Here is a 144179-nt window from a genome sequence, read left to right on the forward strand (position 1 = left end):
AAAGATGCAACATTAAATGGAGATAGGATTAATAGAGGGTCCTAAAATTTCAGTGGTATGTTTTCTTAGTCTGTTTCTGTTTTTCAACCTTTTTCTTTCGGCTGTGGCTGTCAGATTCCTAAGACTGGAGAACGATCGATGAAATCGCGAATGAAATTTCGTCGTTGTGACAGTAAAAATCGTGTTCCCGGGTGTGCCTGTGAGAAAGGCAGAGAAGTCATACGTTAAAGAATACAAAGCACACCACTTTCAATCAATGATGATGGTCATATCATTCTGTAAAAATTTGCTGCCCATGCATAAAGACAACTCAATTTGTTTCCCTTAAACCTTTGCGCTTTACGTGCTTTGTGTGTCGATTGGCAAAGACAACCCTCTAGTGTTGTAAACACTTTGTAAAGTTTCTGGTACAGAAAGACTTAAGAGCACTTCGTATAAACTTGTCTATAAGGACCGCGTCACCATGAAGACATTTTTGTCTCGAGAGGGTGACCATTCTAAACCGGGGCTATATACGACACATGATTTTAAGCTACCTTTTGCATGTACTAAGTATTGTTAAGTTTATAAACTGTAGTGTAAACTAATTAGCATGACAGATAATTTTCTTTTCTTTGTGTCAACAATCAATTTGTTTCAAGGTAATGAAGAGTATCTTTTTTTAACAGTTTAACAGAGGATGATGCTAGATCGGAAGAACAAAGTCTTATGGTTATTCCTCTTTAGGTTTTGTTCCAAAACTTGCACAGAAATGACGTAATAACACCTTTAGCTGAAGGAAATGGGAGGGGGGTACAACGACACCAGGTCAATGCCTTGCTCTTGACGTATTTAGGCCTTCATTCTCGCGGTTCATCAGTGGCGGATACAGAGGGGGCGTACCGGGCGCCCCCCCCCCCATCTCTTTATTTTTTGTTAAAACAAAAGAAATAAAAAGAAAGAATGGGGCCGCTGGCGCCCCCCTTCAATTTTGTAAAGGCGCCTCCCCTTTATGGAATTCCTGGATCCGCCCCTGATCATGATGATGCGGAGGACCTGGTGATCAATGGGACATCACTGTCTTGTCTGTGTCATCACAGATATTACTCTTCATCGCCATCCCATCCATGTACAATCTTCATACCCTTTAGCTTAAGTAGGAATGACAAACAAACGCTTGCTTTGCAACTTCTTAGAACATGCCGTGTGTGTTCTTGATTAAAGACACGCAGCATATCAGGGGATCAAGTCTGTCTATTATGTCCACCTAATATTTCCTCCGTCAAACCTCGGGGGACATGCAGGCAAATTCCAAACTACCTTTCTCTTTGATGCTAATAATAAGGTACTCCCCACCCCCACACCGATATTTCGGGCAATGATTTGATGTTTTATGCAACGAAATTTGCTATCTCTGATTTTTGTCTCCCAGAAATAGCCGATTGGAGAGGACATGTAATCTTATACTAACCATCGCTACTCTCGGATCTGCCTTTTCCCCCCTATGTTAGATGTTGTTCTCAGGCAAGCTTTCCATTCTTCATTCCTCCACAAAGCCTTTGATATTAGTATCTATTTTTGGCATGGAATTTGTTTGATATAGTCATCTAAAAGAATAACAGAAATCTGTCCATAATTTTAATTCATGGATACATCCATGATAACATGTTCATTCTGGTATACCGAAACACCGGGGGATATGTTTTGAAGTGCTATACAATAGGACATTTTATATAGCCTGACACTGGTTTCAGAAGAAAAACTCTGAAGAATAGCAGGAGTTTTTTTTTTAATTGGGTTTTTGTCTGTTTGTTAGTCATGGTAGTACGGTTGATCTATGTGTGTATGTTGTGCCGTTATAATGTGAAGACGTGTATGCACAAACTGTTTGAAAGCATTTCTATTTAATTCGATTGAATTAGGCCTATCATTCATTTCCTTCCAACAAAAGAGTGAACAAATGATGACAAAGCTTACATTACACAAATCATAGCGTTTAATCAATTTGTAAGAAATACATAATGCAGTGTACATCGTTAAAGTATATAATAGTGAAAAGGATGCATTAGGTAGAATAACCAAACATCATTGCATACTTTGCAAGGTTGACAGAAAAAATGTAGTTTGGCAAAGAGTGGTCCATTGGAAGCAGGGCTTGTAAAACGTGGATCACTCAATATGTGATATACAGCAATATATAACTAAATCGTCAAAATATTCATGTACTGCTGAAATATAGCTGTAAATGTAGAGCAGGAAACAACAACAAAATCATCATTGTAAACAGTAACTATTTTAAAGTACAAGCATGACAAAAGAATGTACGGTTGCATGTGATCCTATGGCCCCATGTGATGCGAGACCATTCAGAATATGGACCCCCATTGGACACGTTGTGAGCGATAGCAGTTGCTCTGACAGTGGCGTATTTTAGAGTAATAATGGTTTTATCGATCACCCCCGGAGCGGGATGCAGATAAGATGATGAGCCAGGATGGTGTGTCAATTATCTTGGAGCGTTGCTCTATTTTCGGGCGGTCGGGTTTGGGCCGAAGCGACAACTGCCGAAACTCGATCACCAACTGTGCCCCCCCCCCCCTTCACCTACATACCCCCATCTCTGGCAAAGGAAAACTAGACATGTAAAAAATTTGATTACCACCACGTGTGTTCTCCCTTTTCTACTGAATAATCGCGAACTAACTCAATAACGTATAGTATAGGGATATTGGAATTCTTTAATCCACCGATCGCGACAGCAAATTACACGGTTATTTCGACACCGCCCCAAGAAATAGAGCAGCACATACAAAAATATTGACCGACAGATGATTCAGATGTTTGCTTAAGCCTTTACGATAAAAATCGGAGCCACTAACGTTGCTTTCTTTTCACGAACAGAGACGTAAAGGGGTCGGAAAAACAGACAAATATAGTAATGAGTTTTGAAAAACACGGAAGGGCAAGGTGCATATATAAATAGTAAACGAGGAAAGGTCACTAGGAAGAAATATAAGGACGTGTGTGAAGTATGTCAACATCATGCGATGAAATCTAGTGAGAAGGAGATGCAGGAAGGTGTGCAACTTGATTATAGAGAATTGCAACTATACTTTAAGAGCAAATCTGGAGTAGGGCGTATTGTGTTACATTAATCTTTTGCGAGTTTGAGCTATATCATTTATGATTTTTGTATTATACTTTTATGACGTGGTCTCATCATGCTTATCAAAATTATACGATGTCTTTTTCTTTCTTCTCAAGCTGCATGACAGATATGTATGTATATTATTGCAAAATGTAGGCCTTAGCTTATGATAGCGTTGTTTGAGACTCGTGTCAAAAGCTTAGAATTATGTTGAACGAGTACTATATAAAAATGTACGCTTGCCTTGTTCATTAATTTTGTCCACATAGTAAAATGCCAAAGGAGACTGTCATAAAGATCGCTCTTACTACTACTAGTTTTAAGATACTCTCGCACTTAAAAGACGAAACGTGTCTTGATTGTCTCAGTTTCGATTCGAGGAGGGTGTAGTTACAGGCTTTGGTCAACAATCAAAATCACATACGGCGACAAATTGGTACCCTTGTCATTGCTCGTAATTATTCTGTCCACAGTAGAAGCCCTCGTCAGGTGAACGTATGTACTGTATTCTATAGCACGTACGTGCATGACGTATTAGATATAGATGAAGAGATAAGATAGATTTGAATATGGCGTATACATTGTGAGTGCGTGCGTGCGCACGCGTGTGTGTGTTATACACTCACTATGCATGTGTATGTTATTTTGTACAGTGTTGTGTATAATGCAGTTTGTCTTTGCATAATTATTGTTTTGTTTTTGTTTCTGTGAAAGTGAATTTTGTGAAATAAAATCGAATAAAGAATCCAAAAAAAAAATTACCCCCCCCAAAAAAAAAAAAAACCCCAAAAACATTATCATAAAGTGTAAACGTATATTATTCGATATCATTGATATAAATCCCTATACCGTCAGGAATGGATCTGAAATCAGAAAAATATGCTTCATAATCATTTCAGATTAGTTTCCCAACTTCTGTAATAATCATGATGAGTTTCGGCTTACATTGTCTGCTCTTTAGGAACATCTTTATAGTACACAACAACAACAACAACAAAGAAACTAAAAAACGTATTTAATTGTATAGTGCCATAACATGACTGTATACGTATGGCAGTACTTACAGATGAATGCCAGCATTGATAATTCAGACTGAGAGCTAAAATGCTGGGGGCTGTAAGCCGCTCCTTGGCCTACGTCAGTGAGAGCAGTGCCCTATGCTCCACAACGCACAACAAGCTGCACACCTTTCTCATCCGAAACGCGATACACGATACCCGATAGCGATGAATCGATTGCTCCAATCCACCCAGTCTCGATATTGACGCCTGCAGAAAATTGGTCATTGACATGCAGCCATCAGTCTTGCCTGCAGTTTAGTGATCCCATTGACGAAGGCATGGGTCCAGTCAGTGGTCAAGCTAATTACGGGCACCTCATCGGCTTTCACGCTGCTTCCTCCCTCTGCTAACTGGCCACTGGGGATTATTAGCCGTTTGCGAAATTTTGAGACTGTGTAGAACAACCTGATGTGAACTTTATTTTTGGAATGGATAGAGAATGCACACAAAAAGGCCCATCAGGCCACTAATATTAGGCATTATGTGTTTGTGTCTTGTTGGGGAGTGAGGAAACAGATCAAGAGTAGTCATTGGTAGAAATTGTGATATCATTCTACGAAGTCAATACTTGCAGCGTATGTATTTGCTGCTGTGACGATTATTATTCCGAAATTTCTACCGTATTTCAATTTTTTTTTTTCTGTTTAGGGATTACTCTCGTGACTACAACATTCAGTACATGTGCTTGATATCCATTCGTTGTTTTCACAAAGCGGAAACATTTGGATCATGAAATATTATGCAAATTGTACAATAGAGCCTACCATGCAGTTTACCCCCCCCCCCCCCGAAAAAAACAACAACAAACAAACAAAATCATACGCGGGAGAAATGATTTAGCTCTATTTTGACGATTCATTCATCTGCTCAAAGCCACTACGTATCAATCGTTCTACGTTATAACACACACAGGTAGGCCTACATAACGTAGGACTAATTCATCTTTCGACTCCTTCGTCATTGCTCCTGTATACCTGTCCATGTAATGCTCATCACAGATTTTCTGTATGCTATATGGAAGAGTTCCCAGTGTGCAATGTATAGACCTACCACGTCTCACGCCTACGGCGTGAGTCTCTCTCCCCAGCAACCCATCTCACGTTCACCCGCTTAGCAACCATTTTCTCACACCGCCCATGCCGCAAGTATAAAACATTGGATGAGAGGCCCACTTACGCTGAACTGAGTGAGGTAAACTTTTTCTTTGTTCTTACATGGCTGTTTATTACAGCTATTTTCCTTTCTAAATAAATAATCCAAAGAGGTCTCTAAAACGTCTATACCATCACGTCATGTCAGTCAGGCATGCATTCTAGGCTCATTCACCTTAAACCAAAATTTGGACAAAAAAAAAGCTCAAAGTGATGTCTTGCAGGACCATCTTTTAAAACGAATCTGAGAATTGTGCGAGTAAAATCGCATTATAAGTGTGGGTCAAACTGCACAATTTCTAGTCCCGAAATTAAAAAGCTGCATGGGGGAGGGGGGGGGGGGGGGAGACATCCGCTCCACCCTGCCCCCTTCGGTTGCTTCGCTATAATCGCAGTTTCTCATTCTCGGCCAGTGGAGAAACTTGAGTTGAGTTGAGAAAATAATCTGTGCATGTATAGCTTTTGTATACACCTTGCTGTGGGCAGGCATCATTATACTCTTTTCCATCACCTAGGGATATTCCCTCCTACCTAGGGATATTCCCTCCTACCTACGTATCCACCTATTCATCACTTCCGTACCATTGTAGTGCCATCAAGGAATTGCATTTGGTAACTAAACGCTGCAACAGACTGCCCAAGGGAATGGGTGATGGCACAAAAGGAGCTTTAGCCTCAAGTCCGCCAATTACTCTTTTTGTGATACACGCGCGTCTTCTAAGAGAATTCGCTCTCTGTGAATTCTATCCCTGGCTGAGCTACAGAGGGATTGAAAAGACTTTATTTGGATTTTTTTTTTGTTTGTTGTTGTTGTTGTATTTCTTCTGTTGATCATTTTGAGAGTGACGGGAACTGGGAGAAGAATGAAACGCCACCTGTCGGTGTGAATGATTGACACAAATGGAATGCTTGCAGAGAAAAATTTGTGATAAGTCCGGCACGTTTACTTTATTCCTTTGCGCTACAGTATATACTCTGCAAGTAGGCCTACATATATTATCCTCCAAGAAATAGATGCACAGTGGTGCCAAATTCATACGCACATAGAGATAGGAGTATTACAGAAAGATAGGCAAATGAGTAAAACGACAGAATACATTTGACATTGTAATGACGAACAAAGATAATAGCTAGATTATATAGATAAATGTGCAGATAAAATAATGATTGTGCAGGTAAGTAATTATGTAATAATAATTTGATCTCTATTTGTATTCATAAATATTATATACTACATAGAAATATATAGATTATATATATATATATATATATATATATATATATATATATATATAAGATATGACGAAGGAGAAGATGGTTTGAAAAATTGGTCTCCGCTGGGAAACGAACCCGGGTCTTTGTCATAACAATTTTCAGCTAAAACATGTAATATCTGGAGAAAAAATATAGAGTTGGTAGAGATGACTAAAGAGAGATATTTTGTTTATCTATATATTTATCTTTTTTTATTATATATATTTATTTAATGGAAATTAAAACAAAGTTGAAGTTGAAGTTGAAGTTGAGACAATGAGTATATTTGTGTGAACATTATATATTGTTCTTGAGAAATGGAGATGGCTATCAAATCTGACAACTCGTGCAGTTACAATCTGACGCTATCGTACTGTATCTACGTGAGAGTACTTGTACTGAATCATCTATAAAAAAGTGTTGCAGTTCGTTATTCCGAATGTTCGTAATTCCGAAGATTCGTCAGTACACACTTTTTTTCTTCTTTTTTGGATTAACGTACCTTCGGCATAACGAACCTGTTTTTCATTTTCGGACTATACAAACCTCAGGAATAACGCCACGAAATGTAATGTTCGAATTAACAAACCCTCTTGGATTTTCGGATTGGCGAACATCTGTAGGCATACATGCAGAAGTTGTGTGTATCGAAACAACGCACCTTCGGAATGACGAACCTTATTTAATTTTAGACATCAGCCTCAAAACAAAACAAAGAAAAAAAACTACACAAACATTTTCCTTCCCTTGCGAAAGAGCTGATGAAACTAAATTGGTCGCCTGCGAGTCAATACGGCTTGAACGCACTCATGCACACTAAAACAAGCAGCATCTATTTTATACAGACAGGTGTAATTTATGCGCGACAGACTTGGACTTGTTACTCGAGTCCACGCAGTTGCTTCACATGGCACGTCTTCAGGGCACATGCAGGCGTTAGTCGAGTAACATGCCATTTCCTGAAGGTTAAAGGAAGGATTTCCTCAAATATTGTGCATGGGTTCAATGAGTGTAAAAAACAAAACAAAACATTGCAAAACAGTGTATAGGTTTCAGGGATCTCTCAGAGCAATCGATTAAAAAAATAGTTAAGAGTTTTATTCATTCCATGTGCTGTCGTGTTTAGATGGGAACGCAATAAGGCAATTTTTTGCTGTACAAGAAGAAAGGACGATAAGAAGAAATTCAACAAAAATCATACTAGTATTTATTCTTACAAAAAGTACATGTAATTATTATGTAATCACGATATGGAAAACGCATTAGAAATTACGCCTTTTTGGTAAATACTGCGTCATGTGCTCTTTCACTGTCCCAGAATGTTTATGTGTGTGTGTGTGTGTGTGTGTGTGTGTGTGTCTGAGTGTGTGTGAAAAATTCCTTCCATAGTTTCTTGATTGGGAATTCTGGACCAAGTTAGTCTAATAAGAAAGAGTACACAATATAAGCACAACAGTGAAAACTTGACTAAAATTGAATAAAACAATCAGGGAAGTTTTGAAATTGTAAAACTTCGCTTAATTTTACCAAAAAAAACTTCTTCAGCAGTCAATATGAATACACGAATGAGTGAGTTTGTTATCGCATCGTAACTTGGCATTAAGTTTGTCCACAAAATGTTGAAATTTTCAGTATTTTTTCTATTTTCGGTTGTTGTTCAATCGAAAACCTACCCCAGCCTCTTTATCTGACTGATCATCATTTTTTAAGTTAATCGAACAGGAAACATTATTTCTTGCACTCTTATAGCAGAAATATTGAATTTTTGTTAGTTTTAATGGTGAAATGGTTAAGGTAACGACATAATATCGTCAGCAGTTTTCTCATTCGCATTTCAATATCAATTGTTAAAGAATTTTATTCTCCTTTAATGTTGTTGTATTCAATGATGTGGGCTGTATGGTTTGCATCTAGAGAGGGCGGCACATGGATATAACCAAAGGAGTCATTCTGTGTCTTTGCTACTGCACAACGTTTGATGAAGAGTTAAAGGGAAATCCAGTCCAAATATAACTTGGTCTGATAAGAAAGAGTAAAATATTACGAGTTCAACGGTATGATTTCGATCGAAATCGGATGAAAAATAAGGAAGTTATGACATGTTGAAGTTTCGCTATTTTGGGGAAAATATTTCTTGAATAGTCAACATGAATATGCAAATGGCAACGTGAGCATGTCATTCCCTCACAACTTACCATATGGTTTTTCAATCAAACGCAATTATGCCCGAGGCTCAAATCTTCGTATATCTAACTGACCACTATTCTGAAGTTATTCAACCGGGAATAACATCATGCTTCAGATTTCAATGACAGAAACATTGAATTTTCGTAATTTTTTTGTACATGATCAATGGAAAATTATGAGGTATGACATGGATAATTCACTTATTTGCATATTCATATCCACTGTACAGGAATTGTTTTGCAGAAATTAGCAAACCTTCAAAATGTAATAACTTCCTTATTTTTCATTCGATTTCAGTCAAATTTTTACCGTTGAACTCGTAAGATTTTACTCTTTTTTATCAGACTAACTTATATTTGGACTGTATTTCCTCTCTAAAATTAATTACAAAGTTGATTTCGATCATATGGCAGCCTGTGTGTTTAAAAGGGAAATTTAAAATTGATTTTGATAAATCAGGGCCTCAAATAATTTGTATGCAATTAGTTGTGCAAAACACACACACACACACACACACACACACACACACACACACACAGTTAACATAGGTCAGTTTTTCAATGATGCATGAAGCGCAAGAATTTAAATGACTGTTTTGGCCAGAGAGTTTTCATGACATAGGGCCAATAATAGCATACTGCCCGCTATAAATAGATTCCATAAAGAAAGAGCGGTGTTCTTTTATCGCTGCATATTTACAAATATATATTGCATATAATAATTGCTTATTGGTTCCTTTTTTCACTGAATTGCAATTTCTTTGACAAATGTGTGTGGAGAACTGACATGCTTTGGTTTTGTTGTTTTGCTGCTGATGATGCAATATCGGTCATGGCAGTCAATTTGCTGTTGTCTTGTTTTACTTGTAGTTTCTGATTTTGTTCTTAAGGCATCAAATCATTAATGCTCACTTTATAGATGTATGTTCATGTTTACACCTATGTTAACGAGTATCATGTTCTGTCACAGTGTTTGTGTTTGTGTCAACATCAAAATGTTTACATTTGTTTTACTGTAAACTACTAATTCCAAACTTAATTCAGTATGTTCTTTGTTCGAACATCTATCTTCCCTCTCCAGTCGTAAAATAGTAAAAGTAGTTAAAATTTTTTTTTGACACCTGGTCTCTGCAAAGGTAGCATGACATTTGCCACTGTACCATGTTTTAAAGTTCAGCCAGTGATAAAAGCAATAGGCCTATTAATGTTCATGATTACTCCACTTGTTGGCAAAACTTGTTTCATAATTATGAAGGGGCCTACCTCGTAAACGCACTGGCACCTTTGCATACGAAACACTGTTCTGCATGGTCCTATAAGCTTTGGAATGATCTGCCAGTCGATGTTAAATCTGCCCCCAGTTGATCCTTTATTCAAGCAGAGACTTAACAAACGCCTGATCCTTGCATCCTTTGTTGATTGATGACATTGATTGACTTTTGCTTAATGAAAGTCAATAGTCAATGTGTATATAAGTATGTTGTAGGCCTACTCAGAAATGCTGCGACAGTTTATATATTTCAACTTTAGCCAATTGTGTAGCATTTCAGTAATGCCATAACTTGCACTCAAAGCCACTGTCATCCGAATGTCCTATATCCTAATTCATAACTCTCTCCGTTTTACTTTCACTTATCTGCAATATTATCAAATCTGTGTTTTGGGGGACCTTGTTATAACATGCATAGGCCTTCATGCTTTTTTTTTTCTTTTGTTTTTTCTTGTCCCACACAACATTCTATGTATACATTAAAACCTCCTTCAATTTTGTGATTGATATAATTTGTATGCACATGTTCAAATAACATATATGTGTAATTGCTGATTATGTTAATGTTTAAATGAAAAATTGAACTAAATTGAAATAAATTTTATTCAATTTTATTGCAATGTCGATCCGACGTCTGCCGTATGATCCTCACTCAGCGTCTGAATTAAGGCTATGTGCCGTACACTACTCATGGAGGATCACACACGTTTACATGGCGATTGTGAATTGTGCCGCGAAGGTACAAATATTTTAAGTGTCTGAGGGCAAAAACCCCTTTTTTTTCTGGCATGGGTGCTTTTGCTTCCATTACTTATTGGGCAGTTAAAAGACTAACAAACCACCAGTTATCTAATCTTCGGCATAACAGGCTCACTGCACTTCAACGCAACGACAAGCATCAAAATAATAGAAGAGGTAAGCCTGAGTCCCATGCGTGTAATTCTGCGTTTGAATGATATTGTAACAAATTTGCCTCTTTGTTATTACTGAGTATTTTCATCCACTCAATCGGGATACTCGCCAAAGTATATGGCTGGCAGGCACCTCAGCTCATCGTTCACTCATTCATGGTCACCTCATACCCTCGCTCATCAGAGCAACCACCAACAATGAGCACCCACTACATGCACTTGTTATGTAGGCCAAGACATCACAAAATGAGTCAACAGTCAGGGTACATACCGTTCCGATGTGTTTAATCGAGGAGGATCAACTCCAATACAGCTGCAGTGTATGTCGATTCAAGTACAGAGCATAGCAAGAGAGAAGTACAGTAGACAAAGTATTGCAGCCAAAACAGCACCATGGCAGGATCAGGGAGGTGAGACAACTCACCTCCCTGCACCTCCCTGGCAGGATTCAGTCTTCACCCCACTGCAATCCCCGGACAAACTCATCAACAACTGCCAAGACAAGTGCACATCACTAAACTTTATACTGACCTGACACTGGGTCAGGCATTTGTACACACACTCATGACCCGTGTACTTTAACACATGACCTATGCCTACAGTACAGTACACACTCCAGTGCACACTCCAGTGCACAACCCTGGACTGATCCATTACAGTGAGAGCGGTGCTCTAGGCAATTTTGTGACACAACCCTCTACCAAGATTGAAACGTCCCAGTTTCAAATTATCTGAAAACGCCACAAAATTCACAGAACGTTATTTTTTTTCAAAGAAGACAAAACGAAAACTATTTACAAACTCTGAGGTACGATTGACCAACACACGTATGGCAATTAAGGCATCAAGTGTAACATACAAAAATATACCTTCTCACGTAGCATATACAGTAGCGTATCGAAAATATTTCTGTCACACACTAATGTTTGGCAAAAAGTTGTTTAGCACTGAAAGAGGTATCAAACTTCAGAATACGTATGGCACTTTCATACTTTGCATCTTGAAACACTTTGTATCACTTGGCACAAAAATATAGGAATGTGAATACAATCATAAAACTTTCTTCATAAAAGTCATGTTCACACCTGAGGAACTTGCAGCAATTAACTCCAGATGTTATCATACATGTGATACAAAACAAAATCATGTCTCGCTCATGGTAACAACGCACAATTGTCAAATCGTTCTGGTATAGAAAGACAACAGAGAAAGTGAGCAGAAATAGTTGAAGAGAAGGGGGAAATGCGAGGCAGAACCTGTACGGATAGTCGAAAAGGAAAAAGCAAAAGTGACAGGCGATAGAGAAGGAAAGTAGAGAAGGGTAAGTTAAGACATAACATGACAATTTAAGTCTTCCAGTAATCACTAGAAAACAAAATGTTTTAACTGTATGCACAAATTGTTCCGAAGTCCAACAACAACAAACTTAAGACAAAAATTACAAAGTAATCAAATACTCGTTCAAAAGAAATGCTGACCAGATTCTCCAACAGTGTTATCAACAAACAGACTTAAACATAATAAACATACACCTGGCATGTAAAAAGCTAAGTTTAAATCTGGTTCCCTTTGTTCCTCTAAAAACATACATATAACATATAAACTAATTTTTTATGCACCTGTTCATATACATGTCAGCCATACTCCTCCTTTGGCAAACCTGCTTTGGAATAAGCTTTATACACAACAGACAAAAAGTGTACCTTTATGTGTACACTATACATGAACACATAGTTAGAAGAGAGTGAAAGTCTGTATAAAAACACATACTTTAGTGTAAAGACAAAAAAAGTGTAAAGGCAATTATCATTTGCACTTGCAAATGTAAACACGAATTCATATGATCGGCAAAACTTTTTTTTGTTACTGCAAAGAGAACTCATACAAACCGAACTTTTTGTAAAGTATTCCTTTACCAAGTGTCAAAAAAACCAAGGCATAACAACAGCATTCTTAACAAAACAGAAATGTTTTTGAATACTGGTGTACCATATTTACAATACTTACAACATATCAACCTTATCAATGCATATAACCTGTAACAGAAAAGATACAGAGACAGAGAGAGGAAGAGATAGGGAGAGAGGGAGCAAGCAAGAGAGAGAGAAGAGGAGAATAGGTAAGGTTAGAAACAGGTTCAGAAAAGAAATAAACGGTCATAAAACATAGATACATGCATACATACGAACAAAACCATGCATTAACCATTACTTTTTCGACAAAGCGTGATTACACTCCACACTGTTATCCCAGTCCTTAGGAACCTTTACAGTGTAAGTTATTGTGGAATCGAACTGTCGGATGATGCGTCCGTCGTAATAGTAGCGGATAATCTTCTTCTCAACCGCACTTGCAAGAAGGGTGGTAGGCGCAATCGGGGTGGGGGTGTATCTTCCTCGTCTGTGTCGCTGTCGCTAGCCGACTGGTTATTCAAGCTTTGTAGTAGGAAAGCCAAAGGCTTTCGGCTGGGGCGAGATGTGGGCGTAGTCGTCTGCGACATTTTCTTCATCGTCTAGTGATGAAGTTGTCAGGTCAATAGGCATCCTCATCTGTCTCCCGAGCATCATCCATCTGAAGTCTTCATCTGCTAGTTGGGCGTCTCGTATGTCTGACAGTGTCAAGGCAGGTTGTGAAGTAATACCTCTGACGTTTCCATCTATGTCATCTTTTGGAGAGGTGACTTGGGACGTAGTCAGGACTTCAGTATCTACCTCTTCTACCTTTCTTCCACACTGTTTACACTGCATGCGTGATGGCCCATCTGCATTTGCATGTTTGCGACCTGGTCATGCTGGCTCAGATCATGTTCTTGATCTCCTCTGTCATGACCATGTAGCAGATGTGCCTTGCCCTCTTGCCCGGTGGAAATCTGTTTGGCTTGATGGGAAGAATGAGGCTTTGGATTAATCATCACTCTTGGCCTTCTTGCTGAAAGTAGAAGAGACATAATTATCTGCAGACAACTGTGACTTAACTTGGTCCCTTGATCAGAATGTAGCTTGTGAGATATACCCCAAAGGTACCAATTCCTTCTTTGGGGGAGACTTGCTCCGCTCACCCAACGCACACCTTCCGATACTTGTACGCACCTCATCAGCTGTAATTCCTGGCTAGTAAAACCTAGCCTATATACTCAGCTAACATCTTTTTCAGCCCATATTGTTATCCATCCCTTGGACCAGCATGCACCTCGGCTACACGTAGGCATTGTTCTGGAGTTTCAATGGCAATACAACATGCCTCCACAGAGATTTCCTTTACTCTGCCTCCCAATGTCTACTCATGCAATACGCCCTTATGCACTTCCAGCTGTTCCCGCCGGGACCAATATGTCTCGGCTGACATCAACATGTGCGAAATGCCTGACCACTCTGGTCACATCTGATTGTCTTCCTTGGCTTCTACAAACCACCCCTCCATGTCATCTTCTACCTGAACATCTCTTTAGCACTTGTATCCGGCCACCACAGAGAAATTTTGAGCTGCTATACCCCTGACCATCTGCCTCCTCACCTTTACTCGGTGATATAAGACTGTCAGTATCTCTAGTATGCTTTTACTCTTGGCCGCTCTGTCTCTGGTGTTAACTGGATAGCCCATCAAAATTGCCATGTTCTTCCCAGGTCAAAACTGCATTCTAATGTTATACTCAGCTATGTTGCATTTATTTCAGGATTCTTGTCGTTTTCTTGTAAGGTCTTTCCTCAAATCTTCCATAATAAGAAGTGATTACTCGGCAGTCTTACCAACTCACTGTATGAGTCATGCTGCACACGAAGGGTGTCATATACTACATGCTGGCTCTCAGTGCCCTTCCTTGAAGACTTGCTGTCAGAAATGTTGCTGCTTGGAGGTCATTCCAGCCGTTAACTTTGATACAAGCCTCAAAGTGCTGCTTGTATTCGTTCCACGATGATTCACCATTGTATCTATCTGGTACTAGTAATGGTCTCTGATGCACTCCTGGGTATGGTGTGTGGGTAGAGGTACGCCGACATCACTGACATGGTATCCATGTGCTTGCCCATAATCCACTGGAGATGATTGGTTGCTCTGTCTCTGCACTGGGGTGTGTTCTGCTGTATTGTTAGCTGGCATGTTCCTGTTTCCTGGAATCAGGGGCCCTGCATTCACTGTGTTTGCCACTATCGGTGTCGACATGCCAAATGTCATGCTCGGCCTTGGGTGTGTTGCAAAATTTGGTCCCTGATTTATTGGTGTCTGGGTTGGTGGTTCCATCGACATGTAGCCTGTCTCATTCATCTGCTTACGCTGAGGCAACTTGAATCTAATCTCAGAGTCAACTTCACGAAATTTCTGTGGAAATTCCTTTGCCTGAGTTAGAGTTTCTTTTGTGCCGAGATTTGCCTGAGAGTTACTAGCATCCTCCTGTCGTTCCATTCTTGGATCTTCTACTTGAGCCATTTCCCACTCGAGTAGTTCCTTGTCCATCCTAGAACAGCTAAGTGCCTCCCTCAGTTTCGCAATCTCTCTCTCTACCTCCAGTACCCTTTCTTCAGGACTTTCCATTTTCGTTGTTTCCAGAGTCAGTCTTTATTTCGACCCAAAACCAGCAGAACGTCAGAATTTTGAAATAATTCGTCAGAAACTATTACATGCGGAAACAGCCATAAACCATGATGAAATGCATCATTGTCTGAGCTTATCACAGTTCTTTGAATTCGTTATGGTCTTATTTCCAGACTCGACACGAACAACAGTTTCTCATGTGTTCATCCTCATGGAGCCATTTTTTTTTTCATCTATCTGTGTATCAGTAAACTGATCTGATGTCCCTGCAGATATAACCCAATACAGGCTACCATTTCCTTTAAATTACTCAGTACCACCTGAAGTACTACAACATATTCAGTGCATGCTCACGACTCATATAGGCCTACGAGCATGGTGCACTCACGAGCGAACTTGCGAGAAAGTCCAACTCACGAGCAGGTTATACTCACGAGCACACTATTAACTCATGACTCATGAGCAACACTATTACTAACTCATGAGCAACACTAACTCACTGACACGCGAGCATATGCTATGCTTTACGTGTACTTGTCAGGTACATGCTTACGGGTCACACTTGCTTGTGAATTTTGTATAGCATTCAGTGTCTGAGCTATTTCTGGGTGCATCAGTTCTGAGCACCTGCTTTTCACTATACCGTAGTGCAACTCATTGTTATACAGCCTGTATCACATCATGACATGCATTGATTGAAGGCTTTCAATTACGTTTCATAAACTTCACTTCTGAGCAACTAGTTCTAGTGCTTCATATCTGAGTTGAAAATTATGTTTCAACATCACCTCTGAGCAACTATTGCTTCATATCTGAGTTGAAATATACCCGCTCTTATTGCGAGGATAGACTCATGAGTGAGAGCGACTCAAATGCCGGCCAGATCCCACCGCTGCCACCATTTGTAACAAATTTGCCTCTTTGTTATTACTGAGTATTTTCATCCACTCAATCGGGATACTCGCCAAAGTATATGGCTGGCAGGCACCTCAGCTCATCGTTCACTCATTCATGGTCACCTCATACCCTCGCTCATCAGAGCAACCACCAACAATGAGCACCCACTACATGCACTTGTTATGTAGGCCAAGACATCACAAAATGAGTCAACAGTCAGGGTACATACCGTTCCGATGTGTTTAATCGAGGAGGATCAACTCCAATACAGCTGCAGTGTATGTCGATTCAAGTACAGAGCATAGCAAGAGAGAAGTACAGTAGACAAAGTATTGCAGCCAAAACAGCACCATGGCAGGATCAGGGAGGTGAGACAACTCACCTCCCTGCACCTCCCTGGCAGGATTCAGTCTTCACCCCACTGCAATCCCCGGACAAACTCATCAACAACTGCCAAGACAAGTGCACATCACTAAACTTTATACTGACCTGACACTGGGTCAGGCATTTGTACACACACTCATGACCCGTGTACTTTAACACATGACCTATGCCTACAGTACAGTACACACTCCAGTGCACACTCCAGTGCACAACCCTGGACTGATCCATTACAGTGAGAGCGGTGCTCTAGGCAATTTTGTGACAATATTCTTCCTTTTGCTTTTTTGGCTGAGAACACTTTGATCTTGATCTTGATCTTGATGGTGTACGTTGATCAGCCCTGGTAGAGCAACACTCAACTTTGGTTCATAGGTCATGGTAGAGGGACATTACTCAAAATGTTTGAATAATGTATCTTTAAATGAACGTGGATCAGCTGTATTGGTTATTGCTTGTGGTAAGGAATTCCAGTATCTGGTGGTTCTTGGGAAGAATGAGTGTAGATGGAGATCAGTTCTGGAAGTAGGGAGCTTGATTTGGAGAGGCTTCCAACTCCTGGTCCTTCTAAGTGGTTCAGGGTTGAATTCACCATGTCTTTCGAAGGGCAAATCAACCAGGCCATAGATTATTTTATGCAAGGATATGATACTGTTCATGTGACGCCTATGTTCCAGGGTAGGTAGTTTGATATTCTGGAGCATGGTTGTTACAGAGCTTCCATAATTGTAATCGTTGGTTATGAAACGGGCAGCTTTCCTTTGTATAGCCTCTACTTTTTGGATAAGCCTCAAAGTGTGCGGGTCCCAAACAGGGCTACAGTACTCCAGGTGAGGGCGGACTAAACTCTTATATGCTTGTACTTTGACATTAAGAGGGGCTCTATGGAGGTTACGCCGTAGAAATCCAAGCATACTGCTTGCTTTGTTGGTGATGTTGTCAATATGTGTATTCCATTTTAGATCCGATGACAGGGTTATTCCCAAGTACTTGTGTTGTGACACCTCTGCAAGGCGATGGCCGTAGAGTGTATATGAAGTTGGGATAATGGTACGCCTTTTTGTGAAGTGGATCATCTGGCATTTTGGCAATTTAAATGACATTAGCCACGTTTTCGCCCACTTTTCTAGGCGCTGGAGGTCATTTTGGAGAACAACACTATCTGACGGTGAGCGGATTTCATGGTATAGAATACAGTCATCGGCATAAAGACATACTTTGGACTCAATTCCAGATGGAAGATCATTGATGTATATTAGGAATAATAGGGGTCCAAGGACTGTCCCCTGTGGGACACCTGAAGTTACCTGAGCAGGACTGGACTTTGCCCCTTCGATAACTACTGATTGCTCTCGTTTTGTGAGAAATGCGGATATCCACTTGTGCAGACTCCCTGTGATTCCATAGTGGGTGATCTTCTTCAATAATCTACGGTGTGGCACAGTGTCAAAAGCTCTAGCGAAATCCAGTAAGATAGCATCCACTTGCTTGACACTTGGGTTATCACAGGCATCCGAGATGCTTTGGATGGTGGTAATCAGTTGGGTTTCACAGGATCTTTTGGATCTAAATCCGTGTTGATAATCAGATAAAACATTGTGGTCCTCAAGATGATTTATAACATGACTATATACTATATGTTCCAGAATTTTACAGCAGACTGATGTCAGTGATATCGGTCTGTAATTTGTTGGATCTGAGCGCTTCCCATGTTTAAATACTGGGGTGATGTTGGCCCTCAGCCATCCGCTGGGAAGTGTACCTCTTTGGATGCTAGTATTATACAATTTTGTGAGTATGGGTGTTAATTCTGGAGCACACTGTTTCAGCACGAAGGGTAGGATTCCGTCAGGACCAGGGGCCTTGTGTGGTGATAATCCCTCTAGTAGCTTCAAGACTCCATCAGGATTGATCAGGAGAGTTGTGATGGGTGGTAGATTCACACCTCTTAGTCCAGGGATGGGTCCACGGCCTTCTTTTGTGAATACTGATTGGTATTCTTTATTCAGTAGTTCAGCTTTGCCAGCAGGGTGTGTGACCAGATTCTCTCCTTTTTGCAAGGCAGGGATTCCACAACGATTGCCACGTTTCGTTTTGATATACGACCAGAATTTCTTAGGGTTGGAACGCAGTGACTCATAGATGGTGTTCGACATATACTGTGCTTCTGCCTTGCGAAGAGCCTTACGGACATCTGATCTCAATGTTCTGTAACGTTTCCAATTGACGAGAAGATCTGTTCTTTTAGCTGTATGGAAAGCTCTTTCCTTTCTGCGGATGAGGCGTTTAAGTTGAGAGTTCATCCAGGGGAGATTATATCTTGAAGAAGATAGTTTGGAAGGTATGTATTTGTCAGTGATATTCTGGATAAATTTTTCGAGGCTTTGCCAGCTTTCCTCAATGGAGTTAACTTCACAGTTTTGGATGAAGAGATCTTGAAAGTTTTTGATATCCTGCTTCATACTGGTAACATCTGCCTTGTGGTAAAGGTAGACCTTGTGTCTGGTATGGCGTTGTGGAGAATGATCCACATCCGCTTCTGCAAGGAGGATGGAGTGGTCACATAAACCAGGGGCTGTGAGAAGTGGCACAAAGATGTCTGGGTTGGAGACTAAAAATAGCTGAAGAATGTTTGATACATGATGCACTTCTGTCTGATGAACATGGTTGACTTCTTTAGCCATTTGGTGCAGTGAAAAGTCATTGATGATGTCCAACAGGGAGGTGGATATGTCTCTGGGATACGTGCAGGCATTTGCAGATTTCCGACACATACTGTCCCAGTCTATATCAGGGATGTTAAAGTCACCCCCAACCAAATAGTAGGGTTTTTAGAGAAATCAATCTTTTCGAGTGAGGCACGCAGCTGTTGCAATGGTTCAGTACCAGAGCTTGGGGGTCGATAGAAGACTCCAATATAAATTGGCTTCCTATTAAATATCTGTATTTTTATCCAGAGGATTTCAGCATCTACATTCAGCTCTTCAATTTCGATGGCGATTAGGTCGTTTCTGACCGCAATCAAGACTCCACCACCTTTCCCCGCTCTCCTGTCTTTTCTGTAAGCAGTGTAGTCAGCGGGAAGAAACTCACTTGTGTTGATACTAGGTGTCAACCAGGTTTCAGTCATGATGATAATGTGTGGTTTGTGAGTAATCAGGCTTTCATGTAAAATACATGACTTATTAACTACACTCTGACAATTTAAAATCATAACTTTTAATTTCTTAGAGGAGTTGGTGTTCCCTTTTCCAGCATGCCCAGGTCTTCCATGACATTGGTTGAACAGGGGACTACTTGGTTGATTAAACACTGGCGATGAAGTATGGAGTGGGTTACCAATGAAGGACGAGTCAGAGGAGCTGGTCGACTCATTACTGCTAATGCTTGGCTGTGATGTGTGCTCACTCTCATCAGATAAAGAAGAAAATCTGTTACTGTCTTCAAAGGATTTTGATAAGAGAAACAGGCTGGAAGCAAAATTTGGGAGGCCACAGTTATCACAACACCAGGAATATGATTGATGATTGGAGAGGATGCGAAACATGTCCTCATTCATACCTATACACGTCCTATGCATCCATGTTTCACAGTGGTCACATACGATGCAGTCTTGGTTCCATCTAGCTGCTCTGGAGCACACGCCGCAAGGATACTTGGGTTGATACTTGAATTAAAGTTGCATGATTAGAGCAAATGCAGTGTGTGCAGAAGAGCGGTTTGCGGTAACGCCATGAGTTTGTAGTCCTTGAAAAGACCGTTGTTTGGCGAAAGAAGACCCTCGAAAGAGTAATTTTAGAGTGACACAGGGAGAGTTGAAGGAAGGCCATCTGATTTCCCGGCAATTGTGCACTTGAGACCCTAACGTAAGTCCCTACGGTCTAGATCACAGAGGGGCCTAGTCTAGCTATGCCCCTAAGTTTAGACTAGAAAACTAGTCTAGATCTAAGTGTCACTCAGTCAAAACAAGACTAGGAGAGTGGTGAGCTAGATTTTAGTAGAAGTGGAAGTTAAAGTTGCATTGCAGGCAATGGTGCTGCACGACTGGAGTTGGGAGGGTAGGAGACAGGATCGGGACTGTGGAAAAGAAGAATAAAGTGAGAATTGGGTAGAGGAGAAAAATGAATCAGAAATGAAGGAGGAGAGTTGAAAGGAAATAAGAAAAGTGATGAAGTTTTAAAATTCCGAATGAGATGATTACAACTTTACAAGCAGTAATTTATCATAAAACAAAGCAAGAGAAAACAAAGCTGGTTAGGAATTAACCGGATTAGACCAATAAATCTGCCTCTTGTTTGGTGGCCTCTCAAAACCTGTTGAGGACAGGCTGATTTTACTACACATTGTGTATACACGTAATGCATTTTCCAGTAACGCCTGCCTAATTATACTCAGAACTAATCTTCAACAGGTTAACTGTATGGTCAATAATATGGTCGGCCAACTGTATTACCAACTGCACCAGTTTATGAGGCCACAGTCACAGAACAAAAGGCAGATTTATCAGTCTAGTAAGGGATGGAGAATCGAGTGCAGAATAAAAAAATATGTAAAAGTTAAAAGGGGATAAATGGATCCTATGATCCTATGAAGGACTCCTGTAATATAGAGCTGATCGAAACATACTAGTACTGCATTTTTGTTTTAATATTTCACATCTTTTATATGAATTCAAACCACATGGGACTAAGGAAAGTGTTGATTTCAGCTTTGCTTGTAAAATGTAGTTTGATAACACACATGGTCCAGGTTGTTTACAGCAGGAAAAAAAAAAATTACTGTTTAAATGGTTTTCATGTTCTCAGAGCAACATTCATAACAGTGTTTTGTGCAGTGCAGCTGCGTACTGATCACGTCAGGCTGTTAATTGTTTGCATGCTGACTGACAACGTCAAATACATCCATGTTTATCATAGCTAAAATTAACATTTCAGAATGCCAAACAAGTCCTTCAGAATTCATAACTGAACTTCATGCTACTCCAAATATGTCACGTTTATGTCATAAAAGGATGCTATGTCATTCTGTTTATGCTATTCTCCATTTTAAAGGGATTGTACAGTACTGGTTGAGGTAAGGATTCAGGTTGAAAAACATGCACTGTACAAAACATTTGGTGAGATAGTGAGAAACCTCTTATGTCAGTTATGAAATATGAAAGAGCGTGTAATTTCAAAAAGGATTCAATGTTTATTTGATAAAAATTGGCCTTGAAATGGCTGAGATATCCCAAAAAAAGGTGATCCTAATAAAATTGACAGGCCACAACTTTTATTAGGATCTCCTTGTTTTACCTTGTTTTTAGATATCTCAGTCATTTCAAAACTGATTTTCATCAAATAAACTTTTCATTCCCCTTAGAATTGTATGCTCTTTAACATTTCATAGAGTGGTTTTCTAAATATCTCGCAAAATGTTACAAGCTGAATTCTCACCTCAACCAGTACCTACTGAACAGTCCCTTTAAAATGACAGCTGGTAACCACCATCACCAAATCTTCAGAATCCCATTATTGCATAAGGCATTTTTTTTTTCTTTTTTGCATTTATTCAATAATTTTCATTTCAGCCCAGGTCCTGTTGGTCAAGTACAATGCCAAGTGACAGACCAGCCATGGAAATACAGCAAGGAGAAAGATTATGCAATGTTTCCAAGTTATTAGAGGCTTTGAAGAGGGCTGGTGTGCAGCCCATGGACCGCTATCAAAAACTGAATTTCCTTCATCAAAGCACTTTGGCAATCGCAAACACACTAGATGTTGAAGTCAGCCTACGTACTTCCAGCTTTACTAGTCCAAAGTGCAATGTTACTCAGCTGTACAAACAGAGGCTGTCTCTGCAGAAGGACCTCCAAATCAGCCAGCCATCCTCACTACTACAAGTATCTCCATCTAGGCCTCCGCAAGCTGCATTTACTTTCAAAGACACAGGGTCAAGAAGTGTTTCCTCCATTCTCCTGGAGGCTGTGTCAACTCTGGAAGAGCTGTGCTCCAAAGAATGGGGTGGAGGAATCTTCCAGGAAGGTGGAAGCAGCATCGACATGCAATCCCGGCCCCATTTTCTGCAGCAGTTGAACTACCTGAGGGCCAGATGCATAGAGCTGGGAGAGAGTGAAAAGGCTGCGGTTGGAACTCGCCAGTGTCTCTACCGTGGAGGGCAAACTCAGAGGGAAGATGACAAAAGGCATCATGATGGTGAGATATTTGATCCATCAAGCTGCAGCTTGGATGAATGCATTTGGAGAATTGAAGAAAGATTGCAAGGATATGAAGGTAATTTATTCTTCTACCCTCCAGTTACACAAGTCAAAAGTGTTTATCTGAAGTACATATTATCATTGCAATCCTGCAGAGCAATGACTCTGAAGATGTTTTACAATCATAGTCTGCTTGAATACTGAATACCTGGTCCAATGTCATTTGAATGATGTAAACATGGAGTTCTACTTGCTGCAGACTAGAAGCCACCTTACATATATTGTTGTAGACATTATATGTTTGTGGCAATCCTATGGACAGTATTTTGGGGGGAAGTTACAACATTTCATGACAAGAATGATAGCATAAGCCTTAAGCTAATATGGTAACTCTCCTTAATATGAAAATGTAATCAACCAAAGCGTGAAACAATTTTCACAAATATATTTCAGTCATTCTCTGAAAATAAGTTTCAGTAAATTTTGCTGGGTATAAAGTGTTGTGACCATAATGAGATTTCACCAAATGCAAAACACATACAGTACATGTATCGTTTGTACCATGGTGCTGTTTGTCATGAGATGGATCTACTACAGTCACCAGATTCCTATGGCTTGCTTGCAAATACATCAAATCAAATACCACTATGAAAGAGTGATTAATGAACATACAGGTATTTATGTGCAAAAAGCAATGAAAAAAACAACAACCAACAAATACTTGAGAAATGTGTACATACACCGTACACTGATTAATGGCTTTGGTAAAAAGCATTGGGATATGAAATCTACAAATATGTAAATAAGATATGGTTTTTAGGTCAGAAGAGCAAAGAGATCTCAAGGATGATAACATCAAGTCAATGGTTCAGAATGTCAGCCCGTTTTCTACTTGACCCTTGTGTGTTCCATGATCATGGAAGTCCGGAAATATCAGTATGAACACTGCCATGCAGACCACGTGTCAATGTTGACCTGCTACATGTACTTTACAGGATGCATTCAAAAGTGAATTTACTTTTCTCCATTGGAACCTCATTATACATTGTACTGTAGCAAGCTGCTTGGGACCATCAAAATGCCCTTATATCAGATATCTCATTATATCAACATTTAATAATAAAAAAGAACTAAGAAGCACTGGGACCTGCAAAATTACATAATTATATGGGGTATCTCCCTATGTCATACCTTGTTATAACCGCACTACCAAAAATGCAGTTTATTTCATGTTGTTTCAATTTTCATGAAAATCACTTGAAGTTGATCATTCAGTGATATTATATTGCAAGTTACTGTAACAACAAACAAATAATTACTGCCTCCTGTAACACAAATGGGCTGTATATTGTCTTTGAGGTGAAACATCATTTACTTTTCTTCTGAAGAGGGATAATAGTTATTTTAAGGAAACCAAAATGTTAGATAAATGTGGATTCCACAAAAATTCACTTTTCTAGCATAATGAAAGAGCACTTGACTATTTACCGCTTTCAGAAAGCAAGGGGAATAATTGCTACCCTTGACATATGTCAGTATCAAGTTGATGGAATGTGTAATTTTCATGAAAAATGAATTTTTGTGGAATTCCCTTTATATTTTTATGCCTCCGCCACGAAGTGGTGCCGGAGGCATTATGTTTTCGGGTTGTCCGTCCGTCCTTCCGTCTGTCCGTAATGAATTTTGTGGACAGGGTAACTATCAAAACCTTTTGAGGTATCCTAATGAAACTTGTCATATGTATTAGGGGGTGAAGTTGTGCCTATCAACTTTTGGGTGCACATGCTCAAGGTCAAAGTTCAAAAGGTCAAGGTCAAATACATAAAATTTCACTATTTCCACCATATCTGTGCAATGCCTGAAGAAATTTTCTTGAAACTTAGTGTATACATGTATTACCCAATTAAGATTCTCTGGTGAAAGTTTGGGTCATGAGGTCAAAGGTCAAAAGGTCAAGTAAAATATTAAAACTTCACCTTTTTTCTCTGTACCTTAGAAATTGTTCAAGGTAACTTCATGGAACATAGTATATATACGTGTACAGTGTACATGTACTGACTGGCAGTGATTATCTAGAGAATTTAGGGTTCATGGGTCAAAGGTCAGGGGTCAAAGGTCAAGGGCAACACTTCAAAATTTTACAATTTCTGTCATGTTTATGCAATGCCAGCAGGATTATTATTTTTTTTAACACTTGGTGTATGGATGTATAACCTAATAGAGATTCTCTGGAATTTTTTTTTCTTTTGTTTTTGCCTCAAAGGTCAAAAGGTCAAAGATCAAGTGAAAGTGCTGAACTAAGTTTTTCCTCCATATCTCGGAAGTGGCTCAAGTTATCTTGAAACGTACCGTACTACATATTCATGCATGTTCTGCCTGACAGTGATTATCTTATGAATTTTAGGGTCAAAGGCCAGATGAAATGGTAACAATTTACTATTCAATACAGAAATTGCACTTTTTTCCATACCTTGAAAATTACTCAATGCATAAAGTTATGAATGGGTCAACGTCAAGTTAAAGTCCTTAAATCCCAAATACATGCTCTCCTATTCATCCAATTAAACCTACAAATTGTAGGTCAAGGAAGGTGAACATTCAACACATTTGTGACAAACTTGTCATTTTAATATTTTGCCAATTTTGTGACTTCACACATTGTCCACATGTACTATCTAGTTGTAGACCTACACGTATTAGGAGAATCATGCATTATGGCGGAGGCATACCAGTCGCCATAGTGACATTTCTAGTCCTTATACTGTATTGTTGTCCACATATGACGCCATAACCTCTAGTAGTCTCCTCATCCAGCAGTTCTAAAACAAAAACTTTAAAAGTTCTTACCTTTTGCATCAATCATCTGATTTTCCTCAAACTTTCACTGATGTGTTCTTCTAATGTTGCTGCTTTCACTCAATCCGCATTTCTCTTTGGGTTTTGATTTCCTTTAATATTGCAGCCATGTGGTTGTCGATTATGAATTCAGCCACTCCCAAAATTCACAAGCAACACTAACTTTGTACACAGTATTCTTTGTGTTTGACGTTGTAGATGTCTGTTTCCTCTTCCCAGAATGCATAGGCAGACTTTTTGCCGATCTTCAGAACTGGAAGAGTGAGAAGTGGATGAAGGCACTGGAGGACAATCATTGCTTACTGACAGGATCGAGGTAAGAAAATGCTTCATCATCCCTAAATGTACTGTATGCTGTCAGGAAGAAAGCATACATCTTTGCTGCAATTGGTCCAGCTCACGATACATCAGAGACTTCGACTCTCCTGCTGTCAGTGGGAAATTCTGCTTTGAGCCATTTTGCAAAGCCTCCCATTCTCCCTCTTGAGTTTGAATGTACTCTTCTATCTGTATGTCTCCTGCGTAAGATGTGTTTTCTCCCATTTGGGACTGGGACCAAATTAACAGCAAGTTTTCACATTTTGATAATCTTTTTGAAAATGCATGAATAAATTTTCTACAAACTTGGCATGTACAGTACTCACGGCATAATCAGGATAGGCTGGAAGTAGCAAAAATGGCCCTTTAAAGTGGGTTGCCCAATTTTGCGATGAGCACACACCATATACACTCATGGCATCGATAATTAATACATAACATGTACATTTGTACCATGCTAGTGCTCTTTCATGAATGTACATTGTATTCACCAGCCCACTGTTCATACCCCTCCCCACAATCTTGCATCACCATAGACTATTGCAATGGGGTTTTTCTGTCACATATAGGTATGTTTGAACGCAAAAGACATGCAATAAAAAGTAAACACCTTATTCCAAAAAAAAAGGCCTTCTTTTGTTCTTGCATGCCTTACCAATGTATTTCTTTCTCTGTGATCATTCATAGCTTACTGGTAGGTAGGCACATCCGTATTTATAATCCATATCCACAAGCAATGATTACCTAGAATCGAAGTTGGAACATCAGGAAAACATTTGTTCAATCACCAAACCTGATATGTACTAGCAAAAGCTCAGCCCTTTTGGCTCATGAAAAGTTGCAGTCAAATTCATGTCAAAGAGAACTATTAAAACATAATTCATTTTTCTGAAATCACATGTTGGATTCATAATGCAAGTATGCAAGGCAAGGGGGCCTTAGCTGCTTTGCCTGGATGTATAGGAGAAAAATGTTCGCAAATGCACATTGTACGTCTTCTGAATTCTGTCATGTATAGTAATCACATACATTGATATCAATGCGCATGTAGCTAATGTAAGTTAGTGATTTTTACTGGATGGAGGTTGTGGAACTGACTAGTCTGAAACTTGCTTTGTACATGTACATGTAGGTGCCATATGCATACAATGTATTGATGTGTAAACAACAACTTTCACTGTAAAACACGATATATTCGCAGCATGAAAATTTCACAAATTGGAGCTGACGGCCTTTCTCGCGGCATGAAATTTTCGCGAATTGCCACTGGCATCCAATGCATATTGTGTAGGCAAAAACTTTTGCGTGCATTTTAATTTCGCGAATTTTGGCGCTCGCGAAATTTGAGAAATAAAAATGCATGCGAACATTCCTCGTTTTACAGTATACAGAATCATTGTAAAGTTGTATTGGTTTTTGATAGCTTTTTGTGTATGAAAAAAGTAAAGATCGCTTTAAAAAAATGTCCCATTTATTGGAGATCTGTGCCCGATTATCCAGAGAAACTAGCATGCTCAGGAAATGTTTCTGGGAGGCATTCATCATTTAACTTGTGTTCCTGATTATCAGGTGACCGATTATGTGGTCAATACTGTATTGTTGCCAGTGTGATGCAATACAAATGGACACCATGCCTCCCTAGAGGCCCAGAGAACCCCTCCCCTCCACCAAGGGTGGTATTCTGAAATCCTTCCTAGGAGAAATTTCTTCCTAAAGCCCCTTTTACACTTTCACAGATTGCATCACAGATGACCACGGATCGTTGGTCCGGGATCATCCGTACTGTTTCCGGCATGACCATGTTGACTCCGTGAAGTCATCTGGCATTACCCTTGATCATCCAGCATGTCCGCTGAAAAAATTGAGCTTTCTTAATTTTTCATCCCGGACATCACAGATGAAAATTGATACATACTCTTACTTGCTGGCACCGTCTACTCCGTGTTGCATCCGTATTCATTCCTTGTAGGCACCGGCTTATCCGTGTTGTCTCCGTGAAGACATCGGGACGTCCGTATTAGCATCGGCTCCATCCGGGATAAGAAATTCGTGTATTTTGCCAATACAAGTTCAGAAAGTCAATGAAATTTGCTCACATCTTCCCCCATCAATACAGCCAATCGACTCCTCTTACTGTTAATAGGTCTATATCTCACGAGAAGCTTCCGTGACCCACACACATCTTCCTGCTGTTTTTTTTTTTGTCTTTTGATTTGTCTTATATAGTTTGTTTTGCTTTGTTTATGTTATGGTGTTCCCGCAAAACAGATGTAGGCTGCTGTAGATTTTCTGGTGTGCTTGTTATTGGCTCTAGAAGTATGTTTCCTGAGAATGATAAAGTATCAAAAGCAAAAGTAAATGTCATTTGTCAACATTTTAGGGATATCTGTGCAAAGACCGCAAAGGGACCCAGTTGCATCCGTGCTCTTCCTTGATATCCGTGTTAGCTCCGTACCGTTTCCACTGTGGTCCGCGTTCATTCCTTGTCTGTCTGTGTAGGCACCGTATTTGTCCTTGTAGCTTCCATGTACTTGTCCGTGTAGACACCCAGTTAGGATCGTATTCACACCGGTATTGAGAGGAAATTGATATTTTGCATGCCGGAACACCACGGATGACGATCCGTGGTCATCCGTGAAGCACTCCGTGAAAGTGTAAAAGGGGCTTAAGTCAGGATTTTTTCCTACATGGTATTCTGAAAATCTTCCTATGTTTCTTGTTATTAAAGTCTGTTCCTAAGGTTTTTTCCTAAACTTAGGAAGAAACTTAGGAAGAGGGCAGGAGTATGCTAATTTCTGACTTATGAAGTAGTTGGTATTCTAGAATGCACTTACACTTGTAGGAAAGAATTTTAGGGAAATATTTAGGCAAGCCCTACCCCTGTCCTAAGTACGTTGTTAAAAATAGCAAGCTGCAAACATCGTGATAGGCGCGCTTGTCATTCACTGCGCGCAACATGTACTTTGATGTGCAAAATGGGTGTGAGAAAGGGGACATGCCGCGAACACATGTATTTGACCCCACATCATAGTAATATACGATTGTCATTGGTTGTTCCTTATCACATTTCGCATTGGCTTAAGAGAGGGCGTGGGCGGGGATAAGGATGGCCTAATTTGCATTAGAAGTTCCTACGAAGAAATTTCAGAATACCAATTCTGTCTTTCCTAGGCAATTTCTAAGTTTCTGACTTACGAAGAAACTGAGGAAGAAACCTAGGAAGATTTTCAGAATACCACTCCAAGTTTGCAGTGTTATTAATAGGTAATAGTCTGCAAGAATGTATGGAAGGCGAACTTGAGATACATGTACTCAGGTGAGCACTAGTTCCCTTGGTCTTTTTTGCAAGTACACGTAGATTGTAATTTCTCTTCCTGACTTCTTAGTTGTCCTGGGAGTTGTAGAATGATTTATCACTGTCAATGGTATACCCATTTACGCTGCTTGTTCATACATACAGTATGTTATTACACAACTGATGTCACTAAGACACAATCCTGTATCATACACATACTTGTACAGTGTTGTGTTTGTGTCTTCACATGTGTGTGTGTGTTTCTGCATGCATTTCCAAGGAAGTTCTTTGTTAGTTGTTTATGTATGCTGGATAACTTCTAAATTTGATCTTGAGCTCTGCTGCTGAGGAGAGGAAAATGTGTCAGCGTATTAAATATGAGGACACAAAAAACTTCATGAAGAGTAGTTGGCCAACATGACTGAAAGCGCATCACACTGATACACCATTAAGGAAGCTAGTCTGGAAATTTTTCTGGCTTCTTGTGGCATTCCTTCGAATCTCGTCATTCGTCTAGCTTTAATGTTTTTGTTTTTGTTTTGTTTTGTTTTGTTTTGTTTTGTTTTGTTTTTTAATGAGCAGCATAGCCACAGTCGTTTATCACAGATTCAGAAAGGATGACAGTGGAAAGAAAGCTCCCACGAAATCTTGGAAGCAAAAGAAAACTTTCACAGATGCTACATTGTACATTGGAAACTGGGCTGAGTAGATGCATGTATTGATGTGTAGGCAGGACAGAGGGATGGATATCAGATTATTCATTTCATACATGGATGAAGAATGAGAGTTGAATGTATAATGTGCATATTGGAGAAAGCTGCCATGCATGCACCATTAAAGCAGGTAGAAACTTGCAGGGATGCTGTGTTATAAAATCTGGACAGTATCTTTGGCAAAGACCGAGAGAAGTGCGTAGAAGAAAAAAAAAATAGAGGATTACATATTTGAAGTTTTCAGACAAGCTAAGACAGCCAGTACTTCATGTACTCCCTGTTCTTTTCTTTTTCTTTTCTTTTTTTTTTAATGAATGCAAGACATGCAGGGCAATCCTTTTTTTTTTTTGGCAAAAACAGAAATAAACAAACCAACCACAAAAAAAAAGTAAAAGAAAAAGAGTGAGAAATCTTATTTCCTTTTTTGTCACTATCTTTTTCCCCCATTATTTGTTGACAGTACAGTAGTACAGTACTGGTCCCCACTGTATCAATACGGAGTCAGGTTCTCCATAGCTTGTGGGTAGTGGTGTGGTACGTAGTACAGAGAATTTGGGCTTGCAAGACAAAGACTGTAGCCTGGTCGTCATGTTGTTGATGGCTTACTTATGAATCAATACAGTGACGGTAAAATTTCAGACACTTTTCAAACCATTTAGTCAGTATAACATCGTTCAAAGTTAAGAGAAAGGTATGAAATAGTTTCATTGACTGGAATTTAGTCCAAATGTCGAAGAAAAGATCACGGTCGACTTCGTAGCTACGCAGCGACACAGCTCGCTCCACCCATCGAGCGAGCACCACGACTGCCAGCCCTACGGCCCGCGGGGCCCGCGGGCCGGTATCCCGTTCTGCTGGTATCGGTAGTAGCGTGAGCCACTCTCAGCAGCGTGCCGCGGTGTGGACACCTATCGAACGAAGACGATTCGACATAGATATATTTGTTTCATTTTTCTTACTGAAATTATTCCTTTGCCCATAAAATGTCACCAAGGATAGAAAACACATGCACCTATATGAAATACTATATTTTATTGTTGGTTATGAGCATCTTATGGAAATTTCTCAACAAATTTCACCTTACCAAACAGGATGTCGTCACAAGTTGGGCTGGTATCGGTGGGAGGGGGTCTGGTGGCCAGGGAGCGAGCGAGCGCCACGCTCAGCCTAGCCTCTCAGCTAGCAGCTAGCTAGCAGCGCGCGTCCCACGATATGGAAACCGAACAAGTACGAACGAAGACGAATCGACATACTGTAGACATTTGTTTCATTTTTCATACTGAAATGATTCCTCTGCTCATGAAAATGTCACTAAGGATAGAAAACACGTATAACTATGTAAAATACTATATTTTCTTGCTGGTTATAAGCATTTAATGGAAATTTCTCAACAAATGTCACCTTACCATACAGGCTGTCGTCACAAGAAAAAGCTCCGTCACCGAGATTCTCAGAGCAGGGAAGATACCGTGAAATATTGCTTCGCAGCATCAGAAAATAAATAGGAATTGCCTTAAAAATGCGATAAAACATTTTTTCATACATCATTCCACTAACCTATGCCATTTTAATGACTAAAATGTGTTTCATTCTGCAAAAATCTGGCACAAATAAAGTTGGGTCGAGTTGTCCAATCGCAAACCTGACCCTGGACAACTCGACCCGGTCGAGCTGTCCAGGGGTAGGGACGACTTGTCCAGGGACGACTTATCCCGCGGTCGAGTTGTCCAGGAACCATATATAATATAGTATATATATCTATATATATATATATATTTGAAGGGTTTGTTTGCAAAAACCGATAAGTCCATTTTTGAAGATTTTGAAGTACGGTCTCTGTCATAAAGTACAAAATAATACCTTTTAAATGATATATTGGTTAATTCATAAAAAGGTATATTTTTAAAGTTATGGTCAAAATAATTTTTTTTTTAATTATATTAATTAATTATTGTAATTTATACATAAAATCAGTTTTGGGCTCTAAATCACTTATTAATGCTCTAATTAAGCTAATTTCTTTTAAAACATGTTTCTAGTATCATTCTCCTGAGACATAGGATAAAAAAATCTGTATCGAAATTAATTTCTTATGTATTTGATTGTTTTTGAATTTCTTATGTATTTCTTTGTTTTTCGACCTTTTGTTTTTGTTTGTTTTTTGGCCAAAATTTGTCGCAGACATTTTTCGAAGCTTTATTAGGCTAAAACAAATTAATTTCGTCCATTCTAAGTCAAGATATGAATTTTTATGTGAATTAATTGAAAAAACACAATTTGCATTGGATTTGTACACAAAATCACGTTTTGGAGCAATTTTGGGGTTGACAAATTTTTTTCGAACGGGCGTCGCGTCAAAACGGTATGCGCGGGGACAACAATTTTGGTCTCAAAAGTTGCCCGATACTTGAAAGAAAAAAGTCATGAAACATCGCGGCGGGAGCTTATTGCGCTGCAAAGATATTGCGCGAAACGTCAAGGGGGGGGGGGGAGCGGCGGATTCCGTCCCGCCCCCCCCCCCCCCCCCCCCCCCCAGCCTGATTAGGGTTAAAATTGGAAATAAGCGTATTCAGTGGTTGATGGAAATTATACACTGTATATTACAGTTCTGGTAGAAACAACATGTCTATGCATCTTTATGCGTATTTGAAACCCAAAGAACTCACTGGTCTTATTACTACATTGAGCATTCATCTGCAGGTGTGAGTTGATCTAATTCAAAACTAGACGATTGAGCTTGGATTTAATACCAATGATACACTCTTTTTCGGGATTTCAGAGATCAAGGCGAAATTTCAAAAGTACACCCTTCATTGCAAATATTACATGTCTTTGGAACTGTTTCCTCGTGGTTCTGAGCGGTCATTCCAAACTTAGCACAATAAGATCACACAACATGTACATACCACATTCACATTGCATTTTATTAGTTTGTTAATCAACTGTAAGACAAGAAGTCTCCAATGGTCATTGTCTTCCGGGCTCTTCCAATGACACTATTTCTGACGAAGTCTTTGATGTCTGTCCATGTTCTATGTTTTAGTACCTCTTCCTTGTTTATGCAATCCTGACATTCCCGTTTTCCGGGAATGACCCCAACAGCGAGATTTACTGAAAGATGCCTAGCTATTGCCGCTCGTTCGGCTGGAGTCCACTTCCTTTTCTGATGATGAGGGATTCTCCTTTTACGACTCTTCGCTGTGCATTATAAAAATAAAATAACCAAAAGGTTATTTTTAGTATATCTTGTATTCCCATTTGTCATTTTCCCGTAATGTTAATTTACTTGTAACAAATGCATGTAAACAAGTCCTAATAGATGTAGGAGCTACCTCAAATAGTTCCATTAAATATCTCAAATATCATCTTTATGGATAATTACGGCAGGGTAACTTTAAACAACTAAAGACATCGAACACCAAAACTCTCCATGGCTGTTCAAGCGATACATTGCGAATTTTGCTTACACCTTACAAAAAGGCACTTCTGGATCAGCTTCTAATTAATCTGAAAAGAACTGGTACAATTTTTTAGCACAACAGTGAAAATTTGGTCAAAACCCGATAAAGACATGAGGCAAGTTACAAAATCATTAAGTTTTGCCAAAATTTTGCCATAGGTTCTCGAATAGTTGAAACTGTATACAGTATTTTTGCAAACGAATGAGCTAATAATGTATTAGTTGTAATGTATAGGTTGTTATTAGGATGAGCATCATTTTTTAGAGTATAGTAGGCATACAGATTCGAATATAGTATAGTTGTGCATACACGTACGAATCATATTTTACTAATCAAAATATAACTCCCTGGCGGACCGAAAAATGTTATATTCCATTCCGTACCAGTCAATATCTGTATAATAATACACAATGTACCTTGTACTTGAGGCTCTCCATCACCCGCTTCTATGCCAACATGTTCTGCATGTGAGTCACTGGGTTCATTATTCACATTTTCAACCCATAGACAAAGTTCAGTGGTGTCGTCTGGCTCCGGTACTTGGTCATCGATTTCTGAAGCGCACTCTGTCAAAAATGATGGAACAAAAGCCTGGAATATTATCAAGTGATTTGACACAAAGCCATTACGTGAAGTATCATCGAACACAATGGGATATGCTACAGTGAGTCCCGACAAGCGAAATAGCAAATTAATTTTCAAGTATTTTGCAAACAATGCTTAAAGAATCAATCTAAACAGATTATCCACGGTTGTCTGGAAAGATTATGATTGGATCATGGAACTTAGTTAATGTCTTTAGTTTAAAAGTTTAGTTCCTGTTTGTTTCTGCAAAAGAAAAACAATAATGAAGAATTCAGCTGCTAATGAGACCTATAAACAGAATGACTTAAAGAAGTACTTTAATTAACTTTCGGGTGCAAAAAAAAAAAAATCTGAAGAAGTAATAAATCTGAATGACTTCCTTTAGAAGGATTTAATATTCTTGATATTTCACAAACCTTCATCATCCTGTAGCTCTATTTCTTCTAATGACTTTCCACGAATTGCATCTGGTGGCATCCCCAAGCTTCCATCCATTGCCAAGAGCAGCTTAGACAGTTTAGCAACTTGGATAGTTGGGTCTGGCAGCCGACAAGACTCCCTGAGAACGCGAACATCGTGGCCGAGGTAGTTTGCTAAAATGTCCAGTTCATCGCCACTTAAGCTCATTATCTGCGACATTGTTGCTACGTGCTTTCTGAGTCTTCTTGACCGCAGTTGGCGTGGTTGCTCAGCTCCGCCTTGCTCTGACAGCTCTCGCAGTGCATCGCGGCCACTGATGTGTGACCTGCAACCAGGTACGGCAAATACGTACGGATTTCCTGTGCAATCCATCACTTCTCGGCACTTCACCAGAGCATCAATTGACAACTTCATCTTGTCGGTCATCATGAAAGGTATAGACCTTGCTCCCCCCACGCCAGTTACATCAATTCGCCACACACTTCTCATTAAGTTTTGTTCCCAGGACTGAAGAGACAGCAAGTCTTCGAATATGAGTGGCGACCCCTTTTCGGCCCTGGCATAATCCTGCAGTTTGATTTTCGCAACTTCCCCTCGTCTACGCCGGTTGAAAAGAATCAAGAGGGTGAGGACGACTTTACCTAGTTCTTTCCAAACTTCCTCTCGTTCAGATCCATTGCATGAATCGAGTTGAGCTCTTAGTTCATCACTCCTGCAATTCACGTATCTGGCCATCTCGATAACGTCGCTAGTGAGAGGAATCAGTTTTGGCTTGCACCTGTCTGGATTGTTGAAGGATCGTAGGGCTTGCGAGGAAATTTCTGGCCATTTGTTTTCGTACAGAGTAACGAAGGATCTTGCTCTTTCTTCCATCTGCTTGTCACCCTCCATGAGACCAGAGTTGACAGTCAGCAATGCCGCTTTCTTCAGTGAGTAACCGAGCTTCAACGCTAAACTCGACTTGTCGTACAAGTTCCTGTCAGGATGAAATCCAGAAAGACGTTGGACTGCTCTAACAACGCTCATGAACTCCACAGGGTCTATCATCGAAGACAGCGTCGCAGAGTGTTTACCAGTTGTCTCTCGATATGTTAGAAGCAGTCTAGCCATCAATCTCAGTTCGTTTCTAATTCGGTAGTGTTTTTCTTTATTATGCCCAAGTTTCAAGGTCCATACCCTGCCAAGTTCATTAAGCAGGTTATCATTTCTGATGCACAACGAGATCCCATCACATGGTAGACCATGTATCACCTCGTCATACGTTCTCTCTATATGCGGCGTTGGTTTAAGCATTTGGCCGTCCGCTACTGTTGGGTTGCTTTTTCCCATTTTACAGGCATGTTTCCACATTTCTGACTTAGAATACCAACCAAGGCAAGAGACACATGGCTGGAACAATTCGTGATCGACATCATGATCCCGGCGATAAACGGGGACAATCACACCTTTGCCTTCCTTAAGCACCCTGCAATTATGGAGGTGGTTCCCAGTGTTTCTAATCTTGGCAAGCAGTTGTCGTTGTTCATTCTGATCTGTTGTGGATAAGTATTTTGCAATCAGTGGTTCATCTTTATGTAGCAACAGATGGGGTCCGATATGTTTCTTTGCTTCATTGCAAACCATACAATACGCTACCTTGTCATTCTTCCTTCCTCCTTTATTGTCAGTTTTCATGACTGTTATTTTCCCGTGATTTCCTCGTTCTGCTTGCGACATCTCTTCGTCTGTGCTTTTGTCGCATGACGCCTGGACATTAGTATTACTTACATTTTCCAGTGTTTGCTCTTCAGTCGTTTTTTGTTTTCTCAACCCTTCATCCATTTCCTCAGCTGCATTTTGAGAAAAAGGGGATGACTCGCTTACACTGTTTGCAGAATTTTGTTTCTCTTTGCTCTTTACCACCTCGTCATACGTTCTATCTTCATACGTCGTTGGTTTCAGCCTTCCGCCGTCTACTCCTTCGGCATTCCTTTCTCCTATTTGACACGCATGTTTCCACAAATCTTTAGAATACCAACCCAGGCAAGAATTGCACGGCTGGAACAATTTGTGATCGGCATCACGATTCGGGCAATAAACGGGGACAATCACACCTTTGCCTTCCTTAAGCACCCTGCAATTATGTAGGTGGTTCCCAGTGTTTCTAATCTGGATAAGCAGCTGTAGTCGTTCACTCTGATCTGTTGTAGCTAAGTATTTTGCAATCAGTGGTTCATCTTTATGTAGCAACAGATGGGGTCCCGATACGTTTCTTTGCTTCATTGCAAACCATACAATACGCTACCCTGTCACACTTCCTTCCTCCTTTATTGTCAGTTTTCATGACTGTTATTTTCCCGTGATTTCCTCGTTCTGCTTGCGACATCTCTTCGTTTGTGCTTTTGTCGCATGACGCCCTGGACATTAGTATTACTTACACTTTCTAGTGTTTGCTCTTCAGTCGTTTTCTCTGTTTTCTCAACCCTTCATCCATTTCCTCAGCTGCATTTTGAGAAACAGGGGATGACTCGCTTACACTGTTTGCAGAATTTTGTTTCTCTTTGCCTTTTACCACCCTCCTCATTACATTCTATCTTCATATGTCGTTGGTTTCAGCCTTCCGCCGTCCACTCCTTCGGCGTTCCTTTCTCCTATTTTACATGCATGTTTCCACAAATCAGATTTAGAATACCAACCCAGGCAATAATTGCACGGCTGGAACAATTTGTGATCGACATCACGATCCGGGCGATAAACGGGGACAATCACACCTTTGCCTTCCTTAAGCACCCTGCAAATTATGTAGGTGGTCTTCCCCAGTGTTTCTAATCTGGCCAAAGCAACTGTAGTCGTTCACTTCTTATCTGTCGTAGCTAAGTATTTTGCAATTAGTGGTTCATATTTATGTTGCGGGAGATGCGGCTGTGAGATTTTTCTTTGCTTCATTGCAAACCACACAATACGCTACCTTGTCAAACTTTCTTCCACCTTTATTGTCAGTTCTCATGACTGTTATTTTCCCAATGATTTCCTCGTTCTGCTTGCGACATCTTTTCGTCTGGTGCTTTTGTTGCATGATGCCTTGCTTACTCTCTTCAGGTACATATCTCTTTGGCCTTCTATCGATGTGATCACCTCGTTATAGGTTTTCTCTTCACATGGCATTGGATTCCGCATTCGACCGTCCGCTCCTTCGGCGGCTCCTTTCTATTTTACACGCATGTTTCCACGAGTCTGATTTTTTAGCATACCAACCCAGGCAAGAGTTGCATGGGCTGGAACCATCTGTGATCGACATCATGATTCGGGCGATTAACGGGGACAAATTACACCTTTTGCCTTCCTTAAGCACCCTGCAATTATGTAGGTGGTTCCCAAGTGTTTCTAATCAGGCAAAGCAGGCTGCAGTCTTTCACTCTGATCTGTTGTAGCTAAGTATTTTGCAATCAGTGGTTCATCTTTATGTTGCAGAGCAGATGGGGTCTGAGTTCTTTCTTTGCTTCATTGCAAAACCATACAATACGCTACCTTGTCATACTTTCTTCCATCTTTATTGTCAGTTCTCATGACTGTTATTTTCCTGTGATTTCCTTGTGCTTCTTGTGATGTTTCGTCGTCAGTGCTTTTGTCGCATGATACCTGGACATGAACGTTTCTTCCACTTTCCTGTGGTTTCTCTTCGGTCGTTTTCTTTTCACTCACTTGTTCTTCTGTTTTCTCAGCTGTATTTCCGGAAAAATGTGACGACTTGTTTACTCTGCTCAGGTACATGTCGCTTTCGCTTCGGTAGCGTCATTTTGCATGCTTCTTTCCTGTTCTGTTCTGCATCTATAGGATTATTTCCTTTCTTTTGCTGATTGTTTACTTCACTTGGTCCATTGTTTCCATCTACGTCTTCGGCGTTCATTTCAGTAACAGTTTTGTGCCTCCAGCACGTGTTCTTGATCACTTCATTCTGACCATCTACAGCAATTTTGGACTGCATCAAGTTCATGATCAGATTCATACCAGGAGTAATCTGAAGTATCTTCGCTGTGGTTGGGTTCATCTTCATCGGACTCGTCACTGTAGGAACTTCTATCAGCGATGGGCGGTAACACTGTAAGAGAAACGAAAGGATGTCTTGCATACGATGTATGAGCGGACATATTGGGATATTTTTATGACCATCATTCGATCAAGATGGTGGGTCCAAAAAGCATATAATGCAAAAGGTCCAAATAGTAGCATTTAGATGCCTAATGTGAGTTCAGAAAATAAACAGCTCCAGAAATAGAAAGTTTGGACGGCAGAGTTTATGACCGTTAAGTTTCAAATTAATTTACTATATCATAGTGATAATTTGGTAATTTGGTCATTTGATGAAAGTATGTCCTGCAGGAAGGCTTGTTGCATGCAAACAACATATCTTTATTTCATGTACATTAGTGCTGGCAATGCTTTTACTGCAGCAGGACAAATCAAAACACTATATGCCTTGGCTGGGCTGGATAAGTACATGTAATCAAGGGTCTTCATGGCTATATTTAATATTGACACTGCAGGGAACAAATAACCAAGGGCAGAGGGGCAGAATTACACTTTAAGACTAACCAAGCCTGTAGACTGTTTTTATAGATATTTTTGAAATTCATTCTTATTCTACAAGCCAGGTGACTTCCCAATATCTCAAAAAATAACAAATTTTTAATGTTCTTGGTTGGTATGATGTTTTGATGGAGATTGGTGATTGGCGAGATGGCAGATTGGACTCCTATCTTGAAAATTTTCAACAATACTAGCAGTTTTGCTAGGATAACTTAAGACCTAAATTGTATTAGAATCCATGTAAAGTCATTGATATAGCTACAGAATATTACAAAAACGATGTAAGGCAGGTGCAATTATACGTGGGGAGAGGGGAGGAGGTATTTGAGAGCTGAGATGCCCCCCCCCCGACAATTTTAATTGCATGTATAATATAATGTCCCTGTATATAAATTATTGTTTTCCTTAGTATTTAATTCTGAGCTTCAAAACATGATGTATTTATATACTAGGTGTTTCAAAAAACATTTCCCACTTTTGATCATTAATAGCTCAAAAACTATTTATCCGATTAAAACTGTCATTGATATAAAATAATAGCTTGAATAGTGTACAATTTGGTTGAAGGTAATTTGAATGTGAAAGCATAAATTATTTTCATTAAATCTAAGATTGATTTTGAAGTAAGGTTTCAGATTTAGGTCAATTTTTAACCCTCTGTACAAAAATTGAACCTTGTACAGGAACCAATGATGTGTATGTGAGAGTGTGCTGACAATGGCCCTTGACAATGGACATGCCTGAACCACCTGTTGACTAGGCGTCAGTCTCGCGCTCCCTGGCACATGAATGTTTAATCAATAATTCATGTGGATTGCCCTGGGCACTGCTAGTCTGGATTCATGCACGGTAAAAGGTAAACTGCATGCACATGGAAAAAGGAAGCACACGTTTACACGTGCTTGCAAACACCACATTCCATTCCAGCTGGCAATCATTTTCAATTTTTTCTTCACATATCACTAAATTTGGGATATAAATAAGCATAAATGATCTAAAGTTCCTCATTTTGATACAACTGTCTACTAATTAAATAGTCTTACAAAGTTTTCGCTTTTTGATAAAAAGAAATCATTTTTGGTTAAGACTTCAGCAGCATTTATCATGGGGGCGATATGTTTCACAGTAGATTTATTTAAGGGTCCATTTACACAAGTGTATACTCTAATTGATTTTCTTTGCTTCCTGTCACCATGTTTACGATAGAACAGAAGGTATTCATTGTAATTTCGTTTTTCAGAAGTAGGGAGAGCACTGTCGAGATCTAATGACAGTATCGGCAGGCGTTTGACTTTACACAGATACTGCCAGAGGCTGAATAAAGACTAGTTGTGATAGTGGAATTTCTCATGAATAAATAATGAAGCATTCAAAACCTAACCATTGTTTAGGACCATTGTCAGGGTGTTAACCACACACTCCCATACACACCCATTGACCCCTGTGCAAAGTGAAATTTTGTACAGAGGGTTGAAAATAGAGCAAAATCTGGAACCTAACTGTGAAATTAATCATGGATTTCATGAAACTGATTTTTGTTTTCATATTCAAACTACCTTCAACCAAATTGTACACTATTCAGCTATTACTCATACCAATAACAGTGTTATCTGATATATAGTTTATGAATTATTAAGAATCAAAAGTGGGAAATGTTTTTTGAAACACCTAGTACTACGTATAGAAAAAATACTTGTGGGAATATACCTTCTCCAACCCCCCCCCCCCCGCTTCTCTCTTTTCTTTTCTCAGCTAGCTCAGTCTCTTGAAGCCCTTTTGAAATTCTGGCTATAGTTCCTAATAACAGCAGAATTTACCTTTAACCCTAAAAAGACTGGGGTATTTTGGTAGCTGGAAAGACTGGGGGGGGGGGAGGGGCCTAAAGGGCCCCCCTTGAGATCTCGACCGTGAATCGCGCGATCACCGCGAAAATTTGCACAATGGTAGTGTGCGATGTAATCTACAAGATCACATAATTAGATTTTTCAAAATAGTCTTCTTTTATTTGATATCAATCAATTATGCTAATATATGCAAAAATCAGACTTTTTGCTATAAATCAGTAAATAAAGTTCCAAAAGTGCAAATTTTTGGTCAAAATACTCTTTATGGCATTCTTAGCAAATGCACTTGAAAAAAATTCAGTATCAAAATTAATTTCTTATGTATTTTATTATTTTATGAATTTCTAATGTATTTCCTTGTTTTTTGACCTTTTGTTTTTGTTTTTGTTTTTTAACAAAATTCTATGTCAGACGTTTTTGAAGAACAATACTGCTAAAACAAATTGATTTCAGCCATTGAGAGTAAAAATAAGCATATTTATATGAAACATGTGAAAAATATCAATTTGCATTCACTTTGTACACAAAATCACATTTTGGAGCCATTTTCAGTCCTATGTGCACGTACAAAAAGTTACATTACATCAGGACCATACCCCGGGCGTCACAAATTTGGTGCCAAAATGTGCAGGAAACTCAAAAGAAAAAAGTCATAGAGCGTCGCGGTGAAAGCAATAGGCGATGCCGAGAGTAATCGCACAAAATGTCGAGGGGGGGGGGCCTTTTACTGCCCCCCCCCCCCCCAGTCTTTTTAGGGTTAAAGGGATCGTACAGTTTTGGTTGAGACCTAATTTCAGGTTTCCAACATTTTTTGGCGAGATAATGAGAAACCTCTTATGAAATATGAAAGAGCATGTACATAATTCCATGAGGAATTCAATGTTTATTTCTTGAAAATTGGTTTTGAAATGGCTATCCAAAAAAGAGCAATTCTAATAAAGGTTGGGACCCACACGTTATTACGGTCGCTTTGTTTTACTTTGTTTTTAGATGTTTCAGTCGTTCCAAACCCGATTTTCATCAAATAAACTTTGAGCTCCTCTTAAAATGGTATGCTCTGTACTATATCATAAGTGTTTTCTTGGTATCTCACAAAAAATTAAAAGCCCAATTCTCATATCCACCAATACTGTACCATCCCTTTAAAACATCTAGTCAGGATGAAGTAAAAACATATTTCACTATGCATATTTTGAAAAAAAAAAAAGTTCCTTATTTGATGAGAGTGGGATTATACCACCTTGCACATATCCTCCATACCATGCATGAAATCCTTCCTGAAATGTAAAATGATTTCACGAAATTCTGCCGTAAGAACACATATTCAGCATGCTTAGGGACATTCATTAAGGAGTATTTTCAATAAGTTCCTTAACCCTGCTCCCACTCCCAGCTTGGTTGCTTTGCTCAATTTAATATCCACCACTTATGCCCTAAAATCCTGACTACAAGGCTTAATAATTGTGCTAAATTCTACTGTAATTTTTAACCTTGCTCAGAAAAATTTGCTAGACACATTTTCAAACAGTCGCTAACGATTAACGATTCTTTTGCCCATATTCCCCCAAAGTATATTGCAGGCCTTCAAGTAAACTAAAAGACCTACAAATTCTTTTGGAGAAATTGACATATGTTCTTGATGTTTTTTCTGCAAGTACATTGTAAATATTCTCCACACAATTACTGTTTCCTTCCCTATCTCCCTCTAGGTCCTTACACTCTGAGATGATTGTCCTTTGAATATAATTTTAGTTCTCTGATATTGAAAAAGTATTTTGCATTCACAATCAATCACTCACTATCACTGCTAGCACCACGTATGTCAAGTTCATCGTTGTTAGTGTCCTCTGCTGTACTAGTTTCTTCAGCTTTGTTTGTCGTCTTTGTCCCTCTGATGACTTCCACCTCTGGACTGGCACCCATTTCTCCAATGGCAGCACTGTCTTCCTCCATTGCTGCGTTTCCCACAGCACTCTCGACTACCTCCGCTTCACCAACTTCCATGTCTCTAGTGACTTCTGCATCACTTATATTGTTAGGTTCATTAACCTCTGTCAAGCACTCTGACTTCACATCAGCATCTGCAATACGACAAATTTGATAAATTACATGTAGTTTGATTTAAAAACAAACACACAAACAAACAAACATAAAGGGAAGATCAATTCTTCTTACGCATCCATGCAATTTCAGTAGCTGAAGACCCTGCTTTGCTACTTGTGAATTGAGAGTTACTGCACGCCATCCTTGTGAGTACACCAGGTTGTACACCAATACAAGACAGAGTGGACCTCTTGTTATAAATCTGGCTTTTATTCTTTTGCAACACATTTTTTTTTTCGTGTGTGGAAATATCATAGGACTGTTTGGAGGCCTACAATTTAGATGCAGTTGAGAGATACATTCAACTACGAGTATACACATACTTGACAAGATATGGATGGGACTCCTTCTTTGTGAATACATGTACTGTGATTATGATAATACACTGGACACAAGCACTCACTCAGTGATTTCAGAAGATAGAAATCACTATCTCCATAAAGAACTTGAAACTCCTCCGGGTCTCCAGCCTCATTCTCATCTCCTGCTCCTTGGTAAGTTTTGCGCTCTTTCCACTTTGCTGAGAAGTTCAACTCCTAGAAAGGAAAAAAAATCCAAAATCTGAGTTTTTTGTAATTTTTATTTTTTATTGTAAAAACCTGTACAACTTCAACTGATTCAGCTTTACATGTGCAATTTCATATGACATTTTCTTTTTTAGTGTTTTTTTAAAAATAAAATATACAACTCTAACCTGGATCACCTAACCATGACAGAGTATTCCACATTCCAAAAAGAGATATAAAATTATATGTGTATATAGATATGGGTGTGTGTGTGTGTAATATAAATATTATAATGGCCTATTACAGTAGGTCAAAGATTATTAGTGTACATGTGTTTGTCTATGTTACACCCAGTACAAATGTAGACTACTCATTATTTTATTGCATATTAATGAACAGGGATGAAATTTCATTAAAAAAAAAACACCCTTGAGCACAATACTTGCCTCATCTTCACTTTTGTGTGTTCTTTTCCTCATTGCTCTAGGGCAGTCCATGTCCATTGTCCACAGTTTGGTTGGACGATTAGGGGCCTAATATTCCTGAGAACAGATAAGACGGAAAGCAATGATATGCAGTACAACAAACAGTGCAATAATTACACAAAGGTATCATACTATCTACACAACCAAGGAATCCATTTTTGTATACTTTACCGAACACAACAGGGGAAATCATGATTTATTCATTTGACGAAGACAATGCAACTATAGTTGTATTAACCCTAACTAGGCCGGGGGGGGGGGGGGGGGCACTTACGTGAAAAGCTATCGCCGCGACGTTTCATGACTTTTTTCTTTCGAGTCTCCCGCATCTTTTGACACCAAATTTGCGATGCCCGGGCTCGTGGTTCTGAAGATGCGCATAAATATGTACGTGCATGTCAGACCAAAAATTGCTCAAAAACGTGAATTTGTGTACAATTTCAATGTACACTGTGCTTACAGGCAAATTTCATAAAAGCATGATTATTTGGGGGTTTTATTGATTAAAATCAATTGATAACATATTTTCTTGTTCGCAACAATGTCGCGGACAAGTTTCATCGAAAAAACAATGAAAAACATAAAGTTGAAAAAACAAAGAAATACATAAGATATTCAAAAAACAATAAAATACTTAAGAAATTTTTGCTGATGTCATAATTTTTTCTCTTATATTTGCTCAGGACACTATAAAGAATAATTACACAAAAAATGTGCCCATTTTGAGCTTTATTTAGTGATTTATACCAAATTGTCAGATTTCACGCATCATTATGCATAAATTAGCATAATTTAGCATAAACGATAATCTTTTAAAAATTTAACTTCGTGGTACTTTAGATTACATCATAGGCAATGTGTGTGCCAATTTTCGTCGCGATCGCGCAGTCGACGGCCGAGATCTGGAGGGGGGGGGGGGGGAAGTGGGTTAATATTTGAGTGCAATTCAATGGATTAGTAAAGTTTTGACTAACTTTTCAATCTTAACCTTTGACTTGATTGGTCACTTTTTTAGCGCTTCCTATTGGCTACGTTCTTGAACCCATTTTATAATACGCTTTCTCTGCAATGTCCCATACGATAACACGCCGTGCTGTTTGACTTTTCGTTGCATACTTTTAGCACGGCCGTGCATGTTAATAAGAAAATCATGAGAGCACCCATGACTCATCTCAGCGCTTTCAATTGGCTACATTCTTGAACCCATTTTATCAAATACTATAAAGCACTTACTGTGCGGACACGCACGCACGGACACACAACCTGAGAATATTCGGGCGGACAAATCAGAGGGGATCCGGGATACGCGATCGATGGGTATCACGCGATCAGTGTGGTAGACGTGTGATTTACGCTGGCGCACGATCGGAGGCATATGATAATGAACGGCCAGTATCTGGTCTAATGACGTACGCGCAAGTTGGAATATTTCGTTACGAAATCATTCATTTCGTCGATGAAATGATTATTTTGTAACTAAATGACAACATTTTGTAACTGATAAACATTTCGTCCACGAAATGATAATTTCGTTTACGAAACGGTCATTTTATCAACGAAATGACCAATTTCGTAACGAAATATTCCAGCGATACTTGGCGCTCCATGGTTTTTGTCCATGGTTTAAACCATGGTTTCATTTGTACCACCTTCGTGAATTCGGGCCAATTATGCACAGTATGGAAGGTGTTCAACACACCGACCGTGTCTATAGAAACCGACCGCGCTCTATAATGGCATTGCGCGTACAGAAAGAAAATGTATACGCATAACCGGGGGCCAAAAGCTAAAAACAGAGGTCGAGTTGCACTCTCTCTACAAACTAAGTAGACCATGCTTATTTTCAAGTTTTTTTTGTATTAACAAACAACATTCCACTGGTCTACCTCAAAAAAATTTGTTGTGAAAGCCTCCAAATCCAAGATGGCGTCCAAGATGGCCGCCGTATTTACTGAATTTGTTATTTAAATGATAGAATTCGATAGAAACATCAGATTTCAACAAATGTGATGTCATATGAAAGACAATAAAATTTTCTACAAGTTGATACCATTGTGTGGGTTATTATGATAACTGGATTGAGATTTTAAGGAAAAAACACAAATTTTTTGATATTTTTCTGAAAAAAGGAAAATCATGAAAATGCTTGATTCAGCATAAATCAAAGAAAGACTGAAGGATTATCTTGAAACGTTTCAAGAATTTTGTTTGACACATAATTAATATTTGGAGAAAATTAGGGGTCAGTACCGTTTTCGGTTCAGGAGTTAAAATGTCTCAAACTTGAAAACTCACTATGTAAAAATGGCCACTTTAGTTGTGAACAAGACCTTGTTGGTCATAAAAAAAGTCTGCGCGCGCCAAGACTACTACACGCACCACTGGCACTGGCGGTTGTAGCAGTGCCAGTGGTGCATGTAACAGTCTTGGCAAATGCAGACTTTTTCTTTGACAAACAAGGGTTTGTGCCTGCAAACTAACTTTTCATACCAAGTGGTAGCCCAGGTGACACTGATCGCTATTATTTCAAAGTAGATTGTTCTGAAGCAGATGAGATGAAGGGAAAAAAGATGTCAAATAGAGGTAGTAGCTTGAAACTTGGCACCAATCTTGTTATAGAATTTAGATTAACTGCTCAAAAAAAAAATCAAGGTGACAACCATCAAAGTTGACATAGTGTATTGCGCCAAATTAAATGTATTAGTTTCGTTTTTGATACAATTTTGTCTGTTGTGCTATCTTAAACCGTCTTAGGTTTTTATGGACACACTTTTGAAACCAGTGATATACTACCGAAAAAGAAAAAAACAAATCGAGTGGAAGTTTTTACTTTTGATGTGAGGAGTGTATAGAACAGAAAACGGTGAATTTAGAGTGAAATTGGAGTGACTTTTGAGTGAAAATGTTCATTGTTCACTCATTTTAGAGTGACCTTAGGCCGGGCTCCACACTAACTTTTATTTTTGGTGGCCCAAAGGCAAATATCCGACCTTTTTTGGTGGCCCGATCAGGCCACCAAATTCTTCATTTCTGACATTTTGGTGGCCCGACGTGCGTTTTTAGTGGCCCCGAGCCACCGGACCACCGTTAGTGTCGAGCCCTGCCTTAGGGATCACTCGTGACTCTTCGAGTGATCCCCGAGGTCACTCTAAAATGAATTAAAATGAACATTTTCACTCTCGAGTGATCCTGATATCTAATATGGGAAAGCATTTACCAATGGCATAAGTTCAGATAAATTGTGACACTATAACCAACATGAAATCAGCCTAAAAACAATGGAAGAAAAATCTGATAACAGAAAATACAGTTTCAGCATGCTTATTTGTAAATGTGAATATACAGCACGAATAATTAATTTGGACAATTTTATGAAGATTAAAAAATATATCAAATTATAAGTTATAAGTTGAGATTTAACTTAGACGCAACACACTGAAGGTATTGTTTACCATTGGGAGAGATATCACATTCGATTTATATGTGCAGGTTAGTTGTATTACAAAACATTCTACCATGTAAAAAAAAAATTATGATAAAGCCTAAAATATACGGAGATATCACCATTTCTTTTCAGGAAACCATAACCATGATAACTGTTGACAATTTAGTGTATAAAAAACATTCTTATCAGATCTATTTAGTATTATCTAACAATATTTAGCATTAATTATACTGATTTAAGTTTGTACATTAGTTGTTTTATCCCTAACTCACAGTTTAGAACTAGTTTGAGGAATTAAGCTGGGTTTTTGTTTTACGTGCACTAATGGTAAATAATGCCTTGAACGACAACCTCGATTAATTACCGCCATCTTGAATTTTGTGTGGATACTATTTCTATCGCTAAATATTACACATTGGCAAAATTTGTGCCAAATTCCAAGCTGCTATCTCTTTTTAGAAAATACTTTCTGTTCAATCTTATCTGCCACAGAACAATCTACTATGATGAAATGCTACAGTAATAGCGACCAGCGTCACCTACCACTTGGCAAGAAAAGTTAGTTTGCATGCAGGTACTTGCAAGTCACTAGACATTACAGTATTACATCTGACAATTTAAACACATTGTATGCAATATTTATAATGAATAAATATTATTTCTTCAAGTTTTAGATGTTAACTTGTCAACAGTGTATGATATTGCCTGTAATTCCAGAAATATGAATTATGTCTCAATCGCAGGTTTCAAAATGATTCTTTAGTTCTTCTTTGATAAATACTAAATCATGCATTTTTACATTTCTTCCTTAAAAAAAAATATAAAAATATGGATATCCCCAAAAGAGAAGCAAACAAGCCCCCCCCCCCCCAATTTATCACAATACACAGCTAAAGTGGTATCAACTTTTAGAAAGTTTTACTCTCCTTCATATGACATTAAATTTGTTGCAATCCAATGTCTCTATCAGATGTTATGTTTGAAATGTTAAATATATTTTTATTCAATAAAAATGATGGCCCTATTGGACCGCATCTGTACTTTGGAGGTTTTTGCAACAAATCTACCGAGGTGTATACTTACGGAACATTGCTTAGTATGCTTAATATTATGTATGGTCTTGTTTATAGAGAGAGTGGAACTCGAAAAGTAAGCACGATCTTGGATTTGAATAATACCTTTTGAATGATATATTGGTCACTACATAAAAGGTGCATTTTTGAAGTTATGGTCAAAAGAAGCAAAACATTTCTTATTATTCTTTTTATTTTTCTTTACCTTTAATCGCAAATATCTCCATTTGGCAAATATGGACTTATCGGTTTTTGCGAACAAACTCTTCAAATATTGATTATATGGGAAAGATGTTAATTTCTGCATGGTTTTCATAAACATTTTTAATTTCATTTTTAAAAACTTTTTAGAGAAATATTCAGGTGCATTCTGAAAAATGTCTCCATAAAAACCTAAGATGGTTTGAAATAGCATCAAAATGTTTAGAATAAAAACCATATAAATAGACAACAAAACAGACAAAATTGTATTAAAATCGAAATGATACATTTACTTAGGCGCAATACATTATATATATCAGCATTGATGCCTGCAATCTTGAATTTTTTGAGTGATTGATCCAAATTTTGTTTTAAACTTTCTATAGCAAGGTTGTTTCAAGCTTCTACCTCTATTTGAACGATATTTTTTGCTTCATCTCTTTTGCTTCAGAACAATCTACTTTGAAATAACAGCAATCAGCGTCACCTGAGCTACCACTTCGTATGAAAAGTTAGTTTGCAGGCAGAAACCCTTGTTTGTCAAAGACAAGGCAATCGCCAAATTGTGTCTCGCCCATTCGCGTACAAGGAATTAATATTTTTATAACTCCCAGAAGTTAATTGACCTGCTTATGACCTTTGACCTTGTGGTGACCTTCAACACCGTAAGGGACATTCACCATCCAAGTTTGGTCACAAACGGACAAAGGGATCAAAAGTAATGAGCCATAATCGAAACGCGCCATAAAAACTTAACATTGGGCCCTAAAAATTTTGCTGCCCCCCTTTCTGTGACCTTTGACCTTGTGATGACCTTTAACTCCCCAAGGGACATCTTCCATCCAAGTTTGGTCACAAACGGACAAAGGGATCAAAAGTTATGAGCCATTAACGAAATGCGCCCTAAAAACTTAACATTGGGCCCTAAAAGTTCGTTGACCCCTGTCTGTAACCTTTGACCTTGTGGTTACCTTCAACTTCCCAAGAGACATTTACTATCACTCAAGTTTGATTGCCATTGTAGCAACATGTGCTGAGTTATGTGTGATAAGAGAGTCTTGCAAGTAAACTTTAACGTATGACCTCAAATGACCTTTGACCTTATGTGACCTCTTACGGCACCACAACATGAAGGTACCCCCAGTGCATCCATCACCCAAGTTTAATTGCCATTGTAGCAACACGTGTCGAGTTACGTGTGATAAGAGTCTTGCAAGTAGACTTTAACGTATGACCTCAAATGACCTTTGACCTTATCCTGTGACCTCCAACGGCACCATAACATGAAGGTACCCCAAGTGCATCTATGACCCAAGTTAGGCTGTATTCCAAGCAACTTATGTGAAGTTATTTGTCAAAAGAGAGTCTTGCAGGTAAACTTTAACATAGAAAAGAGAGTCTTGCACATACTGTTTAAATATATGACCTCAAATGACCTTTGACATCATCACATGACCTCCGACAACACCATAACATGAAGATACCCCTAGTGCTTCTATCACCCAAGTGTGGCTGCCATTGCTGTAACAGTTGCCAAGTTATGCATCATAAGAGAGTCTTGCAGAAAAACTTTAACATTTGTGACGGACGACGGACGGACGCCATTTGGATCCCTCAGTCTCGCCTTCACCTCCGGTGGGCGAGACAAAAAAGTCTGCCTTTGCCAAGACTACTACACGCACCACTGGCACTGTATGCTACAAGCGCCAGTCAGTGCCACCGAACTAAAACATAGTGGAATGCGTGTTCACCCAGGAAATACGCAGCCACCAAAACTTGCTACCACCGCCATTTTGTTCGGTCAATTTTTCCTTATATGGAGTGCGGGCTGTGTCTCCGAAGCGCAAGACCATTGTCATGTACAAACGTGCATTGTTACGTCATAATCAGTAGCCACTGGACGGCGTACTCTTGCTTGTAGTAGGGCAGATATGTAACAAAAATTGGTCGAAATGCTCACATCCGGCGGAAAGTATGAAAATTTGCATAAAGGGGTATTTTGGGGCGCTGCTTTCAAATATTGCCGGATCCAAGAGATCTGATCACGGGGTTGGCCGCCATTTTGAATTCCAATATGGCCGACATCACAAAACAAATTCAAAGATCCCTATCTTCAGTTCTGAATGACCTGTGGCACTAAAATTTGGTACACAAGAGCGTTTTGACACATTGAATTTGATGACAGGTTGATTTGGAGTGTCTGGCAAACATCGAATGACCGCCATTTTGAATTCCAATATGGCCGCCTCGACGAAATATTCAAAATCCCTATCTCGATTTCTCAGTGGTGAGTGACCCTGAAATTAGGGGTAAACAAGTATTTTAACATACTGAGTTAAAATTTTAGCTGATGTGATGTGTCTGACAAACGCAATGCCTGCTATTTTGAATTCCAATGTGACTACGAAGACAAACATCATGACTAACATTCACGGGCATGTCAAGAAGTGCAGCAAAAAGGAAGCATAATGCACCTTTCACTGACGTCACAATGTAAATACAGCAGTGCGCACTCTATCAGTTACAAACGCGCGCTCAATCAGGTAGCCTAATTTACAAACCCGAGATAGAGATTTTCAACACTCCAACATGGCAAATATGTATAAAAATTCAAATTGGCTGCCGTGCAGCTTGTCAGACAAATAAAATAAGTCTGTTATTGAAGTCATCATATCACCATGCTTTAATACATCAAATTCCAATGGCTAATGTCATTCAGAACTGAAGATAGGGATCTTTGACGGCGGCCATATTGGAATTCAAAATGGCAGCCGACCCCATTGTCAGACCTCTTAGATCCGGCAATTTTTGAAATCAGCGCCTCAAAATACCCCTATATGCAAAATTTCATACTTTCCGCCGGATGTGAGCATCTTTTTCACATATCTGCCCCACTATTGCGCGCGTACCAGTGGCCCAGTCTGACCGCGCCTAAGCGTGCACTCCATATAAGGAAAAATTGACCGAACAAGATGGCGACGCAACACGGTAATTTGGCTACACGGTCTTGTGTATGTTGGGAATAGGGACACGCATTCCACTATGTTTTAGTTCGGTGGTCAGTGCCAGTGGTGCGTGTAGTAGTCTTGGCGCCCGCAGGCGTTTTTTTTACGACCAACAAGGTCTAGTCACAACTAAAATTAATAGTGGCCATTTTTACATAGTGAGTTTTCATGTTTGAGACATTATAACTCCTGAACCGCAAACGGTACTGACCCCTAATTTTCTCAAAATATATGTCAAACAAAATTCTTGAAACGTTTCAAGATAATCCTTCAGTCTTTCTTTGATTTACTCTGAATCTAGCATTTTCATGATTTTCCTTTTTTCAGAAAAATATCAAAAAATTAGTGTTTTTTCCTTAAAATCTCAATCCAGTTATCACAATAACCCACAAAAATGGCATCAACTTGTAGAAAATTGTATTCTCTTTCATACAACATCAAATTTATTGAAATCTGATGTTTCAATCAAATTCTATCTTTCAAATAACAAATTCAGTAAATATGGCGGCCATCTTTGACGCCATCTTGGATTTGGAGGCTTTCGCAACAATTTTTTTTTTTGAGGTAGACCAGTGGAGTGTTGTTTGTTACAATAAAAACTTGAAAATAAGCATGGTCTACTTAGTTTGTAGAGAGAGTGGAACTCACTCGTTAAGTAAGCGACTTTTTGGGGTTTGGCCCTCCGGTTAGCATGGGGACTACTAGCCCAGATACTGGAGAACGATTTTAATCGTCCGCATTCCCCACTACTAGTAACACACGCATACACATGCATGCACCCACACACAATGCGCCCAAATGCTGATGGTTGCGACACTCCACCAATTGGTACTACCGAAAAAAAGGAGGGGTGAATTGTGTAATACAGTGTATATACAGACACCATCAACGTGTCACGTCCGTACGTACGCGGGTACACTGCATACGAATACAGTCCAGGAAGTGGACTAAGCTAGGGCGGGGACTACGCGCAACGGTGTTCGATTCTTCTCTGGGCTACGGCTACACTACCGAGTAGAATGAGGCGAAAACAACTAAAAATTCCCTCTAAATTACCGAAATTTAGCAAAATCGAATAAGATCTATCGTGTAACTACATATAACTAGGCCTACCTTTGCTGACTCGTTGTTAGATGAGGCAAATCTCTCGTTTGAAGAAGCTACACCTGTATATCTTGGCAATCAAGGACATAATAAACCAAAGATATAAAACACCCGTTTCTTGACCCCTGGGTGACTAAGAATCAGTCACCACCACAGCGGCCGGGAGGGTTCGCTAATCCGGAAATAAAATATAGGGTTCGTTATTCGGAAGGTTCGTTGATCCGACAATGAAATAGGGTCCGTAACGAACCTTCGGAATAACGAGCTTTGTTTCATTTTCGGATTAACGAACCTTCGGAATAACGAACCTTCGGAATAAAGAACCTTCGAAATAACGAATCTTCGGAATAACGAACCTTCGGAATACTCACCTTCTCAATAACGAACTGTAACCATCATAATGGGTGCTATCATCGTTCAAACTTGTAGTTATCAGTTTCCTATGAATGCATTTTATAAAAACTCGTAAGTAGCCTCTGTGACTCTGAACTGATGCTCGTAAATTTGGCTAATATCTGGCAAATTGATTTTCATTTGGTTATCGATTACCATTATCAAAAATAAATGCAATCATTTTGTGCCACATAACACATTACAAAACGATCGTTTCAAATCTCTTCTACAAATGTGTTTAATTGAGAATCGGAGCTGTGGGTTGGACTTTTTTCTCTCTCTCTCACACATAGTAGACATATGGTAATGCTGATATTGATAAACTTCAATAAATAGCAAAACGTATATACAGAAGATGACATATACAGTGTAGATACATACCAGCATACTGTACACTGCAAAGTAACATAAAAAAGTACATGCCACAGGAAGAGTTCACTAGAATGCCGAAATAACAATTAAATCGCTATTATTCAGGAATGATAAGCTGTAGCCCAGAATAAATTTCGTGTGTTACTTACAAATAACAACTTTGCTTAAACAATCTCTTAAATGAATATATGGAAGAAGCTGATCTAATTGAATGATCTAGCCTGTTCCATTCAAGTATATACAGAGGATACGATTGGGCTGCACTTGTGACAATCAGAGCGAAATCTTGGCACACGTAGATTTCCACTGTCTATTAGCCTTGTATGATGTTCATGTACATCACTAGACTTAACTAAGTGCACCTGAAGGTACGAAGGTGCTAAGTTATGGACGCATTTATATATCATAACGCGACTGACGTCGTGTCATCCATTTAAGACTTTTGAATAAATCAGCTAGTATTCTTACAAACAAACAAACAACCAAACAAAAAAATCAGTGTTTTAATATTCAATTGTTTCTCTTCATCAATTCAATAAAGGGTGCTAGGCCATATACTGTGGGCATTGGAGGGAGGGATCGAGTATAGGAATGTATTGCCAGTCGCAATGCTTATTTAGACAGAGGATAATGATGAAGATGCTGAAAACTTTGAAAGAGATTTCGTGAAGTTGTTGTAGATGGATTGATGACATGAAAAAAAAGAGTATTGATAGTGGTGGAAGATTTATTGCTTGTGGTGATATGTATACGATGGTAATACGAGTGATAATCGTGGTGATGATGATAAGATGATATCCAGTTATAATGATGTTTATGGTCGTGCGTGGTAATCTAATATAAGCAATGATGGTAGTGATGATTGGTTGATATATCAAGTGGTACCGTTGTACACATTGAGACTTGAATTGGTATCAACTGGGAACTTCAACTCGTATTAACTTATAGTAGACCAGTAGCCTTCATTTGGTATCAACTGGTACAAAATGACACTTGAACTGGTATCAACTAGTACCATGCAGTAAAACTTCAACCGACAGAACTGTTACCAAGTGGTACAGTGATACTTGAACTGGTATTACAACTGCCCATCAGTAGACTTTTACTGGTTTCAACTGGTATAAACTCGTACCAGTATGTTTAAACTGGTATCAACTGGTACCAGTACGTCTTCAACTGGTTTCAATTAGGATTGCTCATTTTGTTACTGGAAAGTTGGAGTTGCCTTGCTGGTTTCAACTGGAACCAGTTGAAACCAGTTAAGACCAGTTAAGACCAGTTAAAACCAGTAACAACCAGTTAAAAATGCTTACTGGTTTCTACTGGTTTTTTGACCTGGGAAAGGAAACCAAAACCCAAAGAACTATATTACCAGTACACATCAGTGAAAGTTTGAGGAAAAATCGGACAATCAAAAGTTATTCGTTTTTATATTGTGGTGTTGTATCACTTAATAAAGAGACTACTAGAGACCATGACGTCTTTAGTGGACAACAATGTAAAGAAAATATGAAGAGAATTCCACAAAAAAAAATCAATAAAATTACACATTCCCTCAACTTAATTGATACTGACATAATCTATGTTGAGGGTAGTAATCATTCCCCCTACTTTCTGAAAGTGTTTAATCAAATGCTCTTCCATTACTCAGGAAAAGTGAAAACATGTTTGTTTTCTTTATATTTTCTTTATGTTGTTGCCCACACATGATGTCATGCAGCCAGTGGTTCCAACATCAAAACGTTGAAAATTTATAACTTTTGCATCGATTGCCCGCTTTTCCTTAAACTTTCAGTGATGTGTTCTACTAATGTTGCTGCTCTCACTCAATCCACATTTCTTTTTGGGTTTTGGTTTCCTTCAATGATGGTCGTGGTGGTAGAAATGACGATGGTACGTGATGAGAAGGACTATAGGTTGGCAATGATAAAGTGAAAATCAAAAAATTATTGATAGAGCAATTCAAACCGTGATACTAGAACAATTTTGTACATGTATGGACTGGGAAAATGAATAGAATTTGTTGGAAATAGCACATCTTTTGATTTTTGGCCGATCCAAAATGCCCTTTTAAAGCTGATTAAATTAAACTATTTATAGAGAGATTATCGATCAAAATCGATGATTACTATAGCTCCCCCCCCCCACACTTTCTCTTCCCTCCCCCATCTTCATCTTGGATGTTATATTATTAATGAAAATGTAATCATATATGTTGATATACATGAACCTCACCTAAAAAGGAGCCTATACTACGCCTTTCTGAATCATCGTGAAGTTGGAGGATAAACCCAAATTAACCCATTAGTTCATCCATGTTACCCAAGACCCAATGCCTACTTCGAATCTGATTTTGTGGGGCTTAATAAACATGATCAATGTTAATAACAATAGCATATCGCTGCAGCTGTTGGCCTAAATATAATACTCTGATTATAATTTATTCCAAGCTTCAATTAGATTTCCAATTTAGTTTTTGCAAGATATTGATGACAACGTCGAGTTTGCATGCATCCTAGAAACGCAAGTCTTGCGAGACACAGGAAAAGTGTCAGCAGACGGCGAACAAAACCACTACCACGTAAGCTAAGGTAAAGGCGAACGCGATGCCGATGAAATGTGAAGTGGAAACCACGCACACACACACACACACACACACACACAAACACAAACACACGTATCACATACCTATATACCCATAAACCCGTTGTTATGTTTCTGTTTGAAGGACGGCGTCCCATTCTGAAATTGTAATTTGATTCCTTAGTTAGCAGACGACCATGCCAATGGTACTGTGTTATACACAGTACAAACTCAACGCCTAACATTAGAAGTCCACGCACATGCGTACAAAAACCAACTTGTGCACCTATAGTCTTTGCTCAAGTGACACAATTGGCAATTTCGACGCGTTAGGGTTACGGAAAAAAAAAATCGCTCCCGCGCTCCCCGGTCAGCCATTCTCACGGTCATCCAACATTCCATTCCCTGGACACCCATATGCTACCATCTGGTCATCTCATTTGCCATTCCCCACACAAACTGCTGAATCTGTATGTAACCAGTGTTCTGACTACCTGAAAAAAATATAGGCACTTTGCTGTAATGTCGTTAGACATTCTCTGATTGTGTATTAAAAGCTACCATACAGTTGTGTACACTGTACTCTCAACACTTGATTGTATACTGATGTGCGATTGAAAGACACGATACATATATACATCGCGTCAGGTAGTACGATGCCACCTAACCCCGTCGCGGGGCGGGGGCACCTGCGAGAGGAGGAGATTGTTTTGGTTTTGGCATGTAGCTCCATGGTGCATGTGTGTGTACGTGTGTGTGTGTGAGTGTATACATTCAGTATTAATAGGCTCGTGGGTGCGAAGTGTATGCAGACAGAGCATGCATGTGACTGGATGTCTCTTATCCCCATCTCCCCCCCCCCCTCTCTCTCTCTGTCTCTCTCTTTACGATTAATCTTTATTCCAGACAGCGCAAGACTGATTCACTGCCAACTAGCCGTACACGATCTTCAGTCTGGTTGTGTTTCAATGCTCTACAATGCTTTCCTTCTTATTCCTGTATTTTCGTTATTTATGGGTCAAATTTTTTCGTTTGATATTTAAAACGGATCACCATAGAATTTCCCAATAAATATAGAATATAAAATTGAAAACTTTAGAAAGAATAGAGAAAATTGAGTTCACTTTGAATGGTCTGCCGCAGGCAGATATATTCCTTATCGTGCTCTTACGTAATATGACAGCTGTTGTAGTCATTAAACCCTGGCTTGGACTCCAGGTTTGCCACGCAATGGGCAAATAGGTCTACCACCCAAACGAGGACTCGTTAGGGGGGTATAGCACCCAATCAGCTTCGTTTGCCAATGGGGTCACGTCTCAAACGGGGGTTGTATCCTTCCGTAATAAATTTGACGGTTTTGACCGCAAAAATTGTCATTATGCCGCTCTCTCAAACTCCGCCGCTTGTACGATCGTTACCTGATACGTGGACACGTACACACCCTAACAAAAAAGTCCTGTGGTAGGCCTACTCCCTGTGGTACTTGTCGGTACCACACAATGTACCACACACTTGTAATGTTACCACAGGAACTGTGTGGTACTGTACCACAGGCTTGTAGGGTACTCCCTGTAGTACTTGTCAGTACCACACAGTGTACCACATAAATAAATGTTACCACAGGAACTGTGTGGTACTGTTTTACAGGCTCATGTGGTACTCCCTGTGGTACTGATTGGTACCACACAATATACCACACAAATATATGTTAACACAGGAACTGTGTGGTACTGTGTCACAGGATCGTGTGGTACTCTGGGATGTACCACAGGGCAGTACCACAGGACATTACCACAGGAAAGTTCCACAGGACAGTACCACAAGACAGTATATACACACAAATTGTCCTGTGGTATTTTGGGATGTATACCACACAACAGTACCACAGGACAGTACCACATGAATTGTCCTGTGGTATTTTGGGACGTACCACAGGAGAGTACAACAGGAAAGTACCACAGGATAGTACCACAGGACAGTACCACACGACTTGTTCTGTGGTATTTTAGGACGTACCACAGGACAGTACCACAGGGCAGTTCCACAGGACAGTACCACAGGATAGTACCACAGGATAGTACCACAGGACAGTACCACAGGAATTGTCCTGTGGTATTTTGGGACGTACCACAGGACAGTACCACAGGATAGTACCACAGGACAGTACCTCACGACTTGTCCTGTGGTATTTTGGGACGTACCACAGGACAGTACCACAGGATAGTACCACACGACAGTACCACACGACTTGTCCTGTGGTATTTTTGGACGTACCACAGGACAGTACCACAGGGCAGTACCACAGGACAGTACCTCATGACTTGTCCTGTGGTATTTTGGGACGTACCACAGGACAGTACCACAGGGCAGTACCACAGGACAGTACCACAGGAAAGTACCACAGGATAGTACCACAGGACAGTACCACAGGATAGTACCACAGTACAGTACCACACGACTTGTCCTGTGGTATTTTGGGACGTACCACAGGACAGTACCACAGGATAGTACCACAGTACAGTACCACTCGACTTGTCCTGTGGTATTTTGGGACATACCACAGGACAGTACCACAGGATAGTAACACAGGACAGTACCACACGACTTGTCCTGTGGTATTTTGGGACGTACCACAGGACAGTACCACAGGGCAGTACCACAGGGCAGTACCACAGGACAATACCACAGGAAAGTACCACAGGATAGTACCACAGGACAGTACCACATGACTTGTCCTGTGGTATTTTGGGACGTACCACAGGACAGTACGACAGGAATTCCTGTGGTAAATTTTGATGTATACCACAGGAGAGTACCATAGGAACTGTCCAAAATCCCACAGGAAAATCATAATATGGTGCTATTCCACACAGAAGTACCACACAGCAAATTAAATTCGTAAGTACCACAGAAAAATGCTACAGGATATTCTTTTTTTTTCTTAACATTTTATACCAGAGGACTATCACATCAGGAGAATATCAAACAGCAGTACCACACAGGAGTACCACACAGGAAAATTGTAAGGCAGAATCAACTGAAATTTTTAACAAAAATACAAACAAAAAAGCACATATTAATATTCCTCAATTAATTGATAGATGAGTTATGCTGTGAATTATAACAATTGATTTGCCATTACTTATCCTGTCCTATACTCCTACAGTATTACCTATTTAGTGAAAGTGCTGATGTAAAGCATGAGAAATTTCATAAGGACTTCTGTGGTACTCCTGTGGTACTCCTGTGGTACTCCTGTGGTACAAATTTTTACATAGCTCATGAATATTCATAAAAAGCACTCTAGATTTTAGAAAATACATATATGACTTAAAAAGTCAAAGTATTAATGATGAAACTTACTTTGAACTTTATGAAAGATTGTCTAATTATGTTATGTTATTCCCAATATCATAGATATTGTTATGAAAGTGTAATTTCATATCTTGATAATAAAGTATAATCGAGTTAGTAACCATGCCTTAATGCTTTACGGATAGACGGCCATATATATATGTACTGAGAGGGTCGATTGCTACCTAGGAATAGAATATGACTATATAGATCTATTATAGGACTAGATTGGCACTTGGCCATTAGACTCTCGTTTGAGGTTATATGTTAGGAGTAGGACAGGTTATTAAGTAGGGCCATGTTTGTTCTAAAATCCATCACTCACCTATCAGAAATATTCCTTGAAATGTGGCTAAAAGTCTCCCAGATTTTTTTTTCGATCTATCCTGTGTGGTACTCTCCTGTGGTACCATGGAAATGCTGTGTGGTACTGCCCTGTGGTAATGCTGTGTGGTAATGATCGACCTGTGGTACTGTCCCAAAATACCACAGGACAGTTCCTGTGGTACTGTTCTGTGGTACTAGTCCTGTGGTACTGCCCTGTGGTACGTCCCAAAATACCACAGGAATTCCTGTGGTACTGTCCTGTGGTACTGTTCTGTGGTACCGGTCCTGTGGTACTTTCCTGTGGTACTGCCCTGTGGTACGTCCCAAAATACCACAGGAATTCCTGTGGTACTGTCCTGTGGTATGTCCCAAAATACCACAGGACAATTCCTGTGGTACTGTCCTGTGGTACTTTCCTGTGGTACTGTCCTGTGGTACCGTCCTGTGGTAATTACCACAGGAGTACCACAGGACTTTTTCGTAAGGGCAATGATGACATAATCATTAATATCGCCCGCTACGACCGTACGAGTTGTAAAGCGGAAACGAGAAATGAATGTGAAAAACAAACGAAGGGTTTGTTTGCAAAAACCGATAAGTCCATTTTTGAAGATTTTGAAGTACGATCTCTGTCATAATGTACAAAATAATACCTTTTAAATGATATATTGGTCACTACATATAAAGGTATATTTTTGAAGTTATGCTCAAAAGAAGCTCACATTTTCTTATTATTCTCTTTATTTTTCCTGACCTTTAATCGCAAATATCTCCATTTGGCAAATATGGACTTATCGGTTTTTGCAAACAAGCTCTTCAAACCGACTCATTTAATTTATTTCAATTACGATGAAAAGTTTCCTATAATGAAAATCAATTCAAATTCATCAAACAGTCCTTCCAAAGGAATATCGAAGGATTCAAAATGTATTTAAAATAACTGGGGAAAAATGACGGCTAGAAAAAAAAAAAAAAAAAACAACATCTTGTCGAAAAAAAAAAAAAACGCATTTAAGTGCGCTTTATACGTACTGTCAGGGTGGTCGGTTTAAATGTACAGGACAACCGAGCCGAGTGCGGAAAAAAATGACACCCCACGCGTTCGAAGCCGCCATCTATAGAGCGCGTACCTCAGATCGCATTTTCAGTGGGCGCTTGTGAATCCGGAGTATTTTCTCCATACGTGAGTAAAATTTCAGGCAAATTGTGAGATTTTTCAGGTTTCTATTGATAGAAAAAACGCTAGGTGGTCGATGTGATGAACACCCAACCATACTTCCCATCCATATGATCCATGCAAAGGGAAATACTAGGTGTTGCAAAAAACATTTTCCCACTTTTGATCTTTACTGTAGTGCGAAACTTTACATCAAACACTGCCATCGATATGAGTAATCCATAGCTGAAAAGTGTGCAATTTAGTTGAAGGTATACGTGATTTCAATATGAGAGCATTAGTTGAAGGTACGTGATTTCAATATGAGAGCATGAATCCGTGGTAATCATGTAGAAGTGCACACCATGCACACCTACCATTTCCTTCCTTAATTTGTCAATGAAAACTTCTTGTAGCTGATGATTTTGACTCAAAAGTACGACGATCGACGGCTGTGTCAGCGTAGCATGATGGATGATCGATTATGTGGAAGAGCGATACAACGATGATAATCGATCGTTGTAGTCTGTGATACAGCCGCTTGTTTGGTGTTTAACCACAATAATTACGTCGGCTCGACAGTAAAATGTGGAAGAAAGAAAGTGATCTTGATGCGTCTGTTTTTTATCCTTTTAGTTAATTTTCTCCTGCATGTGACTGTATATCTGTCAACATTTTTTGCTGACTAAACTGATGGACGGATAATATGTGTACAAAACAGTAAAAGATATATGAAAAAAATGGGAATTATCCATCATGAATATTACACAATAAAATGGATTTTTACTACAAAACAAAAGCAAATACTGGGGTTGCAGTTTTTGTATACATAATTAAAAAATGAAATGGAAAAATAGATACTATCATAAAGACAATTACTTTCTACTATAAGTTGAACTTATCAATTAAAAACATGGAGTCAAAAGGGGCCTGAGCTTTCGATCCTAGCAGAATCTTCGTCAGAGGCAAAATGACAAACAAGCAGGGAAAGCAATCACATATAAGGACTTCACACAAGAACAGACAGGGACAGGCTGGGTACACAGAACAAAGAAAACAAAGGAGAGGATGGGAGGTAATGGGCAAGGAGCCCAACAAGTAAAGAGAGGGGGATTAGAGCAGGAGGGTGGACAGGACAAAAGCAGGGCTAGACGAAGGAGACTGAACTGGAACAAAGCAATAAAACAAGTAAAACAATTAAAACAGAACAGAGAAGACAAAGAGGATAAGGAGGATCACGTGGGCGTGATGCAACAGTAGAGAAAGAACTAAATGTGGCAAAAAAACTGCTGAAAAACTGCAGTTTTCAGCAGTTTTTGTTTCTTTTTAGGTAAAATGAGCACTTTATGAGAAGTCCACAATAGTAATACAAATGTACATGATTGTATAACATAACATGCACTTTTTGTAATACTATTCTCATTAATTTATTAAATTAGGCCTATAAATTATGTAGATTACTAGAAACAAATCCCCTTTGAATTCAAGTTCCTTCTCAACTTCTTTTCTCTCTCTTTCTCTCTCCCTCCTAACGTTAATGGCCTAACCTTTTTCTTCCACTTTTCCTCCAACCTCATTCTATTCCTTTCAACACTATTCAATTTAGATTATTATTATCAACTTTTGTCATGACTTCGACTCAGGTGAGCTAACAATAAGAAAAAAAAATGTGAAAATGAAAGTAGGGACTACACGTATTGCACGAGTCAAGTTCGATATTGTTAGTAAGCGGCTAATTAGAGACTACCAGAATCGATTATAATCGTTGACATCGTTCTCTGCGAAATCTGTGCACTACTTTACGTCGGAGACTAAGTTCGCGACCGACGTACTTTTCAACTCCGATTTCTCATTTTTCTTACCTTTTCGGCTTTCTAATTCCATGAAAACTCTTTGATATGGTTCAATTTAGCATCTCCAATAGCTGCAAAAAATTTGATTGACAAACGGCGAAGGGAACGGTAGGTGTGCATTTCTACATGATTACCTCAGTGGTTTCATTGAAAATCCATGATTAATTTCAAAGTTAAGTTCCAGATTTGGGTCAAATTTGAACCCTCTGTACAAAAATTGAACTTTACATGCAGGAACAAATGAAGTGTAGGCCTATGTGAATGTATATTATGCTTTACAATGACCCTGAACAATAGACATGAATACCACGGATACACCACGTACCTTTCAGAGCTCTGCTGACACGGCTTTGGTCTCCTGCTCCAAGGCACATGAATGCTTGATGCCGTCAAACCCCCGTTTGAGACGAGATCCTATCGGCAAACGAAGCTGATGGGGCATTATACCCTCCCCCCCCCCCCCCCCCCCCCCCTAACGAGTCCTCGTCTGAGAGAGAGAGCGCACGCAGTGCGTACGCTTCTATACTCTTTGGTGGGAGGATATGTATTTGCCCATTGCAAAATAACTTCCTACTTTGGCGTGGCAAACCTGGAGGCCAAGCCAGGGTTTAATGACTACAACAGCTGTCATATTACGTAAGAGCATGATAAGGATATCTGCCTGTGGCAGACCATTCAAAGTGAACTCAATTTTCTCTATTCTTTCTAAAGTTTTCAATTTTAGATTCTATTGAGAAATTCTATGGTCATCCGTTTTAAATTTCGAACGAAAAAATTTGACCCATAAATAACGAAAATACACTCACACACACACACACACACACGTACACGCAAATACGCACCGGAGCTACATAGCCCATGCCAAAACCAAAACAATCTCCTCCTCTCGCGGGTGCCCCCTCCCTCCCCCCTCCCCCCGTGGCGGTGACTGATGCTTATAGGCCAGGGTCAAGAAACAGGTGTTTTATATCTTTGGTTTTTTAAGTCCTTGATTGCCAAGATAATACACTGTGGCATTGTCTACAGGGGTGTAGCTTCTTCAAACGAGAGATTTGCCTCAGGGTACCTCAGTAAATCATGATGGCGTGCCCTGCTGGCGATTTTTTTCCGTATCTGAATTCATGGTAAAGGGTAAAATACATGCATATGAAAAAAAGTAAGCATGTTTTAGTGTATACTAGCATGTATAGCATACACTATATTTCAGGATGAATGAAGACTAGCTGTGATAATGGAATTTCTCATGAATATCAAGTAGTAGCTCAGTCAAACCATGTCCACTGTTCAGGACCATTGTGTAGGTATTAACCACATACTCCCATACACACCAATTGACCCCTTGTCAAAACTTTTGTACAGAGGGTTGAAAAATAGAGCAAAATCTGAAACCTAACTTAAAAATAAATGTTTTTTTCATGAAATTGATTTAAGCTTTCATTTTCAAATTACCTCGAACAAAACTGTACACTATTCAGCTATTGCTCATATAAGGATCAAAAGTGGTAATCTTTTTTTGAACACCTAGTACATGTACTTTGTGACGCTGTCTTTTGCAATGCTAATCCATATCCTCCCATTCACAATCACGACAATCCTGTACCATACCAGGGTATATGCCTCGTAAGGCAACCAAGTGCTGAATATATACACTATACGTGTGATGCACCATGTAGCACTATACCGGTACATTATACGTGTAAGTACTAATTGATGTATATAATTATAACGTACCGGGAATGGGCCCCCTCTTTATTTTTGGATAAAACAAAAGAAATAAAAAAGAAAAAAATAGGGGGGGGGGGTGCGTGCGCCCCGATTCAATTTTGTAAAGGTAACTCCCCTTTACAGAATTCCTGGATCCGCCCCTATTCATGTATGATAGGCAATGCACACACAAGTTGGATAACCTGTCTATATAACACATCCGGCCGGCCTCCCGTCTATGTCCACTCTTTTCGTCTCCCCTGGGTGGCCGATATAGACAGGTTTTAGTGTATTGAAAAATGAGTATTAGGTGCCTTTGTGACTGGTATGCGGACATAATAAATCCTACTGCACATAACGGGCATTAATTGAGATGATAGGCAACCAAGTTCACCGCTGGTGCACTACACATGCATATAACAGTATACTTACTGTATGCATTATACACCATGGATACTAGCGCCTTACAGCACTGTATATGATATATATTACTCTCAATATTGCTGGCACTGCACACTAATTAAGTCATTCTGAACCTTTGTTTAGATCCTGATGAAGGCCTATTTGGCTAAAACCTTGAGAAGTTGAAAGGAAAGAGAAAGCAGAAGCTAGTACGTCTGGACGAGTAGAATACTACTATCTTGAATAGGCCTTACACTACGTAGTGGGGATGAAATTAAAATGAACAGGCGAACTTTCAATCTAACCGCTTTAACCTCCTAGCAAACAAAAATGGAAAACTATGTGTACGTATATCCCACAAATACAACATGCTGCCAACCCCTGGCCATCTTGACCCCCCCCCCCAAAAAAAAAAGTTTCGCGACTCCTGGAAAGTACGATAAGTTGTATACAACACATCAATAAGACAAGATTTCACGTTACATAATACCTATCCAGAAATTTTGTTTTTGTTCCATAACACTAACATTAACATTGATACTAACACTACCGAAATTAAATTGTTTGCCGCCTGGGACCAGTTTTTATACATGTAACTGACGTCCTCACTTTAAAAATGTAGGAAACATTCTTGTTCGGACCTAATTCTTTATTATTTTGACCATCCTGGTGCGAAGTAATGCAACTAAGGTAGTGGGTCCTAGTAAATGCACCACGTTGACTTACATGCTTTATGAACATTCTGTAACCGTGATGTTCAACTATCTTGACACAAAGATTGAAGAAATGTTATTCTTTCATCCTATGACTTTACTGACATCTGAAGATATTAGGCTGAAAAAATGCAGAAGCTGGCAAGTCCTAGCAAATGCTCATACTTGGGTTAAAATCTTACATATTATTTGTGCAAACTCTTTTCATAGAGCGATGCTTAAAAGACATGAATTCGTTTACAGAATTATACTCGTTTTGTCCCTAATTCAAACAACCTTCTGTGATATAAATACAAAGTCCTTTTGATTTTTCTTTTTTTAAAAATAACTTCATCATCAATTACACCCCAAAAAACCCAAACAACCAATAATCATAATAAATAGATATATACGACACATTTACACTCTACCAGGTGGCTATTTACCGGTTTGTCGTTTTATAATCATATACTTCCAAGATGCATTTATAGAGACTGATCTTTACTTTAGAAAGACCTTCTTTGATATGAATACAAAGTCCTTATGATTTTTCTTTTCGCAAATAACTACATCATGAAGTACACCCCCTTAAAAACAAACAAACAAACAAACAAACAATACATGTACTAACAACACATTTACACTTTTCAGGTGGCTATTCACCGGTCTGTCGTTTTATATACTTCAAAATGCATGTAGAGACTGATCTTTACTTAGGGAAGACTAAGTGTTGAATGGAATACAGTAGTAACTTGTAGCCTGGTGAACCAGTATAGATTAACAAAAAATAAGTAAGAAAGAAATAAGATGCTATACGAGGGAAAGGGAACCTTTTCAACAATGTCTTTGATGCTTTTCCACGTTCTATCTTTGAGTACGTTCTCCGTATTTATATGCTAGCTCTCTTGATATTTCCATTTCCGGGAATGACCCCGATAGCGAGATTCTTTGACAAAAACCTGTAGCTTTTGTTTAGGTGGAGTCCAATTCCATTTCGGACGATGAGGAATTCCCTATAATGGCTCTTTGCTGTGCATCATGAGAAAACAAAAACAAACCATAACAACACAAAACAAAACAAAAATGGCTCTGCAAGTATACTTTAGTACAGACACTTAAAAGTGTTCAGTATCTAAACTAATATCTTTCATTCAAGTACCATTACTATTTTGTCTCTTTTTTTAATGCTTCTACCACGAAATGTTGCCAGAGGCATTATGTTTTTTGAGTTGTCCGTCCGTCCGTCCTTCCGTAATCAATTTGGTGGACAGTTTGTAACTTAAAAACTGTTTAAGGCATCCTAATGAAACCTGGCATAAATATATGTCATTGGGTGAAAATACTCACAAGGTCAAATTCTCTAAATTTCACTATTTCCTCCATATTTATGTAGTTATCTGAAGGTATTTGAAACTTAGTGTAGACGTGCACATTTTCCCTATACCTTGAAAATTACTCAATGCCTAAACTTTAACTATGTATTAGAATATGCATTGCTGCACAATGATTTTGTAGGGAAATATTATAGCCATGGTTTCAAAGGTCAGTGAAAAATGTTACAATGAAAATGTTCATACCCCCGCATACACGAAGTGTATGAGGGGGTATGATAGGAATCAGCGTGTGATCGGTCGGGCGGTCGGGCGGTCGGGCGGTCCGTTACAAATCTTGCGTCGCGAACTCCTAGAATTTTTAAGCAATTAAGATGAAACTTAGGATACATAAAGACATTGAAGTGTAGATGTGCAATGCACGTATTTATAGCGCCATCAACGAGGCAGCACGTAAGATCGCTCTTAAGTTTTCGTCTCTTTTTTCAGACTTTTCGTGAGTTTCATGTCGGTAGTAGTGCATTAAATGGCAGAAGAGATTCTCTAGTACAGTTCTGTCATTTGTTGGACTGTTGAATTGACTTCTTGGTCGCTGATTTTCGAGCCATGAAGACCCGCTGTGTGCTTCCATATTGGCAGAAACAACTATCAGAACAGCAGCACGAGACACCGGGTGACTTCCCCGTGCGGTTAAGCCCAGCTTACTCCCATGTCTGACTATGTCAACTTGAACTCATGCTGTATACGGTCTTCCTACTCTGGACTTTTATTGTCCAGTGCCCTTTCAAACGCGAAGCTGTGACTTCAGCTCTTTGTGAAGAACTGAATGGAACGATTATGTCTTATCCTTGCGACGTTCATTCAGCTGTGTCGGCCGTGAGTGGACGATCTTGTCCTACTTTACGTTACACAAAAAGACAGCTCTTTGACATTAAGCGCTCCATCAGAAATACAAGAATGAATCGCATAGACGATAGTCTTTGGCGAGACTTACTGGACATCAACATCGCTAAATGCCGCACCACTAGAGCAGGTAAAAAGCGATCAAATAAGGCACAGACTGCTAAAGTCTATAATGTTCGTCCCCTTTTATCAGCAAATATACGAAAACCGCACATCAGCGAGAGGACCAGAAGCGAAAGCAACCTCTTAAGAGTAGATACCTCTGGAAATAAGCAAAGCGCAGTCCATTACACTCGTCTTGCTTTATGGAACGCAAGATCGTTGAAAGCCAGAGGAAGAGGCACATCTGTATGTGACTTTGTGGTTAATAACGAGATTGGCATCCTGGCTCTCACCGAGACTTGGCTCACCAACACAAGTCGAGATCATCACGTGTTAGCTACAATAAGAAAGACACTTCTGAATTATGACTTCCATCAGGTTCCCCGTACATCAGGTAAAGGCGGTGGCGTTGGTGTACTGCTCCACAAGGGTTTTACCGTGGAGGCCAATGATCAACGGAACTTTTCATCTTTTGAGTACAGTGACTTGCTGATTACATCACCTACTGGCAGCATCCGTCTAGTCACTCTGTATAGACCACCTACTAGCAAGAAGAACAAGTCTACCATAAGCGATTTCTGTGAGGAGTTCTCTTCTCTCCTTGAAGTCCTTGAAACTTCAAACCATCCACTGCTCGTTTTAGGAGATTTCAACATCCACGTTGACAACTCAGCTGATCATGGCTCAATGACATTTCTGCGCCTCTTGGACACTATGGGTTTCTGCAATCACGTCTTTTTTCCAACACACGTAAACCACCATACACTTGATCTCATAATCACCAGGAGAGATGATTCCATTCTGACTGATGTGCTGTCTGATCAATCGCTGCCTTCTGATCACTTCGCAGTTACCTGCAATCTACATCTCTCTAGACCGCCTCACATTCAACGGAAATTCAAGTCTAGGTCGTTGAATAGCGTAAATGTTGCGGAACTTCGGACTGATATACGGTCCTCCACAGTCGTCACGATCCCTCAGAAGATCCGGAAGTTTTAGCTGATCAATATAACAGTGACCTCCGCTCCATTCTTGATAGGCATGCGCCGGAAGTTCAGAGAAATATTACACTTCGTCCGCAAGCACCCTGGTACAACGAACACCTTAGGAAAGCCAAGCAAGAACGCAGAAGATTAGAACGACGATTCCTGAAGCCAAATTCACTACAGATCGATAAAGAGATGTACACAAAGCAGTGCAAGGCGTACAATACTCTGCTGTATGAGACCAAGCAGTTATATTTTCGAGACAAGATAAAAAACTCAGATGAGAAGCAACTTTTTCGACTGATTAATGACCTAACATCACCGGAAGTAGCGTCACGCATAGCTGAGCATCATTGTCCTGAGAAACTGGCACGAGATTTCAGCGAATTCTTCACAGCGAAGATCCACCGTCTTCATAACAGCATCGGTCATGAGATGTATGATGACCTTTCAATATCTCCACTGCTAACGCAACACCAGTTCTCCAGTTTTGAGGTGGTTTCAGAAGCTCAGGTCTTGTTGATGGTAAAGTCATCGTCATCAGCGTCATGCGAACTTGACCCGCTTCCAACACTCTTGATCAGACGTTGCATTCCTGACCTGACTGCGGTCATCACCAAGTTCATCAACTGCAGCTTGCAGGCAGGTACTGTTCCGTCAGCTTTAAAGAGGTCTATAGTCACCCCTAGGCTGAAAAAACCTGAACTCTCTGTAAATGATCTTGGAAACTTTAGACCTATCTCCAACATCCCTTACCTTTCTAAGATCTTGGAACGGGCCGCACTGGAGCAACTTCAGGAGTACCTAGATGAATGCAATCTACTATCTCCTACCCAGTCTGCATATCGCCGGCATTACAGTGTAGAAACCGCCCTTGTACGAGTTCAGAATGATTGCTTGCGAGCCCTGGACAATCATCAAGAGGTCGTCATAGTGCTTCTTGATTTTTCAGCAGCCTTTGACACGGTTGACCACCAGATACTCCTTGATCGAATGTCACGTGAATTCGGCATATCAGGCAGTGCGCTTGAGTGGATGAGATCATATCTCGAGGGCAGGAGCCATGTTGTCAAGGTAAAAGAGAGTGCATCACCTCGGGTTCAGGACTCCTGTGGCGTTCCGCAAGGATCGGTTCTCGGACCCCTTCTCTTCTCGCTTTATACGACACCAATCTATGACATCATCTCCACTCATGGTCTGCAATCAATGATCTATGCAGATGACGTCCAAGTGTACACGTCATTTTCACCATCGGAGCGGGAATCGGCACTACAAAAGATCCACGACTGCATTGCTGACATTCGGTCCTGGTCGATGCGAAACAAACTAGTCATCAATGATGATAAGACAGAACTTCTGCATCTATCCTCTAAGTTCCTCGAAAGGCCCCCAGGAGTCGAACTGACCGTGGGCGACACAGTCATTGAGGAGAAATGTGAGGTTAGGAACCTGGGAATCTCCATTGATAACACCTTATCACGAGAATCACAGATGAACAGTACTTGCCGATCCGCCATGGCAGCTATCAGGAAGATCTCTCCAATACGCACTGTCCTAGATCGTGGCACCACCCTCAGACTTATTCATGCTTTTGTCACGTCAAGACTGGACGCATGTAATGCACTTCTCGGTAACGCACATGCAAAAACCATCGCTAAGCTCCAACGGGTACAAAACATAGCAGCAAGAATCACAGAAAGGGCGACCACACACACTAGTACCAAACTTCTCCTCAGAAACCTCCACTGGCTCCCTGTCTGCAAGCGTGTAGAATACAAAATACTTCTTCTCACATACAAAGCACTCACTGGTGAAGCTCCATCCTACATTTCTGACCTCATCCACGTCTACACACCTCCTCGTGCTCTCCGGTCACAACACCAACTACTTCTTCAAGTCCCCCGCTTCAACACTCAATACTATGACTCAAGTTCCTTTTCTGTCATGGCACCCACCCTATGGAACACCTTACCCAACTCTGTTCGCACCGCACCAACACAAGAGACTTTCAAAACTAAACTAAAGACGTATTTATTTAATCAATACTTTGATCACTTTTCTTAATTTCTTTATTGTTGTTGTAGTCAGTTGTATTGTATTACATATGTATTTTCTAATTGTATTGTTATTATAGAAAATTTTGTAAAGCGCATAGAGACTTAAGTGTAACATGCGCTATATAAGCAGAATGTATTATTATTATTATTATTTTTGTGTTTGCCGGAGAAAGCGTTGCCATGGTAACCACAATTAACCCAAAACCCTGAGGAGCGAACAACTTCCACCAGTATTTAAGCATTTTATTTCAAAGTTGGTATGTTTTAATGATCTAAAGGTGTATACAAGACACCATTTGTGGTTGTACTCGACAAGGCGTTGCCATAACAACTGCATTGTTTTCTTGAAAATCTTGTGGGGTGAAGTGCTTCGACAATCTTGAGGCAATTGAAATCAAATTTGGTGGACCTCATGGCATTGAGGTATAGATGTGTAGACCTGATATTTGTGTTTGCCAGATAAAGCTTTTCCATGGTAACCACAATTTGACCAAAACCTTGTGAATCGTACATTTGTATTATTTTCATAGAATTCAAGCAATGAAGGTCAAATTTAGTATGTATGATCCCTAGGTGTAGACACCATTAATTGTGTTAGCATGAGAAAAAGGCATTGCCATGGTAACCACACATTTTTGTATCAAACTGAAGCAATTAAGATTGTCAAATTTGACGTGTGTGAAGATCTATAGGTGTATGTATATATATATATATTTTTTTTTTTTTTTGCGGGAAATGTCTTTTGTGCTTGCGTTGCCATGGTAACCACATATATTTGGAAAAATCTTTAAAAAGAGCAAAATGCTTCCACAATTTGTGTGTACAGGAAAAAAACGGCAGACCTTATCAAACTCACAAAGTACTCGCAAGGTACTACACACACACACACACACACACACACACACACACAGGTACACAGCCTTTTATAAAACCCTGGTTCAATATTTTTTTTCATAATTATAGAGGAGTCTGAGCTGCTGGAGCGGGGGTATTAATCACCTTCAGTGATAGTTCTAGTTTATTTTGGACTGCATCTCTTACGAAAGCAATACTTATGCCTAAATACAAAACATCATTGGATTCTAGAAGGTCAGTTGCACACCCATTTCCTACTTTCTCAAAGACTTTCGCAATATTTGCCTGGAAGAACTGAAAAGGTCTATAATTTATTATACCCTTTTGCTATTTGTCAGGGCATCTGGAAAATTGTCAATTTTAATCATACATTAAAGATAAAAGAATATAGGAACAATAAAGGATGGTGAATCTTTGCAATACACTGTATATGGTACATAATACACATGACGCTATGTAGCATCAAATTGGCTAGGTCGAAGAAAAAATATTTAAACCAATGGATACATAATGTGTCCTTTCTAAGAAATTCACGCATTAAGTAAAGTCGAAGGACCTTTGATTTCCACTTATGTCATCACGAGGGTGGCTGTATTATGGAACAGCTGCGGATGCGTCCTTATAAACATTTCAAAGTGATTCCGTCATCAGATAAAACAAAATCGTTGCAGTGCTACTTCACTTGTTACATAAAAGGGAATATTTTTCTTATTATTTCTTATTATTTGCTTCGTTTTTTAGCAGTTTAATCGCAAGTATATTATACTACATCAAATTCCATAAGATTAGAGTTAACACTTTTTTTCGATCAAACTCTTCCCATTTACCGTCTTGTTAATTTCATGAAAATACGTTGCATCAGTCAATATATGAAATTAACTAAAATAACAAATAATGTGGCATAATGTGTTAATATTTCATATAAAAATGTCACAGTGGTCAAATACAGCTAAAGCTCCAACACTGTCCAAGCAATATCTTCCCTGAATGTAAGCATTGCTGTACATCACATCACATTAAGTTAGAACTCTGAGCCCAATGTTTTAGTTAATTTTCTGTATAGCTGATGTCACTATTTTTTATACAATATATTTCATTCATTTACGTAATTATCAGTCATTCTTTAGTAATCAACAATATTTTGTTTATGTTAACACAGTTTAGTAACAGGGGCAATCAGGAGAGATGCTAACGGTACTTGATGTGGCTTTACATACCAGTGCTCGTCAGGGAAGTCACTTCGTCGGAACAAATGCCAAAATGATAAGGATCTAATCATCTAATTTTCTTCGAACTGTGGCGCCTGTTTTCACATGGTTTAGTACTTCAAGTAGCTCAAATAAAACATGGGAATATGTCTCTTGCATAAAACATACCCACAATATAGGCCTACCTGTGTATTTCCCATAGGGTATCGTCTATTAACTGACCCTGCATTACTTCTTGAGTTATGATAAGATGAATATAATGGTACCAAGGGTTGTAGATCCTAGAATTAAGTAATGTTGCATAACTTCACTGGGTAAGTAAACATGTTTTCTAACAATGAATGTATACGACTATAGTTGAAGTGAAGCTACAGTTGAAATGCAACAATATTCACTAAGATTATGTCATCTATGGTTTGGTTTGTAAAATAACAATAATAATAACAATAATAATGATAATGATAATAATAGTAATAATAACAATAATCATGATAATAATAATAATAACAATAATAATAATAGCAATAATAACAATAATAATGATAATAATGATAATAATAATGATAATGAAATTTCTTTAGCGCATAATTATAACAAATGAATGTTCCCTATGCGCTTTAAATCACAAAACATACTGTAATAATAACAATTTACTTTCAATACACACACACATGTAGCATACAAAGAAAAAAAATCAAATCACAAATAAATAAGTCTTTAAAGAAGATTTGAATGAGACCAATGAAGACGACTGACCGATTAAAATCCATCTTAGTCGTGTATAGCAAATCCAAAATATGCTTTACGTGGCCAGTCAGACTGTTCTTCATCCATGCAGGCCACCGCTGCATGGTCTTGTGTTTTCTATAGTTCGTCAAGAACAAATTCATTCTCATCATGACGTTGGTGTCTGATGCAATTGCCCTTTTCTTATACAAAAGTATCCTCTCATTTTCGAACAAACAAACAAACAAACACAACGAGTACAAAGTATTCAGCCCGGAGATGAAACTGTGTACCAGCCATGTAGTTGTAAGACTCTCAAGTAGGGTTGTCCCCGCACCATGCACTCATAATTGATGTTTTGACCGTATATAAATGTTAGTAAATGCAACATTGTAAATCGTTATTAAACAGTCCGTATCTTTTAAACATGATAGCACAACAATATCTAAAACGGCTCTCTCGCCTGTGCTATAATATACACTAGTTTTGTCAGTTTGTCTGTTGAAAGCAAAAGATCAGAAAGATATCACTATAAAATGATCCTACTGAATTAAACTACATAAACAAACACCCATACAAAAGCTAAATGCTCTATATCACACATCAAAGATATATACAGCTGATTATGTACACATTGCATTTAGTGATAGTAGTCTTCATATAGGCTAGGCCTGTTTGCGAGGAATATACGAAGATAGAAGGAATTATGCAATTCGGATAAACTTTTGTATCAAGATTGCCACTGATACTGAAGCTGACATCAAATTCATTTTTATAGAGACTACGCCCAATATTAAATATTTTGTTGGCTTTGAACAGTGGTGCAGAAGTTCTTCATTGTAAAATCCAACATGTCTTGTACAGCCAATGTTCGCAACACTGCATCGTCCAAACTGTTTAACGATCTAATTGTCCAGACAGAAAACTTTAATACACAATAATTTTCAGTAGGTAGTATCAGGCGTGTTTAGATTAGGTATGTTTAGAAATATTATCTAATACTACATGCACAAGGTTTACTTTTCTTTCAGTATGTTAAATACTTATATATGAATGCTCTTGAAACTGCCGCACACAATATAGTTTATAACGATGCTACTATCTTTCCTCCACAGTACAGTATTGCTTTGGTACTAGTTCACTTCAAGATCCAAGAGTGGTCTTTCCCGTGGTCCGGTGGTCATCATCTCCTTACGACCGCTAAGTAGAGCATTGATAGAATCGTCAAACTCAGGAGCCATTGCGATGTCATTTGCCCACTACCTGTGGCGCTGCTCGTTAGCGTGGTGTCCATACTTTCGTTGAAGTAGAAACACCGCCCGGAATTAAGGTCCCCAACGTTGAGTCGTCTGCTCCTGCAAAACGCCTTGCCGTTCTTTCCGAAGAGCTCGCCTATCTTCCTTCCTTTCATCATGGCGGAACTGCAGTGTTTTAGTATGGCGTCGCAGAACTCCACGCACACGGTCAGGGTCTGCTGAATGTAAAAGCGATGTTGGTAGGGCGAGCAGATGTAACACATTAGATAGTTGATGTACCGTTGACATTGCTTGGAAGCCCCGGGCAGAGCTTTCATCTTGCGGAACGTAACCTCAATCTCTATTTGCCGACAACAGCTATTGTCCCGGTACCATGTGCAGTTTTCCAAATCAGGCTGTACCTCGGGCGCACGATTATTGAAAAATGTACAGAATTGAAGCTCGTCCGGTTCAGAAGGGTTGTAGCCGACCACATCACCGTCTTTTAGAGCACAAGAGAACGAAATGATAAACAGGAGAACGCAAATCAGCAATGAGAGGTTGACGAATGTGTGCATAAACTTGGCGAGAATGTCGCATTCACGTCTGGGCGCCATCTTGATGGTGTTTGGTATGCACCTGCTATCTTACCCCGACGACGACGAGGCCGAGGGAACGCGCAAAATGTAGGGAGGCGGCAGATCATCGTTCATACTCCATGCACACATACACACAGGCGCCAGCTATGTATTACTCATAATGCGTTGCGATGCGAGTGTGTGTATTAACGTGTGTATCGAGCATCGAGCCCAGTGCCGTATACCCACTTCTCGTACCACCATCCTCATGGAGCGAGTGTGTATGATAGTGCCGCTTCTCCATTGAATAAGAGTATTGCGCAGAGCAGTACTGCATCCCGATCAATGCTTTGAGAGAATAAAAAGCGGGGGAAAACAGAAACAAATCCCCAAACAGATGCTGCCATCTCACGCCTTTAAATGGTATGAACGGAATGAAAAGTAGTATACTAGATAGATCAATGATTGTTTAATCGCAGTGTGATTATGCCAAATATCATTCAGGGACGTTAAAGAAGTGACACAATGATACACTATATAAAATCATCTAATAATCTATCTTTGTATAATGTTGATAAAATAGACATTATTTTCAAAACTCTTAGATCGTGTTTTATATAGTCAATAGTAACTTGAAGTTCAGAGATTGCGTCAGTGGCATATCGCATTTTTCAAAATCGCAAGACAATAAGTACTTCCAGCTCACGCTTTGACACCCCCCCCCCCCCACACACACACACAAGCTGTCATGGAGTAGATACGTTATGTCATAATAATCCCATGTTAAACATGCAACTCGTCAAGTTTTACAGTAGTCTATTATCATCACCTATTAGTAAACTTACGTGCAATGTCATATATATATATATATATATATATATATATATATACATAATATATAAATGTATGTATATACATGTATTTATGTGTATAAAATTATATCATACTCTTCATAAAAAGAAAAAAAAAAACAGCAAAGAGTGAGTTTCAAGTGAAATTGGAGTGAATTTTGAGTGAAAATGTTCATTTCACTCAAAATTCACTCTTTTCTGTTATTCACTCCTTCAAGAGTGAAAAATTTTCACTCTTCTTTTTTAAAGAGTGTATCATATACATGAATATATATATATATATTATATATATATATATATATATATGACATTTGACACTGAAATGAAAGCATTTCCATGGTTGATATTTGGGATAATACTCTAATATGAGCAATATTAACCAAAGAGTGAAGCAGAGCATTCGCAACCTTTATGTATAGTGGGAAAGGGGAGAAGAGAAATAGAGGGAAGTAATGTTACTACCTCGCCTGTATACAGATTTTATTTTTTTTAAGGCATATGTTGATTACGACAGTAATTATATCTATGATTTCAAATATTTCCGTAAGTTGTACTCAATTTCAGGAAACGTTTAACGATTTCTAATACGTTCGGATTTATGGAAATTTATACTCCGTTGACCACGTATCATACTATTCCAGTTTTCTGTACTCATGCTCGACTGATTTCAAAACTTATTAGCGTAAAACAATTTATAGGTTGGTGCTTTGTCTGGCAAGCCTGGCACAAGATTTCCAGTTTTCAACAGATCTTTTGTTGTACAGGTATAAATGCATGACATTCTCTATATTCTTTTCAGATGTCATCAGATGAACATCTACTCATTTGGGTTTCCCCGATTGAAAAAGATTCCTTTCATCCATCCAAAGGTGAGCCTGAGCCTTTGGGAATATATATATATATATATATATATATATATATATATATATATATATATATTACACTCATTTATAGGATGAAGTCGGTATAAAAATTCCTGTTGAGAAACATATTAAATCAATATACAAAAATAAATTTCAGTGTCTCAATGTAATCTAAAGAGATTTGAACATGCATGTTCGTATCTCTTTACATTATAGTGAGACACGTATGTGCTGTATATGTACATGTATATGCTAGTATATATATATAATCAATATAATATATATATATATACATGCATACATACAATTTTGCTTCAGAGAATAAAATGTTGACTTAAAAATCGATTACTGTTTAAAAGTTGTGTAGAGTAAAGATGGCCACACACACATACACACACACACACATACACTCATGCACATTGTATATACACTCATTGGTTGAGTTGTGTTGAGTTGAGTTTATTAACAACACACATGTGAATATGATAACATAACTTCCGCAGTGTAAGATACAATAACATAAAATTTTAATGAGAATACAATGATTTTATACACGGTTCTTACAGCTTTGCAAGCATATATTTTATATTCTTATATCTACCTTACATAAGAATACATGTGTTGTAATAGATTTGGTTTCGTTGTGATACATTTATCACTGAAAAGGCAAAGAGAATGAATAAGTATGTAATGTAGACATTTATATGCATAGACAGAGGTTCTGGAAAAAATAATCGAAAAAAATAATAGAAAAACAGAAGATAATGTTGTTAAAGGGGGAACCAAAAGTTAGCACAAGTGCTAGTCAAGAATGGTTCTCCCATTATAGCTACATGTATATTTAAGCTGCTTATTGCAAGGTCTACTCTTTTAAAGTAACTGTACTATAGAAGTACATTAAACTGAACACTGAAATTTCTTTTCATCACTAAACTTCTTTTAACAAGTGATTTTTAGTCGTCCATTCATGTCCAGAGTGACTGTATGGTCATATGGACCCAGAACCCTTTCTCGAGTTTAATGTCTGTATTTGAATAAGAAAAAAAACCCAAAACGGAGTTTTAGGTAGAAACCCAGGGGCAGTCTGTTTTAAGCATTCATGGTGTGAAGATGTGCCTTGTCTACCCAGCCTCTTGAACCTTACACTTACATGTTCACCCACCAAATGGAGCCATTCAACAGTTGTATCATGAATAAATTAATATAATAATACACTCATATATTTCACACACACAAACACATTATGATAATCTTTGCAAGCATACAACTGAACTCTTCCCTACACTTATGCATGTACATGTATTCATTTCCTCGCCAACTATATCTCTTAACCCTATTTTAATTAACTGGAGGGGGGGGGGGGGGAGATTAAATTGACCCCCCTCCTCGACGTTTCGCGCCACGATTCCGCAACGCGCAAAGATTTTCATGACTTTTTTCATTGAAGTCTCCCGCATATTTTGAGACCAAATCTGCGACGTCCGGGTACACCGTTCTAAAGTTACGTAATGTTTTGCATAGGCCCTATGCATGTCAACCCGAAAATAGCTCAAATTCATGATACATCTATCGTGCATATCCAGTGCAAATTGTGTTTTTTGGTTAAAATGATATAAATTAGATTATTTTAACTTTTAACCATTTAAATTAATAAATTCTAGTGTAGATAAGCCTGAAAAGTGCCTGCAACAAATTTTGACAAAAAACAATAGAAAACAAAAGGTCGAAAAAACAATAGAATACATAAGAAATTAACAAAACAATAAGAAATAAAAGAAATTGATTTTGATTGTGCTATTTTTTCACACGAAAATTGTTTGACGTGTCTTGAGGAATCATGACACCAAAAGTGTTCAAAAAGTTATAAGTGAAAATATGATTTCATGCACAAATTTGCATAATTAATTTATCATAAATAGAAACGCAATATTTTTCTGTTGTATGCCCATGTAATCTTGTAGTTAACATCCAGCTCTATATTCAAGCAAAATTTCGCGGCAATCGCGCTATCGGCGGCCGAGATCTGAAGGGGGGGGGGGGTACCCCCCCCCCCACCCCAGTAAAAACTTGGTCTCAAATAGCCCAGTTAAAATAGGGCTAATGTGCATTTGAAATACACGTATATGGCACAACAAACAACTGCATCTACTCTTCTGTCAGGATTTATTGCCCATTTGCATTGTTCTGTTTCGTTACAATGCCCTGCTTTCCAACAGAACTTATCATTCGATGAATTTCAACATAATACAATATAGAGCACATCAGTAAACACATTTTGTTGTTGTTCCATAACACTTGCAGTAACATCAACACTAACACCAAAAAGTTCAAGTTACATTGTTTGTAATAGTTATGGACAGCATCTCCAACTGAAGGTGTCACTTTAAAAATGTAGAAAACAATCTTGTTTAGATCTAAAACCCCCTCATTTTGACCATCCTCGTGTGAAATTAAGTACACGTGTAAAATGAATTAACGTCAGCGTACCATGTCGACTTGTTTTCTTTTTTAACATTCTGTAGTGATCCGTAACCGTATCCAATTACCTTGACACAGAACATGAGGAAATGTTACGCTTTGACATGAAAACTTCACTGCCATTATCTCAAGATATAAATGCTGACAACGTTCGGAGGCTGGTAGGTAATTGAGTAGATTCTCATCCATGTACTTGTGCTTAAATCGTAGCAAATTGTGTTAAACTTTGGTCAAAAGAGCATAGCTTACATGACATGAAAACTTTTACAGAATTATGCTTCGTTTTGTCCACCATTCATTCAAATAGCTACTTTTGACAGTCATGTAAGAGATACTGTAAGAATAAAAAAACAACATTTGGTAAGGAGTTCGAAGGTAACTGCCTCACGGCCTACCCAGAACAGCCAGTAGCATCAACTTTAAACTCTCGAGATAGTTTATCTGTAGTTTGTCATTATACATGTAGAAGCAAATGTACTTCAAAATGTATGTAGACTTATTTCGACCTCAGGAAGTGTATAAAAAAAAAATACATGTAGAGTAATGTCACGTAACGTGATGAACCAGTATACATTAATACCAAATGAGAATGAAAGAAATACAATCCTATACAAAGGGGAAGATTAAACTCATTTCTTGCAAGGCACACAGACAGCAAGATGATTCATGTTATTCATCGATTTTTCCTTATAACCATCACAAAATACCTTGAGGTATAAGTCAAGAAAATATAATTGGAGAATGATATGAAATTTCTAACATCCTGATACCAGTACGACTCACAAAACGATGAAAAGGTTTGAAGTTTCACCCATGTAATTCAGACTCACATGATAAACATTACTTTTACTTCTCATTCTTAGAAAATGTATATTATCATATGCATTGAATGCAGTTGCTCAATGAAGGTGTGTGTTTCATCTAATTCAAAAACAAGGACAATTGATGAGCATGCATTTTAATGCAAATGATGCACTCTTTTGGGATTGTAGAGATCGCGGCAAAATTTCACAGTACACCCTGCACTGCAAATATTACATGTCTTTGGAAACTGAATGACATGTCCACATTAATATCTACCAATATTTCATACAAGTACCACATATTCAGCCTTGTTATTTGTGCCTATTTGAAACCCAAAGAAAACATTGGCCTTATTACACTCGAACACTCAATCGTGCCAGAATTTGGAGCTACTTTGCCAGACTATTATGTATCTTTTTTTACATTCATCAGCAGGTGTGCGTTGATCTAATTCAAAACAATACGACTGATGAGCATGCATTTAATACATAATGATGCACTCTCTTTCGGGATTGTAGAGATCGAGGCGAAATTTCAAAGTACAACCTGCACTGCAAATATTACACTTGAAACTGTTTTTCCTTGTGGTTCTGAGTGGTCATTCCAAAACTTAGCACATTGTGACTACAAACAACATACTTTCATACCACCTTCAGGTTGCGTCTTATCGGCTCATTAATCAACTACATGTATAAGACCAGACGTCCTCAATAGTTGTTGCTTTCAGGGCTCATCGGACAAACACTATATCTGACAAAGTCTTTGATGTTTGTCCATGTTCTATGTTTTTTAGTACCTCCTCATTATCTATGCACTCCTGACATTTCCATTTTCTGGGAATGACCCCAACAGCAAGCATTACTGAAAGATGCCTAGCTACTGACTCGACATTCCCTTTTACAGTTGTACACATAGAAATATCATTCAAATCCTGACACGAAGTTTGCATCAACTGAAAAAAAAACAAACAAAACTTAATCTAACACAAACATAAATTCTTGTTATGAAACTCGTGGAAAAGATGGAGAAAAAAATAACCAAGTTTCTCAGCTTCTCAGTAGAAAAAAATAATGAAGTTTTGATCAGAAAAAAATAACTTAGTTTTTTTTTTTTTTTTTTTTTTTTTTTTTTTTTTGGGGGGGGGGGGGGGGGGTTATTGTATCTATTTTCTCTTCTTTGCATCACCCAAGTCGAGATGTGGCTTATCCGGTGCTGCGGCCTTATTGCCAGTGAATACGGTATTCAGTGGTTGATGAAAAATTATACATGACAGCTCTGTGGGAAATGACATGTTCACATTAATATCTACCAATATTTCATACCACATATTCAGCCTTGTCATTTGTGCCTATTTGAAACCCAAAGAAAAAACATTGGCCTTATTATTACACTCGAACACTCAATCGTGCCAGAATTTGGAGCTACTTTGCCAGATTATTATGTATCTTTTTTTACATTCATCAGCAGGTGTGCGTTGATCTAATTCAAAAAACAATACGACTGATGAGCATGATGCATTTAATACATAATGATGCACTCTCTTTCGGGATTGTAGAGATCGAGGCGAAATTTCAAAAGTACAACCTGCACTGCAAATATTACACTTGAAAACTGTTTCCTTGTGGTTCTGAGTGGTCATTCCAAACTTATCACATTATGATTACACAACATACTTTCATACCACCTTCAGGTTGCGTTTTTTATCGGCTCATTAATCAACTACAACAGACGTCCTCAATAGTCGTTGCTTTCCGGGCTCTTCGGACAACACTATATCTGACAAAGTCTTTGATGTTTGTCCATGTTCTATGTTTTTTTAGTACCTCCTCTTTATCTATGCACTCCTGACAGTCCCGTTTTTCTGGGAATGACCCCAACAGCAAGCATTACTGAAAGATGCCTAGCTACTGACTCGACATTCCCTTTTTACAGTTGTACACACAGAAATATCATTCAAAAATCCTGACACAAAGTTTTGCATCAACTGAAAAAAAAAAAAACTTAATCCAGCACAAACATAAATGCTTGTCATGAAACTTGTGGAAAAGATGGAGAAAATATCCAAGTTTTTCTCAGCAATACAATGTAGAAAATTAATGAAGTTTTTGATCAGACAAGATTTTTTTTTTTGGGTTATTTTATTTATTTTTTCTTTTCTTTGCATCACCCAAGTCGAGATGCGGCTTATCCGGTGCTGCGGCCTTATTGCCGGCGAATACGGTATTTAGCGGTTGATGAAAATTATACATTACAGCTATGTGTGAAATGACATGTCCACATTAAGATATTATATCTACCGATATTTCATACCACATATTCAGCCTTGTCATTTATGCCTACTTGAAACCCAAAGAAAACATTGGCCTTATTATTACACTCGAACACTCAATCGTGCCAGAATTTGGAGCTACTTTGCCAGATTATTATGTATCTTTTTACATTCATCTGCAGGTGTGCGTTGATCTAATTCAAAAACAATACGACTGATGAGCATGATGCATTTAATACAAATGAAGCACTCTCTTTCGGGATTGTAGAGATCGAGGCAAAATTTCAAAAGTACAACCTGCACTGCAAATATTACACTTGAAACTGTTTTTCCTTGTGGTTCTGAGTGGTCATTCCAAACCTAGCACATTGTGATTACACAACATATACCACCTTCTTGTTGCATCTTATATCGGCTCATCAACTGCATGACCAGACGTTCTCAAGTCGTTGCTTTTCGGTTTCTTCTGATGATACAGGATCTGACAAAGTCTTTGATGTTTGTCCATGTTTCTATGTTTTTTAATACCTCCTCATTATCTATGCACTCCTGACATTCTCGTTTTCTGGGAAGGATCCCAACAGCAAGAAATACTGAAAGTTGCCTTTCTACTGCAGCTCGTTCGGCTGGAGTCCACGTCCAGTTTTCTCACGATCACGGATTCTCCTTTTACACCTCTTCGCTGTGCATCATAAAAAAAAACAACAACAACCGAAAGGTACATTTTTAGTATATTTTGTGTTCAATTTGCAATTGTCATTTTACCTGTAATGTTAATTTACTCATAGCAGGTGCAAGTAAACAAGTCGTAATACTAGTAGATGTAGTAGGTACGTCAATCTTTATCCTTGGGATAGGGTTTGGGTGCAAAGAATACATTATTAGTCAGTAGTGCAGTTAGAGGGGACATATATTTTTTGTTGTTGTTGAGATGTACTCTGGTAAATACTTTTTGTATGGTGGATTTTTTTTTTTTTTCATTTTTTTTTACGGGAGGAGGTGGAATGAATACCCATTTGCCACAATGATATTTTTTTAGTTTGCATGTAGAATAATCCACCTGGTGTACACGCTTAATTCAAAAATTGTACTGTTTCTTTTTCTTTTATGTTCAACTACTCCCTGATGTGCTTCCTTAAGTTGGTTGGACAGGCCCAAGGGTCATAGTGATTTTGATTGCTTTTTTTTCCAACCTGGCTCCTTACGGAAGCTCAACAGGGAAAGCCTGACACTTTGTTTTCTTCTGTTTTGGTTGTTTATTTTGTTTCTCTGTTATCACTTGTATTGTTTTTACAAATGCCAAATAAATATATAATAATAATAATAAAATAATAATAATAATAACAACACTAATACTACTACTACAACTACTACTAATAATGATAATTATTATCATTATTATTATTATTATTATCATTATTATAATCCCATTTAATATCTCAAATCTGATCTTTATGGATAATAAGGGCAGGGTAACTTCAAACAACTAAAGACATCGAACACCAAAAAACTCTCCATGGCTGATCAAGTGTTATTTGCTTACAGCTTACAAAAAGGCACTTCTTGATCAGCTTCAAATTAATCTGAAATGAACGAGTACAATTTTTGAGTGCAACAATGAAAATTTGAAACAAAACCTGATAAACATGAGGCAAGTTATAAAAAATAATTAAGCTTCGAGAATATTTTTGCTATAGGTTCTGAAACAGTTAAAAAACTGTTAATCTACGCAAACGCGTGAGCTAATAAAATGTAATGTATTAACTGTAATGTAATTATAGGCAATTAGAAACTAGCATCATTATTTAGAGTATAGGCATACAGGTTTGAATATAGTACAGTGTTCAGTATGTCCCCCCCCCAAAAAAAAAAAAAAAATACAATCAAATTTTCGCATTGATAACACCCAATATGATTAAACTGTCTGAATGCTACTTCAAGGTCTTAAAATATATCATCTTAGCTCTATTTTGCAGAAAAACACAATTTAATTTGGTTAAGCTGTTACAAAGAAATGTGGATTGTGCAAAGCATGTCACAAATCTGATTCTTACAAGTTTAGCATTTCGATGATCTTGTGCGTGAATACAATAGACAAAACTTGGAGGGAAGAGATTCCTGACATCCTCTGTAAAATTTCTCATTTCTTTGAACACTGAAGCATATCGAATGGGGTTTTCTGTAAGATGTGGGCAATGAGTTACAGTTTCATACCCTGAATTTGTATTTAGATTGATTTACTATTTGTATTTAGATTGATTTACTATTTCTAAAGATATCATTGTGGAGCTCCCGTTGTAATTTTTTTTTGGCATATACGGATACAGTGCACTCCCGTTATAACAAACACGGTTATAACGAAAATTCCGGTTATAACGAAGTAAAAATTTGGGCTGCAATGTCATCCACTCTATGTATTTTCTATTGTTTCTTTGTTCGATTATAACGAAATTCCGATATAACGAAAGAAAACTGCCGGTCCCGAGGACTTCGTTATAATGGGAGTCCACTGTAGTTGTTTATATTAATTATACATGTATTCAAAATATATAAAATCAAATCCCTCAGGAAAATATAACTCCATGGCAGTCCAAAGAATGTTATATCTAAAATAATATCAGTCAATAATACCTTTTACTTCAGGTTCTCCTTCTCTGGCTTCCATGCCAACATGTTCTGCATGTGAGTCATTTGGTTCATCATTAACATTTTCAACCCACAGCCAAAGTTCAGTGGTGTCGTCTGGCTCCGGTACTTGGTCGATTTCTGAAGCGCACTCTGTCAAAAATGATGGAACAAAAGCCTGGAATATTATCAACTGATTTGACACAAAGCCATTATGTGAGGAATCATTGATTGATCACAATGGGATATGCTAAAGTGAGTCCCAACAAGCGAAATAGCAAATTAATTTTGAAGTATTTCAAAAAAAAAAAATGGTTGTCTGAAAAGATTATGACTGGATCATGGAACTTAGTTTAATGTCTTTAGTTTAAAAGTCTAGTTCCTCTATTTCTTTTTTTTTTTTTTGCAAAAAAAAAAAAAAAATCTAATAGTGAAGAATTCAGCTGCTATTAAAATCTCTATACATGATGACTTAACCCTATACCCCCCTTGACGTTTCATGTGATTATCCTGCAACGCGTGATGCTCTCGCTGCGACATTTTATAACTTTTTTCTTTCAGGTATTGTCCAACTTTTGAGACCAAATTTGTTGAACCCGCGCATACCGTTTTGAAGCTACGCCCCTTTGAAAAAACTCATTGACCGACCCAAAAATTGCTCAAAAACGCAATTTTGTGTGCAGTGCACTCCCGTTATAACGAACACGGTTATAACGAAGTAAAAATTTGGGCTGCAATGTCATCCACTCTATGTATTTCTATTGTTTATTTGTTCGGTTATAATGAAATTCCGATATAACGAAAGAAAACTGCCGGTCCCGAGGACTTCGTTATAGCCGGGAGTCCACTGTACAAATCCATCGTAAACTGTGTTTTTGCAATAAATTCATATAAAAATAAATATTTCTACTTTAAATGGCTGATAACGATTTTTTTTTTTTAGCTTGATTACGCTTTAAAAAGTTTCTGCAACAAATTTTAATGAAAAAAAAAAACAAAAAAAGAGTAAAAAACAGAGAAATACATCAGAAATTCAATAAACAATAAAATACATAAGAAATAATTATGAAGCCGAATTTTTGCTTCAATTAACCCTAACTAGGCAGTGCTATTTAGGTACTAGTAGATGATAGGGGGGGGGGGGGGGCCTCCCAGGCCCCCCCTCCAGATCTCGGCCGTTGACTATGCGATCGCGACAAAAATTGGCACACACATTGCCTATGATGTAATCTAAAGTACCATGAAGTTAATTTTTTCACAAATTATCATTTTACGCTAAATTATGCGAATTTATGCATAATGATGCATGAAATCAGACAATTTGGTATAAATCATTAAAAAAAAGCTCAAAACAGGCACAGTTTTTGGTCAAATATTCTTTTTATTGTCCTTTGAAAATGGAAGAGAAATGTTTTTCATTGTTTTTTCGATGAAATTTGTCCGCGACATTGTTCTGAACAAGAAAATATGTCATTAATTGATTTTAAACAATAAAACCCCCAAATAAATATGCTTTTATGAAATTTGCCTGTAAACACAGTTTGCATTGAAATTGTACACAAATTCACGTTTTTGAGCAATTTTGGGTCTGACATGCACATGCATATTTATGCACAACTTCAGAACCGTGCGCCCGGGCATCACAAATTTGGTGTCAACAGATGCAGAAGACTCGAAAGAAAAAAGTCATGAAACGTCGCGGTGATAGCTTCTCGTGATAGCGATACATCACGCAAACCCCCCCTCCCCGGGCCTAGTTAGGGCTAAAATGAATATTTTAACCAAAAATTAGAAGTCTTGGAGCTTTATTTTTTTTATTCATAATTAGCATAAATCAATTGATTATATAATACATAAATTAAAATTTGAAAAATCTAACTATTCAGTTTTGTAGATTACATTGGCCTCTACCTAACCTTAGTGCAAATTTTTGCGAGGATCACATAATCCATGACCGAGATCTGAAGGGGAGGGGGGGGGGGGGACAAAAAGCCCCCCCCCCCTCCGAATCCAAAGAAGTAATAACTCTAAATGACTTCCTGTACAGCAAGATTTAAAATTCCTGATATTTCACAAACCTTCATCACACTGTAGCTCTATTTCTTCTACTGACTTTCCACGAATCGAGTTGCTTTTCCCCACTTTACAGGCATGTTTCAACATTTCTGACTTAGAATACCAACCAAGGCAAGAGACACACGGCTGGAACAGTTCGTGATCAACATCATGATCCGGGCGATAAAAAGGGACAATCACACCTTCGCCTTCCTTAAGCACCTGGCAATTATGTAGGTGGTTCCCAGTGTTTCTAATCTGGCTAAGGAGCTGTAGTCGTTCCTTCTGATCGGTTGTAGCAAAGTATTTTGCAATCAGTGGTTCATCTTCATGTTGCGGGAGATGGGCTCTGAGATCTACCTTTGCTACACTGCAAACCATGCAATATGCAAACTTCCTTCCTCCTTTATTGTCAGTTTTCATAACTGTTATTTTCCCTTGATTTCCTCGTTCTTTTTGTGATGTTCCGCCGTCTGTGCTTTTGTCACATGATACCTGGACATGACTGTTGCTTCCACTTTGCTGTGTTTTCTTTTCTGTAGTTTCGTTCTTCCTCAATCCTTTTCTTCTTTTCTTTGCTGAACTTTGGAAAGCATCCGAGGGTTTGCTTACTCTCTTCAGGTACATATCTTTGTTTACGCCTTCTACCACCTTGTTATACGTTCTCTCTTCACATGGCGTTGGATTCATCATTCGACCGTCCGCACTTTCGGCGTTCCTTTCTCCTATTTTACACGCATGTTTCTGAAAATCTGATTCAGCATACCAACCCAGGCAAGAGTTGCACGGTTGGTACAATTTGTGATCGGCATCATACTTGGGGCGATAAACAGGGACAATCACACCTTCCCCTTCCTTAAGTACCCTGCAATTATGTAAGTGGTTCCCAGTGTTTCTAATCTGGGCAAGCAGTTGTCGTCGTTCATTCTGATCTGTTGTAGCTAAGTATTTTGCGATCAGTGGTTCATCTTTATGTTGCAGCAGATGGGTTCTGAGTTCTTTCTTTGCTTCATTGCACACCATGCAATACGCTACCTTGTCATACTTTTTATTGTCACTTCTCATGACTGATATTTTCCCGTGATATTGTTCTTTTTGTGGTGTTCGGTAGTCATTTCTTTTCTCCCATGATATCTCGAAAACAACAAATCTTCCGCTTTCCTGTGGTTTCTCTTTGGTCGTTTTCTTTTTTCTCACTTGTTCTTCTGTTTTCTCAGCTGTATTTCCGGAAAAATGTGACTTGTTTACTCTGCTCAGGTACGTGTCCTTTCCTTGGGTAGCATCATTTTGCATGCTTCTCTCCTGTTCTGCATCTATAGGATTATTTTCTTTCTTTTGCTGATCGTTTACTTCACCTGGTCCATTGTTTTCATCTACGTCTTCGGCGTTAATTTCAGTAACAGTTGTGCCTCCAGCACGTGTCTTGATCACTACATTCCGACTATCCATAGCAATAGGAACTGCATCAAATTTATGATCAGATTCATGCCAAGAGTAATCTGAAGTATCTTTGCTGTAGTTGGGGTCATCTTCATCGGACTCGTCACTGTAGGAACTTTTATCAGCGATGGGCGGTAACACTGTAAGAGAAACAAAAAGACGTCTTGCATATGATGTATGAGCGGAAATATGGAGATATTTTTGTGACCACCATTCAATCAAGATGGTGGGCCCATACTGCAAGCATATAATGCAGAAGGTCCACAATACATGTAGTAGCATTTCGATGCTAATGCAAGTTCAGAAAATAACTCCAGAAATTGAAAGTTTGGATTGCTGACTTTATGACCGCCCATTTCAAATTAATTTTGCTTTATTGACAGCGATAATTTGGGAATTAAACATTTGGTGAAAGGGTGGTCCTGCAGGAAGGCTAGTTGCATGAAAACAACATATCTTTATTTCATGTACATTAGTGCTGATAATGCATTACTGCAGCACGACAAATAAAAAGTCTATATCCCTTGGCTGGAATAGTAAGCAAGGGACTCCACAATCATGTTTATCATATGGCTATGTTTAATGTTAAAGGTCCTGTTTACCTTTGGGAGCAGTGATTTAAAAAGTGTTCAAGAAATCACTTTTGATGCATATGTGTAGGTCAGTTGTATCACGAAACATCCTATCATATAACATTTTTGCAATAAAGCCTTAAAATATAAGGAGATATCACTATTTTTCTCATTAAACCATAACTGTTGAGTTTAGTCTGGAAACATTTCTATTATAACTAAAGTTCACATTTTGTATATTCAGCAATACTTAACATCGATTATACTGGTTCAAATTTTTACACTGCTCGTTTCTATTCCTAACTCACAGTTTAAAACTATTTTGAAGCACTAATGCTGGGTTTTTGTTTCATCTGCAATGGTAAATTATGCCTTTAATACTGCAGGGAACAGTTAAGCAAGGGCTGAGGGACAGAATATATTATACACTCATCGACTGACCATGCCAATAGGCTGTTTTATAGATTTTTTTTTTTTTTTATTTGAAGTTCTACAAGCCAACTGACTTCCCAGATCTCAAAAAACAAGAGATTTTTTTTTAATATTCCCGGTGATATATTATGTTTTGATGGAGATTGGGGAGATTTGCAAATTCGACTCCTACCTTGAAAATTGAGGGGGTCAGTGCAATATAGTGCTAACCCACACTTTTGTCAAAATTGAGTTACACGCATTTTCATAATCCTTATCCTTCACTCTATTAAACCTCTGTGAAAACATCATATTTGAATTCAACCAACAAAATGGTAAAACGTGCATGCATTCATGTTTTATCAATGTACAATGTATGGACTTTCCAAACATTCTACATCGATTATCTCAAGATGACGTTTGTGTGGGTAAGCACTATATTGCACCGGCCCCTTCAATTGTTTAAATTGTTTAAGAATTCATGTGAAGTCATTGATATGGCTACAGAAGCTAACTAGTAATCATAAAATGGTGTAAGGTAGGTACGGTTATATGTGGGGAGGGGAAAAGTAGAGATGCCCCCCCCCCCCCCCCCATGCATATTTTGAAAAAAAAAGAAGAAAAGTTCCTCATTTGATAAGAGTGGGATTATCCCCTTGCACACATCCTCCATACCATGCATGAAATCCTTGCTGAAATGCAAAATGATTTCACTAAATTCTGCCTTAAAAACATATATTCTGAACGCTTAGGAATATTCACTACGCGTATTCTCAATATTAAAGTCCCTAAACCTTCCTTCCACTCCAAGCTTGGTTGCTTTGCTATATTGCATTAATATCCTGCAAATGCCCTAAAATCCTGACCACAATGCAGAATAATTCTGCTAATTTCTACTGAAAGTGTTTACCATACTCAGAAAAATTAGCTCCAACCCCCTCCCCCCTCCCCCCCCCCCCCCGTCTCTTTTGCCCATATTCCGCTAAAATGCATTGCAGACCACCAAGTAAAAGACCTACACATTCTTGTGGGAAAAAATGACATCTTCATTTTCTTGTTGATTTTTCTGCAAGTACACTGGAAATATTCTCCATGCAATCGCTGTTTCCTTCCCTATCGCCCTATAGGTCCTTACACTCTGCGATGATTGTCCTTTGAATAATAATTTTAGTTCTATAATATCAGGGGCGGATCCAGGGAGGACCGCAACCGGCGCACGCCCCCCCCCCCCCTTTATTTTTTGCTGAAACAAAAGAAATAAAAAGAAAAAAATGGGGGGAGGGGTGCGTGCGCCCCCCATTTAATTTTGTAAACACGCCCCTCTTTACGGAATTCCTGGATCCGCCCCTGAATATTGAAAAAGCATTTCATATTCACAGTCAATCACTTACTATCACTGCTAGCACCATGTCTGTCAAGTTCATTGTCGTTAGTCTTCTCTGCTGTACTGGATTTTTCTCCTTTGTTTGCTGTCTTTGTTCCTCTGACTTCCACCTCTGGACTGGCACCCATTTCTCCGACGGCAGCACCATCTTCCTCCATTGCTGCATTGCCCCCAGTGCTCTCGACTACCTCTACTTCACAGACTTTCATGTCTTCAGCGACTTCTGCATGAATTACATTGTTAGGTTCACTAACCTCTGTCAAGCACGCTGATGTCACATCAGCATCTGCAATACGACAAATTTGATAAATTACATGTACATGTAGTTTGATTTAAAAACAAACACACAAACAAACAAACATAAAGGGAAGATCAATTTTTTTCCGCATCAATGCGATTTCAGTAGCTGAAGACCCTGCTTTGCTACTTGTGAAATGAGAGTAACTAAATGCCATCCTTGTGAGTACCAAGTTGTACGCCTTTACAAGAGTGGACCTGTTGTTCTAAGTCCGGCTTTTATTCTTTTGCAGCACATTTGTCTTTTTTAAAAAAGAAATATTAATGGGACTGTTTGGAGGCCTACAATTCAAATGCTGTTTGGAGATACATTCAACTATACACATACTTCACAAGATATGGATGGGATTCCCTCTTTGTGAATACTGTGATTATGTTAATACACAGGGCAGAAGCACTAACTCAGTGATTTCAGAAGATAGAAAACACTATCCCCAAATTGAACTTGAAACTCCTCCAGGTCTCCAGACTCAATCTCACCTACTGCTCCTCGGTAAGTTTTGCGATCTTTCCACTTTGCCGAGACGTCTTCCCTCATGTTCAACTCCTAGAAATATACAAATTGTAAAAAAGCCAACATTTGAGATATCACATTCTTTTTAATTTTATTGTAAAAAGCTGTACAACTTCAACTGATTCAGATTTACATGTGCAATTTCATTTTGCATTTTGTTTTAGTGTTTTTTTTTCCCATAAAATATACAGCTCAAACTTGAATCACCTGTAGCAACCATGACAGCCTTTTCCACATTACACACACACATACACATATATATATCGTTGGTGGGGTGACAAAACCTCGTATCTCAATATTTGGTGAAAATGAGTTTTCTTCATTATATTGAAGCTAGGAACCATAACTATGTAATTCCCAATCCTTATATGCCCATCTGCAAAAATAAGGTCACAAATGATAAATTAAAGTTGGTTGTTTCCATTGACTTACATGTTGTGGCAGCCATGTTTTTTAGCTCTCCTGAACATTTGACATTTTTGAGATATCAGGTTTTGTCACCCCACCAACGATATGTGTGTGTGTGTGTGTGCGCATGTATACATAATAACAAATATATTTATATGGCTTAATAGTGGGTCAAAGATTATTAATGTAACATTAATAATCTTTGACCCACTTACATGTGTTATCTTGGTCTAGATGTTTACATACACCTAGTACACATACAGATATAAATCACTTATCATTTTATTTGATATCAATGAACAGGGATGAAATTTCAAAGAAAACAAAAACACCCTCAGACACAATACGGTACTTACCTCATCTTCACTTTCGTGAGTTCTTTTCCTTATTGCTTGAGTGCAGTCCATTGTAGTTTGGATGCCTTATATTCCTGAGAACAGATAAGACAGAAAGCACAAATTACTATATAGTGCAACAAATAGTATAATTTCACAAGAGTATTCATACTATCTTATGAGTATCTATGCAACCAAGGAATCCATATTGTATGTGCTTTACCAAATACAACAGGGGAAATTTATCACTATCATTCATCTATTTGACCAACACAATGCAGTCCAACTGTACAAAATACAATATATGAAGACATTGCATGCTACCTTAATCTTTTATACGCCTAGGCCCTACCTGCCGGTCTGGGCTGAAATGAGAAGGGCTTCATCCATCTACTCCTCCTATTCGGATTCAATCGGGCATTATTAATAGTGCCGTAATATTTTACCTTACACTTACAGCTAGCTCGATCCCGATACAGTACATGTAATGAATAAATAAACAGGGGCAAACTAAAGAAGTGAAGTTTATGGCAATATGAAATTTGAATTGTTGTTGTTTAATGGTAAAAGTTAATGTTGCTGTTGAAGTATTGTTGTTGTTTAAATAATGGTAACAGTTAAAATTTTAATGTTGCTGTTGAACTTGAAGTGTCATTAATGAGGGGCTGATCGTATGAAGGTGTGTGGTGTGAACTGTGCTGAATACTGGGTAAATTTACTGTGGGATGATACAATCATCCAGTATGGAGCTGCCATTACAGTGTAGAATTTAAAGATCTATAGTTCTATCTTCTATGTAGTCTAGAGAACTCAGAAGTTAGAACTTGTGTAGCCAGTATAGCAGTTTGTTCCTTAAAACTTACTTGTAGTTGTACGCGTGGGACTGCGTTTAACCACTGGCGTTTATCAAATGTTTATAGACTTTATTAAAGAGTTACAAATTCTTATACACACTGTAGATTTATAATTTACTACAAACTACCGGGTTAAGTACTGACCTAAATATACCACGGGGATATCCTGGGTTTTAGGAGTCTAAGGCAGCCTAAAATGACTTCGGATCCCCATCAAAATCTGAGCAACATTCTCACACGAAACACACCTCTTTCGCGGAAAATTGGTGTTGTGCATAGATGGTGCAGCTGCGGTAGCCCGCGCGGCCGGGGCCAGCAGGGGCAGCTAGCTAGCTACACGTAGCAGGTTTGTTGCGGTATTTATAGTATGGAATGCGAAAACTATCCAAATCAGCGCCTAAAGCGTCGTCTGCTAGTGTACACTTACGACGTGCGTGCAAGTAAACTCTAAATACACAGTACCGGTACTTCCCATTACATCCACGCAAAGGGAAATACATGTACTAGGACTAGGTGTTACAAAAACATTTCCCACATTTGATCATACTTTAGTTCGATAACTGTACATCAGATAGGCCTAACACTGTCACTGATATGAGAAATAGCTGAATAGTGTGCAATTTTATAGTTGGATGTGATTTGATTATGAGAGCATGAATCAGTTTCTTCATTTTATAGGGATTTTCTTTTCAGTTTCATCATTAATTGCAAAGTTAATTTCCAGATTTTGGTCAAATATGGACGCTCTGTACAAAAATTCTGAAACCCAACTTAAAAAATAAATATTTAATTTAATGAAACTGATTTATGCTTTCATTTTCAAAATTATCTCCAACAAAATTGTACACTAAGAGATATTCAGCTAATGCTCATATCAATGTCGGTGTTATCTGATATACAGTTTTTTTTTTTTGTATTTACCCATAAGGATCAAAAGTGGAAAATGCTTTTTGTAACACATGCATATAACAATATACATACAGACTGCATACACCACAGAGCCTTATAGCACTGTAAGTTATGTTATTACTTTCAACATTGCTGGCATTGACACAATATGTCATTCTGTGCCTTTGTTAATAGATCCTGATGAAGGCCCATTTGGCCAAACCTCAAAAACTTAAAAGGAAAGAGAATGCAGAAGCTAAATCTAGACAAGTGAAATACTACTATCTTTAGGCCTATGTAATATTATATATACATATATTATATATATATATATATATATATATATATATATATATATATATATATAGACGAGTGGAATACTACTATCTTAGGCCTATATATATATATAATATATATATATATATATATATATATATATATATATATATATATATATACCGTACACAGTAAACCTTGCATGAGTCGAAGCTCTCGGGACTGAAAAAATGCGTTGACTTAAGTGAACTTCGACTCTCGCAAGAGTCAATTTTTTTTTCGACTCAAGTTATGTACATGTATATAGCACATTAATTTTGCATGCATGCGTGTGTGTGTGTTTGTGTGTGTGTGTGTGTGCATGCGTGTGTTTGCATTCAAATTTGTCTGTTCTTTAAGATAATGTTCTTATTTTGTTCTAGATTGAACATGGAATTTGTATCAATACTAGTACACATAGTTAAACGTAGTTCTGAGAATGTCTGCGCTAATGTGGCAATATGCATGTGCTATGTCTACGATGCAACACAGGTAGCCATTGCTGGCAGACATTCTCTCAGCTGTGTGCTTTCATCTCTGTCAACCCTGAGACAGAACACTCCCCCAGGCCCATCCCACCTCCATTGAACAAAACTATTGACCGATTCTGTGACGCGCTATGTGTATTTTTGGCATGGGCGCAGCCATAGTGGGTGTCTTAATTTAGCCGACCCCCCCTTCCCATTCCCCACCCCTCTCCCTACATTAGCATGCGCGCAGAATGAAAAACTGCTTTAGCCAATGGGCGTCTCGTACTGAGTGCGCGAATGCTTGCTTAGTGCGCGAACCTTTGTTACAAGTGCACGATAAACATGTTGCCCGGGGTGGGGGAGAGCAGGGGGGGGGGGGGGGGTCGGCTCAGACACCCACTATGGCTGCGCCCAGTGCCATGAAATGTCTGCTGCCCTCAACGAACCCGAATCGGTCAATACAGCCAGTCAGGCCCGCAGAAACAAGCTCCGCCCCATTGGCCTGTCACTAAAATGATAAAGCAGCGATTGGCTTGACCAAGGAGTTCTGGCTTGACATGGATAAAGTATGGATGTGCTGTGTGTATGGATAAAGTATGGATCGATGAGCTGTGTGTATACATGTATACATGTGTATGTATTCAACATGCGTGCAGAGCGGTACAGTGTAAGATATTGAGTGTGCATGCTTACTTGCAGCAGGTCATTGGCGGGGTTCTGCGACATGCCAATTTTTTTGTTCGCCTCTAATGTAATGAGTATGCCAGACAAATCTTCTTCGGCTCAAGTGATGTAAACTACCTGTATTTTGTACAAAAGGGACTGAATGTTTTACTTCGACACAGCCGAAATTCGACTCTCGTACTTCGCCTTATCCACATATTTTCTTAGAGAAAATACATAGGGAAAAATCGGGACTTATCCGAGGTTTAGGCCTACTGTATATATACACACACACACACAGACATACAACAGTTATTTTTGTTTTTGTTTTGTTTGATTTTCGCAAGCATATCACAAATGAACTTTTACCCACACTCACATTGTTTCCTCACCAAATATCTTATCCATCACTCCCTAAATATATCCCTCAACGTGCATTGCAATGTATGACCCAAGAGACAACATTTATGTGTACTCTTCTTTACGTGTACTCAATAAGTTTTATTGACCATCTGTACAGCACTATGTACAATACCATGCTTTCACACACAGCACCAATCATTTGATGAATTTCAACATAATGATGGCAATAAGCTGATGACTATTGTGGATGATTCAGAAGGAAGAAAGACAGTTACTTTTGCCTTTGTATCACGACATGCACCTTGTATGTAGAGAAATGTACACATTGTATAAATAAGACAAATCCGACTGATTACACTGTCTGCAAATCTTGTGCCTATAAATAAAGGAGACCTCCAGATGATTTTCAGATTTTTACATTTGATCAACTATAAATTAGTTTTACTGAGGACAGAGGTTCAGAATTTGTGATAATGGGGACACATGTAAAGAATAAGAATATTTTCAAAATTTAGAACAAATTGCAATGAACAAGGATGATGACATGGCAGAGTCACCATAAGAATGTTGAGTTGGGGCTCAAGGAAGCAGAACAAAAGAAGAAGGCATGCATAGATTATACACAGGTGAACTCGCAAGCAAGCGGTATTGTTATGGAATTACACTGCTACATTTCTGAAATATGTGAACCTCCTACAAGTATGTCATCATCCTTGTTCAGTGTAATTTGTTTAAGATTTTTCAAAGTATTGTTTCTCTGCTCAAGAACCACAATAAATTCCACAAATCTATACATGGAGTAGTCGATTTATGTACTACATGATGTGAAATTATGAAAATCGTCTGGAATGTCGCTTTTAACTGATTAAAAGCACTGTCATGAACAAGAAATATAAGAGATATACAGTGTACATGCATGCAATGTGATTTCATTATCATGCATGGTTGGTAATACATGTATACATTCTGTACGGAATTTGATCTGAAATAAAACAACCGACTTTTTTTTTTTTTAAGAGAAGGAACTGATTTCACTGCAGACAAAAAGAACAATATATGTGTCTACTTGTGATGAAGATATTTGATTTGTTATCACATTGTATACACCTCTGAAACATCATACTGTGTAGTTGTAAACCTACACTAGCAAGTACCAGATGTCCACCCTCCTCCTCCCATCCCCCCCCCCAAAAAAAAACACAAAGAAACATAATACAATAATTGGCGACCCTCCATAACAATAAGAAAAACTTGAAACAATAAGAATAAAAACTTAAAACAATAAGAAAAACTTGAAAAATAGTGAGTCAATCCAAATACAATTTCAGGGTGTGAAACATTTTTTTTTTTTTTTTTTTTTGGGGGGGGGGGGGAATACTGTACTACGAATTCTGGCTTACACCACTGCACACAGCTGGTTGTTCTGGGGGCATTTCATGAAACATTTTGGGTAATCATGTAGAAATGCACACCTACCGTTTGCTTCGCCGTCTGTCAATAAAATTTTGTGCAGCTATTGGAGATGCTAAATTGACCCATATCAAAGAGTTTTCATGGAATTAGAAAGCCGAAAAGGTAAGAAAAATGAGAAATCGGAGTTGAAAAGTACGTCGGTCGAGGTCGCGAACATAGTCTCCGATGTAAGTAGTGCACTGATTTCACAGAGAACGATGTCAATGATTATAATCGATTCTGGTAGTCTCTAATTAGCCGCTTACTAACAAAATCCAACTTGACTCGTGCAATACGTGTAGCCCCTACTTTCTTTTTCATATTTTTTTTTCTTATTGTTAGCTCACCTGAGTCGAAGGCTCAGTAATGCTTTCTGATGTTACACACCTCACCTCTGGTATCAGTTTCTTAAATGCTGGAACTGTACCCTCTCCTGCAACTTTTAGGAGATATCTGAAGACTTAACATACTTCCATTCATTTTCCTGTCATTTCTCCTTGTAAAGTGTTGCAGGAGCAATTTGTGCTAGAGGGTTGCATCAAATATATTTCTGTCATCACTGGAATATTGAAACACCAGGATGAACAACAAATATGAAAAGCAGTGTTACTGCCTTTTGAAATTTTCTAACTGGAAGAACATTTCATAGGTCATTACGAGATTAGGGAAGAGTGTTGATTGTTGGCTTGATTTAATTGTAGTTATCAAATTTCAAACTGATCATGGCATGAGGTAAGCTTCAGAGGCAGATGACATCACATGATATGAGGCATACGTCAAGATCAGAAAGGAATAAATACACAGCATATTGTACGTCAAAAGTAAGTCACATCATGCCTTTAGCCTGGCCTTTCATATCTTGAGGATTTCGATGCTGTATGACTGCGATGCATTCTTGGGCTGAGATTTGACGCGAGATTTGGGGCTGCTGGCGTGATGCAAGAGATTCTGAATGGCATTCACTTCCAATGAGAAGGCAACCTGAGAAATACAGACCGAGAGAGGAAACACATTCTTGTCAATATAGCAGCATTATTGATATTACGAAAAAACAATCTAGGCTAAAACTAAATCATACTTTCGGTAGGCCCTATAGATGCATTTGGACCACTAGTCGATATCACACAGAGCAATATTGTGTTATTCTAGAGCAGTTTCTTAAGAAATTGGTCCTCAAAGCACATAAACACAATGACTTCCCCATGACATGTAGCACTATCAATCGTTGATAGTGACAGCATTTTCTGAAAGGCAAATGGATGAAGAGCACTTCCATGCTGCTTGAGCATCAAAATGTGAATCCATCCTCTCAGAGTTGGTAAATCCTTGAATATAGAAAACTAAATTAATTGCCATCTGGACTTACTATTCTATATACCAAAATGGTTTTAGGTCCAATCATTTATGCTTCATCAGCATGTCTAATTTGGTGGCAGGAAAATGTTTTGCTGATTAATGAAGATGCACGGTCAATGTCATCCTCACTGTTGACACAAATTGTTTGGAGTCAGTCGTCAAGGAATTCCCTAGATTACAGAGCTGTACACCTGGGAGAGGTTGTGTAGCAGTCTACAGTACCCTACCCTTTTTGAAGGTGGGGGTTCTCAGAGTTGTTTACGTACAGTGATCCGTAGATGGCTCCCCAGATGCCCCCCCCCCCCCAACCATCAAGGTCCTTGTCTATTAAAGATGCACACATCTCTATCTGTGAGGTTGTGTTTAGCTGTCTTCAGGTGGGAGAAGACGGCTGAATCGTTGCCCAATGTCCATGGTCTTCAACACTGATATAACCACTTATGTAGTGGCTGCTTGGTTGCACATTGAATCCCTCTTGGCAACCCTCCCGGGGGGGGGGGGGGGGGGGGGGGGTTTCCAGGAAACTGTCTATTGTCCATCAAATACCCTTACCAAGGGTGGGAGACTGTGACACAAGCTCTCCCAGGTGAACAGCTCTGAAATCTTGAGAATTCCTCCAGAATGGACTGTACACAGTGACGACAGACTCTGAACATTAATGTCAACAGTGCGTCTGCCTCAATGGGCAAAGTTTTCCCGCAACCAAATCAGATGGGCTGATGAATCATCCAGGATCGGACGTGACACCATCCTCAGAATTTTAAACATTAGTTCAGATGAATTGCTTCAATCTTGTACCTTTATCGAACATTATCTGGGTCACGAATTGACTACATAAATCCTTGCACGGTTAGGATTCACAGCAAGGATCTGCCCATCAATAGTAGAGTGTGCATGTCACAGAACCAATTGGCTTTAACCTTTCACTTTGCTTCATTCACAGAGTGATACATGTACATCAACCAGAGAGCATTCTTTACTGACTTGCTCTAATGTCAAATGCAGTGTACTTCCGTTAGATACATAAATATATTTTAAAAGAAACAGTTATAATGAAAATCTCCTCTCAACAAAGTAAAAAATCAGGTCCCCAAATTATCATCTATATATCTTGTATCCTTTAGGGCCCTACTGTTTAGGTATAACACAACACAACTGCTAGTCCCAAGGACTTCGTTATAATCAACGGGAGTCACCTACACGTTGTATAACTAATACACATGATTACCTGCTGCTTCACAGCCTCCTGCAATTTGGCAATTAGGGGTCGGACATCCGGAACTAGAACCAGCTGGGCAAAATGGGCATCTAGCAGCACGCCAATCCAATCCACAACCTGACGAGAGAGAGAGAGAGAGAGAGATACCAAATATTGCCAATTTGAGCAGCAGTTTTACAACTTGAGATTTAAAGGTTTTTGTAATAATAACATTATTATTTTCATCATTATTATCATTATCATTATCATCTTCATCATCATCATCATTATCATCATCAATAACATCATCATCATTAACATTGTTCTCATCATAAATATTACCAGCAGCAACAGCAGCAGCATCATCATCTTCTTCATCATCATTATCATCATTGATTATCATCATTACCATCATGTTTTCTGAGTTGATGTGCCATTGTGGATGTGTCAACTCCCTCTTATCTTAAATACTTACATCTTAAGATATACAGAGCATTTTAACACGGTCACCTGGACACATATATCTAGTATTTTAAGAAAAACTTACATTATCCATGCTGACTTCAGAATGGGCTCCCATCTTCCCTGAGAAGGAGTTGGTGAGTAGCAGATAAAGATACTTCAGGAGCAGCTGAAACAAAGATGTAACAAGAATGTGTTGATCAGTGCAGTATCAGGAAATTTGCCTGCTGAACAGTGCGGCACTCACTCATCTTCACAAATTCTTCGGCAGCCATATCCTGCAGACTGCTATAGATGCATGCATGCTGCTACCCCAACAACAATTTGTGTATGCTTCACATCACCTGGTCAATGAGCACCGTTCACATTTGATTAAAGTGGAACAAGCAGCTTAATTTGCTTTTAAATGATACATTGCAAGGTTTTTGACTACTAACACTGCAAGGGCAAATAATTCTACCATTATAGCAATTTTACATACCTACAAAAGTGCAGACTCGCTACTGTCAAAAACTTCTCAAATGGTCCATGTATACTCACAACAACTTCTTTGAAGTGTAAGTGTTTGACGGCATCCAGCATGAAGCTATCTGTGAATGGCTTGGACAGAGCTTCGTCTCTGAGGGTTGAAAGGGTTGTCAAGGAAACACATACGTTCACACCTGTCTAGGGCAGACATCCAAGGGAGATGCAAAGAGTTGTCGCTGTAGACAGGCGGCCCCTGTAGACAGATCTATTCAACATTTCATGCATATCACACATACATCTCGTACATGCATCATCATTGTATAGTATTTGCACTTACATGTATACAGTTGTATGTGTGTCAGTATTTATGTTTCATACATTGAAAAATGCTCTTAAATGCAGGGGCGGATCCAGGAATTCTGTAAAGGGGGGGGGGGGGGGGGGGCTTGACTAATATTTCTTCCGGGTTTCATTTCATTTTTTTCTTTTTATTTCTTTTGTTTTTAACGAAAAATAAAGGGGGGGGGGGCGTGCCCCGGTTGCGCCCCCCTCTGGATCCGCCACTGCTTATGGACCGCATTCTTGCAGACTGGTGTACATACAGCAAGCTTTTCATGAGTGCATCACCATTCCCACTATTTGTACTTTACTGGCAATCACTTTATTTAACTATTCACCATGCCTGGCTAACTAGTCAGCTGTAGAGCATAATTGGCTCAGCTTCTGCTCCATAAGGATCTCTCATAGTCAAAGGATACACAAGTTGTCTCCTAGCAACAGAGATAACATCCTCATCAGGGTTGCTGGTTGAGACTACCATGTTGTTATCTTCTGTTGACGTGTCCATGGCTGAAAGTTTGTCTTCATCAATACTGCAAGAATGATAAAATCCCAACCTTTCTTCAACATATGTTTTAAAAAATTCCGAGCACAAGTATTCATACCACAAATTTGGTAAACAAAACAAAACAAAACAAAGTCCTGACAACCTGACTACCTTTTTGGTAATGGGGAGTAATGTTTAACTCAAACCTTATAAACCAAAAATTTACAGCCTAATAAGATGGCTAGTTGGTTGCTATTGTTTGTATTAAAGGCCATATGCTTTGATTTCTCCCTTTTGCACTAGTCCCGATACAAGTTTAGGAAATGACTGATAGGCAAATAACATAATTATCTGGCACCCAAATTCATAATAGAATAAAAGGCAGAGTTACAGGAATCTGTGTGAAACACTGACATACCCCAAACTTTTTTTTTTTCACTTCAGTTTCAAATTGTTTTATTATTTTACTTGTACAAATGAAATCACTATGACAAAGTCAACAAAACTCTCATCAAAACATAGATACGAGTATCTAAAGAGTACTTGAAGAAATAAACATGATCATGTACATACACAAACATACAGTTTAGCATATCTTAAAAAGAGCACTAACTACCATTTGCAGATGAAACAAAAATGCAGTTTTAGTGCAATGAAACAGTTCTGAATGTGAGGTACATAAAGAAACAACCAATGTGAAAATCTTAATCGGTATAATCAGAGTAAAGTATAGTATACGAAAAGTGAACAATAATTTTATCAAACTTGTTTCTAGAATTATCCATCTACAGTTTTAATGGTTTATTGAGAAAAATAGTGATATCTCCTAATATATCTTAGGTCTTACTGCCAGATTTCTATAAGGTAGTTCGGATGTTTTGTGATACAGCTGACCTACACATATGCATCAAATGTGATAACTCAAATAATTTTTTTAATCATTGTTCCCAATGGTAAACAGTGGTTTTTACTCTTCATGTGCCATGGTGGAAATCCCCTTTGTGCCACACTATTTTGAGACACTAACAGTTTCATGCTTTGAGAAAACGTTCTGTTTTTCAAGTCTATGTAACTTCTTTAGATTTCTGTTGAGCTGGGGCAAATAGTGAGTAAAGATGTAAAGAATATGCCAATCTTTGCTTTGATGTATTATTGTATGACAAATCTATGATTGTTTTTCTTTCACATGACCAGCAGTTACATTACTGCAAGGGCATGACTTTTGCACACAAAACAATGACAGGAACTTAGAAACTTCTCTAAAATCCAGTAGAGAACACCTGTTGATAGTCAATCACAACATGAAATGCAAGTTTTATTTGAGAGCAACGGAAGCGTGAGAAACGCTTTCATTGCACTGCGGCATTTGGCGATTTATCGATTGGATTATGTATAGGGGGATTAGTGCGTTTGAGCAGAATATGCGAAGTCGGCTTGACTGAGTTGGACCTGCGAACGTGGCACATAGAGAGTTAAGGTATTGACCGATTCTGTGACGCCCTATGTGTATTTTTGGCATGGGCAAGCCATTACTGCGGTGTCTTAGCCGACCCCTCCTCCCACTCCCCCACCCCTCTCACACGCACGGAATGAAAAACTGATGCATGGTTGCTTTAGCCCATAGGCATCTCATACTGAGTGCGCAAATGCTTGCTTAGTGCGCGAACCTTTGTTACAAGTGTTGCGATAAACATGTTACCAGGGGGTGGGGGAGAGGAGGGGGGTCAGCTGGGACACTGCAAAATGAGCTAATGGCTGCATCCTGTACCACAAATTGTCTGCTGCCCTCAACGAACCCAAATCAGTCAATAAGAGACAAATCTCTGAGAGACCTCACCTCAAGAAGACCTGTAGACACTGGACCAGGGAGAGTTCTGGGAAGTCTCGCATGAAGGAGAGACAGTCCAGCAGCAGGGAGACTTCCCCTCGTCTGGCCAGCATACCAACAAACTCTGGGCAGGAGCTAGGATTGGTATGACAGAGGCAAAAACAACAGAGAAGGAGTTAGAGGGGCATGGACAGATGGACGGACGGACAGACAGACAGGTAGTGACAAAGTGACAGAAAGACAAAAGACAGAGCACATTATACAACACCTAAAAAATTTAGCTATGGATTGATTACCCATCATGTGTCATTCAGTTATACAGAGACTCCAACTCTCCTGCTTTCGACTGGAGATCTCCCGGCGAAAGTCCACTTTTGCAAAATCTCCCATTCTCCCGCTCGAAATTTAATTTCTCCCGCCTTGGCTCTGTGTCTCCCATTGGAAAGGATTTCTTACTTTAATATTGCCATCGTATGTTTAAAAATAAGCCTTGGATAGCACGATAGACATCTAGAACCCTAGAGCTTCCAGGGCCCTCGCCCTGGACCGTCTTCCGCAAGAAACTTCGCGCTTCATGCTTATGATGTGCACTTCGTGCTCATCAACTTAGAGTCTCCCGTTTGCTTGAGGTTTTAGGCGGGAGAATCTCCAGATCACAAGGTGCTTGGGGTTGGAGTCTCTGGTTATAAGTACCACTGCACACTGTGGCTGTCAGCTGTGCAATTTTGTTTGAGCAAAAAATGGATGGTGCATGGCCCACGTCACCAATTTCCACTGACTCCCATGTTTAACTCATGATTGACTCCAAGATTTTGTTCTATTGCACAGCTCTGATGCCACAACAAACAAACATTTGCGCCCGCACTCGACAATTACAACGGGTACTTTTGTCACTCATTTTTTAAACTATAACCCATCCGTTTCGTGTATGTACATACACAGCCAACAGTGACTGTGCAGATACTTATTCACCTTTCATGGAAAATGGTTGCCATTTCTGTGCTAAAGTAAAAAATCTGTGTGGACTACATCTGCTGACGTCTAAGCTGAACAGTCGTATAAAACAAATAGTTTATGGTCTTTATTCGTGCAATGGAACAAGATTTCAAACTCAGTGAAAGATGAGGTGCACTATTCAACTCCTTTTAGCCTTGTTGAATAGCATGCCTCTATCTTTCACCTTGTATGAAAACTTGTACCATCACACTCATGACCATTCACAATATGTAAACTGATGGAATATGGTCTAACCTTGCTGCTAGCACATTAGTAGCGATGATGTCGTGCAGTGCTTTCTCACTCCAGAACCCAGTGTTCTCCTCAATTCTTCTTACGACTGACTTGAGCACCAGGGTCAGGGCCGAGCTGTCCGGTACGCAATCCTGGAATGACTTCAAAAGTTCCTGGACAGCTGATGAAAACTTCTTTGCTGTATTGGTCTGTGACATTTGGAAGAGAAAGGTTGGACAAGATGAAATGGTGTAAGTTGTGATTCATCCAGGTAACGATCAATAAAGGACCCAAAATTAAATCAATTCATCTGGACTTACTGTTTTACTTCCGAGAACGGTTTCACGTCCGATCCTGGACGCTTCATCAGCTCGTCTGATTTGATGGCGGGAAGAAGTCGTTGCTAATCGGCGCAGATGCACTACCGACGTTATTGTTCGAAGTCAGTCGCCAAGGAATTCTCCGGATGACAGAGCTGTACACAGAGCTGTACTGACAGAGCTGTACACACTAAAACAGAAACTGGTCCACCCAAAAGATAAGGTACCGAAGGAAAAGAGAAGCAATGTGGTCTACGCCATACAGTGTCAAGGAGAGGGTTGCCAAGAGAATTATATTGGCGAAACCAAGCAGCCGCTACATAAGCGCTTATATCAACATAGAAGACCAGGTACATTGGGCAACGATTCGGCCGTCTTCTCCCACCTGAAGACCTTCAAACATAACTTCAAGGACAAAGATGTGCGTATCTTAGATAAGGAGCCTCGGTGGTTTGAGAGGGGGGTCCGGGAAGCCGTCTACCTCAACTCTGAAAACCCCTCCCTCAACAAGGGTGGGGGACTGCGACACAACCTCTCCCGGGTGTACAGCTCTGTCATCTGGAGAATTCCTTGGCGACTGACTTCGAACAATAACGTCGGTAGTGCGTCTGCGCCAATTAGCAATGACGTCTTCCCGCCATCAAATCAGACGAGCTGATGAAGCGTCCAGGATCGGACGTGAAACCGTTCTAGGAAGTAAAACAGTAAGTCCAGATGAATTGATTTAATTTTGGTTCCTTTTTTGACAAGATGCAAAAAACTGCAAACAACTACGACGATGATGACGACAATGACGACAACCACAACGACAACAACCACGATAACGACAACGACGACAACAACAACAACAACTGAACTGGCCTCCTGGAACAAACAGCAAAGTGCATCTGCAGTGCATCATCGAAGACTAAATGCATTACAATGGCATAGACATGAAAATTGACATCAGCTTGCACTCACACATAGGCTTCTGTGAATCTGCACACAATAGGACATATAAATGCAATCAAGTGAAAGCACACTCAATATAGGCCCTATCTGTAAAACCTGAAAGTTTCATGGTATAATGAATCAAGAACAAGGTTCCATTATTCACATTACATCAATGTCATCTTCTACATCATGTCATGTAAAATGGTGTGAAATCTAAAAATTGTTCACAGACATGGAACACTGCTGGAAATCCCAGTTTAAATGAACAGTGCAGATGAACAATTTGATTGTAGTGCAACAGTAACTCTTCTAGGACCACTGGTTTAAAAATTCCATTGACATCTCTTGTAGTTTAGCTGCTAGTAGTGAAGAAAGAGTTAACAATTTCAACAAGTATGCAGGATGCAAACATCACAGCCGAGGAAAATTTTGTGTAATCATCCTGTACGTAGTGTAACTACAAACAACTAGTTTATTTGAATATACAATGTACTTGGAACAGAAAATGCCATAGCACTATAGACACTGTCCAAAGACCCTGACACAGAGGTTTAACTTGAATAGCTGTTACCTTTGTCTGATCACAGACTTTCTGCACCAGTGTTGTAAGTTTAGTTCCACTCTTTGCTGTTTCTTTTGTCACACCAGATTTCCGTCTTGGTTTCTGTGTCACAGAAAAAAAAAAAATGTAGTTATATTATAATGTAACAATATTTAATAAAAGTTTGATACTACTGAATAAAAAACATGTGAAATTCATCTCACCCTGCCAAGAGCAAAGATAACTTGCACAAAAATGTTCCACTTTTACAGTACCAAGTAAAAGCCACAAAGATAATGTCAAGTGATAACAACTGTATGTGAAATAAGGGAGAAAAAAAGGTATACAGCCAACCTTGCTTAATTCAACCTCGCACATGTCGAATAATTACCTCAAGTCGAAGGTCTTTTCAAGTCCTCTTCTCTTTATATTCTATCAATTTGAATTCCTCTCAAGATGAATTTTCTCTAAGTCGAAGTCATTTCTTCAGGCCGAATAGATTCGACTTAGGCAAGGTTGGCTGTATGTCTTACCCCTTTTCGTACTGGAACCTGGTGGTCTTTGTACTAAGTCTATGGGGGTTTCAGAATTCAGTATGAAATGGGTTAAATGTGTAAGATTTTACCACCTTGGAAGTCTCTTCCTGGCAGGCCCAGTCTCCTGCCTGGACTAAGACTGGTAGGTCCAGGCCTTCCTTCGTCTCCGCTAGGCTACCAAGGGATGCTGCTAGGGTCATATCGGAGGCCTCATACCTGACAAACAGGAAATCAAGCTTCATTTTGACAATGTTCCCTGGTAACTGCCAATCACAGATACTTGCTGTGTTTTTAAGTTTCTGCAATCTACATTTCACATTTCATGGTAGATTGGATTATAACAAACCTTCAAGAGAACAAACAAACAACTCCACACGAAACAAAACCTGATATGACTAAGTTTAAAAGACATAATGTTCAGGCCTATCTCTGCATCAGCTAAGCTACGAAAGGGACACTGCTAGAATCACATCTGTAGCCTTGTACCAGAAAAAAAGAAAAGAAAAGAAATGTAATCATGCTTGTGTATGCATCTTTTTTATTAGTCTATGCATAAGGGCAAGTCCAAGATAACACGCGCGTTACGTATGGGACATTCAGAGACTTTTATGACCTGAAAAATAGTGTTAATGGCCTTTGATCATATTGAACTTTATCATGGTGATGGATATCTAGGAGAAGTATAATCATGTAAAAAATTGAGAAAAATGACCTTGACAATTATATTCTAGAAGAGAAAATATGTGCCGTTACGTATGGGACCAGAAAAATTTTGTTTTTTTGAACATTTTTTTCAACCTCAAAACTCTCTGAAAGTATTTCATTCTACAACTTGTAACTCACTGTGATGAAAGTCACAACACTCAAGATTATCACAGGTAAGTTTCATGTCATTAGGCAAAAAGCTCTAATTACAGGTTCTAATTAAAGACAGACATGACGTGTTACGTATGGGACAGTTACGTATGGGACACTTTGTCCCCCATTCATTTAGTGTGTGGAGAACCATGTTTATGGGTATTTTGCATAATTATTGAAGTAAAATCAGTTGAAACTACTCAAATACTGATCCAGATTGTCAAGGAAACAATATTCCCCAAATATTCACCATCATAGTCATATTCAATCATATTTTCATATTTTTATGACCAATCTGAGTATGCATGCCCTTTGTCCCCCATTCGTTTAGTGTGTGGAGAACCATGTTTATGGGTATTTGGCAAAATAATTCTGCAAAATACCCATAAACAAATTTTTGCATAATTATTGAGGTGGAATCAGTTGAAATTACTCAAATACTGATCCAGATTGTCAAGGGAACAATATCCCCCAAATATCTACCATCATAATCATATTCAATCATATTCTATATTTTTCATGACTAACCCGAGTATGTATGCCCTATTTTTTATCAGGATAGTTACTACTAAAAAATTGAATAGTTTACTTCCATTGAAGAAGGGCAGTTTGCCATTTAGTTTCAATAAAAAACAACTTGACACAAGAAATATTAATTTCAATAGATAAGCAATACCTGCTGCGTGGAATTCCAGTAATCGAGTAGATGTATGATGTCTGTCTAGCAGTCAGGTCATTGATTTGATTCACACCTCAGTATGTATGTACCCATTAATTTTGTTGTGGCTGCTATTGAAAACTGAATAAGGACAATTTGTGTATCACTTGCAATTTAAAAAAAATCATTTTACTTTATTTTTTTTTTTTGATATCACAACCGTTTCAATTTGGATCTCCATCAAATTAACTTTGAATTCCTATAGTCTTACAATTGTATGCTCTTTAGTAATTCATATTATTGGTTTCCAGTCATCTCATAAAATGTTGAAAACTGAATCCCCATTTCTACAAAAACTATACCATCCCTTTAATGCTGATTTTCATTGTGTATTTTGCCATCTTCCCTTCCCCCTTTCTGAAAATTGTTCAGTCAAGTTCATGTATTGTTTCAAGTGTCTATAACTCAAAAAGTAGCTACAAAGTTGGGATGCTTTCTTCAGGATGATTGACCATTTGTGTACAGAGAGACCTTCCCAGCTAGCTACATGCATTCACATGCAATATATATGAGGATGTCCCATACGTAACCCATTTGTCCCATACGTAACATTATTTCAATGCCTTATAAAAAAAATTTCTTTTACTATTTTTTCTTTTTTCTATGGTATTTAATTTCTCTAAACAATAAATCAGAACTTTCCAAAAGGGCATTCAAATAACCTTAGCAATTTCAGAAAAAACCTAAAAAAATGACCTCATTTTGTTACGTATGGGACATCTCATGATAGGACACGAGCTAATTTGCATAATCATTTGCATAATCCCTAAATTTTCATACCAAGTTAAACTATATGATGAACTTCTTATGTCCACATATTAATCAAATATCATTTGCTTTCCTTTGGATAAATATGAATTTTTATAAATGTCCCATACGTAACGCTGTGTTTTACATTTATGCAAATGAAGCCCTTGAAATTTGCATAAATTTACATAATATAATTTTTTCCTCCATGGAAATCAAAACTTCAACTTATAAGCTTCAAAATGATACCAAATATGTCAATATTGAGCAAAGATGAAATTTTGCCTTCTGAGGGGACCTTATCTTGGACTTGCCCATAAACTAACTTGCAAGGTATGGAGAAAAAGTGTAATTCTACTACAGTATTCATCGCATAATCGGGGCAGGTTGGGAGTAGCAAACACGGCCCCTTTAAGCGGGGTGCCCGATTTCGCCATGAGCACTCACCATACACTAATGGCATACGATATGTACATGTAGTGCGCACACACACACACACACACACACACACACATGCATACTAACGTACTGTACATGTACATGAATACACAACCACACTACCCCTCGGCGCGACCCTCTAGCTCATTCACAACTGAGGAAAATTGTGATGTACACACAGATCACAGTGTATTGAAAGTTCAAACACTCAGAGACGAGGAATTTGGACTTTGCCCTCAAAGTGTATGACTGAGATTAAACAACATACACAGCCTGAGCTGTGTGAGCAAGGCATGTTTTTTATTGGATGTGAGTAGGAATTGCAAGCGAGCACATGGCTTTGCTTATGTAGGGGAGAAGAATGTTCGCGAAAGCATGTGTTTCGCAATGGCATGGATACTTATACACAGCTTTTTCGTGGCTATGCATGTACGTGCACTGGATGGACGGAGGTCAAAACACACCAGTCCGAAGCTTGCTTTGTAAGTTCGATGTAAACGACAACTGATAGGGAATCTTTGAAATATTGTTGTGGTATTTTGGTAGATTTTTTGTGTAAAATATCAACAAAATCAAAGATCGCTTGAAGAAAAATTGTCCCGTTTATCAGAGGTCCCCGCCCGATTATCCAGTGAAAATAACATGCATTGGAAATGTTTCTGGGAAGCGTATGTCATTAAGCGAGGTTCCCGATTATCAGATGCCCGATTATGCGATGAATACTGTATCAAATAGTAAAATTTTTGCATTTTAACTTGGCCTTTGACCCTGGACCTTTGACTCTATGACCCTAAAATTCCCCAGAGAATCACTGTCTGGTAGAACATGCATCTGTATAGATATGTACTAAGTTTCATGGTAATACCTTGAGTCACTTTCAAGATATGGAGGATGAAGAAATGTAGAACAAAGAAGTAAACCCACAAACAGGCCTATTACACCAAGCATTTTTTTTTCCAAATTAAGTGAGAAGATAATTCTACTCCTGCAACCTACATCAGAATAGTTTCCAGACAGGTCCCCAACAGCAAATTAAAATGTAACAAGGAAAAGTAGAAATTACGCGGTGCGTAATATATGTCCCCGCCGGAAGTAGCATTTAGTAGCAAAATGCACAATATAGGTAAAAAGATGAAGGTCAAAGGTCAAAGAAGTCAAAGGTCAAAATTCTATGTAGAAGTTTTGAAGCCCTCACCTAGTGCCATCACATAAAGCAAACGGAATCGAAATCGGGTTAGAAATGGCGAAGGAGTAGCATTTTGTAGGCAATGTGCAATATAGGTCAAAAATCAAGGTCAAAGGTCAAAGAAGTCAAAGGTCAAAATTCTGTGTAGAAGTTTTGAAGCCCTCACCTAGTGCCATCACTTAAAGCAAACGGAATTGAAATCGGGTTACAAATGGCAAAGGAGTAGCATTTTGTAGCAAAATGTACAATATAGGTCAAAAATCAAGGTCAAAGGTCAAAGAAGTCAAAGGTCAAAATTCTGTGTAGAAGTTTTGAAGCCCTCACCTAGTGCCATCACATAAAGCAAACGGAATCAAAATCGGGTTAGAAATGGCGAAGGAGTAGCATTTTGTAGGCAATGTGCAATATAGGTCAAAAATCAAGGTCAAAGGTCAAAGAAGTCAAAGGTCAAAATTCTGTGTAGAAGTTTTGAAGCCCTCACCTAGTGCCATCACTTAAAGCAAACGGAATTGAAATCGGGTTACAAATGGCGAAGGAGTAGCATTTTGTAGCAAAATGTACAATATAGGTCAAAAATCAAGGTCAAAGGTCAAAGAAGTCAAAGGTCAAAATTCTGTGTAGAAGTTTTGAAGCCCTCACCTAGTGCCATCATATAAAGCAAACGGAATCAAAATCGGGTTAGAAATGGCGAAGGAGTAGCATTTTGAAGCAAAATGTACAATATAGGTCAAAGGTCAAGGTCAAAGGTCACAATTGAAATTCTGTATAGAAGTTTCAAAGCTCCCATGTAGTGCTATCATATAAAGCAAACAGAATCAAAATTGGGTTAGAAATGGCGAAGGAGTAGCATTTTGAACGTTTTGATCACACACGGACGCACACACGGACGGACACACGGACGGACGGACGGACGGACGGACACACGGACACACGGACACACACACGTACGGAGCCCGTTTCATAGTCCCCTGCTCGAACTCGTTCGGCGGGGACAAAAAGCATAAAAGCAAAAAAAAATATAGAATGGACATGTACATAAGCAAAAACAAAGAAAAAAAAAGAGAAACAAAATCTGCTGCTAGGTTAAGAATGTGCATGAGACTGAGGTTGAAAGTATGACCATTAGAGCATCTGAAAAATTGGAAATATTAGTAATAGTAACAAGGTCCTAGGTTCCTAGGTCACCAAATTAGACAGATTATTAAAAATTCATCAAGCATAATGTACCTGTGCAGGCTCACGATTGATTTTGTTGCGAGGAAAATGTGGCCGGCGATAACTTTCAGAAATGAGGGAAGACCTTCCTCTTCTTCACCAACAAGCGAACGCTGGGCCTGCAAAGTGCCGTAGGTTGTGTCCCATACGGACAGGGTTGCTATATATAGAAAATTTAGATAGATGTAGATTAGATGAGAGGATGGCTGAAAGTCTACAGAATTCATAAGCACGTGGGTGAGAGAGAGCTCGAGCTCATCAATTAAATGATAGTTTGATACAGACTACATTTCACCAATACATTATGTCATGTTCTGTGGCAGAAGAAAAATGAAAAAAAAAAGAATGAGTTGATATTTGCATCATCAAATGTGACCGTGCACCTCAAAACGAACATAAAGTCGCACACACTGATTTTGCGTGAGGACTGAAAATAAGTGAAATGGGTCAACCTAGCCGAACTTGATTTTTTCATATTTTCTGAAAGAGCGGGTCTTCTTTTACATTATGCTAAAATTTGGCATCATGAAATGGGCAGGAAAGTGTGTTTTTTTAAGCAGTTTATCTCGAACATTTTTGGTAAAATAGTGTGATTAGGTGTGTCTTTAGAATCCCTTTATCATTTCTGAAAAACCTTGTCCACACTCTTCACTTTCAACTCTTATAACTTTTGGACAGAATGAACAGAATGTGTTAATGAGGCACGCTTAATTTCAGTTTAATCTAATAATCCCTTCATTGTTGTTACTCTGGTGGTTCACTTCCTGTTTTTTGTCCCATTCATCGCACAGCCAGCACGGTTTGGTAAAGATTAAGCGCTTGAATAGACACTGTACTTCAGAGCCTCTTTTCTCAGTTCACACTTTTCCTGAGTTTGTGCTTTCTTTCCAATATCTAGATAGGTTAGGAGAGTCCATTTGATCTGAGTTATACATCATTTTAAAACTTGAAGTCTGTGCTTTCAGAATATGGTCTTAACTAAAAATTCATGTCTGGCGACTTTTTGTTTGTTTTGAGGTGCAGGGTCACAAATGGTGTTATCACTTCTGTAGTGAACTGTTAAGACAGACAACAGGCCAAAGTTGCTATAATACTGATTGAAATGCAATTTGTTTCCTGCATGAGCCACAACAGAGCAAAGTGAAAGATACATCATCAAACTTTTGTAATAGTTGATGAGGCTTTGTGATTCAATTTTCACATCACCTTCTGCCCGTCGAGGTATAACTGTAATTCATTCAGGGTTTTTAAGTCAGTTTTCAAACGCTATAAAATGTCTACTATGCTGATGACAAATCAATATGCTATTTAGAGCTGTTGTATGATGTACCTGAACCATGTAAAATTTCCTGAAACATACAAACAGCAGAAATTGTATGATATAATTACCACCTCTGATGGAAAGAACTACAAAACCTTGCACACAATTCATGTCACATGTAAAGAATGAATGGCATACAAGAGGTATAAATTATAGAAATAAAGTCAGTGCATAGGTGAAAAATTGCATACCTTTGTGTTCACCACTAGAGGGCAGTCTCTGGGAACCTGCTATTGCAACAAGTCTGTCATTGATAGCTGCTATCCTCATCTATATGAAATGGAGCATTAAAAATACACATGATCATATGAACTAATGAAACAAAGGCATGGTTTCAAAGACAGGCATATAGAAAGAAATAACATGAAATATTCTTAACGCCAATGGTAATCATGTCATACTATACTTTCCAGACACATTAAGGGTAGTACCGGTGATAGTAAGCATTACTTATTGCAGGACAACAAAGGATCAATGACAGTACCACTTTAAGAATTTGAACTAGGTTCAACATTCTTTATGTATTTCCTACTATGCATACTTGTTTGATCGTGATTGCAAGGATCTGTTTTACCTATTCTTGAAATATATTCATTCTCCTGGCATCCGAGTTAAAAAAACAGGGTCAACCTCTAGAAATTATTACTCTAAAAACAATGAAGGAAACAAAGACAGAAATGATGACTTATTCCAAGAAACCAGAAACATGCTGACACACAGATTCAGACATAAGAAAAAAATACCTGACTGCTTTCGATAACTTCTAAACAAAACAAATATCGAAACAACAAAACAACACACAAACACACGCAAACATACTGTATGTGACCCGCTACAACGAAAAGATCCTAAAGTCACTGACGGCTGAGCCGAGAAAATTGAGTTTGAAGTGAGATCATCAAAATCCGTCAGAACGTTCGAATTTCTGTTTTAGACAAAATTTTGTAATCTAATGTATCCTCTATCATCTGCCAAACTTTCGAAGCTAAATGATCAAAGGAAAGGCAAGAAAAATGTGTTTTTCTGGGCCATGATTTTCTGATTCTCTATGGAACAGAAACGTGTCCGAAGATTTGGATTTTGCGCTGCAGCTAGACTCCGCCCCTAGCAGCGAAGGAATGATCTTATTGGTCAGTGCGTTGCATTCTGGCTACTGATTGGTCGTGTGTAGGCCGCTGGGGCTAAGCTTGAATGAACATCGCAGAGGTTGCTAGGAGCATACCTTCTACTGTCAAACGGTGAAAACTGTCTAGCTTTCCCATGATCCTGATAGCGTCGGAAGGAAAACCTTGAAGGTGGCTTTCTTGAAACGCTGATTTCCTAAACCACTAGACATGCGCTAATAAAATCATTGATATCTCTGCAAACGAGTACTTTTATATTCCAAAAGTCATGTTATATCTGACATTAAAGCAGAACAGTAATGGAATACTAGCATGTCATTTTCAGAAAATTGTCCTCCCCCAACTTTCGGATCCTTTTGTTGCAGCGGGTCACATACACTTGTATCTGTTACTCAGCCTACCTCCTGCTCACTGCCTGAAACAGTGAATTTAAGATGACACACCAATGTCTGAGGCTCCTGTTTTCCTTCGAGCTTTGACTTTGGTATGTGAGTGCAGCACACATGTCCTCCTTCCCCTGCAAAGGACAATTAGAAGATTGTTAAAGTTTCATTATAATCTGATTTACTGAGTTTTCACCCATCAACTTCTCGGGAATTATGCTGCAGAAGGTATCATCTTGTCATCATTAATTTGACACAGCTGATTTCCACTGCAGATCTTTCATTTGAGGAAGATAAGATGGAATAAATCAAATTCAGTAAATTGGTTTAAAAAATGGAAAGGAATGGATGCTTTAATCACCTTAAAATTTGTCACCAATTCAAGAATAAGTTCAGAATTTAGCAATGAAGAGGCTTTTAAATATTCTTCAAATGAAAACAATCAAGTATGTTTTACTAAAATGCTAAAGTGCATGAGAATTTACTTTACCTTACGAGACAAAAGCAATGATAGTAATACATTGTACCATAATAAACACAGCACCACAATTCTGCTGTTTCTGGAACTGCATGTATTACATAATGCATCTTTTTGACTCAACTCTAAAAATAAATAAATACATAAATATAAACACTCAGCAAGGGACAGGGGGAAAGCATAATAACACCAAACTGTAATGTCAAATTTGCAATATTTTTGGTTCAAACAAGATAACCACATACACACACAAAACAAACCCAAGACAGCCTGACAACAAGTATCCTTGTGCTGCTGTTCTAGATTTTTGCAGACATTCCACATTATCTTTGTTTTAATCTCCCTTGACTATCAAGGTATAATGCAAAAGGCAACGCATGCGCACAGATGAATTCCCCTCACAGTTTTTACTCAAAATGTAGTACAATGTCTTTTCCTCTCTTAGTAATTACAAGTCACTTTACTGCAGAGGAAGGGGAATGATATTATAAAGCTTATAAACCAACTGACAGTTTGCAGATACAGTGTAAACTTGAGGAAGGCTGACTAAGCTCACATAATGTGTAGAGGATGGCACTGGAATCTGTGAGACAGGATGCTGAGAGAATAGCAGGAGTCTCATCCTCTCCAGAAACTGGTGGTTCTAGGTGTATCCTGACGGCATCTTTGCTCTCTCCTTCCTCCGTGCCAATTTTGCCAACATTGTGAACCAGCAAGCTATACTTCATTTTCTGAAAAAGAAAAGAAGAAAGAACTGCAATTTGCAAATCCTTTGGTCTTCACTTGCAATCTAAAATTACATAAAATTAGTTTTATCCTTGCACTGTACTTCTACTTCACAAATTTCACTAAATGAAGGAAGAGTGATCCTTCCATTTTTTTTCATTAATTACTGGACTTCAAGCACACCTACCACACATAACTTCACAGGCCACCTTCTTTTACAATCATAATTGAAACAGCCAATATATATACTCTACAAGCTCTTATTTGAGGTCACAAATCAGCAAAGAACAATTCATTACTGACACAATACAGTGTCACGATTGTCACACTCAACACATCTTTCTGTCTTTTTTCTCTATACAAACCAAAGACATGTCTGCTAAAATCTTGCTTGGTAAACTTAGTACTGTTACACATTTTAATAATCTGCTGAGCTTTAAGCAGAAGTCAGCTGCCTTTGTGTTTTGGATGTTGGTTAAAGTCATTGCATTTTAATATGTCTGACTCTTTATTGAAGGCCTCAATTCAATGCATGTAGGATAATGGATTAAAGAATTTTTGATGTGGATGTGTCCACTGAAACTTGAAAGGAAGTTGAAAGTTTATATCATGACCAGCAGTAAATTAATGCTCTACATGTGATAATTACCTTGACTGTGAGATGACTGTTTCAATCCTCAATTAGTTGTGAAACACTTTCAAAGTAAATGGCATGATGCCTCCTTCAATCAAAATAAATAATGGTCATACAAAGGTGTATAGTAACAGTTACTGACAAGAATTTTGAATTTTGTATACCACATCAAAGGGGCATAGTCCCGGTAGTGTAGATGGCGCTGTTGATGCTACTGCCGATCACCGTTAGCATTGATACGAAGATTGCCGAAATTGAGTTGTCATCAAGAGTAAAGCGCGTAGGTGCTGCTAAGTAAGGTTGCCTTTGTGGTCTTCTCTACGCATCACACAGTCTGTAGTAATGCCAGGGTGCGTGCATATGTGCTTCTTATTATGACATCACAAAAGAAATTTGCTAAAGCTGTCATCCCCCTGAGCCGAATCATGAGCCGAACTGTGATCGGACCACTGACACAGTGGATCTGACTTCTTCGGACTCGGGAAACTGGGCCAAAGCGTAAGCGCCCGAGAGAAGTCGATAGCATAGGTCTCTATAGGAAACTTGCGTCGTGCACCCGCATACGCATTTGACTAAAACACGGGGACCATGCACCTTTAAAGTGGATCTTACCGTCTGCTCCTGAATGAGGCAGATGACGTAGCAGGGTCGATGCTCCTTTGTTCCAACCTCCTCCTTAGCTCCTTGCTGCCACAACCAGGCATCTCGGATTTCTTCCCCATCCTCCAGGCAGCCTTCTCGCACCGTTCCCGGTGACCTTGTGGCATGGTCCAGCCACCTGAGGGCGCCATTCATCATCAGGACAAGTATCTGGTTGTCATGGGCTCGAAAGATGCGTGAAATGGGAGACTTCAGTGTCACCAGGGGCTTCTGTTTGAGTGGGTCTGCACACTCTACTGACCATCGGTAAATTTGCTGTTGATTTAAAATAGATCAGAAATGTCACTGCTGTTGATGTGTTTTAAAGAAAGAGAGAGAAATACAAATGTAGAATGTCACTGAAATAAGTCAGGTAAGGACACAATATAACCAAGTAGGCGGAATTTCTTCCCATCTCCATGATATATCCCAGTCTTTATGATCACAATACCATAGGAAAAGGACACAATTGTCAAATGCAATTGAAAAAAAAAAGTAATTGAGACTATGTAACGTAATTGTACATGGACAGTGTAGTACTTATTCCACATAAGATTGGGAGAGCCACCATGCAGCTCCTGCCTTTGTTGCTGTTTTTTTTTTAATGGTAGCTACAGTATTCCTTCCTCTTAGTTAGTGCAGCGATTAGGAAATGCGTCTCATTACCTTGTGTTTGACAACTGCCAAAATTTCATCACTTTCCCCACAGCAAACAGCAGCACAGGTGAAAGGTGAGCTAAGCTTGGTTAACCAGCTGTGAAGTGACTTGGAATCTGGAACCTCCATTGCATCATGCAAACATGGGATAAAATTACACAGATAAATTGTTAATGAATTAATGGCATAGTGTGACTGATACATAAATTACCAAGCTACTGATTTGGTGCTATTTTTTTTTTTAATTTTATAAGCATGGTAAACAGATAAAATTTACTACTAAGGAAAAAAAATCAGTGTAAAATCTAAAAAAAAATAAAGAGTGAAATATAATGTGTTATGGTGTGAAAAAAAAAAAAAATGTCTACATACAATCTACAAGACTGTGTTGGTATTTGACCGAAAGATCGGTCTGTATCTGTCTGTCTGGGAATGTTCCGCAGAGACTGCGTCTGGCTTCATGGATCCCCTCCGTATACAGACCAAAGTCAATGATCCCAGCTCCTGTGTGGAGCATCGCGCACAGATCAAACGTTATGATAAACCAAATTTCAGACAGCTTTTTTACATTCAAACAAGTTTGACATGGCATGACACATTATGCAGCAATATTTGGGGTCAATTTCTCACATTGTGCAATCAAAATACTCACAGTAACTCGGTTATAATGCAGAAGTTTTATCCATATCGCAACATCTACGTTCGCTAGCCGTATTAAGTCGCCATTTTGAATCTGTAAACCAATCACATGCGAGGTACGTGTTTCAGTAAAAAAAACACATAGAAACTACCTCGCATGTGATTGGCTAATAGATTCATACTGTAAGTTTCTGCAGTTTGAACGTGACGACGCGACGGGCTGGTTGATGTGTGTTTTACGTTGAAAATTCTACCGAAATGTTGGATTATTCATTAATCTGGTGAGTGTAGTGTATTCTTGAATAGTTGATTTCACTATACAAGCTTAAATTTGCCAACCTAGGGCCGTGAATTAGACGCAATCGAGAAGGGTGAGGTACCTCACCCAATTTTCCATAGAGACAGTGGTTAAGAATATCCACACAGCAATGGGTACTGGTACCTTCCGTCTGTCTATGGAGGACAGCGTTAATGGCAAAATATAATTATAAAAGAGTTCTCCGGACAGACGGATCTTTCTGTCTATGTTGGTATGTGACTACGCCTAGAATATAATCTATATGCAGGGCCTATCAATAGGATTATTGTACGTGGGTGTGGAAACAGAGATGTGGAAACAAACTGGACAATCATCGCAAACTTCCTGACGAGATGTCTAACGGAACTTGTACCATCAAAGATGACCAAAGGTAAGCGACATCTACCATGGATCACCCCAGCAATTAAACGGCAGATGACAAAGAGGGACCGCCTCTTCAAGAGTGCCCTTCGTCAGAATAGTACAGCCACATGGGGGAAGTTCCGAGAGTTTAGAAATCAAGTGGCAAAAACTGTGCACAAGGCCCACCGTGACTATGTAAATGACATAATCGGGACCAGTCTGGCAGACAACCTCAAAGCTTTTTGGTCATACGTCAAAAGCTGCAGATCTGAGCACATCGGAATACCATCTCTTCGTACTACATCCAAGTTGTGTGCCACAGCTACTGAAAAAGCAGAGGCTTTGAACGACTATTTTCATGAGATGTTTTCAAGTGAAAATACTGAACAGAACCCATCTAAAGGCCACTCTGATTATACATCGATAGGTCACCTGCACTTTCACAGGACTGGAGTGGAGAAGCAACTAAAGCAATTAAACCCCTCCAAGGCCAGCGGGCCAGACGAGATCCCACCCAGACTCCTGCAGCTTATTGCACATGAGATAGCCCCAGCTCTGTCATTCCTATACCAACAGAGCTACAATGATGGTATAGTTCCATCACAATGGAGACAGGCCCTCGTAGCTCCTGTACACAAGTCTGGTGACAAGAGCGAGACCTCAAACTACCGGCCTATTTCACTAACCTGCATTTGTTGCAAGGTAATGGAACATATTGTCCTTAGCCAAGTTTCAAAGCATCTTGCATCCTGTAACATCCTCTCAGATGCACAGCATGGCTTCCGCCGAGGACTCTCCACCACCACTCAGCTCACATCTACACTACATGACTGGTCCTCCACCATCCAGAAGCGTAGCCAGGTTGATGCTGTTTTCTTGGATTTCCAGAAGGCCTTCGATCGGGTGCCCCATCAACGTCTGTGTACCAAGCTTCGCTATTATGGCATAACGGGGGACACACTAAACTGGATTATGTCATTTCTCAACAACAGACAGCAAGCTGTGGTTGTTGATGGTTCCAAGTCCACATGGAAGAATGTCACGTCTGGAGTGCCCCAAGGCTCAGTACTAGGACCAACTCTTTTTCTCCTCTTCATAAATGACATACAAGATAATGTCCAGTCTCATATCCGCCTCTTTGCTGATGACTGTGTCATTTACAGAGAAATAAATGCAATCTCAGACCATCACATACTACAACAAGACCTCCTGCAATTATCCACCTGGTCTTCAACTTGGCTTATGAGCTTCAATGTGAAGAAATGTGCCGTCCTATCTATCACCCGGAAACGTAATCCCTCCGTTTTCCAGTATCATCTCCACAATGTCCATATACCTAATACCCCTTTCCCGCTGCCCGTCTCGGTGAACCACCGAGAGGTTCCCCGGTGAATTCACCGGGGAACCTCTCGGTGAAAGTTTGAGTGCCGTCGTTTCACACTGCTCTCGGTGAAACTTTCCCCTAGACGGGTTTTCTGCTCGCAACGTGGGTGATCTTATGTACTTGAGTTTGTTGTGCATCTGCGATTTGGTTTTTTCGATCCCATGTTCAGCAAGTTTTCGGAGGAGGGACTCGTACGCGGCAGCGTCAGCCGACGTCCCGCTCAGTTCTTCGTTCACTGCTGCCTTGCTACGTAATTGAAGTTACAGTCTCTCTTCGTCTTTGGTCCACGCTCCAGCCATTTGCAAAATTCCCTCAAATTTCAACAGCACAAAACGTCAACGGATTTCTCCTGCACACTGTAAACCCAGCACTTGACGAGAAAAGCACAAAATACGAAAAAATCAAGCAAGAGGCGCACTGTACAAATGTATCAGACTTTACTGGAAGAGTTAAGAGCTAGACACTAGAGGAAGACGAAGAAGGAGGAAGCATCAAATCGATCAAGTACATAGATTATGTACACTGTAAACCTATATCAGCTTTGTATACATACACGGCGTGCTAATTACTAGTAAACAATACAATGCACAGCACGATGCAAAACAATGCCGTCGCACTGTGAACGCCACATTGCACACGAAACGACATACTAGTACTATGTACAGTAGTGTCGTGTGTATGTTTACAAACATGAATTACTAGTACCCTGTACGTGTGGATTTGGGAGGTCGAGTGCGCGCTAGCTAGCTGAAAGCGTGTGCATGACCAGAAACAAAACATGACCTTTGACATAATCTGCATATTTTCACCGGTGTTTCACCGAGACAACCTTTCACGCTGGGCGCTCTCGGTGAACCACCGGGTGATCTCCCGTTGAACTATCGGTGTTCACCCAGGACGCTTCTCGGGTAAAAATTGCCCAAAATTTCATCGGTGTTTCACCTAGGCTTCCCCTAGGTTTCAACCGAGTGACCTTTCACACTGAGGGGTTCCCCGGGTGCCCCCAGGTGCCCCCGGGGAAGATTTTCTTCAGCGGGAAAGGGGTATTAGGCACAGGAATACAAGTACCTGGGAGTGACAATCACTCATGACTTGAGCTGGAACAAACATTGTCAGAACATCAGACACAGAGCAAGCAAGACATTAGGGCTTCTCCGCAGAACATTATCACCACGCACCAAGGAAGTAAAGGCCAGAGCCTATGCCGCACTTGTCCGGCCCCAACTAGAATATGCATCAGAGGCCTGGAACCCAAACACAGCTACAATGGTAAACTCTCTTGAGCAGGTGCAGAAAACTGCTGCTCGGTTTGTACATGGAGACTACAGGTACAGGTATTCAACATCTTCCTCAATGCTGGTCTCGGCTCTTGGTTGGGATAGTCTCCACACACGACGCCTCCTTGCACAGTGCACCCTCTTTCATAAGATACACTACTGTCAACTTCTACATCTACGCTTACCACATATGATTTTCCCAGCTACCTACATAGGAAGGCATGACCATAAGCTCAAGTACATAATCCCAATCGCGACCATAGATGTGTTTAAATTTTCCTTTTTTCCCCGAGCTGTTAGAACCTGGAACCATCTGCCAGGACCTGTGGTCACAATTACCAACCCATTAACATTCAGAGAGGCTGCTCTTCCAGTCATCCGAGTGATGCAGCCTCCTGTTGGGTCACATATGCTCTAAGAAAAGATGCATGTTTTTTTACTAGCACTATGCACCGTCACTTTTATTGTACATAAGTGACATTTAAAATCATCCTGTTCACCATGTCACCTCTCACTGACGCACGACACTTCTACCGTCCCGGGATAGTTTCAAGGAACTGCTGAAAGGGATTACTACTTCAAGGTTCAAGGTTCAAGGGTGCATATTTATTAGGTCTAGAAAAATGCATCGTTACCATAAAATTTACACATCTGGCAATGTGGCATTTGACTTTGTGCAAAGAAATTTGCGTCACGTAATTTACATTATGTTATACTATTAATAATATTATTAGATGAATTTTCTTCATGTTCCTGTCTATCCGAATTCTAGCCTCTTCTTGCAGAAGTCTTGGCACATATTAAGTTTCTACTATAAAACTTTAGATAGTCTAGACTAGGCCCCTAACATTATGAATTTAAATTTTACATGTAATTTACCTGAAACAATTCTATAGTCTAACCGTTATATGGCGTTAAGCTAGATAGATCTGTAAATTAGGGTAAATCTAGTTAAACATATCTATTCTATTTCTAATCTAAATTTACTTTTCTTTTCTTTTTCTATTTTTGTGTTGTTTAGTTGAGCATTCAAAGGGCATGCCAAACCAAAAACGTTTGTTTTGACGCGAAAATACAATCTAACTCTTTTCTTTTAAATGTTTAAATTTAACTAATGTGGTTTTGAATTGTTGATTGTTATTTCATAGACCCTAGCCTAGCTAGTCTAGATCTAGCTGTCAGCTGAAATGACAAACATGGCCTTAAATACGTGCGCTAAAAATGTATACGTGGGACTGAGGAACTTCCATCGTTCAATTTCCCTACCTTGAAAACAGCAACTGTTCTGGATGACGTTGAAACAAACTTCTTCTGGTTCTGTCCAAATTCATCAACATTGTGTATTTCCGTTCCATCGTTGACGGAAAGGAGTGAAATTCCATCTTCTATTCGCACCATGATACTCGTGAAGTCCACGCACGATCATTCACCACACTGCCTTGGCTAGCACCACACTTTGCTTTGAATTCTCATGGTCGGACATCAGGGTATTTTGCGTGTCACGGGGTCATGGATAGCGTTGGAGTGAAAACAAACCACTCGCGTGAGCCTGGAGTGAACGCTGTACGTGTTTTCTGCCGGGGCGCCCCGCGAGCATAGCGCTAGCGCAAGCTGGTACTGTAGCTGTGCGGGCGGCAGGATTAGGCCCTAGGCCTACTCTAAATTAGGCCCTACCCTAAGTACTACAGTACTAACGTTAGACCTACCTGAAGTTTCTATGAGGTACTAAGTAAGCGTAGATATCGGGGTAGGGCCTACTCAAAGAGGTTCTACTGCACATCTGGCCATTTTGTCGGGTCGTTGATCCAGAGTCCTGCCGCGATTTCATACGGGCACAGGTCCAGTCCGGCCGCCTTAAACTTGGCAAAATACCGGGACCGATCGATCGACAGGATCCAGATTTTTAGAATATTGCTGGCAAGACATGATGCATGTATCTCATGAATGATGGCACAAATGACAAAATGAATAATGAAAAACAGTCCCCATGTCTGAGCTGCGTAGAGTTGCACATAAATTATACGCGTCGCACATGCACAGCATGCAGTATGCGCATTATGCAGGCTTAGCGCTTGCAAGCTGTTTGTTTTCACTCCAGTCAACCGGAAGTGACGTGTAGCCGACCGCAAGACTTAGCGCGAGAAAAATATACGTAAAAACACGTGTTTGTGTGTGAGGCGAGGCAAAGGCCGCGGCCAGGGCCAGGGAGTACAACACCAAAGACTGATCTTGTAGGATCTTTGGTAACACCGCGGCAGATGCGGTTATTGCGCCTGAGCTGCAAGCACTTTTTGACCCGGCAAAAAAAAAAACACAAAACAAAACAAAACAAAACAAAAAACAAAACAAAACAAAACAAAACAAACAAACAAACAAACAAACAAAAAACCAAGAGACTACAAAAAAAAAAAAAAAAAACCCAAGAGACCACAAAAAACAAAAAAACCTAAACAAAGACAAAACAAAAAATAAGTAAAACGGTACCGGTAGCACTCCATAGTTACAATATCGACAAATCAGTCTGAATCAAGAACTCAAATTTTGATTTGACATGGTCGCCCTATCGTCAGACATAAAACAATATGAAAGAAATGAAAAAAAAAAATGAACTGTTAGTGATTAGGCCTACTGATAAGTTTTATGTAGGCTTACCATAGGCCTGCAATATGCAGCACGCGTGTAGCTCACAGAACTCTTACACACTGTGTAAGAGTTCTGTGGTGTATAGCTATAGTTCATAACTGTGTTTTTCTGAAGACTTGTCCTCCTGCAAATTAAAAGAAAAAAACAACTTATAAACTTATATTCATTTCAGACAATCAATATTATAATTGCAAACACGTTTTAAAGAAATGAGCTATGACCTTTTCTAAACTCTGTCTCAATTTATATAGGTGATGCAGTATAATTTTCTAGGAGGCCAATTACTTAAAGATGTATAGGATCCATATGTATTATTCATGAATTAGGCACTAGAATTTTATAATAAGAAATAAAAAGCAACACAAAGATTGACAGATGTACGCATTCGGAAATCGGACAAGAAAAATAAAAAAGTTCTCGACAAATTAAATGACAAGATCAGTCCCTATATATTATACATTCTATAGCATATATAGTGACAGAAAATAAAATGCAATGAAAACATTAATCCTATGCTCAATATTGGCGCATTGATGGTGTGGATTTTGCTGATGAAACTATGAAAGAACTCCTTATCAAAGATTAAAATGTGAAATATACAACTAAGCTTGCAATGATTAAAGGAATGGTATAGTAATAATTGAGATTCAATTTAGCTTTAAACTTTTTGAGAGATACTTTATCAAAATGTTACATAGTATTTAAGAGCATACAATTCTAGGAGGAATCAACTTAGTTTATTTGATGAAAATTGGTTTGGAAATAGCAGAGATGTCCAACAACAAAGTAAAACAAAGCGATCCTATCAATGTATAATGGGTCCCACCTTTTATTGGGATCGCTTTATATAGTTTTGGATACCTCTGCCATTTTTATAATTAACCGAATTCCTGTCCATGCTCATAAGAGGGTTTCTCGTAATCTCCCCCCCCCCCCCCAAAAAAAAAAAAAAAAATCATCATAAAAAAAAAAAAAAAAATGTTGAAAACCTAATGACACCCCATCTCAACCGAAACTACATCATCCCTTTAAATCAAGCTTATTTACGAACACTAGGCTTTTGTGAATATATTGACATCAGACATGATTTAAACATTCACTTACTTTCGAAAGATAGGGTCGGTAAAATTTGCATCACAGGGTTGGAGAATACCAAAGAGATTTTTCTCCTCCCTCACTGGGGAAATCTCTTTGGAGAATACTTAGTAATCATATGGGCCTCATATCCTACCTTCTAAACTAGAGAAGGAAAAGTAATGTTGGTCAGATAACTACTGTAGTCCAAACATGGATCATCAAATTAAATTTTGATGATCCACTTTAGGGTGCGAAGTAAACGGTAATTATTAGAATTAGAATTTCTTTCACAGAATATCGCATACAATAGATGACAAAAGATGCTATCATAAAGTAATGCCTACGCTTAAATTATCGTATCATGTTCTACGAACAGTCTGTGTCGGCTGTTTGCGCAAGACATTGCGCTCGGCCCTGCAGCTCAGAGCGGGTTCCTGCAGCTAGTATAACGCCATCTACGTTCGCGTCAGGTAACTATAGCAGCATTCCTTCAGTACAAATAGCCTCAGTCAAAATGTCATATCGAGACCTCAGAAGTAAGTCTTTATTCTTACTCTTATATCATTCAATTCGTCTTTAATTACACCTGAATATGCTGCTCAGACTTTTTAGACCATATTAACTTGATTTTGTGTAATTTCATCCGCATGATTGTATGTCTTGTGTACACTACTTATTTGCTAACAAGAAGCTACGGTCCTAAGTTTGTGTACGTAAACTGAATGAGCAGAACGCCGCAACTACGGCGGCCAATTTACCGAGTGTAGGCCTACCCTGTCTGTCGTTACTGCCCATGCAACGGCCGACGCATGGGCATTACCTTTTTTAAAAGCGTGCATGACATGTAGACCGTGGTCTATACGTCTATTACTGTTTGTTAGAATCTACACAGTGTCGCCGTAAAGGATTTAGGACTCCTGCACTAGTAAGGCTAGAATCTAGTTAGTAGCACCTTGAGGCCTTTGGATTATTCAGGTCCTTCGAGTCCTTGATTGATAAAGACATCTAACGTTATATTAATGGTTAGAATTTTCTAACAAATATTTGTTATTTCCCATCATGTGCATTAATTAACTTGTTAGAGTCCTAACAATAACATAGCCTCCATAGCATAGGCCTACTTGAACTTCGGTACTTCTACTTGTTATCAATATTAATGTTAAGCATATGGCTGTAACAAAGTCTAGATCTATAGATGGGGTCTAGAAACAACACATTAGATCTATTGTAATTGCACATAGCAATAGGGCAGGGGCCTAGAAATAGAATTCAGATGTACAAATGTAACTGTAACCAAAGAATTCAGATGTAGAATTTCTAACTGTTACAATTTTTGTGTACGAAGACCAAAACTTTCAGGGATTAGATCTATGTTTGGGACAAAGCCATTCTATTTAAAATGCCAATTGCCATTCCAGACTTGATAAATATTCTATATATTATGAGATTATGACTCTAACTAGTTAAATGCTACATGCTAATTACTATTCCGATGGTCGTCAGCAGGTTACAATAACTTATGAAAATACACACACAAAAGATGAAACAGTTATAGCTGTTAGAATATTAAAAATAGAGTCGAAGGGTTTAATTTAATCGACACATGTTTTTCTATTTGGACATCTACCGGTAGTGTAACTGCGACCAGCAGCCCCAACGTACAACGTACAGTGTTGGGGCTGCGCCGTTTTGGCATTGATATTTTAATGTTGTACCAAACGGATGCCGTTCCGGCGCTGTATTTCCTTAATTTTTCAACAAAAACTACTGGGAATACTTACATGGGCCGACTAAACCTAAATGATTCACATCGGCGACTGTTCGATGCATTTCATTGCTTATGACGCAGAAAATGCTGTCTTATAAGGCAAATATCTTCAGCTCACCGATGCTCACTAAAACTCACAATCACTTGCACATGCGCACACAATGCATTCAGTGCAGTGCATTGACAGCTGTATTACTCGCTACATGATGCGGTAACCCATGATGCATATTCACCATGCGATGATGCATTATTCATATCCTTTTGCGTCCGTAACGTTGACGTCATTGTTTACGCATGCGTAGATGCGTACTGATGGATATACACGTTCAAAATAGCAGCAAAGCTCTCCACTAGGGCAGACCGCCTACTCCTAAAAAATGTGGAAAATTATGCAGTTTCCAGATAAATTGGTGAGAAGGACCAAGGCAATGGGGTAGTGTATATTTCATTATATATTGTCACTGTGTTTATGATGGACATTTAGCCATGGTTTATTTGTGAAGTTGCCGTATATGTGGCAATAGGGAGTTGTTCGTGATTCTCACTTGAACGAAACTGCGGGGTAGCCGCCAGGACCCCGCCGCAGAGCGGCGGGTCTCCGGGGCTACCGGTAGTGTTGAATCTGCACATTTTCTGTTTATACCCCCTTTCTCCTTTCCAGATTTCACTGAGATGATGCGGGCGTTGGGCTATCCACGCCTCATCTCTATGGAAAATTTCCGCACACCAAACTTTGCGCTGGTGGCAGAAGTCTTGGTCTGGCTTGTCAAGAGGTAATATCAGAGACAAAGACAAAGTTTTAGCCAGACACGACCTAACAAGCTCATACAAACTGTACAGTGTGTAGAATAAAAGCATGTAGTAGAATCCTAAAATCAAATTTGTTGAAATGTGTGAGCTTATAATGTGCAGTATGAGTGTGGGGGGTTTACACCAATTAGTTACCCAGGTTCGTTCATGCAAATATGATCATGGGCACAAAGATTGGAATAAGGGGAATTGAAATTGGTGGCTTGGTGTTTATCTCAACCCATCAAAAAAATGTTGTATTCAGAGTTTAAGACATTTTTCCCACTTTACAAGTCATTTTGCTCATGTTTAGTACACATTTACCTGCTCTGTTGTGAACTGGCAGCTATCATAATCTGTTCTTGTTGGCGTAGTGTGAATTGACAGTGGGTAGGGTGAGATCATTCTGTGTGCACATCAGGTATGTATATTACATTTGAATGTGTGCCTTCACGTCAAAGATGTGACAAAAAGTTTCCTCCTATAACTGCAAGTTATACAGCCTTTATCTATTCTGAGTATTTTCTGTGTCATTTAGACATACATGCTGTAGATACACATGTAAACCTATTTGTAGCAATTTAACATGCATGACTCCGTATTGGTTTGTTTTCTGCTCAGGTACGACCCCAATGCAGATATTCCAACAGACACAGACTCGGAGCAGGATCGAGTCATATTCATCAAGTCAGCGGCACAGTTTATGGTCAGTTGATGGGCGATCGCAAGTTCTCTCTTGTACATTCAAGCTTAGATGTTGAAGTGTATGAGGCTGTTTGTGTATTGGAGCAGAGACTTTTTATGAACTGTGGAATTGCTGTCAATTGTAACCCCTTGGCCCATGTGCTATATATGATGCAAACTAAAACCAAACCAACTTTTGATGATGCATTGGCCTGCTGTATACACAATGCCCTTTTCTATAAATGTGCAAAGGGATTTTAATTGAACGCACTTGATGAATTACAGTCCCCAGAGTAGGGCTTGGAATTGAATGAAATACCTAAATTAAACTTTCTTGGGGATTAGTTTTCTGGAAAAAAAAAGGAATTTATTTTGCAATGAAGTCTACATATGAAAGTTCAGAGAGGCATACAGTATGTACATACAAAAAAAAATAAAAAAATGTTTACATTGGGAAAGTAGCATGCACACACATCAAATGAATAGGAAAAATTTAGGCCCAATTTGAAGAAGTGTAATAAACAGAAACAGCCTAATGATACAGCGTCTTAGCTACTTTTCTGTCCCCAACCAATGTACATTCATGCCGGCACACACATACACAGTTTACCCTTTTTCTCACACCAACAGGCAACCAAGGCACACATCAAACTCAACACAAAGAAGCTGTACCAGGCAGATGGCTACGCTGTCAAGGAACTCCTCAAGGTCACCTCTGTCCTCTACAATGCCATGAAGACGAAGGTCGGAGGTCAGGATGGGGACGATGAAGATGGCTCCAGTGTACTGTCATTTGACATCTCCACCAAGGTAAGCCACGGCATCCTCCTTGACAGATTTATGTAAAGGGAAATGGGGGGGGGGGGGGGGGGGTATTTTGTGCACAATACATAGGAATATGTAAGGTGTAACTACTCTCACCCACTTTTTTCTTACACTGGAAGTGGCACCTGAAAAAAAAAAACAAAACAAAAAACAGAATGTGGTTTACTTTGGCAAGTTGTTCATAGGCTATTCTTTCTTTCTTTTTTTTAAAACTATTTTTTAGAAGATGAAACCTTGAAGAGGGAGAGCGTGGGCAAGGATGTTTTTGTAAACTGGACCCCCCCCCCCCCCCCCCCCCCCCCTTTTGAAAACGTGGCGCTTGCCATGATGTATCTCTGCAGATGATTTTGAGGACATTGATAGAAGATAAAACTTGATAAGGAAATGATTTTTTTTTTTTTGCATGGAAATAAAGATGCTGTTTGTTTTACACTGATTTCCTGTACACATTGATACTCAAAATTTATCATATTCAATAATTCTTGAAGTAAACATCTTGAGAGAGTGAGAAGTATTTTTGATTCGTCTTCTATCTGTTCGTTTATTTGTTTAAAAAACAAAAATGAACAAAGAAGAACGACAACAATAAATGTAGTTCTGACATGTTCATACGCCCTCTGAAGGGCGTGCTCTGTTCAGGCATCGCACTGCATAGCTGGAAGCCGATGACATAAAGAAAAGGTTTCGTTATTGTGAAATTCAGTGATTTTCCGCGTGCATGCACAATAATGGGTAGAAATTAGCTGCTTGGCTGAGGTCTGCACTCTATGAGTGCTTTTCTAGTAGCTGTTTGTTTTCATTTTCCTTCTGCATTTATGTTTGCAGATTCAAGACTTAAAAGCATCAAGACAGCTGGCCTCAGAGATCACATCTAAGGGAGCGAGTCTCTACGACCTTTTAGGCAAGGAGGTGGAGCTAAGGGTAAGAATCCAGTGGTAAACTGTGTGTAGTCTGAAGCTTATTTAGTAATGTCGCCAAGCATCAACTTTCTGCTCTGCCAGTTGTTAAATTACGTAGTTCTCCTGCTTGTAGGTTTTCCAGTGATATCATTGTGTGTCAGTTCAATTCCAGAAACTTAGCAGAGGAAGAGTTTAACAGAAAGTGGACCACCTTACATAACACATTCATAGGAAAATGGCATTTGAAGTTCTGATCCATCAGAGTTTGCTTTGTTGATTCAAGCTAACACATGCTGAACAACAACAACAACGACAACAAAAAGGCCCCCCCCCCCCCCCAAACAAACGAAACCTAATTTGAAATCATTCCTAGACAAAGATAGGAAAACATGCAGTCAAGGTCAAAAATTTTTATTTGTGAACAATCTATTATTTTTTGTGATAATTCACCTGAAATGCTTCTCTGTGCATATAATGTACAGTAAGTTGAATGTCATCTAAATACCAGTAATCTATACTTGGTGAGGGAAGTACTATGTACACCACATCAGGTACATGTAAAGTGAGCTACAGAAATATTCTTGTATGCATAAACACCAAGTGTTCACATGATGTGTGTACCTCTTACTCATCGTATTCATTGACAATGTATTTGGGATGATAACTTTTGCCCAAATATGTTGTTCCCTATTGACGTAGCACATTGCACATTGGACATGTGTTTGGAAGTGGTTAAGTGCTCAATCGTTGTGCATGCTTTTTTTGCCTGACACAGGAGATACGTACGATGGCCATCAACAAACCTCTAGAAATCAATGAGATTGAGCATGGTCTGAAGAATAGCATCAAGGCAGTGGAGGTAAGAGTGTAGGCAATACACACTTACCCTTTAGATTAGTTTCAACTGCAGCAGATCCATTTCAGAATTGTTTGTTTTCTTTGTTTGTTTGTTTGTCTATTTGAATATATTACCTTTATGTATGGGAGTGCGCATTAGGATAGTCGTGATTGTGATCTTGAAAGTGCAGTGACCTCATTTGAGGAGTCTTTACTGTGAATAATATTAATTCTTTTGTTCTCTATTTTGAATTTAATGCGCATGGATTACAATAACTGTATACACATTGATGTAAGAAAAAATTATGTCTTTTTAAAGTGGTTGAGTATCAATTTTCCCGTTTTCTTTTGCAACTTGTTTCTTCATTTGTTTTGTTTTTTGTTTTTTTTATGAGAATATTGTGCAGAAAGAACCCTGACACAGTTTGAATAAATCTTGAGTGCACACAGTGCCAAGATATCTTTGAAGTCTCTGGTATTGTAGAACCTGAGGTAAAATCCTTTTGTACATGACCCTTTAATACCAAAATGCAGAACATATAATATATTCAAGTATATTCAGTATTATACAAATAATGAATGTTTATGAGTGCAATGGACAGAATATTTCATGAGGTGAAAGATGAAATGACCCATTCAACGAGGCACAGCCGAGTTGAATGGATCAAACATTTCATCTTTCACCGAATGAAATATTCTGTCCATCGCACGAATGAAAAACATTTATTATTTGTTTTATATAACGCCTAAAATAGATCCTTGTCATTTGATGTTTTATTAATTTAGAAACAAGGAGAGAATCTAAGATCGCGAGAGTGCTCGCTGAGCGCTTTACGCTAGCGCGCTGTCGCATACACACACTGCAAACACAAGCTTCTTGCTAGCGCGCTGTAGCATACTACACACACTGCAAACGCAAGCGTTTTACACGCGTGTGTGCCGGGCTCTCAGTGAGCGTGCAATGGACCAAATCGTATGGATCCAAAATTGCACTGTAAATGGAGCCACAATTGCACGGATGATGATGTCATAGTGAAATGGGCCAAATGATCGATGTCAAACAGCCAATCATATGACAAGGATCTCTCCAGGCGTTTTATAAATCTGTATATACCAGGTTGTGTTTATAAGATATACGAATAATGACTGCTTATGAGTGCAATGGACGGAATATTTCATGAGGTGAAAGATGAAATGATCCATTTAACAGGATGCAGCCGAGTTGAATGGATCAATAATTTCATCTTTCACCAAATGAAATATTCTGCCCATTGCATGAATGAAAAACATTTATCATTAGTTTACCTGTATATAACACCTAAAAACAGATCCTTGTCATTGATGTGTTTTGAAACGAGAGAATGTGCGAGATCTGAGATCAGGAGAGTGCTCACTGAGCGCTTGCGCCAGCGCCCTGTCAATTACTAAGCTTGATTGCATGCACACTGCAATCTCAAGCGTTTTACGTACATAGTTTGTCAGGCTCTCGGCATGCATTCAATGGAGCACATTGTATGGATCCAAGATTGCACAGTAAATAGCGCCACAATTGCACAATAATGATGACATAGAAGTAAATTGGGACAAACGATCAGTATCAGACAACCAATCAAAACAATGACAAAGATCTATTTACGTAGGTGTTAGATCAATGTGTCTATATATATTCTCTCTTCCAGCAACAAGTGAAGAAGACTCAGAAGATGCTGGAGAATGTGGCATCAGACGAAGCCAACCTGGAGGCCAAGATTGACAAGAAGAAGTCAGAGCAGGAGCGAAACATGAAGCGCCTCCAGACCCTCCAGTCTGTGAGGCCGGCATTCATGGACGAGTACGAGAAGCTGGAGGGGGATCTCCAAAAGCAGTACGAGGTGAGTGCAGAGTTGCAGTCGAAGATTTGTGTGCAGTTATCGCATTTCACAATCCATGTGTCCTCATTCGGTTCAGTGTGATAGTCCAGTTAACGTGTTGCTTTCTGGGAGATGGGTCAGCAACACCCACGCAGGCTAGATATAGCTACAAGCTAGGCTAGACAAAATCGAGAGAAGTGCAGTTTCCTTTAAATAGTAAAGTATCTTGTGTAAGTTAGCTGAATATTTCTTCATTTGGTTGACTCTCATTCTGCGAAACTCACGTTAATACTGTGTCTGTGTTCTTGAAAACAGTTGTCGATGCAAGGAAAGAGAACCTCAGTAGTAGTGGTATACGTTGCTACCTTTTCACATGTACAGGGTAGCCTCCCTGTTTTTGACCTAGAGGTGGGATAATAGGCCTCTTGTGGTATGGAGGTTGGTGGTGCATGGCTTGTGAAATTTATTTATCCTGCACTGTAGGTGGTGATGTTGAGATGCAGACAAATTTGAAAACCTTGGGTATTCTTAAGAAAGCCAGGCTTTACAACTTGCAGATGAATGGTGTATAATACTGTACAAGAGCTAGAAGAATAACCAAATAATGTACTTTTATTTTGCTATGTTGTCATAAAGATACATTTATTCTGGTGAAATATATTTGCTGACACCATACATGTGTGAAGCTTTCAATATTATATTTGTGGAATATGATGACAAAGTTTTAAATAGCTTCATGCATAGAACCTTGCTGATTTTTTGTTACCTGTAACAGATGTAACTTATGTTATCGTGATTGGGACTAAACTTTTTTGAATTCTGTCGCTCCTGCACAGATATTTATTGAGAGATACCGAAACCTCACATACCTGGAACAGCAGCTGGAGGAGTACAGCAGAGCAGAGCAGGACAGGTTTGAGGTAGGATCTCTAGTCTGACATTCCCTGCTAGTAGCTGATGAATCAAGTTGAACATGCATCTTAGTGTTTCATCATCACAGCAAGCAACGTTGAAGTCTTGTGTTAAGAATTTACATCACTGTTTGACCAAATTACCCTTTGCTGTGAGTTAATCTCTCACATGTAGGAAGTACCGTAAAATCAGAAACATTCGCTGCATGAGACTTCGGCGAATTAGAGCTGACCCCCTTTTTTGCAGCATGGAATTTTCGTGAATTGCCACTAGCATTCAAGGCATCATGAAAAAAGAAAAAAAAAAGTCACTAGCATTTTACTTTTGCGAATCTTGGTTTAAGTGTCTTAAAATACATGTATGAAAGAAATAGGGATGAAATACAGATTTTACTTTATCACAAATGTGCTGTAGACTGACTTCGTGCAAAATGGCTTGAAATATGTTTATTACATCTATATGTTTCAATTAGCACCACAAGAACAATAAAAACATTAGAATATGATTTGTCTTTATATTATAATATGCAACATCTCTCTCTCTCTTTTTCTCTGTTGCTGTCTTGCCAATGTTTCTTATATTTCAAGTATCTGGTTACAGTAAACTTTTATTTCAGAATAACTAACATAGATATAGTGTGTGTACCATGATGATGCATGTAGTGTGTCCATCTATCTCTCTCACACTTACTGTCTTACTATCGTTTGGTATATATCTGGTATAGATTAAAACAGAATGTTACTGATATTTCATATTAAGTGATATTGATATATGAGTGTATGAAAATGGCATTGCAGCCCAACTTAATATGTCTCTCTGTTTCTCGTACTGTTTCGCTGTTGTTTGGTATGTTTCATTTTGTATTAAATGATATGTTTTTACAATGATGGTGTTGCAGCGTACATGATATATTCCTTCATCTCTATCTCTCTCTCTCACCATCTCCTGTATCTGCAGGAGACGGAGAACACCTTGAAGAGGATGCAGACCAGGTTACGGGAGGAGGAGGACCGCATCAAGATGTCGGATGAGATCCTGGGCGACGAGGAGATGAACGTGGTGGAAGATGGCGAGGAGAGCGAGAGTGATGAAGAAGAGGAGGAGGACGAAGAGGACGAAGAGGAGACTGCTCCTGGGAGGGGCAAATTCAGGCAACGTAAGTGATGTGGTTCCATCACCATGGCAACAACTATCAGCTGTAGTTTTCAAAGTCCATAACATCATGTTCAGTTAATAGGCCCATTATCTTTCTTTTTTTTTCATTAGGTATTGCATCATATTTCATAAAGAGGAAATTATGCAAATTTTATGCATACATTATGTCTTTGTAGATAAAAGTAGCATTTTTTTTTTCATAGTTGAAGGAGAATACTGTATAGGTGAAGCAGCAGAATCACATGCTACATGTACTGTAAGTACTTTGTTGGGTAATGGTTAACCCTAATCAGACCAGGCTTTTATGGCTATGCTAAATTGGGGGGGATTCCATGTGCAAGTCATGTGAATGCCTGTACATGTTACAATGATATCAAATTGCTCTATTCTGCCTTAGTATCAACACCTCTGTTGTTCTATGGTGCTGTTAGCAATATTCTTTTCTCTTTTGCTGAAACATTTTCACAAAGTAGGCCCTTAATGACCATTCTTAGTGTTTTCCTATTTAAGAAAAATTACATTCTGTTTTGATTTTCTTTGCAGCCATTCAGCAGAAAAATCCAAGAGTGTTCGGCAACATGGGCGCTGACCTCAGTGATGATGTAAGTACTTTGAGTTCTGATCATCTAGCCAAACAAAAATGGAAGTGATAACGCACTTTTCTTTTCTTGGTAGCATGTACAGCTGTCACATTGTGCGAGATATCTCTTTGCACTAGGAGATGAAAATACAGGGGAGGTGGAAAGAGAAAAAGATAAAGAGATTGAGAGATAAGGCTATCAGTGCATGATTGAAAATGGTAGTTGACATAATAATATATACCGAGAGCCAGAGAGTATGGCACTGGTAAAACAGTTGCGGTGGACTCCTGTTGTAACGAACATGCTTCCATTGAGGATGGTTTGATTTTCCTATAACATGCATTTCCCATAGACACCTGCCCGAGTATACTCGGGACTCGTCCTCAACGGGTTAATAAACAAAATTCTTGTTACCACAAAGGGAAAAATTCAGGTCTCAGAATTATCATCTCTATTATCTTTTTATGCTTTACCATTTGGTTATAATGAAATTTCCATGTAACAATAAAGAAAACAGCCGGTCACAGCAACTTTATTGTAATGGGAGTGCACTGTGTATTTTGGCTGCTTTTGATCTGTTTGATTGTATGTGTGTTTCTGTGTGTGCATGTATGTGTGCGTATGCCTTTGTGTGTGTCTGTGTTTGTGTGTGTGTGTGTGTATACATGAAGCATTTGCTTTGTGTCATCCAGTCATGTGTAAGTGATTTGTTTAATTTGATACTGTCCTTTTCTGAAAGAGCTTTGTCATAATATCCAGCTTCAGAAATAATTATCTGGTGATGTTTTTAGTGAGGTGGACGTCCATATTGTCATTTCAAAAGTGCTGTCCTTTTCTTTGCATATTGAATGATTAGATTTTTGCTTCTCTTATAATCATCCTTCCAGGAGAGTGGGTCGTCAATAGATGACAACGACAGCATCAGTGTCGACGAGGACGATCTCCTTGACGACCAGGATGGTGACAGTGATGACCTGAAGGTTGAGGGAACGGGAGGGAAACCGGCTCAGGAGGACAGCGACGATGACTTCTAGGGCAAAAAAAAAAAGAAAAAAAAAAACTCTCAGAAAAACATCTTGAAAATACTGCCATATCTGAATATGGTTGCAAAGCAGGCTGCAAACCCCCCATGGACAGAAGTGATCATCTTTTTGATCAAAACATGCAGCTCGTAACCATCAGTGATTTCTTGTCCCTGACTGGCTGTGGGATGGTGTTGCTCTAGTAGTAAATATTCATTACTAGTATTTAGTTGAATCAAGAAACAGGAATCAAACTCGCTTATTGCGACGTTTCGCCAATTGTTTCGCCAACTGGCAAAACATCGCAGCAAGTGAGTTTAATTCCATGGCGAAACGTAACAACAAGTGAGTTTGATTCCAGTTTCTTGATTCTACTAATGATTGATCTTGTACCTACTTTGACTGGATGAATGAGAAGAATTTACATCATTCAGTCTAGTCGTTAACTTTGCTTGCAAAGTTGCCATTAATTGAAGGGATACCATAGTTTGTAAAATATGGCCCCGTTTCTTTGCCTTGGTGGCTGAAAGGAGGGGAAGGGTGGGGTGGGGTGAAGGGAGACAACAGGAAATTTATCGATGGTTTGGGATGGTGCAGTGTTGGTGGAGATGAGAATAGGGCTTTCGACTTTTTGCGAGATACCAAGAAATGAATTCCTTGTAGAATTACATGCTCTTTCATATTTCATAAGAGGTTTCTCATTATCTCACCAAAAATTTTAGAAATCTGAAATTAGGTCTCGGCCAAAACTATATGATCCCTTTAATGCAGAAGAGAATCAAGTCATTTGTATTCTGCCTTTGATTACTGGTGCATCAGTTGTGATCAGTTAGATTGCGTCTTTTGATGGCCATATTTCAGGTCCATACAATCGTATGAAAAAATGTAACTTATTCCTACTCATGACGAAATGATCCACTGGACAGGTCAGTGTATGTGTATAGGTGTGCCACAAATGATGATAGCTTCCGGTGTGTGTTTCCTGCAACTTGTGTGTCTGTGGTCTCTCATCTCATTAACCCATGAAGTGTAGAACAAAGAGGATATTCTGCAGTCTTATACAACGCCTAAAAAGAATGTAGCTATCTGATTTGTTGATTGCTCATCGCCTGACATGCAAGTATCTTTGCATGCTGTTGCTGTTGGCCGTGCAATTTTGTTTGAGTAGAAATGGATATTGCACGGCTTAACATCACCAATTTCCATTGACTCCTGTGTAAAATTATGATTGATTTATAGTTTTTGTTCCATTGCGTGACTCTCATGGCACAATAAACAGGCCAATACAGCAATCATTCTGTCTCATATTCAACTGTAAACGACTTCAACTGGTTTTGCATAGGACGATTGTGACTGTGTTACTCTTTCGCCTTTCATGAAAAATGGTTGCCTTTTTTTGTACCAAATTTAGAATCTGGATCAAGCACGTCTGTTTAACATCTGAGCTGTTGTATAAAACAAATAGTGCATAGACTTTACCAGGGGCCACGGAACGTTTTTCAGTTTGGGAGGGCGATGGTTGCTATGCGAGGGGAGGGACTGGGGGGGGGGGTAGTGGGAGGGGGTGTTCCCCCTCCCACGGTGAGAACTTTTTGCATTTTTATGTTGTAAATGGTGCAATTTGATACATGTTTTTCCGTCCTTTATTGACTTGAAATGGCCCCACTTCTTTGAGGTAGCAGGATATTTTGATGTGGATTATTATTGAACAATTTGTCTATTAAGTGGTAGTATTCAAATAAACTTCTTGTATAGATCTATTGTTACAATCAATTTCATGAACGTTGTCTGTTAAGCAATCAAACCGAAAAGGCATGCTCACGAGGGTTTATATACAAAAGGGATATTTCTCCTCCCACACAAAGGTGATTTTACATTTTCAGACCTGAAATTCAGCGATCTGGTGCAAACTTTTGGTGCAATACTTGGATTTTTTTCTAGCTCCCCCACCCCCCCCCAAAAAAAAGAATATTTCTGGAAATAATTTGGACTTTTTTTCAGGAAAGTGTTAATAGCAAAATCACGGCATTTAGCTCTTATTCCGCATGTGCATCATCTATGTATATGTACAAAGTCTATGAGGTAGAGAGGGATGCCCCCTCCCACTCGCGGAGCTTTTGCGTTTTTAAAATCAAGATAAAGCGATCTGAAGGACACTTTTTGTGAGAAATTTGGGTAGGGTGATTTTCCCCCCGATTTTTCCACTTTCTTTTTCTTCTTTTTTTCACGATCCAAAAGTGTGTGTGTGTGTGTGTGCTCCCGGTTCCGCGGCCCCTGCTCGGCTTTGCCTCATTGAATAGAGTGCCTCTATCTTTCACCTCGTGCAAAATCTTGTACCATCGCACTCGTGACTATTATACAGTTTTGTATACATGTAAATGCTAGATTTGATTGATGTCAAGCCAAAAATCTCTGATACAAGAAAAAGGTTCTTTTCTAGTGAGGCCCTGAATACAGAACCCCCATATCCTGTTACCTCCCATGTCTTTGCAAAAACTTATGGGAATCTGCCAACTGTGCTTTTGCTGTTGCTGATGTTGATGTTTCTTTTGTTTTAATTGTTAATGTAAGACAACAGTGTTTACCTTTCAGGAAAAGATCAACAGGGTTTGTCCCAAAGTGCATTTCAACTTGATATAGCTTTCATATACTGTAAAGAAAGATATTTTCAAGGCAGGATATGTTTGCGAATTGGGGCTGACTGCCTTTTTTTTTTCACGGCATGAAATTTGTACCAATTGCCACTGGCATTCAATGTTTAAAAGTGTAGACAAATCCTTTCACGTGCATGCTAATTCAAAGAAGGAACAAACCCATGCAAGTAAATGATATACAATGTACTTCACAAAACAGTCGGGGAAAATGAAACACGTTTACAATGTTAAATTAAGTATATATATGTGTGTGTGTGTGTGTGTGTGTGTGTGTGTGTGTGTGTGTGTGTACTTCTAAGCAACTATATAACATATTTAATAAGTTTTACCAGCAAGGGGAAATAGAAAATATTTACTGAAGGCACATGGAAAACTAATCACATGTACAATGTAAAATGATATACTTCTTTATTTCTATAAAGCAACTGTAATATTAGCTTTATCAAACTATCACAATCAAGTGGGTCTGGCTAGAAAACAATTATTTACTGAAGAGACATAAAAGAAAATTCACAATGTTACGATTTAGAAGAAATAAAACGAAAAGGAGGAACAAAAGCAAGTAAATCATATAATGTTGATCGGGTGCTTCAGGTTATGGTGCGGTGTAGGAGATACATGTATAATCATGCATGTGTGTTTTAGGTCTAGGGTAATGAGTTGTGTCATATCGATCGCGAGGCTGTATAGTAATCGCTTTTGTATCCCGTGCATGCATATTGCATCGCTTTACCATTTCCGTTATAAATTTTGTTGTTTAAAAACTCAATTGCAATACATGTATTTGATGAAATGATCGTCTCGCTGTTGGATTACCTGAAGGAAACGAAATAAGATTTCAACAAAGTACATATATATCTGTATGTATTTCACTATTAACAATCTGTTTTCAACGTCATCAACATCACAACAAAGATTGGTCCTGTCTGTATGCATTTTTTTTTTTTTGCTTTTCCAAGTAATTCCACCGCCCTTTGTTCTTTCCCCTTTGGAAATTCATTTTTATATCCCTTGGTACTTTGAACTCGAAAAGAATACTGTCTTGTGTTATAAGAAAGGGCTTGGATAAAGTCACAATGGAATTAATTTCTTCAAATCTAATTAAAAATTCATGGCAAGAAAAATGTGAACGTGACTTTCCATGGCGACTCTTCATAATCATAGACATATCGCCTAGTTGCATTACATCACCCGATTCTCTACCAGCCTTGTTAGCCTTGTCTTTGGTACACACAATAGCTTATACAGGTTGTACTGGTAGGCCCGAATTCTCGAAGGTGGTACACAAAACTATGGGCAAAGACCGTAGTTTTGTTTGGGGAGCCAAGTGTCGCATGGCCTATTTCGTTACGAAATCAGTCATTTCGTCGACGAATTGTTCATTTCGTTGCGAAATTTTAATATTTCGTCGGCGGAAGGACAAAAAAACGGACAACCCGAAAACATAATGCCTCCGGCGACACTTCGTGGCGGAGGCATAAAAATACCCTTGAGTGCGCTGCATCCCCACTAGCGCACTCTCACCTGTGCCAATGTCATAAACAATAAAGGAAATAATAAGACTATTTCAGGGTACCAAATCACGACCATAATTACGTCACATGAAGCTCCTTCAGCAAATTACAGCCAGACAAACTCCACTTTCACCCATTATTACATTGTTCACTAAAATCGGAACAGAAAGTCATGGTTGTAAATTTACGGTTGTCATGGCAACGAACAAAAGTGGATATAGCTATATTATAATATGAATATGTTTGCAATGAAATTTTACGAAGAGTCACCAACTTTGGTTGAAATTGGGTAAAGGGCGTAGGAGTGGCAAATTGAAATATAGTGGGGCACAATGTACTCCCTACCCCTTGGGCTTTATAAGGTCAAATAAGGGTTGTTTGAATGAGAATGGAAATGGAAATTCATTGCAAGAGACGATTTATTTTTAAGCACTAATAAAGGATAGTGAAGGGCAAGCATAAAACAAACAACCTGTTATTATTTATCCATTGTATAGCCCATTAAAAGCCCTAACCTCTTCAGCTTAAGGTTGTAAAGGACAATATATATATAAATATATATATATATATATATATATATATATATATATATATATATATATTTACTAGTATATATAGATGGATATATGGATGTGCATTATATACATATATAGCCGTACAGGACAATACAGCAATTACTGCTATAATAATTTTCACGTACAGTAATAATTACCACTAAACAGTCTGCTTTTTATTATCCGAGATGGAAAATAGGAGGCATCAATGATCATTAATAGATCAGTCGGCACTCCTGTAGATGACTTATATTGTGTTTTCTACTGAAAAGAAAAAGGAAGGAAGAAAGGAAGAAATAAAACGCATAAAAGACTGAAAACGAAAGTAGGAGTACTGTAAAAGTGGATATTTTCGCATGGGTAGTTTTGCGACCGGATATATATATATATATATATATATATATATATGTTTCGATAGTTTTTAATCCCGCGGAATCAAGACATCAACTACATGTATACTGAGACATATTTTATGGCCACCAAAAATATTCGCATGATTTTGTTTTCGCGCTAGATAATGGTTGCGCGAAATGCGCAAAAAAAAAAAAATAATAATAACAGCGCGAATTTCTCCACGTATTTCATCCCAGTCCTATAAATACCTCGTGCATGAAAGTTATTCTCTCTTTAAAGCCAGTCAGAAGAGTACAAGCACTTTTGACATGAAGGCGACTGTCTTAATGATTGTCTTTTTATGTGATCTCGTTGGTGAGTCTTCTGGTCATGTTTCTTCCATGAACGTATATACGTATAGCTGTAGGAACATAATGTTCTATCATCTCGGTAGTGTTTAATTATTGCATGGTGAGAAATTCTGGCAACGGCAACATCGAATTGACTGAAATGTTTTTACATCTTGAATGCATTAAAATAATAATGTACAACTTGAAATGTGTAATTGTATGTCAGTCCTACACAGCATCACATTTTGAAAATCAAGCCATTTGTTTTGTCAAATCATTTGTGTTAAAAGTGCATTGGCTGGGGACGACCGACCTATCGCCCTATCATAAGTTCATTTTTCATGTATGATATACGAATGTTATGCCCTTAAATTCTGAACACGAAATGAAAACAAAAATAACATTAAGGGCTAGATAATTTGTTAGTGACAAACAAAAATCTGTGTTATAAAGAGTTTTTACTGAATGCTGTTCGTAATTCCAAAGGTACGTTATTCCAAAGGTTCGTTAATCCGAAAAAGAAATAGGGTCCTTAACGAACCTTCGCAATAACAAGCCTTATTTCATTTCGGATTAACGAACCTTCGGAATAATTAACCTTATTTCTTTTTAGGATGAATGAAAGTTCGGAATGACAAACCTTACTTCATTTCCGGATTAACGAACCTTCGAAATAACGGACTTTCGGAATAACGAATCTTCCGAATAGGGAACTGTAACCCTTTCACTAAATGTAAGAAATAGTAAACATGTATAATGAACAACATTTAAAGGCAACCGATAGAGTGACCTGAAAAAAAAAAAAAAGATTAATGATTAATGTGACGATTGGACCGGATTTACCTTTCTCAAATTTGTGTAGCTTCGCAACAATGCA

The 144179-nt window shown here is 38.9% G+C and overlaps 3 protein-coding genes across 3 annotated transcripts; 1 reads left to right on the forward strand and 2 right to left on the reverse strand.

Moving 5' to 3' along the window:
* Positions 1–30961: 30961 nt before the first annotated feature.
* Positions 30962–96320, reverse strand: LOC139735280 (uncharacterized). Its single transcript, XM_071646038.1, has 6 exons — positions 96288–96320; positions 92291–92357; positions 91521–91799; positions 87730–89286; positions 34031–34173; positions 30962–31054 (listed from the first exon to the last, which is right to left on the reverse strand). The coding sequence occupies exons 1-6, from the start codon at positions 96318–96320 to the stop codon at positions 30962–30964; spliced, it is 2172 nt and encodes a 723-aa protein (XP_071502139.1).
* Positions 96321–98924: 2604 nt separating this feature from the next.
* On the reverse strand, positions 98925–119023 carry LOC139735290 (nucleolar protein 11-like). Its single transcript, XM_071646050.1, has 15 exons — positions 118904–119023; positions 118211–118513; positions 116795–116969; positions 115779–115894; positions 114445–114523; positions 112945–113092; positions 107863–107986; positions 107265–107357; positions 105462–105649; positions 104220–104345; positions 102315–102428; positions 101629–101707; positions 101174–101257; positions 100657–100764; positions 98925–99053 (listed from the first exon to the last, which is right to left on the reverse strand). Exons 1-15 carry the CDS (start codon positions 119021–119023, stop codon positions 98925–98927), a joined length of 1986 nt encoding a protein of 661 aa, XP_071502151.1.
* Positions 119024–127089: 8066 nt separating this feature from the next.
* On the forward strand, positions 127090–137935 carry LOC139734983 (clusterin-associated protein 1-like). The gene is made up of 11 exons (XM_071645762.1): positions 127090–127111; positions 129005–129116; positions 129754–129838; positions 130447–130626; positions 131467–131562; positions 132316–132399; positions 134057–134248; positions 135064–135147; positions 136097–136295; positions 136838–136896; positions 137763–137935. Exons 1-11 carry the CDS (start codon positions 127090–127092, stop codon positions 137907–137909), a joined length of 1260 nt encoding a protein of 419 aa, XP_071501863.1. The 3' UTR covers positions 137910–137935.
* Positions 137936–144179: the final 6244 nt, after the last annotated feature.

This window comes from Diadema antillarum, unplaced genomic scaffold (assembly GCF_040938485.1).
Source record: "Diadema antillarum isolate AM-2024a unplaced genomic scaffold, OU_Dant_1.0 scf00000027, whole genome shotgun sequence".
In the NCBI taxonomy this organism is placed as follows: domain Eukaryota; kingdom Metazoa; phylum Echinodermata; class Echinoidea; order Diadematoida; family Diadematidae; genus Diadema; species Diadema antillarum.

What these genes read in the sequence shown, in the direction of transcription:
- LOC139735280 (XM_071646038.1), bottom strand. Translation starts at nt 96,320, where the DNA reads ATGTCGCAGAACCCCGCCAATGACCTGCTGCAA. An exon ending in CCGCCAATGACCTGCTGCAA is followed by an intron (nt 92,358 to 96,287) that starts GTAAGCATGCAC and finishes GTATATTTCTAG; the next exon opens with GAGTTGAACATGAGGGAAGA. An exon ending in AGAGCTACAGTGTGATGAAG is followed by an intron (nt 34,174 to 87,729) that starts GTTTGTGAAATA and finishes CATTTTTGACAG; the next exon opens with AGTGCGCTTCAGAAATCGAT.
- LOC139735290 (XM_071646050.1), bottom strand. Translation starts at nt 119,023, where the DNA reads ATGGAGGTTCCAGATTCCAAGTCACTTCACAGCTGGTTAACCAAGCTT. An exon ending in TGGCAGTTGTCAAACACAAG is followed by an intron (nt 118,514 to 118,903) that starts GTAATGAGACGC and finishes TTAAATCAACAG; the next exon opens with CAAATTTACCGATGGTCAGT. An exon ending in AAGTCTGTGATCAGACAAAG is followed by an intron (nt 105,650 to 107,264) that starts GTAACAGCTATT and finishes CAAATGTCACAG; the next exon opens with ACCAATACAGCAAAGAAGTT.
- LOC139734983 (XM_071645762.1), top strand. Translation starts at nt 127,090, where the DNA reads ATGTCATATCGAGACCTCAGAA. An exon ending in GCAAGGAGGTGGAGCTAAGG is followed by an intron (nt 131,563 to 132,315) that starts GTAAGAATCCAG and finishes TGCCTGACACAG; the next exon opens with GAGATACGTACGATGGCCAT. An exon ending in ATAGCATCAAGGCAGTGGAG is followed by an intron (nt 132,400 to 134,056) that starts GTAAGAGTGTAG and finishes TCTCTCTTCCAG; the next exon opens with CAACAAGTGAAGAAGACTCA.